Raw genomic sequence first — 126561 nt, forward strand, 5'->3', positions numbered from 1 at the left:
GTGGGTGACAAAAGGCCTGGACAATGTCATGCTGACAAGGTAATCACCATCGGGATCACAGCGGATGCGCGCCGCTCTGAGCAAACCTGCAACCCCCCGAACTAGCTCCTCTCACACACATACACACACTCCGGTTATGTAACCCCAAATCGGGGACTCTGGCCTACGGTGTAATGCTGCTGTAACTGTGCAGGGGGCTCTCATTACCTTTATCTGCTAGCTGCACTTTAAATTAGTCAACATGGCGCACTCATAACTAGAACTTACCTCTTTTGGTCCTCCAACGTGCAATACTGAACCTCATCTGCACATCACACATCATACTATTATACTTAGCCTCTCATCTAAAGCCAAGCTAGGCCAGCAGCGGCAGTAGTCAAGGTCATTTGATGAGAGCTGGAGGTGTATGTGATGTGAATTCACTCACCGGATTGATTCCTCCTGTATGTCCTAATGATCAAACCCTGGCGGATTTAGAGGATAGTCAAGCCCCTTAATGAGAGTGTGGAGGATATGGGTGTACAGGGTAATGAGATACTGTAGGTACACACAGTTACAGTAGAGAGGGCCAAATGAGAGACTGTGTCTCTGTTTGAACTGCACATGATGTTCAGAAAGAGAGAGTGAGGGAAAAACCCTTCTCTTACTTGCTGAGATAAATTTGACAAGCTCACAGAGAAATGTCTGTCTTACAGGGTGCTGCTTTTTTTTTTTTTTTTTTTTTTTTTTTTTTTTTAAGATGTTGTCTGGCTGAAAATGTTGCATAAGCAATTTTCAGTATTCAAGGTTATAGAGAAGAATGCCTGCATATTTATGATGCTACTTTGTGAGGAATTTGGGTATATATTAATTAATTAAAAAAACACATTTAATGAGAACACTGCTACTAGTACCAACAATAATAATAATAATAATAATAATAATAATAATAAATTCAACGCCATCTTTTTATCTTTTTTGACTGTTACCTATTGAAGAATCCATTCTGGTCACTTTGCTCACCCAAGATATCTTTTTTGTGTAATTATTGTCCCATTACTGGTTATTGATAAATAAGCGAGATCCTAGGCAGGGTCGTGTGTGTGTACTATAAAATAAAGTTGGTTATCATCTGTTCGTTTGTTTGTTTGTTAGCTGGAAAGCTCAAAGAGTTATGAATGGATTTGCAGAAAACTTTGTGGAACGGTTAGTCATGGGCCATGAAGAGATGATTAACTTTTCATGTTGATTGGTCAAAAGCGGGTGTGGCGATGGAAAAGGAAGGAGCGAATTTGAAGACTTCTGTCAATGTGTGAGAGGAGATTGGAGAGCTAGAAGGGGAAGGAGTGATTGACCTTTTTGCTTTTTACTTCCCATTTAATTAATAGCCTCCACAAATGGAACTGGATGAGGTGTTATGTTTTTGCTCCATTTCCATCTGTTTGTTTGTTAGCAATCTGTCTGAAAAAGTTATGAAAGGATTTGCACAGAACTTTGTGGAAAGGTTAGTCATGGGAAAGGAAAGAGCTGATTAACTTTTCATGCTGATTGGTCAAAAGAAGGTGTGGTGGTGGGAGTTGCTGATCACAAAAAGACGTATAACTTGTGAATGGGTGGGGCGTGGCAGTGGGCGTGGCCTATCACAACACAGTGTATAACCTCCAAACGGATTCACGTAACATGGCCAAACTTTGTGGAAATCTTGGTCATGGAGCAAGGAAGAGCTGGCCTATTCACAAAAAGATGCATAACTTCAGCAACAGAAACACACCCTAAATTAATTACAACATTTTGTTTTGAATTTATTAACAAAAAAAAAAAAAAAAAAATCCTCAAATTAAAGCATGAAAAATACGGATTGATTAATTTGGTCTACTATCTGATGTGGAAATGGCATATTTTTAAAATTGTATGGCACTGACTGAGGTATGCATTCTAATGAGTGCCATCTTTCTAGTTGGAAATTTAAAAAGTAAAATGGACAAAGACCAAAGTCTGTTAGAACTGTGGAACAGCAAAAGAGAACGGAGTAGGAGTACAGGGCAATGGAGTAACAAAGAAATCAATCTCCAAACTTTAAAAAAAAAGTGCCCAATGAGATTGAGGTCTGTGGTATTTCCTGAGTCGGCACCCCCATAAATCAGGTTCCTCTGGATGTGTGTGCACGCAAGGGGACAGGAAACTCATTTTGGATTTAAACACGTCTATGCTTGCAATGATTGAGCAAGTGGACGCGTATGTGTGACAGTGCAACACTGCACTAATGAGATCCCAAACCAGCACCAAGCAATGCTGGAATTAGTGCTTTAACACCCCTCCTCAACAGCCCCCTTATTCCCTAATTCTCCCAACCCTTCTACTGGCTTTATTAAAAACTGGACATGAGGCAGAGTTGAAAAATGAGCTGGACTCAATCTTGGCTTTGATGGACGTAGTCTGGGTTGTGTGCTCGAGAGGAGCGCACGGAAATGACCTATGAAATACAGCCTTGTCTTTAAATACAATAGAGCCCTTGTTACACACATGTACGCTTAGAGTGTCAGTCAGCGCACGCGCACACACTCACACACACACGAACACACAAAAACACACACAAGCGCAAACACACATGCACATGCCCGGTGTAGAAGCAATTACATGAACATTATTTGATGTAGAGAGGGAAGAGGGCAGGGTACGGTTTCATAAGACCAGTCGAGCCGGTGCTAGGTTCGTGCTGCAGACAAAGCCCAAGCAGCAGCAAATGTTGTGATCCACCAGATTATGACTGCGTAAGCAGTTAGCCACACACAAAATAATGACGGAGAAACAAAAATGATACATTTTAAATAAGGTAAATCAACACAATCTCCTGGTGGCTGCAGCCAACTCACACAGTGGGCCTGCCAGATGACAGCGCTGAAGAGAAGTAAAGCAAACACTGTGCAGCCTCTTATCAAAGGGCTCCTGCTGCCTCTGACTGGTTTTAATGAGGAATTAGCAGTAAAAGATAAACAAACAAACTGTGATTTTATCATTCACTCCCGTCTTGCAGCGCTCTGCTGCACTCCTCATCCCCCCTGCCCATCAAAGACCCGAGCAGATCTGAGTGATGTGAGCTTCCCTCAGTTATACACTGAGCTGTGGAATCTCATTGGTTTGCTGCAGTTCATGCTTTATTCTGTTCTTATTGATTTTTTTTTTTTTTTTTTTTTTTTAAAGGGGTTACAATACGTTCCATGTTGGACTGACCGACTTATTAGTTGTGGCTCACAGAACAGCAGGGAGTATGTGTTCCTTGTCATTAAGGTGCTTTGCTGGGTCGTTAACCGTTGAGCAGTGCATATAAAGACACACACACACACACACACACATACACACACGCACACACACACACACACACACACACACATATTGAATAAGCGTGGGTGGGTCACCACTGACTTCTGCCTGTGGCCTCGCTCCACAGATGATTAAAGCCAGTGGTGACAGAAAGAAACATGTGCTTACACACACAAAACACACACATACGGGGAGGATCACATCTGCACACTGGCGCTGAAACACACACACACACACAAGCGAATCAACAGCTTTTGATCAACTTTCAGGACAAAGCCTGTCCACAATAAAAAAAAAAAAGCATCAGAAGCAGTGGCGGTGACAGAGCAGTCTGCTGCCCGCTAACACCACAAACTGTACGACATACAGTATAGCTCAACACAAGAAATTATCACATTGAATTGAAATCTAAAGCTGATCTGCTGTGCTCTTTTTTTTTCCTCGCGCTCTCCCCTTGCTTTCTCTCTCATTAGTTGGGTGCATTAGCTTCCCTGCACCCCTTAGAGCCAAAGAAGAGGAGGAGAGGAGAGAGCCTGCGGCAAAGTGACCTTATGGGGATGGAGGGAGGCCAGGGGAATTCTCTGACACCACTGATCTCCACCAACTTCAGTCTAAGCTCAGACAAAACTCTGATCTGATGCAGCCATCAGTGATTGACAGGGAAGATGGAGTGAATTCTAAGTGCGGATCTATGCGAGGGAGATCATTCGACTACAGCCTGACACGTCTGGCGATGGCTGTTGGCAATTTAACCCTTGAAGAAACGTAACGGAGCGAGATCTTAAGTGAAGAAAGATCTTATATTTAATTAAAGAGAGGGGATGCACACGGGAGATGGCTGATCAAAAACTCAGCTCCCAGGTCCTAGCAGAATTAACCTGATAAATCACTCTTGAAAGCCTCACGTCGACAGTGATGAGATTTATTGACCTCAAGACTCAACTCTTTGAGAAGTAGTGGGGGCAGCATAATTACTGTAAAGGTTACTGTTTGTGTTTTCTTCTTCTTCGTCTCCGCCACCACTGCAGCTATATCAAATTATGTGGCCATAGCTCTCGGCGACACTTGAGAGACCTCCAGTGCCCCAGTATCACCGCTAGATCCTGTGACTGTCAGCGCTTCTGCACAAGGCTCTGCTCAGCATGTCACATAACCTCCAGTTCACAAATTTTTAATGCTGTGATTAGATAGGTAGAAAGATGGATACACAGATTGTATCCAGAATTATAAACATAGCAAGAAAAATAATTGGGAAGGAGCAGAGACAGCTAGATTGTATATATAAAATGCAGGTGAAACAAAAAGCCAGGCAAATTGTGTCTGATCCTGTTCATCCCGTCCTTGAAGAATTCATAAAACTGGCCTCAGGAAGACGCTGCAGCAACCAAGAACATTTACAAAAAGTCTTTCATATCAAATGCAATAACTCTGCTAAACTCATATAGACCATACACACTGGAACCATGTCCGTTATTGTTGCCTGCCCTCTGCACGTCGTGTTTTTATTATTGCGTCTATTGTGATTTACTGTAATGTGTTTCAACCCACTTGTGAAGTTGAAGGCAAATTTCCACATCTGTGGACAATAAAAATTATCTTATTGATAGATATTTGCAGCATTTATTCTTATACTTATTCTTATTGTTTGAGATAATAATTATTATTACGTTAGTGTGTGTTTTAAAGTAAATTTATAGTTGTTTAATTGTAGCTCATGGTTTGCCTGTCCTGTTCCGACAAGGTTTTGCCTTGACCTCGCAGTGTTGTAGGGGAAATAAGTGATAATTTTCCTTTCCATTAGCACAAAGTTATGTTTCTGCAGGTGTTTGAGCGGTTTGATGGTGTTTTGGATCAATAACAATGACTTGACAATTACTTTGCCCGCTGCTAGCCGCTTTCTGGCTTTCAAAGCCCACTGTCTCGCCTCTACTGTGTTTTGTAACAAAACATAATTTTCATGACTCACCCTGGCACTCCTCTCTCCATACGTTGTGCAAGCTGTGTCACAAAGGAAAAAACGCTTCCTTCTCAAGCGAAAACGCAGCATCATCATGACGACACTACTAATGATGTTGTCAAAATTCCTCATGCTGCTGATAAATAAGAGTTAAATCATATTTGTTTTTACTGTACGGCAACCTTGAGTGCCATGAAAGGCGCCATAACAAATAAAATGTATTATTATTATTATTATTATTATTATTAAATTCATCTGGTGGTGATTTTGAACACTCAGGGTGGGGAGCGTTAGCTGGAAGACTGAAATGTGTGCATAACTGTGTCTTATTAAGTGAAAAGTTCAGATAGACATAAAAGTACTTCAATTATCAAGTAAACATGTACATTTTTAATATAGCATCTTTCAAACTCAAAGTGTTTCACAATTACAGGACCATTAGCAACATACAATAAACTTGATAGAAATAAGGAAATAACAACACAACAGAAAGAAATACCAACAAAGAACATGACATGGCGAGTTTTGAGATACCATTTATATTCCATAGTCAAGAAGCCACCACGGCAAATGCACAACGCACTTCAGATTAAAGTATGGATTGGGGAACAGCCAGAAACCTGTGGCCTGAACTCGTAAGCGACCTGGCAGCTTCATGAGAGGTCAGCAGTTCACCGTAAAGCCGACAGAGGAGCGATGTGAGCACTGATTGGTGTGTTTGAAAGAAATCTTGCTGCAATCTGGATTTATGTAATCTGCCTCTTCTTTGTTGAATGAGGCATGTGAATAGTGGATTAGCATAGTGTTTACTTAAACAATAGGCCTCGGCTGTGGAAAAAAAAAAAAAAACAAGTATCGACTTTTGATGTAGTTACCAAACTTGAACTTGGACTCAAAGACGATCCTCAGACTTTTCAGTGTAGACAAGACGTGTGTTTAGACCAAGGGAAGCATACACAGAGGAAACCAAAAGAACATTTCCTATTAGGTGGAAGAGAACCAGTCAGGGACACAAACAAATATACCAGTTAATTCCTTTAAGTGGTAGTGTGAACTCTAACAATAGAATTGTGTTCGCTGCTCCAAATGAGTGTAATCAATCATCAAGGTTTGACCTATCAACTCCCTTTTCTTCACAAGAATGTGTGTGTATCTATGAATGAGCTATTCTATATACTGAGCGGTGAGCCGAAACGAAAAAAACAAAACAAAACAAAACAAACAAAACAAAAAAGTGAAGGATACACACCAACGCAAGTTTTTTAAGGATTCATCGTCAAAGCTATTCCCCGGCCCCTTGTCTGCTTACTGGTGGAACTACTTTGTCTGTGTAGCACGGCGGCTTCACCTCGATTACACTCGTATGGAGTGGCAAATAAAGCTATATGTGTAAGAAGTCAAACTATCACTTTAAATCTATCAATCACAATGACATGATCAGTGGTGTCAAAAGCAGCACTCAAGTCTAACAGCACTAAGAAGGAAACTTCACTCTCATCAGCAGGCATAAGAACAAAATGAAAACTCCTAGGAGAGCTGTTATGGTGCAGTGCTGCTGACAGAATTCATCTAAGATATTGCTACCTTAAAATAGCTCTAAGGGTTGTATAGCAACAGCTTCAGCAGCAATTTTAGGAATAAAAAGGTAATTTGCAGACTGGCCTGTAATTTTGAAGAGGAGGTGGATCAGTGTAAAGCTTCTTTAGGAGTGACTGGACAGTGACAGTTTAAGTAGTTAGGGACACGGCCAGAGAAATTTGTTCACACTAGTGAGCAGACTAATGCCGGCTGCATCCAGGATCTCTCTCAGGAATTTACAAGAGATTATATCGGTAAATCATGGTTGTAAATTAGCAGCACCCACATCCACTGCTTGGTAATTAGCAGGGAAATTAGCTACAGCTAAATAGGCCAACACTTTGCAATCCAGCAATTTTGATCGCACATCAATTAATGTATGAAGTAACTGGGAATTAACACTCTGTAACCAATTATATATTACTAATAACGTTAAGTTATAGTGACTTGATCATTGGTTAATGTTGAGCAACAGGAAATCATAATACCTCCTGCATAAATTCTTGCATTTAAATGTCATGAGTCATGCCTATTGTAAAGCGTGACCTTAAACAGTTAGTTAGCTTTAAAAACGACCTGGGCTAGACTAGGATGGTCAGAAATAATGGGTTGATAGTCAAATGTTGCTGTTGCGTCTAAGTACAGTCATAAATTGTTATAAATTTAACAAAAATACACATTTGAAATAAAACAAAAAAATGCCATTATTATTTATTGATCCAACCATCCTTTCATTTTCTAGCCACTTGTTCAAGGTACAAATACTGAGGTTGTATTGGATCTGAGACGCTCCCCTATCGAGCTGAGTGAGACCAGCGGGGCTCGAGTTATAATCTGAGCTTTGTGGGGTCTCTAAAATGATGTGTAAATAAATACATAAATATTAGCCGAACAGGTGTGCTTTCCATTAGTGAGAGAGAGAGGAAGACAGAGAAAGAAAGAGAGAGAGACGGACCTCAACGCCCATTCTGTGGTCCAACACACAGCAGCCCACTATTCTCAACATTTGTGTCAAGTACATCGTAACAACCCGTAACTGCCCTACATGTCTGTGATATTGAAACAAGACTACACCTAACAGACAGCGCTGTCCGTGGTTCTGAAAAAAAAAAAAAAAAAACAACAACATCAAAAAACACAGCTCTGTAGCAAAGCTAGTGCTTGCTGTCACGGTGACAGTTGTCGAAAGCTGTTTATCGTGTCTTTATGAAAAAAAAAAAAAAAAAAAAATAGCCAGGCTTGCAAAATTGGCCATGGCAGTGGCCTTTGTTACTTGGCAGCATGGTAGCCAGTTTACACTATTATATTATATACAGTGGTCCGCCGTTAATCACGAGAGTTACGTTCTAAAAATAACCCACAATAGGCGAAATCCACGAAGTAGTCAGCTTTATTTTTTACAATTATTATCAGTGGCGGTTCTGCCCATGTTGCCGCCCTGGGCGAAAGTACTGCCTTGTATTTTTGGAAAAATACTTTTTATATGGACAAAATCTTGTTTGCATAAAAAAAAGCCACCGGTCGGGTCAGGTCTGCCGGATCTGACAGGTGAGCGGCGCACACATGCTGCCTTCCTCTCATTATAAATCAACTTTTGTTCATACGCGGCTGCAGCAGCACAACAGACAGTGACACAGACAACATGGTTGATTATTGACTGCGTAATGCGGCCATTCGCCGGTAATTGCGGCATCAGGCGAGCCTACCTACTGGTTTATATGCAAGCACAATACATGTGTATTTGCTTAGACCCCAATATTAGACGAGGGCGTTTTTTCAGGGCATTTTCAATGGAAAAAATATTGTCTTATATTCAGATGAATACGGTAATAGAAAACTGCTTTGCAGCGAGGATGATTTTTTTTTTTTTTTTTTGCTCTCATGCCGCCCCCCACGTGACATGAAAATATGCCGCCCCCGCTTCGCCCGTGCCTAAAACCGCTACTGCAAGCACAATACATGTGTATTTGCTTAGACCCCAATATTAGACGAGGGCGTTTTTCAGGGAATTTTCAATGGAAAAAATATTGTCTTATATTCAGATGAATACGGTAATAGAAAACTGCTTTGCAGCGAGGATGATTTTTTAAATTTTTTTTTATTTTTTTGCGCTCATGCCCCCCCCCCCCCCCCCCCCCCCCCCCCCCACGTGACATGAAAATATGCCGCCCCAGGCGGCTGCCCGCTTCGCCCGTGCCTAAAACCGCTACTGCATATCTATCATATTATGCAACAATTCTCCCCAACAGGAGCTAAATTCAGTCAAATGGCATTTCCTCAACGTACATCAACCTGGTGTCTGTGAAGATTCTCAGTCATCCAGGTCATGATATGCAAGTAGGGTTAGAGCAAAGTCGACTGGACTTGAGTGTGGTCAACTGTTGTCACATGAGGTCAAGGGAGATTGGTGTTTCAATCTCCTGGGGAGGGATGTACATTGTACATTCAAAAGAAGACCACCATGTACATATTCTGGACAAGGAGGACAGGTGGCAGATAGCAACACGTAAAGACTGGAGGGGAAGGGGTGATGCCATAAAGCTGGATCAAGTCTGACAGTTCCTGAATCCCAGTACCGGGCGTCGGGTTCTGTCACTTGGTCTCACGGTTTCACGCTAACTCTGACCCTCCGTCGGAGCGGGTTGTTCTTCAGGGTTTTGCAGCTTAGTTGTGGATGTGGTTCAGTGCCTTTCACGTTCCCATTCATTCACTCTTCTTCTATTCCCTTTCTTAATTTGTACTTATTTGGACTTATTGTACATTGTTGTATTGTACATAGGTTATATATTGTATATAGGAGTGTTATATATACTTTCTATTTTTTTTTTTTTTTAATCTATTTTATTCTTTTCTATTTTTTACTTGCACAGTGCTGGAGTTGTTGCAATTGCATTTCACTGCTGCTGTACCCGTACATCACGCATGTGACGAATAAAAATCTTGAATCTTGCATCTTGAATCTTGAAGAGGAGTGAAAGAGGCAATCTATGTCAAAGTAGAGAAGCCATCACTCAACAGAGGAGGAGGCCTCAGACACCACCTATCCCCCATCTACAAGAGGCCCGTTTCCACCACAGGAACTTCGGGGTAATTTTACAGGGCCGTGGCCATTGTCGCATGTCTCCACCGCCGGAACCACCCCGAAGGAGAGAGTTCAGGAACCTTTACAGGGGCTAAAAAACAGCCTTGCCTCAGGGTAGGGACTCTGAGCGGCCCCGAAAAACTCCTGGGTTTACTAACGGCGCGATGTGATGTCAGCAGAAAGCAGGCGTCCAGGGACGGTTTTTGCTATGGGCAATGTGGGCAACCGCCCAGGGCGCAATCTACTTGGGGGCGCACAAGCGCCGTCCAAAAAAAAAAAAAAAAAAAAAAAAGTGCGTCCGCAAAAAAAAAAAAAAAAAAAAAAAAACGTTTCTAGACTAATATCGCTCATTTCCATGTCAAGTTGGTGCAGTAGGCGCTAACGCCCTACTATCACGTCAACTTGCTGCTGAGAGTCATGTATACAGGTCGTGTGTGTCAGAAGAAAAGGCAAGGGGGAGGGGGGCGCGGGGGATCAACTCGCGACTGCAGAGGCTGTGCGCAGGTTGTGAGTCTCAGGAAAAGCAAAGGGGAGGGGGGGCGGGGGATAGACTAACCTCTGATATGAAAGATCCCAGGCCAAACAACACAAACTGCTGCTTCCAAATAAATTGTATTTCATTCATAAAATTAATATAGACCCCTTATAGCTACATGTAATTTATTGGGTTATGTGAAAATGCCAAACAACAACAACAACAACAAAAAGTCAATGGAGTATCATGGACAAAAGGCCAAAAAAAACATCAGGTGCCCAGTTCAGAAAGAGAAGGAGAGAAGAAGAGGAGAAACGTTCAAAAGATAAAGGTATGCAAGTCTCTATGCGTGACGTTAATTGTGCATGTAATGAAACAGTAGCCTATACCCTATTTATTAGCCTCTTGCTAATATGTTGCCACTTAGCCACAGAAGTTTTTTTTTTTTTTTTTTGGTTTTTAGTTTTGCTGAACTAGCAACTATTAGAATTTTAGGCATCACGTAATGGAATTAATTTCACCCATAGGCTAGTTTGTGTTTGCAACACAACAAGTGCAAGTTCACATTGGCCTGTTAGTCTGTGGATTTGGTAAACAATACATAATTTTTTTTGCTATACGTGGGTCTATGGTAACCTAAATAACTTCCTATACACTGACATGACATTTTGTAAGCTATATGTGATATAGCTTTATGAGTAATTTCTAGTGTGTTATTCTTAGTTAATAGGATGTTAACAAATGATAGGCCTGATGTGGTGGGGGTGGGGGGTGCGGGACGGTTCGCCCAGGGCGCAAAACTAGCCAGGACCGCCTCTGCAGGCGTCCCTAGCAACACGGCCAACACTACCAAGCTAACGCTAACGTGCTAGCTAACGCTAAAAACACACTTTTTAGCCGGCATTTTAGGGCCACTGACATTTGCTTTAGCGGACGTTAGCTAACGCTAACAACAGGCTTTTTTAACAACACACATTTTGATGCCCTGGTCATGGTCGTGCAACCGCCCGGTAACTTTACAGGAACCTTCCTCCTCCTCGGCCCTCTCAGTAGAGACATGGCAGGTGAGAGGGCCGAGCGAGAGGACGTTCCTGTAGTAGCTCCTGCCCCCCAAATACTACCAGGAACATTTTGGTGAAAACGGGCCTTATGCTGTCCTTTCATCCCTCCCCAGGAGATTGAAACACCAATCACCCTTGACCTCATGTGACAACGGTCGACCACACTTGACACCAGGTGACTCCAACGACTCTCGACGAGGATCGTTAACTCCTAGGAGCACCTACACATTAGTGCTTTCTATGACCCTGACAACGACCCCACAGAGGTTAAAAACCTGGGATTTCCAGCCAGTCAACCAGAACTGAAGAAGCTTCTTGGAGGAGAAGCAAAACATCTTCTGAAATCTACTATCAAGTCCAGTCGACTTTGCTCTAACCCTATTTGCTTAACCTGGTGTTCCTTGCTCTTTCATCAGGTATAGTTTCGTGACAACAGCATAAAATCTATCTATGTGACAAAAAAGTTTTTTTGTCAGCAAATATTTCGGTAAAAACTTGATTTAGCTAAGAAAAACAGTAGTCTCTCACCTTTTCTTACTGTAGTGTTTGCATTGCAGTGTGCTTTTGTAATTGTGGTTCCTAATATATGTCTAAAATGGTTTTGCCAGAGACGATTTTAGTTAAAACTGGATTGAGTTCACAAAGACATTTGTCTAACAGATGTGGAGTTTACAAAAGCCATAAGTCGAGTTGTTGAGGTTGTGAGTCACAGTGGTTTTAAGATCACTGAAAACTGCGCCTTCTCACAGTTTTGCTTAAAAAAAAAAAAAAAAAAAAAAAAAAAACTAAAACAAAAAACAAGAAACAAAACACACACACAAAATGTGTGTAAAGTGAGGGAATATGCTGCTCCCAATGGTTTCCCTGTCTTGGACCATTTGTCATGTTTTTTGTTTCAGTTTTTTTTTTAACTCTTGTTAACAGACTGTCTAAATAGAATGGAAGGTTCCCCACTGAATACCCGGCATTGTGTGTGACCACAACTGTGCTTTTGGTTCAGCTTGTTTTGTGTCATGTGCACTCTCTTTCCTTGCAACACGCTGCCAAGCCCTACAAGACGGGCCAAAGATTCAAAGCACAGTGAACTGAAGTCCGCTGGTTAAGATCCAAGTGCCAGTGGCGGACAGGGCCAGAACGGGGTTGACCGTTGCTCTGAGTAATGGTCCATTTAAGGTGCAACACTAGTTCCGTTCCAGTAGAGCTCGGCCAGCTAGTATGGGTCATGCTGATTGGAAAGATAGAGCAGACACAGATCCAATGTGCTCTCCTTGGCTGGCAGCGCTCCAGCTTAAATATCCCCTGTTGTTGCACCGAAGTCGGCTTCTCTGTGTTTGCCTGTGTGTGTGTGTGAGTGTGTGTGTGAGTGTGTCTGAAGGAGAGGCTGGTGGGTGGGGTGGGGGTGGGGGGGTGCAGGGTTCTGCTTGATGTCTTTATTCTGTCGTCTCACTGGGGGGGAATAAAGCAGGTGCTTACACGGCTCAGCACTTCCCTATGACTGTGCCAGCACCGGGAGCAGCCACACATCCAGTGTTAATCACCATGTTCCCTGCCATTTCACTCTCAAATATATGTGCACACACACACACACACACACACACGCGCACGTTCACATGCTCATGGATGCACCCACATGTACACTCATCTTAAATTCCCACATTCACACACAAATTCGCAGACACGCACATGAATGCACGGCAATAAAATCATGCGCACACACACACACACACATATATAATGAAAAACGTGGGCACACTGGGGCACCCCAACTGCCTGCAGGGAAAAGGGGGCTAATCCGACAGTGATCTAGTGACTGTGGAGAGAAACCCCCAGCACAGAGGAATGTCATTGGCTTTGTGAACAAGGGAAGGTTTGGGTGTGTATGTGTGTGTGTGAGTGTGAGAGAGAGAGAGAGTGAGAGAGGGATAGAGCGTGTACTGAAGGGGACTTTTTGCATGGTATCTTCCCTGGTGCTGACTGATTGTTTCAAAGACATTTTTGCTGATCCTGTGATAGTTTCTGTACATAACCCCACGCCTTTTTTATATCGAGTTATCTATAAAGGCAGGCCAACATGTAATAGAATCCTTTTCAACACCTCCTCACGACAAGGATAGCCCCAAATGGTGTGTGTGTGTGTGTGTGTGTATGTTCATGCTCATTATTTTGCTATAGTGTGGGTGTGGGTATGCATGCTCATATACTGTTGTTACGTGATAACTGACAAACAAAGCCGATAACAGAAAGAGATGTAAAGAGAGTCTAGAGAAGAGAAAATAAAAGCAAAATCAAACAAAGTAGACAGAAATAGATGAAGATTATAGAGATTAACACGATACAGAAAGAGTAGGGAGGTTGGAGAGAGAGAGAGATGGAAAGAAACATGGCAAGACGAATGAAGTTGATAGATGGAGAGATGAGGCAAGCAAACAGTTTGGGCTCCCCTGGGAAGGATCTGTTCATCCCACACATATCGAGGGATGAAGGAGAACAAATGTTCCTGGGTCCACAAGTCACACAGCACAGATCGGACCGCGCCGCAGCTCCATCAGCTTCCACTGAGCTTCTATTGTTAGAGCCACAATTCCCACAAGACACCATGAGGAGGAGCGTGGATAAGCAGCTCAACCTTTAGAAATAAGTCCCCTCTGTCCTAGGCTAGCACTCAGAGGTTGTGGTGGGGCCACCGTGTTGAAGAGAGAGATCAGCATCTGTTAAAACACACAGACATGGCGGAGTGGAGATCTTCACACAGTCAGTCCCAGTCTACAGAGCCGAGGATTATCATCAGAGGAAAGGAAAAAGCAAAATATGCATATGAAAAAAAGCAAAACCACTCCATGTATAACTTAGACATATAAGCACACAGATACAGATACAACCAATAATCCTCCAGTTCTGATTTGTCATTTTGGCAGCACAAAGTGAGTTCATCAGATTTGCCTATCAGAAAATAATTGTCCCAAGATAGTCCATTTGTTTTCTATTATTATTTGGCAACCTGCACCTACCGCTTCAGCCTGGCAGCTGATGAGTTGCAGTGATGAATTCATCCTTTCTAAACTGAATAAATAATCTAATCACAATTTAAAAGAAGCATTACTTTGCCTACATTGTTGTGTCTAAGATATTTACTGGTCCGACGACATTTACCGGTTCACTGGCAACAACACTATTATGTAGATTTGGTAATTATATGGATTTAAAAAAACTAACCAGGGTGGTGTCGCTGCTAGCAGATGTGAGTACAAGGTTCAGGTTGCTTCTGAAGTGCCATTATAACGACGCACTTCTCTATTCGAGCCTTGTGTTTATACATCAAAAGTGAAAGAACCATGATATCCTGTATCTGTGCTCTCATTTTTGTGTCGAAATAAACAGGCAACAGCCATTTCAAAGCTTTTATCACAAGAAGGCACCAGCCATCCTGTGTTCCCAAAATGATATGCAACAGAGTTATGGGAGCTGGTACAAAACCACCTGCCCACACACACACACACACACACACACACACACACACACACACACATACAATGACACAGACAAACAGACAATGCAGCGCAGCAGAACTTGTGCCTTGTTCAGCAAATATACTGCTAATACCCAGAATACTTTTTGGTGTCCTGAGTCTGATGAAAAAATAAACAGAGATTATTCAATGTGTCATTATGAAGACACTGGGCAGATATTTGAGGTAATTTCTGAACTTTCCAGTCTCCCTATCCAACCCTCTCTTTTTTATTCTTTAAAAACAGCAATATCTGTCTTCAAAAGCTGGTTGAGGTCACCGGGGACAGAAAAGTTGAAATTCTCAGAATATATATATTTTTTCCACTTTGAGAAAAAGAGTCAGAGGATTAACAAAGACACAGTCACGTCACCTACACACACGCACACACACACAGACACTGCCACACTGCATGAATGCCATCCAACCTAACCTTGCTGAGAATTAGACGTCCAGATATGCACCAAAATGTTCAAGAGCATATTTCCCTGAGAATGGGTAAAAAGCTTGTGAACTTGAGCATAGAGACCCAACAATGAAATGCCTATCAAATACTGTATGAATCCCTTGACAGCCCAAATCCATGCCATTAAAATGCAGGATGACACAAGCCTTTCCGGGTGAGAGGTTATCAGAATTGCATGCAGAGATGGCAGAAAGCAAACAAAAAGATAAAAAGAAATGAGAGAGAGAGAGAGAGAGAGAGAGAGAGAGAGAGAGAGAGAGAGAGAGAGAGAGAGAGACTAAATATGGCCACTGGTCCTGTCAGCAGCTGAAAATGAAAATGAGAGTTGGGGAGAGACGATCACACAGTTTGTTTTTCATTGCTATGCAATGACAAGAGGTGATGTGAATAAGTAAATTAAAACCACAAGTTCAAGTTCATAGTCTATTTAGATCACTCTTACAGTCATTGTTATAGATATAATATGTTACAGATACAGATGTGGATATAGAATAATAACAATAATAATAATAATAGTTGTAATAATGATAATACACTCTGACTTATCTGACCGAAAAAATATATAGATTAACATATTTCAGAGAGCAAAATGAGGACAGGAGTATGAAGACATTAAACATTATTTGTGTTGACTAACACATCTGGCTTGAGTTAACTGATTCTGAGAGAGATTGTGAAACAGACTCTGGAAAAGGCTAAACAGAGTCCATAACCCCTGCGTGACACTGAGAGGGGGTGGAGGGTGAAGGGCTGAGTCTATGTGGAGCGACTCAGGGGAACTAGAGGAGAAAAGATTGAAGAAGAGCGGAGCCAAAGGACTTTAAGAGATGAATAGAGCATTGAACTGTGTGATAATCCAGATGCTGTGGAGTATTACAGAAAAAGCACAGTGAAAGTAAAAGCAACATGGAAATGTGATGGGATATAGCAAGAGAGCGTGAATATGGTAGAGATGCAAGATTTAAGGCGCGTTGCCCCGTGGTCTCCGTCTCTCCTTTTAGTTGTGCAGGTCTCACAACAAACACATTGATCGTGTTTACATTAACACGTAAGAGAGGAGCTGCAGAGGAGAGGCCGGCCCAGCCTTGCCGCAGTCCTGGGATCACTACAGACAGAGGAGGGCTAATCCTTGGCCAGACCTCCACCCACCGCCTGCTTCATTCCCACCCTGGACACAGACAGGGGAGGCACACCTACTCACACCTACCGCCTTGGCCCAATCACCTCAAGTCTGCATGCTGTGGGAAAATGCTCCCATACAGTGCGCGTACATCAGTGCAGCCACGATACTGTACTTCACACACACAGCACAGCGCAGATAAATGTGTGCGCACAGACACAGCAACACAGCGCACACACCCTTATAAGCCTGTGACCCCAGCAGAGAGACTTAAAGCGTGAAGGGAATCATCCAGTTGTGGTGTAGCTGAAAAATAATTGCATAGGAATCAATGCTTCTTGTCTAGGTCTAATAAGGGAGATATCAGAGGGCGGAACAAGAAATGCTTTAAACTCTTGCAAACCTAAAGACTGTGCCGAGGCCATGCGCTGAATATTTGCCAGCAGCGTCTATAGTTAGGAGGTCATTATATGATGATAATTAGCAGACGCCCATTAAAGACCATCAGTGGTGGCAAAGGGTCATGGTGTGTTGGTGTTTATAGGAGTGTGTAATGGTTTTTGGTGCGAGAGGAGAAGGCAGGCAGACCAATGCTCAACAGCTATGCCTGCTGTGGTCCTGCATGATGACAGAGACAGGCAAAGATAGCATGCTAGAACATGATGTGTTATGAAAATACACCAACACACACACACACATGAAAATAGTATCCCCTGTCCTGATATCCATTTCCCCTGTATCGCCAAGCTTGACCTTTGACCGGTTGGGTGTATAGCTTCCAAAGACACAAGCCTCATTACCCAGGCTCCTCTCTGGCAGAATAGGGTCTCATTTACCCTCGAGGAAGGACAGAAATAAACAAAGACCACTGCTAATCAAGTGATGGAAACAAAACACCGCCACGGTGACAGGTTACAGGGGCCATCATCCTGTGCTGTACCCAAAGGCTTTCAATCACAGCAAATCACAATGTCACGCATCTCAGTGGCACTGTCTCAGTGATCAAATAAAAATCAGCTCATTACTCAATTCACGCATGTAAATCACATGTTGGACGGTTGAGTTTGGTGTTGTTTTAACTGACAAGCTGTGCCTAAGATGCCATCAGCAGACAAACAATGATCTGCAACTTTGTAGATGCCAGAAAAAAAAGAAAGAAATGAAAGAAACCAAGGATGATGTTCCGGGCTAATTTTCCAGTTAAGAAATATCAGCATGCACCGCTTCATTTGAGTGTAAAAAGTTCATGGTCTCAAAGATATCATATCAAAGATTAGCGTGTTGACTCTTGCTTTCAAGCTTCGGGGAAGACTCGCTCGCTGTCAGAAATAATAACTGAATCATCCAAGATGATACATGCATATATTCAACAAACTCTGTGAAATTCTCACGTCATTCTGCTTTTTATAAACATGATGTCACGAGGCCTGTGGGAGCGCTACCCAAAGTGAGCATGTATCCACCTTGGTGAAATGGATAGGCCCTATATGTAAGACAGATGAATGAACAGAGTCCACAGGTGATGGAGAGGGTCAGCACAGCGGAGGAAGCTCTGGGTGGGACGAGGGCGAGGTTGAACGGGCCAATCGATGAGAGGAAAAGCTGGTATTGATCCTGCTGGATTTATCCCCCCCAATGTCAACAAGGAGCGTCAGTCTGAAGAAGAGACTGTGCCCTCTCTGCCCTGAGAGCACCAGGATAAATCTCATTCTCTCCTCTACAGCTCATTTAATGAAGGATAAAATGGTGTGAGTAGGCCGAACGACTGTTAACAGACCATACTGGTGAATGGATTGTAAATCTTTTACTCCTCTAGGCCTGACTTTAATTTGCTCTGAAGCCTGTGTGATAAATCTGTAAAGGGGCATAAGTAGCGATAGTAGCAGTCGCAAAGGACAAGTTCATCTCTGGCCACATGAACATTTCAGATTTAGTATTTGCGATAAATAAAGCCATACCACTCATTACGTTAACATTAAATTATAATGTAACTTCTGTACAAATAAACTAGTGCCACCAAATAATCAGGCAAAATACTATGAAAGGGAAAGTGTCTATAATAAATGAAAAAGAATAGAAAAAATAGCAATTGCTTCATCTTCATCTTTTTTTCTGTTCAGCTTCTTGAAATTTGCCACGATGGGATGAACATGACATTTATCACCAAAAAACTGTGAAATATTGTTTCTGACTAGTTTAAAGTACCCAAAACCAGGCTAATTTTATATTTCTCCAGCAAAAACACACACACACACACACACACACACACACACACACACCGTGCAAAATGTTCAATAAAACTTCATCAGGTTTTCATGAGGAGTGGATAGAGAAAGACCATTTACCCTTCACCATGTAACTTTCAGTGGGCTGATCAAAGTCAGATCTACCCAAATTCCCTCTTTACATAAGAGACCGGAGGGGTGCCTCGTGTTTGAACTGGAGAGGGTGATTTGAAGGGTTTAACCTTCGCTAAGGGACGCAGACTTTTCTAACTGCATTATGACAGCTGAAGTTCCTCTGGCTGCTGCCGATGAGCAGAAAGTCAGAGAAAGACGGAGCAAGAGCGTGAGAGGAAGACAACGGCTGAAAACGAAGAAAAGTAATGCAAGAAGACCACTCGCGCTATTGGCATGACAAAACCAAAACTAATACAAAACATGTTTCTAAAACATTTAAAGAGATTAAAAATTGGCTCAAAAGTGCCGATTTGGTGCCCACCAGATAGCCGTTGAGACAGACTGGCACAAAATAATTTGACGAGCCAGATTGGAGAGACTTTGCACGCAATGTGACTCTGGAGAAACCGAGAACCTGGAAGACTTCCTTTGCCCCGGCTCCAAATACGAGTAAATATGGACAGCAGATTTCTCAAAAAAGTCAATTTCCCAAAATTTCCCAAACCGGCAAGTGTTCAGCTTTAGGTGCAGCAGTGAAGGTGTCCGTTCTCCTTGTAGAAAATCCTGCAGTGATAACGCTGTGTGCAGAATACCTGCTGTCCTGCCATCATCGAACAAATAAACACCAACCAGGCCATATGGTCTTTTAAACCTCCTGCATCCTGTTTCATTGTTTCTCTTATTATCACCCCAATAATATATGTGTGTAATTATATATGTGTGTTGCTGTTATTTTACTATGACTCCTATTGGCCACTTTTCATAATAATTATGTAAGTATTTTTCATAAGACATTAGGTTTTTGATGATTTGCTATTGATTATTTGTGCTTTTAAATTTCTGAATTCAACAGCACAAATATATATTTTTTGAATATTCATGCCAATAAAGTAAATTGAAGTGTGTGTGAGTGGGTTAATGACTAAAGTGAATGAGTAAATTGATATTTGAGTAAGTTAATGAGGAAATGAGCAAGCGAGTGAGTGACTGAGTAAATGAGCAACACAGTGAACAAATGAGTGAGTTCAGCAGATGGCTGTATGAGCAAATACGTGAGAAAATTAGTAAATGAATAAGTGATCGAGTGAGTCAATAAGTGAGTAAGTGAGCAAATGAGTGAGTGAGTGAGTGGGCTATTGAAGTAATGAGTGAATGAAGGAATAAGTGAATGAGGAGGTGAGTGAGTGAGTAAGATGAGCCCCCGGGTGTTTTTTCTGCCAATTACATTGAAATAATTTGGATCTTTAAAGGGATCCTTGGTAAACTAAAATGTGCAATTTTTCATTAAAATGTTTTTAATGTCATCATTGGGAGCAGAAATCATTATGAAACTGTCAGGATCTGTAGTCCCGTCTATGCAGAGAGAGGCCTGTCAGGCGTTTTAATCTGACTCAAACAAATGCATTTTGGCGGGGATTAAAACTTTACTTTTACACGTAACAGCAGAATGGCCAAATCACAACACAATCTCCCACCCTCATTCAAGGCTTGCACAGACTTTCATCTAGAAGTAAATTCTGCAGCAATGTTAGCTCGGAGACCATTTGCCATCACATTGTTGCAGTGTTAGTTCCAACAAGTAATATTTTCACTGCAATTGGTCGGTCTAACCAGAGTCACGACAATAAATTTACTCCATAGGAACATCCACATGGCCTTGCTGGAATGTATTACTGTAGAAAATGCAGCCTTGAAAACAGCTGTTGACTTTCAGGAACTCTCAGATCTTGGCGGATGATGAAGATAGTATTCAAGAATAACACTAAATGAGAAAATCCCTGTTTTTAAATGGGTTCACTATCTCTGCACAGGTAAGTGCAGCATCCACTTCCACTCCCCAGTTTTCAGAGGCAGGCAACCACCAGAGCGGTCATCCTGACACTCATCCTGTAACTGTATGGGTGAGTGAGTGAGTGAGTGAGTCAGTGAGCAAACAGGAAAGAGAGTGAGAGAGAGTGAGGACAGGTTCAGTTCCCGTTTCTAGTGAGACCTTTCATATGTGACCCTGTCCAGTTTCCAATTTTATGCCTAAATGTAGCCTTTCCCTCACCTTAACCATGTGGGTTTGTTGCCTAAACCTAACCAGGTGATGCTGACATGATAAAAGCTAGAAAGCCTGATGCATCCTGATACCGAAGGATTTGATGTCGGTATCAGAACCGAAAGGGGTGTGACTGTTTGACGACCTGGGAATGAGAATGTGTTCACACCTTCTAGTGGGTTAAAACGCTGTTATTGTCTATTCCTACTGTCAACATGTCTTACCACTCAAACATTAGCTTTAGCCACTTGTGTTAGCTTTTTGTTAACTCGGCTTTCATTTCCTTCCTTAAGGTTAAAAGGTCATGGTTAAGGTAAGGAAATGTAACGTCACGTAATGTTAGCAAGCTATAATTGAACATGGCTCCTGCTTGACCCATTCACTACCTCAGCTGCCTCCTTAAATGACCGACTTTATTGGTCTTTAAACAACGTCACGGTTAAGACAGGCTGATGAAAGATGACCCACTGACCCACCAGAAGGTGCAGTAGGGACCTGCTGACCCAGACTCTGTGGGTTTAATTACGACTGATAATGTCCGTTCAATGATGTGATAGCAGTCGAATCAGGTACACTTACTCATAAACAATGAATATAAGCAGTGCCTCAAATATGGCACACACACATACACACAATTAATGAAAAAAAATGTCTCTTCTGTGTGCTCAATCACGCTTTCACACACTCACACACACACACACACACACACCCATAGCCTCACACATACTGTTGAATTTCGAAGCTATCAACTTGCAACCCTCCTTCTCTAAACTGATTGACATGAGATCTAAACCAGGAGGATGAGCCCCTGGGTGTTTTTTTTTTCCTTTTGATTGCAGCACAATACTTTTGGATCCTTCAGCACAGCAGCAACTTCCACTCCTCAGTCCTCTGAGGAAGGAAACCACCACAGTAGTTGTCCCAGCACTCACCCTGTTACTATATGGGGGGCAAGAAAAAGCTCAACTAATACACTGGAGTGGAAAGAGGAAGAAGGAGAAAAACTGCCTCTTAGCTGTTTGTAACCTTTTGCATAGACTAGGTAAGAGGGTTTGATGTTGTTTGTGGGAATGAGGTGAAATGTGTCTGCGTATCAGGGTCACCCCGGGGTCACTGCTGGTCTCACTCTAGCAGGCAAACACCTGATCTAAGTGAAAAGAGCATCACTCCCAAGGTAAGACCACTAACTGGGGGTTGCTAGGAAACATGATGTGTGTGTGTGTGTGTGTGTGTGTGTATGTGTGTGTGTGAGTGTGAGTGTGTGTGTGCGTGTGCGTGTGTGTGTGTGTATAATCAATGTCTGGAGGACCCAGCTGGTTGTTTAAACAACATCATATGTTCGAAGTGACAGGTGTTCCCTAGTCTAAAGGTACAGTGCAAAGCTTACTGACCTAAATAATTAAAAAGTGGATGCACGATGAGCAAAGAAGACAATCAGAATCCTTAAACTATGTGCCAGAAGTGCAAACATTTACACAACTTTTTGAAATGAGAGTGTCAAAAAAGAAAAAGTTCATGAAACCAACCATACCTCTGAGGAACCTGAGGCAAGGATGAGAATCTGTTTGAGAAAAACCTAAAAATGTATCCAAATAACTCAGATAATGATGTATCTAACATGGATCCGTGTTCCTCATCCAGGATTTATGATGAGCACTCAGCTCCTTCCTCAGCGCTGAAACGCTTGGAATGTGCTCTGAGCTAAGGGCTTCAGGCAAAATCCTCGGGATTTTGGTTCTTTTTAAGACATGTCACGCTGCGTGAACAATCAGGAAACATACTGTACAGAGTGTGGGTGTGAGTGTGTGGGTGTGTGTGTGTGTGTGTGTGTGTGTGTGTGTGTGTGTGTGTGTGTGTGTGTGTGTGTGTGTGTGTGTGTGTGCACTTGCACATGTGTGTGTACATACGCTTACACCCCGGCCATCTGGTCAAAGCACTGACTATGAACAGATAAATTATATTTCAGATCATGCACCACTTGTTTGGGGCCTTCCCAAAGTTCCAAACTGATTTATGCAAGAGCGTGACTCCTGCACAAGTTGACTTTTGCGTCATCCCTTCAGCAAACAGAAAGAAAGAGAGAGCAAGATAGAGAAGGAGAGAGAGAGAGGGAGAGAGAGAGAGAGAGAGAGAGAGAGAGAGAGAGATGAGCTCTGTCCTGAACCTTGTCCAAACTCTGCAGGCTGCCACGATGAAGGGTATATTTTTTATCAAGGTCTGCCAGCTAGGCTACTCTGACAGTTCTATCCTCTGCCAAAATACAAACATGGAGAGAGCGAGAGTGAGAGCGAGGGAGAGAGAGTAAGAGAGAGAGAAAGATGGAGAGTGAGAAAAAGAGAGAACGGCAGAGACAGTCTTGTTATCTGATTTTGCCACTTACAGACGCTCAGCGTTTTGCACAACTTTGAAGATACTGTGAGAGCACCGCAGGGGGCCCACTGATTCACAGGCCAACTTTCTATATGGACAGCAGAATCACACAATTTGTATGATACTCGCATGCAACACAGGCAAAAGTGTATTGCTGCTCAAAAGATGACGGCTAATTTTGCTCTTACATATTACCACTTTTAATCTCCAGGAAACTGAATGCAACAATGCCCTGTTTTACTAAACAGTATGTACAAATTCTGTTAGGTAGGACAGGTTGCTCTATTGTTATTGATGCTCTTGTTGAGGTGAGCATAATTGAATTCCAAAAAACAGTATCACTCATTTATCATGTTTGGGGATGACATTTCTATCAGGCTATTGATGCACAATGAAGTGAATTTAGTAACGTGTAAAATCATATATAAATTTCAAAATGTGTGTAGTCGAGCTATGAGATGTTATTATGCCAAATGCTGTAGAATGACATGGTTTTCATTAGGGTACAGTGCAGAGAATAAACTGAGGTTGACACTAAATACATTCAGATGCTCTAATGCGTGTTTTAATCTGTGTGTGAAGCAATTGGTAATATCTACATCACATTTCAAGTGCGACTGACACCCTCTGACCATCCCTCAAATCAGCATTGAACCTCTGCTTCAGATCAGTCAGAGCAAGCAAGTGAGAGGAAAAACACATGGGACTTTATGACGTGAGGTCCTTACTATTGGAAGCTAACCAATGTTAATTTATTTGAAGGCCTTGAAAGATTTTTGACAGGGTTTTTTTTTTTTCCCAAGCTCTGACAAATGACACATAGTTTGTGTTTCATCTTTGACTCAAAGGCTGTTTGACAAATTCAGCAGGCCCCTTTTCTCTGCTCCCCTCCCGTCTCGATTAAAGGCCTATGTTATTCTATATATCAAGAGCCTGTTATGGTTATAGAATATGGTAGGATGCCATTTTTGTGATGCTCTATTGATCCCCGAAGGTGGAATTTATCTTTCGGTCTGCCCCCAATTGCAGCTGTGGTGAGAGGGGCCTTTAAACGCCTCAGCAGCACCAGAAGGGTTAAGGCTCATTTCAAAGATGTGAAAAGAGAGAGAAGGCAGGGCAAGGACAAACTATCGATCCTCTCCTAGGTGTACTGTCAGTGTTTCACATTGAGGTTCATAGTTTCTTCCGAATCATACGTCTCTTTCTCTCTCTGCCCCACTCTCTTCTTGCTTCTTGCCCTCCAGTGTGACTGAAAATGTGAATTATATAGGCCTAGGGTTTGTCATCCCTGCTCCAAGTATGAATTATATTGTGTCCTGGCTTGTTAGGAATTACCTGTCTGTTCATCTGTTGGCAGAGCAGTGTTGGCCACTCTACTGGTGTCCAAGGTGGGGTCCAGGGACCTTAAGGCATCCCAGGAGATGGACCAGGGAGCCGCCGGCAAAATGTGGAAGAGTAATATCACTGTGAGGCTATTTCACCCTTAATAATAATATAAATAAAAACAGAATGTATGAGTTCACGTTCTGATCACAGGTTAACTGTATTCTACTGTTATTACCCCACTTGCAATATACATAGTTAATTCTATAGCCTACTAAAAAAACGGAACAAAAATCAACTAAAAGTCTGGACAAAAAAAAAATCATGATTAGATGTGGTCATCCACTAGACGCCGCTTCTATGAAAAAAGTTTGGGAACCTCTGAGTTGCTCCGACGAGCGGATTTAGTGTATGCGCGTGCGTGAGTGCGCGCGCGCGCTCGTGTGTGGCGTGTAAATCCAGTTTCAGCACCGCGGACAGCGCACTGCGACCCCGCTGAGGCAACAAGCCCGGCTGCCTCACAGCGTGTCGTTGTGTTTAAACTTGATCTCCTTCACGACACATAAAGTTTGTCATCTTATAAGAAGTTTTGCATTGACACTATTGATACGCTTGCGTGGATGCTTAAATAATAATAATAATAATAATAATAATAATAATAAATCACTACTGAGCGCCAGAGACACCCAAAAAAATCCCTAAAGAGATATTAGAGAAACGGACTATAACAGAAAATTTCCGTCCAACAAAAGCAGTTACAGCTGTTTAAACTCTAAATATGACTGTCCCCCTCTAGCTTATATTCTCGTAAAAGTGTCAAAATAAAAATTCATAATACTGACAATAATATTATTACTAATTCTTGTTTTAATTACAGACGTGGACAGGAAAAGGTGAGAGTGCTGTAACACTTGGTTCCGTTTTTCCGCTGGTCCTTTAAGCGGGGCAGGGTGCAGATCGGACCTGGTGGGGAACAGTTTGGAGCAGGAGCGGAGAGGGGAAGTTGCACCGCCCCGGTTCAGGCAGCAGGGCTGGAGCAGATAAAAGCTCAGATAGTGATTGAAAGTGATGGTAAAAGGATTTAGCCTGGGCATTAACTGAGCGAGAGAGAGAGAGAGAGAGAGAGAGAGAGAGAGAGAGAGAGAGAGAGAGAGAGAGAGAGAGAGAGAGAGAGAGAGAGAGAGAGAGAGGAAGGGAGGAGGGGAGGGAGATATTTTCCATAAAGCTCTTTTTTTTCTCTCTTTCTTTCTGCCCTTGAGCATCCCGGGTAAACCCGAGCTTGTAAAGTAGGAGGAGGAGGAGAAGGGCGGGCACAAGCCTTTCCTCAAAGTCAATATTTCTACTTTTGATACTCCTTGACGCTGGATTTCAGGGCTCTTCCCTACCCGTTTCCAGATCTAGGACACCGATCTACCGTGTGCAGCCATCCTCAGTGTAATAAAAAAGTATCCGGCAGAAGGCAAAAACAAACAGCGAGTCGGGCAGTCAGATAACGGGAGTACAGTGAGCACCGCGACGGGGAACGAGTACAGTGGATGAACCGGAGGATTTTTTGCAGAAAGAGGGGGACGTTCATATACTCCAACGAGGCACAAAGTCCTGATCTTTCTCATGGATGAATGTTATAAGTAAGTGCATTATCTGATACGATAAATGATCTCGCAACAGAAGGCGTTTTGAAAAGCCAGCCAAAACCCTCTTTGAAGTCTGCACCGAGAGCCTTCTCTTGAGTTATATGCAATGTCTGCTCCGCTCGGAAATAATACGAGTGGTCAAAATAGTTTCCGCAGGATTTACACAATTTCAAACGAACGGATTAATAAATTGCATTCCTGAATACGCCTGGCTGAAGCGATGTTGCTCGATCGGATGCACTAGTGTAGAAACTGACACACCCCTAGATGGTTGTCAGTGTCGGGAAATAGCTTTGGTGACTTGAGAACTACGGGCAGGAGCTGAACTAAGTCATTGAGTTCACCAGATTTTATAGAATAAGTTATGCACAGAGTCGGCCAGATGGCTTTTGTCCACACCGGTGACACATCGATTTATAATCAGCCAATCTACACCGCAAAAAATGTCAATCATATCAAGCCATTTTGTCTTGTACTGAGTCTAAAAATATATATTTATGTTGAAACAAGTAAAAAAAATCTTCCAAGTAAGTGAGACAGTTTTTCTGCTTCCAGTGAAGTTTGACTTGCTTAAGCTTTTTCTTTTTTTCTGGAAATGTGACAGCAGGTTAAAATCAAACAGAATAAGTCGTTTTCTATCAGTCCCAAGAAAATGACATTATAGATGCAAGACAATTCTTGAAACAAGATCCTTTGCAGGTGCAATTATATTACTCTGGTGCATTTTTCACAGGTTTTGATAACAACTTTTAAGACAAAATGTAACCAATTAAACGACTCGTTAAGATATTTATTGCAGTGGTTATGACTTTTTTTTTTTTTTTACACGTCTGTCCTCTGCATCCCCAGCAGTGGAGAGATAGTGACAATTACAACTCTTTTACGCACAGGCGGCACCCGGCACCAGCACACGTGTTTTTACGCACAAGGTGGTTTTCAGAACAGGGATTTTCTGTTTGTATGTTAACAAGTAGCCTAACTCTTTGAATTAAATATAATCGAATGCACTACGCCTGTTTCAAATTAGTTGATCGACATTGTGTTTCTCGTAAATTTGTAGGTCTAACACAGTCATGTAAAATCTGCCTGACTGCACTGCATATTCATTTAAAACTTCTATTTTAAAGGCTTTGAAACGATCATTGTAAAGTCTTGTGAAGTTGGGCTGTAGGCAGAGAGTTATTTTATGAGATGAATTCCTGAGCTGTGCAATAATACGATTGTTGGGCAAATTATACTGCTGCAAAAGAAGGGGTTAATGTCACAATTCAATTAAATGACAAAAACGACACTGTCGTGCAGCCCACACACCCACATACATGCTTTGAAGATTTGCATCAAAGTTGTAGACTTTTTTATGCTGGAGAGAAATGCCGTTGTAAATTTCTCACAAGTTTACTTCTGAGAAATATGACAGATGAGGCACAGCATAGCACACCGCTCTTGTGCACGATTTTCACTGTAAATCTCTGAAAAGTAAAGTTAGTTTTTAAATTAGATAAGTGAATATGCCGTGGACTAATAAGGATAAATCACTCATTATGCTCACTCCCTAACTCTCTAACATTTGTCCCCATTTCACCCCAGGACAATCAAAAAACTTGGCCGGTGCACTACATCCAATGGATATACCTGAAGATGCAATAACCTCTCCATCATCCCTGCTGGCCATGTCCGCTGTCTTCGTGCATGACTCCAGGCTCTGAGACATGGATCCGTGTTAATATCTTCAACAAGCCCCCTGCAACATTATGGTTGAAGTGGATGCCAAGATTCATCTCTGTAACATTACACGCCTCCACATCCACCACCCATCTTCCTCTGGGAATCAGCCGTCAAAACAAGAAAGTGTCTTGTTTTCTGGAAGTCGTAAATATTTGTGAAGAGACACACTGATACAGGGTCTTTTTTTATTTATTTCATTTAGGGAGTTTGCCAGCCCGGAGGCTGCTGCCTCTTACCTTCACCTTTCCATTTACAGTACCGCAGTATGGTGGGGGTAGGGATGTTCCCTGTTTCCTTATGATCCCCACCCCATGCGCTTCACCTCTACGTTGAGCTCCGTGGCCCCCCTCACCCTGTGCCGGACCCCACTCCAACAACTCCCCCGCCTGCCATGCTCCTCCAGGCCGTGTTGTTGCTGCTGCATTGCTTGGCCTCGACTCTGGGCCAGTATGAACTGTGCAAGTCCCTGGTGAGCACGGATGATGGCTCGGTATGGGAGCACTATGCCTGCCAGCCAAAAGCCGCATCCATGAAAGATTACATGCGGATCAAAGTGGATCCACCGGGAATCACATGTGGAAACCCACCTGAGAAGTTTTGCACTCTAGTAAGTTCATCCCAACAACTGTACAGTCTAATTTATGTAATTTCAAATAATATAATGTCTGAAAGTTGCTGCATAGTGTGCAAACACAATATTTAACTGAGTCTGTGTTTCTCATCAGCACCACCTTTGCTCTTGTAGGCTCATAGGATCCCATAGCATTAGTGTAGACTACTGTGGTTTTTTCTCATTAAACTATGGTAAATCTTTTGCAGCGGAAAGCTATTATTTCAGAAATCAACAAGGGCACTGGTATACACGTTTACGCTGAATAGGGACAATGTGAGAAGTAATGACACACAGAAAAAAAAAAAACTTCACCTGCTATCTAATTAGTCTGGGTCAGAGTGGGATTTGCATTGTGGAGCGTCCCCAGTTGGTTTCATGGGCTCCAAAAGGGATGACACCAGTGAAATGACTTGGCATGGCTTAACTTCCCTAGGAGAGGTCCGGAGGTGTTGTTTACATTGGTATGGAGTTGGCAGGCTGTCATCCGGTTTGATTTGGGTTTCTAGAGGATTTCAGATTTCGTTTGGTAAAAGGCATGTAGCAGGACCTTTTTAGTTCAAGGACACTCAGGGGTGAGAGGGCGGAAAACTGGAAAACAGTGTGCTAAGCAATAATGTACTCTAGCCTACAGGGCAGTTCCTGTCCTGGATAATGTAGGTTTAATTTGAAAGAGGAGTTATAAAACCACTGTGATATGAACAGGACCACAATTAAGCTTTTCTGTCTTCTTATTCAAATGTTTTACATTGGAGGTATTAGACTACAAGGTTTGACTCACAACATGAGAGACAGCAAGGTTGTTTTCTTGATGTTGTTCAGTTTGCTACTGAGTGTCCAGTCACTGAATTGTCCAGAAGGTGCTAGACCAGTCTCAACAGCCATGAGTCAAAACTCTCAGAAAATGTGTCTCCAGACCAACGGAGAGAGACTGAGACAGAGAGAGAGAGAGAGAGGAAGAGACAGGGAGAGAGCGAGAGTGGGAGATGAGCGCTGTTCATGTCACAGAATACAATTATGTCATGTTGTTAATTAGGTATTTATATTCTGCATGACAGGGCATTTATTATGCGTAGACAGTTTTTACAAACAAACCTCCATCTCAAACATGTATAGGTACTTACCTCTGCACACACAAGTACATACACACAAATACACACACATACACACACATGCACACGCACGTGTGCAGGCCTTCCTCCCTTCCTTTTATTGAGACTAATAACAGTACTTGGGTTCATTTGACAACAGGAGCAGGAACGGATATTGCGCTGCTCGGCTACCTAATGGTTAATGATTTGTTTAATGTAGAAGTAGCGGAAACCACTGACGTCTTGAAAAAGCTTCTCCAGTGACTTCTCTTGAGGAGAGACGAGGGGAGGAAGCAAAAGAGGGGGAGAGGTGAAGAGAGACGCTTGCTGCCATAACATATTGACGTCTGCCCCCTAATGGCCCTGGCCTGGAAACTTCTATAACTATGTTTCTGAGCGAGCAATGATGAAATATTGATGGGCTCCTTAATGGGCTTCCTTACAAGGGCTGGCCAGCGACGCTCCATCGGTAGGATCCAGAATGTGCTGCTAGGCTAAAGAGAGCGCGAGAGAGAGGGCGGGACAGGAACAAGACTGGTCTTAGTCAGCACTTCCACATCGGACAGAGGCTTTATAGTGGAAAGTTCTGCCTCTCCTCAGGTCACCTATGGCTGTGGGGAGTGAAGCAAGCTGCGGTCTAACAGAGTCAAGAAGCTGTGAGATGAAAAGTGTTACTTGAGCTTCCACTGAAAAGCGGAGGATGTGGGAGTCAGTTATTTTTTAAGAATTTTAGAATGATTAATTTGATTGATTTGTTGCTAGCAATTTTACAGAGAATAACCACTGAAGTTCCACAAGCGGTCATGTGATGCAAAAAAATAGAAAGAAAAATTTTTTTCACATATCCCATAGCGAGTCTCCACTTTGTGAGGTTAAGCATCATGGCAATCCCTACATGATATAAATTAGAGCGGACTTGTTACATGTCAAATTGCTCCATCTGCATACACTTAAGCAGAGAGTCGGGGTCACCGCCTGCCTTCCTCCTCTCCTTTCTTTTCAACCCGCCAACTGGGCATGGGTTAGGGTTATTGGTATATACAGATCATTTATTTTCTGGAAAGCAACGTTTTTTTTTTTTTTTTTTTCTTCTTACTTTCGCCTCCGGATTTGGCAGCTTTACAGTTTCTTATCTAATTGGTGTACATTTACATTCACTCATTCAGCAATCCCACAAGTCAAGGGAAAGCGAGGGCACTGAAAAAAAAAGACTGCATTACCCAATGCGCAGAGCTGCTCATCCTTAATAAGACTTGAGACATACTGCGGAAGATGCAGAACAGTTTTTTCCCTCTCTCAGCGTATGAATGCTACAGTGCATTCCTAAAAACTATGGGTGAATTCAGTGTTTGGCTTTTTGATGCTGAGGCATAGCTTTCCCTGCTTGCGTTGGTTTACAGTAGTTTGGTCCGCCTGTCTCCACGGGGATCCATTTTTTTTTCTACTCTATTTATCTCTCTTGTTCCCGGGGAATGCAGCATCCATTCTCCTCAGCCAAACAGGCCAGCATGTTGGCTTCTTTCAACATGACGGGCCCCCACATTCCTCTTTGACAAAGATGCTACTGTCACAAGTTCTCTGTTAGGAGCTTCAGTAGTTTCTTTGTAGTTCATCTGTACTGTAGCTATATGATGTTAGCTAGATGTTGGGGATGATGGAGGAAGGGTGTTGGGGGATGAAGCAGAATGTGGTGCGTGTATGTGTGTGTGTGTGTTGCAGAGAGGGATAGCTAATGATGAGGGAGAGGTGAGGAAGATCCCAGCTTAGCTAAGCAGAAAGATGAAATCAGACCAGTGTTGCACAGTAGTACACACACTGTCGATATGAGGATGCTGCATTCAAAAAGGCCTCACTGTACTGTTGTTTGTTTTCTCCCCAGTTTTGGTTTTGAACCAAAACCTTCAATCAACCATCTCCCTTGGGCTGAGAATAGAGAGCAACTGCATGCAAACTGGCCGCATGCACGTCTACAGAAGTGTACACGATGACGTTAACATGGACGAGTGGGGGTGTGTTAAACATGTGCATGAATTGGCCGCAGTGCATGTGTCAGTAGGCTATGTGTAAGAAAGACAATAACACACCTTCCTGTACCACAACAGATTTGCCCGTTTTAGAAGGTAGAAATCAGCCAGCTCTAAAAATAGACATGAGAAGAGAGAGAAGCCGCGCAGCAGCGGAAGGGGAGCATGCAGGAAGGGGAGGAAGATGGCAGCTGGTAGCGTGGATCAGTGCTTCCCAGACTGGGCCTATAGCCATACTTCATACTCCCTGCTCACTGTAGCCCTGCCAGGCCCGGCCGGCCTGCCCTGCGCAGCAGTGGGCCGGCCAAGGCCATGCAAAAGGGCCGCCCACACCCAGCGGTGGCCCATCCCTGATACATCTCCCTGGGGTAAAAGATAGCCCAGGTAGCCAATGTCCTAATAATACACCCTTGGAGGTGAATTTGGGCACAGCATGAGTAGGTTTGACAGTGCAAGTTATAATTAACGACGGGGACAAAGAGAAAAAGGCAGCTAGAGAGAGTGAGAGAGTGATAGATACTGTAGAGACAGTAACTATGTAAACGAGGAGGAGGGGGAGGGTATAATGATGTAATGGCATAGCTTGCTTTCCCATAAGGACGTGGCTGAATGTGATCTAAGAGTGTTTAGATAGGTTGGCAGGATGGAGGGACAGTTATAAGTGAGACTTATCCCTAGCTGAGGTGATACTAAGGAGGATTGGCCGCAGGGGCTTAGACAGCCTGAGGTGAACTCACATGTTAGCCAACAATCTCGCTTCACCGCCGAGGAGCTGCTATTGATCACTGCTTGCAGAGTGAGATCTTAGGGGAAGAAGCTGTACCACCAATGTGTGTGTGTGTGTGTGTGTGTGTGACTGTTAGTGCACGTCTAACCGGTGTGTGTGTGTGTGTGTGTGTGTGTGTTAGAGAGAAAGTGTGCGGCCTCAACATTTTGATGATTAATATCTCCTACACTTCAGACCCTTTCAGATTCTCAGGGGTGACAAACTGAATGCGAAAAAAAAATACTAGAGAAATATTCCTGAAATTGTGTCGCAACCTCTTTCGGTACAATCCACATCTTAAGTTGTCAAATCTCAAATCGTCAAAGCGAAGTCCTTCTCTTACTCATCAGCCTCCCTTCATTTCCACCTCCTCCTTTGTGATTGATATAGATCTGATAAAGAAAATCAGTAAGGGATAATGACTTTTTCTGTATTTATTCGCCTTATTTGCACTTAATGGAAAAAGCGTCTCTAATATTTTGAACATTCAGTAAGTACAAAATAAAATTAGAGAAGTGAGATGGGCCAGACTTACAATCTGAATGTTGTTTTGACTTCGAATCATCGGTAACCCCACAAACTCAAAATAAAAATAGGTGACTAGGTGAGCTATCAGGGCTTTTGAATGTAAATCCTGTGTTTTTCACACCCTCCCAAATATAATAAGACAGCTAAGTTACACTGGTAGATATTTTACCATACAGAATAGCAGTCGGGTAGTGAAACACAAGCACGGCAGTAATGTAAAGCACATGAGACCGAACTGTTGCTTATTAACATGTTTGTGTTTTACCGTGACCTTAAGAGCAGCGCTGCAAGCAAGTAGGGGAGGGTGTGGTGGGCTGGGTCAGGGGCTTTTGCCGACACTAGGTTTTTAGCCCCATAGAGTCAAGCCATGTTAATGTCACACACTTCATGTTCTTTTTTTTTTTTTTTTTTTTTTTTTTTTTAGCAAAATTCCAAATTATATTACATTCGTAAATTTCCAGTAAAATGAACCTCTATTGTTTTTTGTATTTCATTATACCGCTGTTATTTCATTTATCATCCGGATTTGGGTTGGTTGGACGTAGGCACGTTTTTTTCTGTGTCTCCCGAGTGCATTGTGCCTCTGAATTCAGGGCTTCTGACATAGGTGTAAGAAGGCGGTAAGGATTTCCTGCATTCTAAAGAAGACTTCCTAATATAGCCTGTCCTGGACCAGCTGTGACAGTCTGAGCAGGACAGGTGCTGCTGCTGCTGCTGCTGCTCTGGAGCAGCCCTGTCCCTGTTCTGCCCAGGCAGGAGCACATAGGCATGCATGTGCCTACAGCATACATGCACACACACACACACACACACACACACACACACACTCGGCAACTCATGGGCATTCCTTGGAGAGTGCAGGAGACACATGCTATAATTTACAATGAGGAAACTATCACTATTGCAGGTAATACTAGAAAAGGCAACATATACAGCAGGTCTGTAATTCTATGCATGCCGATGCACTCAGCCCACACACACACACACACACACACACACACACACACACACACACACACATGCATGTGCACACACAGTCTTCACTGAGGGTATACTAACAAGAGCCTCCAGTATGATGGAAAAACTTTCAACAAAATAAAAGATTAACGTTATAAGTGAAAAAGCAATATCCCTTTCTCTTCCCCTCTGTGGCCTTTTTAATGGGAGGGTCATTTCATTTGATGTTTCTCCAAAACAAAATAAATTGTGTTCTCTGAGTGTGGTCTCTACCTTTATTCCCCTTGCTAGCAATATAACTTGGAAACTTCTATAAGTGGAGGAGGAGATGGAGAGGAGAGAGAGGGCAAGGTGAGGGAGGGATGGCTGGAAAATATTTGGGACAGACTGTCGTCATTAAAGTGGGAGAGACAGAGACAGATAAAGAGGAAAGAAAATAAATATGAGCTCATTTTTTCCTCATAATTTATTTCAGTGTTAAGGAATAATGTTAGCTTGCTATTTTGCTGATGGGAAACATTTGTGGGCGACGTTGGAACCTGCGATCAAACGGCAAAAACTGCCATGTTCAAAATTGGTGTTTTTGTAAGATGATTTTAGAAAGATCAAAAAACCTCACTTATTTCTTTAGTCTTGGCTGCATACGTTTCCGCGATCATCCTCAAATGCTGCATAGATAACTCAAAGATGAATCTCTCCCCGTAGCCTTAGAATGGGACGAACTTCAGTGCTTTAGGAGTTATTAATGAGTGTTAAAAATCATATTGTTATTCCCCAAGTGACTAAGGAAGCAGACAAGGTGTTTGTTTAATATGGGACCATTCCTCTCCCCCCAAAAAAACAAATTAAAAAAAAGCACAAAAAAAAAAAACATCCCAAGGAACTCTCTCATTGCAGGGGCATCATGGTGGCTGTTGTCGTGGAGACAGGATCCCAGCGAGGATAATTGCTGGAGGGGCTTAGCAGTGCGGGCCACCTGCCGCAGCAGTTGGCCAGGATCTGTGTACGCTCGCGTGCATGCGTGTTGTGTGTTTGCGGGCGTTTGTGGGTGTGTGTGTGTGTGTCTGTGTGTCCTGGCATGAATATGTGGGCCAGGGCAGAGCGGTGGCAGGAGGCAGAGCGGGATAAGGAGGACAGGGCACACAAAGGGCTTAAACATAACCTCATGCGTCTCTCTCATAGTCTCGCGTAGAGAATAAAATCCTTCCACCCTGTAGTGTGTATCGCCTGTCGAGTAATCCTCCCAAGTTCAGACAGGTCATGGGAGCCGCTGTACTCAGCAGCGCGCAGCTTTTAACCCATTAAACAAAAATCAAGCAATAATTATGCACAGTAAAAGAAAACAGATGCAGATATATACATTGTATTGATCCTTGCTTGCTTGCCTCTGTGCAAGTGGATACATGGAACACACACACAAACACACACACACACACATTTCCTCTCTCTTTTCACCTCTTGTATTCTCTTTGTCGATCTGTTTTTTTTTTCTCTCAGACACAAACCAGGTAAGTAGAAACACTGAGGGAGCTAACCTATATGGAGTTAGTCGTGTATCTGGGACAGTGTGACAGTGATCATTTTCAATAGGATTTGTAGGTCGAAGGTCATTCCCAGAACAACAGTCCACTAATCCACTCCCGTGTGTGTCAACGTGTGTGTGCGCTAAGGTCAGGGGCTACACTAATGGAGGGCACGAAAGCAGCAGGGCCACCATGGTGCTGCTTTAGCCTAAAAGCACTTTCACTGTAAACCCCCCATCTGAGTCTAATTACCGTTTCCTATGGCAGTCGTTTATGAGCATAGTAGATTATCATCGTAAGTGTGTTTGTGCTGACAGTGATCTCTGTCTCTCTGTCTGCGCAAAGGAAGACATTGGCAGAGGTAATTGGGTTATCAGAGAGAGAACAATGCTGCCACGTCTGCCCCGTGAGGAGAGAGATAGATCATCTGTTGTTGGTGGTGTTCAGAGACTGGAGTCTTATTGTAGTATGGAGCTGTATCTTCACATGCACTGTGATCCCATACAGCACCTTCTGTGCTTTCCTCAGCAGCGGCTCAGTGGCTTTGCTTATGTTTGGAGTTTTCCCACTCTGCGGTGTCACCATAAATCAGATGATTTATAATCTCGCCCTCGCAGGATTGTAAGTTTTGCTTTTGTTATTAGAACCACTGGAGTGGTTTTGAGTGACTGCTCCCTCTCCCATGGCACAGTCCAATGACTTTATTCAAAAGGCAGAAACGTCTGGACATGCCGCTTCTTGGCAATAGACGTGAAAAAGTGAACGTTTGCAAAGAGGCTGTGACGCATGATCTGCACCTGCAGCACGCGTTAGGATTGTACAGTCATCACCATGAAGAGGGACACGTTGTTTAAATGCGTAATCTCCAGGTATCCTGCTGTGATCGTGTTTTTTTGTTTTTTTTTTAAATAATGGGCATATTACAGTAAATTAATGTTCCACCAGTTTTCTACAGTCAGTTACTAGACTGGCAAAAAGCTTCTCAGAAGAGTTAAGTATCTTAGCGAAATATCTCCATAGCTGTAATTTAATATAAAGTTGATTTCACAGTAAGCACAAATCTGTGTAAAACATTGGATCCTTTAGTACTTCAGGTTTCATATAATACATCTTATGATTTTTTTTTTTATTTTTTTTTTTTAAGTTTAGATATGCTTTGGGAACCATACCTAATGATCAGATGACACACTGATCAAATGTATTATCAGCTATCTACTGTATGCTGTAACTGCTTTAAATCAGTGTTACACCACGTTACACTTCACATGTTACAACCTTTGGGTAAAGCAAATGACAGGAAATAAAAAAAAAGAATGCAACTGGTTTGTTTAGATTACTGCAGAAATGTATACTAGTTGATGCAAGTATATTATCTATTATCTGTCTGTCTGTCTGTCTGTCTGTCTGTCTGTCTGTCTGTCTGTCTGTTTTTCTATCTGCCTGTCTCTATTTGTCTATTCATTTATTTATGGAGCTGATCACCAAAGGAGAAACTCTCCTCTCTCCTTTAACCTGCTCCTCTCCACAGTGTCAGCTCCCACACACATCACCCTGGAGTAGGTAGGGACTCAAAGCCACTTTGATGGGACAAATGCCTGCTGCCACTTGAGCTTTAGCGCAGGTCTTCTGAATGAAGGACCTGCTTAATACAGCTTATCTTTTTTCCCCCTCATCTCTCATGTACATATCTACAAACAATCTATAATCACTGAGCTAAATCTGTGTTGTATCAGCATCAGCATCAGGGGTGTCAACAGTGCATTCTTAGCAAATAAAACAGTAACGTTGCTCTAGTAATGACAGCTATAAAATTTTATGACTTAAACCCATGTTAGAAAACAGGAGAACAATTTTCATGAGTTTAAGGGAGGAGCATAGGAATTTCACCAGTATTCATGCAATTACGAGATCTTTTAGAATCAAAGTAAGGCATTCTCACAAGTAATTAGTAAACTGTTTCAGATAGCAATGGTGGTTTAGAGATTGGTTTATATTAAAGGTTGTAATAGGTCTATAATGTGATATAATGTAATTGGCTTTTTGAGTAGGAATTAAACATATATGCCATGAAAAACAATGAAGCAAAGCCACTGACTCTGTATGTTAATATTGTGTTGTAAGTTAATATTGTGACAAATTAATGTGGTGACAGCTAATGCAAATAACGACCCGTCTGACACAACGATTAATCTCTGTGAACATTAGTGCAAACAATGACATTTTTGGTGTAATTGGTGTTATGTGTAGGGGATATGATGAGCATTTCAAATGAGATGCAATCTCCAATAGCTTTCGTGCTGAATTTTGCATACATGTGCAGTGTCATGACCTTAACAGACAGTAACTGTTGAAACACAAGCAAATCACAATTTAGTGGTCTAATTAGGTTGTTAAGAGCTGAATTTTCAGAAACGGTTATTATTACTAATCATTTAAATATCAGGATTCAGTTAATAACCATGCTTGCACAACTGTAAATAAATATTTGCTCAAAAAGATAATTATAAGGGCCAGTATACTATTAAGTATCAGATCTCAGCAACCAAAATGTCTTTTGAGCAATTTTGGAGTCGATAGTACTTGTTTCAGGCTTGATCAACAATTCACATTCACTGAATTTGATTGATGATCCAGTCATGCATCAGGAGAAACCGTTGTGATTATATTTTGGATTAGTTGATGTAATTTTTTTTTTTTTTTTTTTTTGTTCGGTGGTGATATGGATGTTAGATGACAGGCTTGTTACAGCCTCTGCAAATGGAGCATCTCTACTCACTGGGTGGATTGAGAGGCACTGATTTGAGATGAGTCTGCAGGAGAGTGAGATGCAGCAGCCTGTGAATGGGGGTAAAGTGGGGTTAGAATGGGAACTGTCCTGGCATCTTTGAAAGCTTTTAAGTGGATGGGATGGGATCCACGATGACTTTGAGAGTGAGTTAGAGCTGGAAACTCTGGAGCTATAGGGTGGAGGAATGTGGAAACTCAGAAACTGGTCTCAGGAGAGGGACTTAAAATTTCTGGAGGAATAGCAGAGCTCTGGATTTATGCCAGGGAGGGACTTGGAATGTTTGGAAAATGGGAGGAATGTGGGATTTCTGATCGCGGAGAGAAACAGGAATCTGATTTCTCTAAAGCACAGGCGCAGGGGAGCCATAACATCTCTGAGAGGAGAGTGGAGGGATTTTTTAGTGCAGGTGGAGAGGGGCCTTTGCCTCTCTGTGAGGAATATGAAAAATGCTGTTATATTCTCTTGGATAAGTCTGTAGAGGGGTCATGACTCGAAAGTCCTGGCATGGCTTGAAGAGGAGGATCAATTCTGCAGAGTTGGAAGTGAAGAAGCCCTCTGCAGTCTATGAGAAGACGGTGATGATGCATGAGCCTCTTGACCTTCACACCTCCTATTGTTATGTTGTTTGGCAACTTTATTTTTAAGCTCCCTGTCCCTCAGTGACTTGGCAAGGAGCTTAGGGCCCTCCTCATTCAGATTCACATCATCCCTTGTGTGAGAAATGTGGATATTCTTGTGGACAGACACAGACACAGTAGGGACAAGTGCACATCTTTTTACATCAGCATTGTATCACATGATGGCATCGAGAGGAACATCCGCAGACCTGGAAGGGAAAAAAAAAAGGAGTAGAAATGGTGATTCTTGCCTCAGGAGTTTTTTTTTTAAGCAAGTTTTTTTATGCCTTAAACACAGCTGCTGATATTGCAAGGGCACTAAGAGTTAGTTGTCAAAAAATCATTTTCAACACAGTTGGACAAGAAATAACAGTGTATGTATTTCAGTTTCTGGAGGCTGGAGACTTTGTAGGTCAAACCACTTAAAATCATCTGTAGGCATTTAAACCGTCTGTGTGACCTGTTAAGTACTTACTGGCTTTCTCTCACAAATTAAATGAAACTACAGTGGTAGAAATTACAAAATAAAAGTCGTTTTAGAGAATATTTCTATTGTGTTATCTGCTCTCAAATAAAATTCATTCTAAAACTTTTTTTTTAAGCCCAAAATGAATTTTGTATGTCAAGTGTTGAGGCTAATCATTACTGCCATTACCAAACCCCTGATCTCTCCTTGCTCTGTGTCCATCCCTCTTGTAGGAGAACCCATACCTGTGCAGTGACGAGTGTGATGCGTCTAACCCAGACTTGGCCCACCCTCCCCAGCTGATGCAGGACCGTGAACGCAGCGGCCTCATCACCTACTGGCAGACAGTCTCGTGGAGCCGCTACCCAGAGCCCCTGCTGGCTAACATCTCCATGTCGTGGAACAAGAGCCTGGAGCTCACAGATGACATCCAGATCACCTTTGAGTACGGCCGTCCTACCATCATGGTGCTGGAGAAGTCCATGGACCATGGACGCTCTTGGCAGCCCTACCAGTACTACGCTGATGACTGCCTGGATGCCTTCAACATGCCACCCAGGCGTGTCCGTGACCTTTCACCCGCTAACATCACACGGGTCATCTGCACTGAGCAGTACTCACGCTGGGTAGGCTCTAAGAACGACAAGAACGTGAAGTTCGAAGTGCGGGCTCGCTTCGCTGTGTTCGCCGGAGCTCGGCTACAGAACATGGACAACCTGTACACTCGCATGGAAAGCATGAAGGGATTGAGAGACTTCTTCACCTTCACCAACCTCAGGCTTAGGCTGCTCAAGCCTGCCCTCGGAGGCACCTATGTCCAGAGAGAGAACCTCAGCAAGTACTTCTATGCCATCTCCAACATCGAGGTACCCGCCAGGTGAGGGGTGATGACTTGAGTTTCAATTAGGGATGCACGTTGAAAATATTTCTCTTCACTTTCTCGCACTCACTTGCATTCACTTTCTTAATGTAAAGCACAATATTCACTGGCATTCTACCGAGCGTCGTAAAACAAGATATTTAGTTCAAAAGAGGCATTATCTAAACATCTGATTTACACTGACAGACATATTAGAGCAGTGGCGGCAATAATCTGAAACTACCAAATCAGGATATGACAGCTGTGGTGCTTTAATTAAATAATAATCAAGATTTGAAAAATTTTGCAACACTCTTGTGTCTCCCATGTCTTCGCTGACACTAAACAGCACTTTTCTAATTTAATTTTCTGTCTGATTTTCAGTGTCAGTCAGCTGATGTGAAATGTTCCCCGTGGTAATGCTTTTCTTTAGTTGAACATAGTACCTTTCCACCAAAATAAGGCCTATTTGCAAAATTAAAACGACAAGAATACTAGAATAAATTGTCAAATTTGATAAGCATCACTGATGTGATATATACTGAAAAAAATAATCAATTGTTGATTTGTCATCAGCGTACAGAGATACAATAATGTTGCATACCAGAAAAATTAAATCTGTCCTGTTTTCTTATTGGTGACATGGCTAGGCTGGATTTTATTTTGGTATACTGGTGCCACAGAGAGTGAATGCTTTTAATCTGACAGATGAGGAAAACTCTGGCTAAAAACATGCCCTATGTTCTGGTGATTACGGTACCATACTGTAACGTGTACAGTCATGCACACACACACACACACACACACTCACATACCCAGCCTAATCTGAGGGCTTTTACGGTGACCCTCTCTTTCTCAGCGTGTATCCTAGTCTCCCTGTCGCTGGCCTGTGAGGACAGTGATTAACGACATAAACAGACGGCCTCGGTGGTCTAACGTAAACCGCCATCCACATTCTACAAGGGGAGCCGGGAACCCTTACATGGCAACTTTGTGACAGTGAAGGATGGTCGAGCTGTCACGCGCCTGCTTAGCATCAACAAGCCATCTCTCCTACCTTTCAGAATTATTATTCCAATCAATACGGCAGGCTGACATTTGAATGGTATTTAACATCCTTGTTGGGATGGCTTGGAATGGGAGGATGGAGCGATGAATTTGTGTGTGTGCGTGTGTATGTGTGTGTGTGTGTGTGTGCAGCGGTGTTGAATAGGGGAAAGTGAAAATGTGTGAGCGGTTGAGAGAGGTGTTGGTTGATGTGGGCGTCTGTCTGTGCGTGTGTAGGGTGGGGATATGGGGGGTGTTTGATGAGGTCCTGAGTGGATGCTGACACAGCACACGCACACATGCACACGTACACACACTGACACACACGCACACACACACATAGCCCTCTGGCGCTGAGGAAAGGGCCTGCAGGTATTGATCACAGGCACTTTTCAGGCTCAGCACGGAATCAGAGAGAGAGAGAGAGAGAGAGAGTTAGAGAGATCAACCCAATAACCTGGAGGTAAAACAGTCCATGGCCACGCCAGAATCTCCACCAAAACCGATAACTTTAATAATCAGCCAGCCCTGTTTTGAAATATTTTTACTTATTACTTCACTCAGTAGTCCACAAGTGCACCACATCTAAGAATCTGTCCTCTGACTCAAAATCCCAACTGTGCTACTATGCTTGAAAGACCCCTGTTCACACTGTAAAGCTCTCCAAACTTTCGCTTCATGTTTCAACTTTCTGAATATACATCCCCTAATTTTTTTTTTTTTTTTTTTTTTTTTTTTTTTTTTCCACTGTCTTACCCATCCAGAGGGCTTGGCTGATGGCTGACGGCTGGTGGCAGGCAGCTGGTGATAGTGTCAGTATGTGCTGGATCTGGTATCAGAGGACCCAAATATAGCCTAGTGGAGATGACTGAGGCCAGTCCGTCTTCCGCCCTGGCCACCCACACCTCCCGTAACATAATCACTAATCAATAAGTTATTCTGGGCAGCCAGCAGGAGTATTAGGTGATGGTGGTGGGGGGTCCTCAACAGTACAGTACAATCAAGAGTGTCTGATGCTTACGGCTGGGAAATTGATTTTGGGGGGCCAGACGATTAGTCAATGTTCCCAGGACAAAAGGCTAAGCTATTTCATCTCATTTCATCTGGCCTTAGTAACATATTGGGATTTCCAATGCTTAAAATTTGAATAATGAATATTCCACTCCACTGTTGCTCCGGTGGGGATGGCGCAGTGAAATGGGTTTTATATGATCAAGACCGAGTGGCAGTGTACTGCAGGTCGCCACGGTAATGAGATACGCTAGTGCTATCGATGGGGAGAGTGTTGTAGTCACTTCCTGGCCGTATTGTATGTCCCCAGGCCTCTAGCTATGGCTCTCTGGCTGAACCCAGTTAAATGTAATGATTATTAGTTAACTGTTCTCCATGAGCTGGGTTGAGCCTGGACAGAGAGAGAAAAACAAGCCCTCTTCTCATTAACCAGGATAAGATGGAAACTCTTTGGGCTGTGTCTCTTTGATCTGATGCTGCACTGTCAGAATGACTGGCTGTGCTGTAAAGAGCTGGCGCAGGTATGCGGGAAGCCAGGTACTCAGGGCTAAATAGTGCTGCTTTATCAATAAATGCGTAACCTGATAGGCCATTAAGTGCAAACGCAGGCAAGCAAGGTTTGACGGGAGGAGGGGTGGTAAATTTAGATTTGTGGATGTGCTGAAATCACTCAGCAAACTGGATCTCAAACAAGTTGGGAGAGGGCATACAGGATAGGGGACAGCCAGAGGTGGAGCAGGGATTTAGAGGGGGGCAGAGAGAGGATGAGGTCAAAACAGAGGGAGCAGAGGCAAGGTCAAAAGGGACAGAGTCGATAGAATATTATTCTACGATTCAGCATCACTCACTTTGTGTTGCAAAGTTCTGCCAAGGTTAACTGTAATGAGCTACTGTATAGCCTACAATCTAAACTCTGGCCAAGGTGTTTTGTGGTCTGAAAGCCTTAGGCTTTATGCTCATTTTACAGGCTATAGCCTACGCTTAGATGTGGCCATTTCCATATCACTGATGGGCCATGTGAAAGCCATCACCAACGATCAAAGACAGCATAGCAATGCCTCAGCTCTCTATCATCATTTACATCAGTGAAATCATATTCTCAGGGAGGCTTCACTCATAAGCGGAGCTCTCAGATTCACTCTCATCCGTTGCTCCCTCATCTCTCCATCGCTGCTCCCTTGGTCCCATCTGTCAGCAGCTCTTGGTTGGCCTGCAGTGTGGACTAGAGCGGACTGGTGGCTAGCCTGTAGTCTGCATTATGGATTAGGACTGGGGTCATGGATTGGGCCTTTTTAATGAAATAAGCAGCAGGTCGTGCAGTGGGTCTTTATAATGGAATAAAGGCAAGGCTGTAAGTCCAGGAAGAGCCACCTAAGTGGATTACGGCTAAGACGGAGGGAAGGAGATGGAGCAGGATGAGGAGGAAGACAAAGTCTGCATAGTTTTTCCTCTCCTCGCTGGTAATCGCTATAGCATCAGGTCCTTTAGTGCCTCAGACTTCTCAGTTTGATTTGATTGGCCGGCAGGGGAGAATGACATTTAAGAAAAGCCAAGTACCCAGTTGGACTGTCCCTTATTCTGTCAGCTGTGTGAGGGGTGAAGAAAAAAAAATGCCTCAAGGAGATTCTTCAACTGTGCTCAAGAGTTGCGTTTTTAAAATATCTCATTAACACAGCTGTAGATCAGGCACAACTCGTGTAATAAAATCTTATTACACAATGCTCTCCTGGTTAATAATTGAATAACTGTATGAATGATTGAATCAATAATTGGCATCACAAATAACTTATGCATGAGCAACATGTCAGCTATTAGAAGAATAACACTGTCACACAGGGGTGTCACAGTGGGGTCCAAAAATTCAGTCCACTACCGAGAACTTTGTTCCATTATTGATCAAAAACACATCACATTTTTATTTGAATGATATCTTCTCAAACAAGATTACATAATTTTTTCACTAGCATGAGTCAAAAAAGTTTGTTAGTATTTACTGAAAGTATAAATTTCTCAATATTTGTTTGGAACATTTTTTAAGGATTTGTTTTCCTCCTTTTTGGCATTTTAGCTTTATTTGACAGTCACGGTAGAGAGAGACAGGAAAGGCAGAGGGGATGACATGCAGCAAATGGCCTGAGATCAGATTCAAGCCCGAGACGGTGCGATCAGGACTCAGCCTTAACACATGGCACATGCTGTTACCCGGCGAGCTACCAGGGCGCCCCATTTGTTTGGTACTTTGGTGGTAGGCCAAAACATTTTACACCGGAGAATACATTACACAGGAGCATAGATCTGTTAATATTTGGATCAGATATATTGTTACAAGTAAGCATAGCAGGAGGATACAAACGCTGGAGAAGAGGCAGGCAGGCAGGCTTGCAGAGTGGAATATAGTTAATATCAATAAAGCAGGTTGCACACAGAGAAACAGGCAGGCATAAATTAACACACGATGAACCAACAGGAACTTGAATCAGAACAGAGCCTAAATACAAACTGAACTGAGTGGCAAACGGGACACACCTGGAGAGGGGGGAGGGACACAAGGCTGGGGGGAACAGAGGATTGGCTGAAACACAATGAGGACAGGCAACACAAGGGCAGGCTTAATGAAACAATGCAGGGACAAAATGAACTCACGATGCAAGAAACACTAGGGAAATGAAAGGTAGCATGCACAGTGAAAAGTATTAAACCAAAACATAATAATGGACAGCATAATGGACCACATACAGAAAAACAAAACCAGAAAACCAAACACAAAGTCCATAAACCATGAATCCATGGCAGTATATGGTGACACCACAGTTTGAGAATATCAAACGCTGTGCAAATGAGATATTCAGGTATATTTCAATTTCATGAGAGAGAAAAAAAAAAGAAAAAGAAAGATTTGCATCAGTTTTCCATAATGCATTCTTGAATGACAAGTGTGAAATGATTAAAAAATGTATTACATGTTGACAAATGGATAAACAAACACTGTTCTTTCTAGTGGGCTTTTGGACTTGGCTGTATATATATAGAGGTTAGTCAAAATAGCAACTAATCACTAATCCTTGCTCTTTTGTAACTGCCCAATAACAGGATTTGTTTGCATCTCAGAGGAAACACGTGCACTTCAGCAAGAGACTTTTAAAATGTCACCATAAAAAAGGAACAGACATTACATCAATCAAAATTAAGGCTGCTTGGTAAGATAAAAGTTGGATGTAATTATACTGTGGGTGCAATTAAACAGAAAAACAGTCCTGACCAGAAACAGAAACATAAAAAAAAAAAAAAATGCAGCTAACTCATACATCTGTGATCGACATCTCTAATCGACTCTTTAAAGGAAAGCAAGCTCTACCTAAGTCTGACGAGGAGGAGCGCTTGGTTCGTATAATGTGGTGCGCCCACCTTCTATCACAGGCTACCCATAATTAACAGAATAATGTACATAGTAGACAATATGCAAAGTTTCTAAATCTAGGTTAATGCTTATAGCTGTGGTGGTGTAAGAGTAATAGACATTTAGCTTTAAAGGGTGAAAGGCCTCTAGCTTTAGGGAATTTCATCTGTTGTTTACACTGTGGCTTATAATGTGATTACAGCGCAACCATCTGGCTAGGTGGGGCTGTGACTCTTGAGGGACAAGAGGGACCAACCTGTCCAATAACATGGCTCAAAAAAAGAAAAAAAAAAAAGAAAAAAAATAACAATGCCCATATGCAAATTAATATTTTACTTGTGCATGCATACAAAATTCAATGACATTAGAGATGCATTTTTGGCATTAGTTGTGTCCTCTGCTTGTTAAAATACTTTTAAAGACATTTTCCCACACCCACCCAAAGAGTTAAATCCAATTTTTTTGATGGGCCACGCCTGCTGAAACTTCACTGGCAAAAATCAGCTAAACTTTGAAATCTATCAGAACACCGAATTGTACTTTTGTTTAGCTCGGTCCGTCGAGGGTTCCTGCAAATTGCTGCAAACTTGTGAAGGAAGAAATGTCAAAAATTCATTTTTTAAAAGAAAAGAAATGCACACAATTCAATATGGCAGACATGAGTGGTCCCAGTGGCCCAGTCTGGGTGTTAGTCAGACTCAGTGTTGGCATTACGGCCTCCTGCGAATAAAGCATGGATGTATTTGATTATAGCGCCACCATCTGACCAATTAGGGTCATATTTGTTGTGAGACAAACCAACATCGCCATTTGGCCCAATGCCTCATCTCAATCATGTACAATCTCATAGGAAACTGCAAAAATGTGGGAAATAACAATAACTACTACTACTACTAATAATAATAATAATAATAATAATAAAAATGATGATAATGATGATGATGATGCTAATGTTTGATAGGCCCAGCTTTGTCTAAAGTGCTCCATCTCTTCGTCAGCCACAAATTATTTTCCAGCACTGAAAACGAGGTTGGAATAGAGCTGCTGATATAAATGCTAATGTTATTTATGAGTGTTTCTACATGGTCGTGTTGTTTCTTGCCTGCCTGTCTCATTTATCTGTTGTGTGTCTGTGCATGTGTCAGAGCTTCTCTCAGTGCTATCCCGGCCACCCTGCTGAGAGAGCTAATGTGCTGAGAGGTTTAAGCGCTCCATCTCCATCTCCTCGCAGACTCGAACAGACTTGCACCAGTAAACTTTCCTGGTGTTTATTAACATGCCGTAGAAAGTGAACGAGAGGGTGATAGGTAGTTGTTTTTATGCCTCTATATGTGTTCCCGTCAGGACAGCCGGTGCAGTGTTGTTTACCTTCAAATGATAGTGCTGCTTACCCACAAATTCCTGTACAGTAATTTAATTTTAGTTTCTGTTTTCACAAATTACAGTAGCACTCAATATTTGATTAGGATATTTTTTGCCTAGTGGAGTGTGCAGATTTTATTTTCTCTAAATTTTAGTCATGTATTAATTATAAATGAGCTGAATCCCTGTTTTTGGCTTAAAAAAAAAAGTTCTCAAAGGGCCACTTGAGAGAGATTTTTAGGGCAAATATATACAAAGCCTCAAGAAAGTGTTTATGAGTGTCTCTCAACTAGATCTGCGAGGCTATGGTTACATGTGTCAGTGTGATTTCTGAGCATGATCTTAGAGATCAGAGTATGTGAGATCACATCACTGAGCATTTGGCTCAGCATGTGTCTCCCATAGTTCCCCTTGTTTCATTGCATTGCTCTTATGTGCTTTGTGGTTTGTTTGGGTGCAGGCTGTGCTGAATTCCTATCATAATGCCAGCCAGCGTACTTTGAAATCTCCAGGGTTCCCGCAGTTCCCAATCTTGATCATCCTTGAAAGTTTTTGGATTTGAGAATAACATAAAAATAAAGCCTTAAAGTTTTTTTGAAATTGAATGGATAGATGTGAAAATAACAGATTTTCCATTAAAATACAGTGCTCAAAATTATCAATGAGCTTCATCTCTCTAAAACTACACATCCTCAAAAAAAAAAAAAAAAAAAAAAAAAAAAAAAAACCACTGGGATGGATTATTATGTTGATAAAGTAGCAATTTTGAAATGAATGGTTCCAACATGATTTCTTGACCTCTGTGACCAAAACACTGACTTATCCCAAAACACACCAATGCTGAGTCCTTGCATTTTACCAAACAAGACACTGAAAGTCCTTTACAAGACCTTGAATATGATCCAAGTGAGGTTGTGACCCCTGGGCAAAATTTGATTTGGGGACTCATAGGCCTGTCATTTAATACATCATTGCATAAACAAATTAATGAAATTATATTGGAATACCAAGAGCAACTTGTTCTTGGCCATATTCGCAGCTTGTGGCAAGAAGAGCAGGCATGGCTGGATCAGGGTTACTGCATACAAAAGCCTAAATCTAAGTCTGAAACTTGGTGTCAGAAACATTCAAACATATATTTAGATTTATATTTAAATAAAACTAAAAGCTAAACCTGGAGAAATAAACCAATAATTGCTTTCAAAGTAAATAGAAACTCCTCTAGTAATGAACTCACATCAACTAAATACAGCATGGCCACACACAACTTTTGCAGAACAAAATGAACTGAAAATAGCTTAAAAAAATTAATTAATCATATAGATAGATAGATCGATAGATAGATAGAGATTAGACATTGATATAGGTAGAGATAGAGATAGAGATAGAGATAGGGATTATTATGCTGCACTAATAATAGCAAATGTTATTTGAATACTAAATGAAACTGATTAAAAATAAAATTAGACCTCAGGGAGACTGGCTAGTTAGACTCAGAGAGCCGGTTCCCTTTAGAGCTAAATATGGTTGTTGCTCCTCGTTGTGGTGGTTAATCCAGTCAAGTTCACACTGAGGATGATTTCGGACTGGAGCTTGTGTGGGATAAAGAACATGGGTGACTCCACTTAATAAGTTCAGTTGTCGAGCCCTAGGATGCTAATGTGCACGGGGCCTCACCGGCTTACAGCAGCTTGATTTGTATGTTACGAAGATCTGTTATCGGATGACAGGAAGTTGAAGCATGAATGAGCATGACAGGGCAGATACTGAGGAATCTCTCTGGTCTCAAGGCTTGGCCATCTTCTCCTCCGCTGGATAATCAGGGATAACAGATGCTGCTCATCCGCCCCCTTTTCTGAGCCTCCAGTCTTTTTGTGTCTTGATTATCCACATAGAGTGACTTTGACTTTGCAAACTGTCACACTGGTTTTGAATTATGCCATAGTTTTCTTTTGTGTCCTTTGCAGAGTGAAGGTGAGAGGATGGGAGGTATAAGCCTGGATCAGGAGGAGAGAGAGAGGGAAAGAAAGAGAGGCAGATGATGGATTAACTTCTAGTTTCATGGGACTAGCTGGGGTGTGTGATTTTGTGATGAATGATGTTAGGTGTGATGCTCTGTAAATATTATTCCACAGTTCACACAGCTACCACAGAGCATAGTCACATAGTCTCCCTTTTATTCTCCGTATTTTCCGTTCTCAGTCGAAAAGCGCTTTCACCCCCTGGCTTTCTGGTTCATGAGAAAACCCCTTTTGCTCTTGAGCACTGGCACGTTTTCCCTCATAAATGAAAGATGCGATCGGCGCTTGATGTGTGGCGAGCAGAACGTACGAGCCGCCGCTCATATATATGTTCACGGTCAAAAGGGGGAATCTTGAGCCGTCACAAGGATGTATGGCCGCCGTGTCTTCAGTCTGTCATCACATGTGTCCCCTCCCATCCCGCGCAGACTCCACCCCTGAGAGCGATCTGCCTCAGAGACAGCCACGGCTCAGAAACAGATCACTTTTTAAATCATTCATGAGCACTCACTGGAAAAGAAAGGCATGCAGAAAGCCGAGGGACCACAATGAGGAATGTGTCATTGTTCTTCACTTCCGCGATGATTTATGACACAATGGTTGTAACTGATTTGATAATCACTGTTTATTTCCCCTCAGAAGAGAGGAAAGTTAAAGTCAGCAATTTTGCCTCTTTTCTTTTATTCCCCCTCTTTTGTTTCACAGATGCACTTCTTTTTTTCTCCACCCCCTCTTCAATAGGTTTCTCTTTCTCCCCAACCCTCCACTCCCCTCCCTCGTCCTCCTCCCATAAATATCCTTTTAAATTCACAAATACAATAAAAAATTCTCCCCAGTAGCGCCTGCACTGTGCCTTACCCAGCATCTGGTGAGAGGGGAATCTCTTGATACCACAAGCGTGCTTTAAAGCTGAAAAGCATGCTGGGAATTGAAAGTGGGAGAATATGAGGTGGAGGGAGGGTGTCCTTGGAAAGACGGTTTGTTCTCAGTCAGCCACTTTAATTAGCATAGCATTATTACGAGCTTGGTGTGTTCAAAAACACACGGGCATCTTTATTGTGGGACTTGTCATCACTAACCACTCATCAATAGGAGACTGATGCAAGAACAGATGCAGAGGATAACAGGCTCTGCGAAAACAACAGGACACATATTGTACATCGACGGCATTAATAAGGTGCCTGCGCATGAATTATATTGTGATCAATGCATTTTGAGTCACTATGCACCACGAGTCATTTGCTGCAACGACCCATAAGCACATCCTAACTCACTGCAACAAAATTATACAGCCATCCTAGTGATTTTTCATGTTGAGCATCATATTTACAAAGTATCTATATACTTCATGTTTCTGCTAATCTTTTTCCCGAAGCAAGCAGTCATATTTTAGAACGATATCATTGTTCCTACCTTTTTATTCGGCCATTAGTTTCCATTCATTCCACTATGATATGAAGATGAACTTTTGGAGACTTTTGTTAAGTTGTTAAGTTAAGTTAAGTTAAGTTTTCCTTTATTAATCACCATTGGGAAATTTGCATTTGACCCATCCCACTTATTAGGAGCAGCTGGCAGCTGTTGTGCAGCACCCAGTGGACCAACTCCAGTTCTATACCAGTGCCTTGGTCAATGGGACTACAAACATTAACCTAGCAGACATGTTTCTGATGAAGGGCGAAACTGGGGCACCTGGAGGAAACCCACATAAACATTGGGAGAACATGCAAACTCCACACAGAAAGGCCCTGTCCTAAACTTTTTTCACACCAGTATCCCATCCCCGTAATAAAGTCGTCCACATTAGTTTTCCTAAAAGCAGCAGCACTGCTGTGTTTTGAGGACTTGAAACATTTCCTTTACACAACCAATTATCATTTCTGTGGGTTATGAATGTTGACGACTGTCAGCCGCAGAAGCAAAACATTATAAGGTGGGTGTTGCAACTAAAAATTCTAATTTGAAAGTTGAGGGATTTTGATTCTATGTGGTGAAATCTTTATTCTTCTGCAAAATGGTTTGCTGCAACGTAAAATGTGGGTACATCTTAGTAAACGGACCACACTGTCAAAATCACTGGTATGACCCTTTAAACATGAGAATTATTATATTATATCTGAACGTAAATCACAAACAAATCCAACTTCTGCAACACCATTAGTTCATTTAAATATGAGATTATTTAGCAAAATATCTTAATTACTGAACGAGCAGAGCACTTTCTGCTCAGAGCGCTGGTAAACACTGTCCTTTCTATCTTTTTTTTATAAAGACCCCCAAGTTTTAGTCCTTGTACTAATTGTCTTGCTAACTGCACTGGTGTGTTTTGAAGCTCTCCCCTCCCTCTTTCCCCTTCTCCTCCTCTGTTCCTCTCTTCTCACCTCCTCTCCTCTCCTCTTCTGGCCTGGAGCTCGGGTAGCTCTCTTCTTGCTATGACTAATGATGTTCTCTCAGTCTCAAGGTTTTAGCAGGATAATTATATTAACCCCTGTCCTCTGGCTGATCCCAGCTCAGCTCCCCTTCCCCAGGCATCCTCCCCTCCACGGTCTCAATGGAATTATCCACTAATACACACACATGGGCATACAGGCACGCACGTTATGGTTGCACACAAATATGCATGTATGTGCATGTTGGTGTGTGTGTTTCAGTCCATGCATGTCCAAAACATGCATGTTTGCACGACTTTGAGAGACTTTTCATGAATGGGCAAATAAGTTGCAGAGAAGAAAAATTAGAGGAAGCGTGTAAATGTGTTTGTGTGAGAAATTGTGTGCACGGGTGAAGGCCTGCGGGTCTGTGAATATGCCGGCTTGCAAATTTATAATACCATGTCTTAACACGTTAGAGGTTCAAAACTGCATCTCATAAGTTCACGGGCCGGGCATATTGTCTCAAAGGGAAGGCCCAAATATCTGCAGTGTATCCTGCAAGTTCCCCACTCCTACACACACACACACACACAAACATAGTCACAAACCCAAACAGGCTTCAGCCCCGCAGGCAGAAAGATCTCTACGAGGCTGATAATGCCACCCTGGGGGGTCTGGGGACCCTGCAGGGGGCCGAACAACAAGAAGGCCTCTGTCATTCCAGAGTTTCTGTCTCTTCATCATTTTTTCATTCTGTCCATTCTTTCCCCTCTCTTCTTCTTTCGGTACTCGTACTTGTATCTCAAGTAAAAGGAGCTGCTCTAGGAGCTGCCCCCCTCCCTTTCGATTCACGCCTAATTTCCTCTCTCCGTAGGTGTTGTACTCATCTGTAGTGTTGATTAAAACACATTCAGCAGCGGTAAGGACTCTGGAGGGAAGGCGTAGTGTAATATCCAGCACAGTCTCATAGTGATCCGAGGGTGATCAAGCCTGGCTAGAATGAGTGGGCTGATGAGAGCGGCCGGACTCGCAGTGGAAGGTGCCTTAAGATGCAGTGGCATGCTCAAAGAAGAATGGTGTCAGCTATACTGTCGTAGCATGAATATTACAATGCTGGCTTACAGGGGCTCAAATCACCACCCACCATGCACCAAATGCCAGTAAATTCATCTCTGGCAGATAAATGAACCAGGGTCACCCATTACGCTGTCAAATCACTTTTTGAGGCAGGCACCATTTGAATTCCTTGGTTATGTCTTTGTGTTTAGCTTGTTCTCCAACTTTGTTGCGCTTAATCATGATTTACAAACCTGGTCCACTGCTCAGGTGAGGGAGCAAGTTTTATTTTAACACACTGCACCTGATTCTGCACATAAAATAGCACTGAGACAGGTTGGCATGCAGTATTTCTATGAAAAATGTCTATTAATTACCTCTACCCTTTGTAAGGTCAGCAGAAAAGTTAATTTCAGACATTGCTGGCATGTGATACACAGCTTGACTGTTTAAATATATAGTGCTTCCTCTCTCTCTGTTTCTGTTGTTCACACACACACACACAGACACACACACACACACGCACACACATACACACACAATTTTTGCTGCTCCTGCATGCATGAGAATAGTCTTAGCTCTTGAGTGGGGAACAGGCTGTGCCCAGGCTCCATTATTTAGTTATTTAGTCCTGTGCATACATACTTTAGAGAGCAGGTATCTCAAAATGGGCCTGATTCTGCCTCGGCCTCTCTACGCGACTATCCCGGCCCAGACAGCCAGCAAGCTAGCTGCTGCTTGGGCTGAGCACTAGCAAGGCATGCACGCAATGGCCATTTACTGTATCCTGTGTAAATAATTTACTCAGGTACGCTCAAGCACACACATATTCTCGCATCCCTTTTCTCTCTCTCTCAGTCTCTCTCTCTCTCCCTCTCTCTCTCTCTCTATTTAACTGTCTGTCTCTTTCAATGAGCACACTGACAGATTGTTCAAACGTCCATGCGCATAATCACAGACGGAAAGACACACTCTTTAACTCAGCACATACAGTGCTTATATAATGAGTCATCCCACATACACACAGGGGAGGTCACTAAGGCCCATATATAGCACCAAGGCACACGCACATACAGAAACACACACGGGGCATAGATTGCAAAGGCAATCAAGGTCATTTCAGCGTTTTGAATAATTTAAGATGTGTTGTTGCTGGACATTTTGATCCCTTTTTCTCCGAGGCCAAAAACGTTCAGTGACCCCTCAACATTGAAACTGTTTAGTGAGTGCATGTGTTTGTGTGTTATTTTGAAGAGAATGGAGAGACTTAGCCAAAACACGCAGTCCCTTAGGCCTGTCCCCGGCTCCCTTAGATGTTCCAGTAGAAAGTGTTTTCTCTCTGCGATGGCTTTTGGGATATGTCCAAAAAGATTGCAGAAGTGTGAGAGACAGAAAGAAAGTGAGAAAAACGGAAGGAGGGAGGCGGGAGGGAGAATTGATGCAGGAATTTTATCTAAAACATTTGTGGCCTTTCGCTGTCAACATCTCTCATTAGGCAACAATGACAGATAACGTGCATGGGTGGGATGATTTGTTTGAAAATGTCACCAATATGGTACAGTGTCATTATTAATTGAGAGAGTGGGAGAGGTGGATAGAAATGTGTGAAGGAAATATTGTGTTTATGAATAGGCCCACTCTAATTTGTAGTCAGCAGATCATTGGAGGGGAGGTCGGTTATAGATTACCTGTTTAGCCTCGAGAGACAGAAAGAGCATACATGTGAGAGAAAAGAAAGAGGGAGAGAGCGAGAGGATGGAGGGAGGAAAAAGGTGAAGCGAGGTGGGGAGAGGGAACATTTGAAGAGACTCATACGCTCCCCCGCTCCGGGAGGCTGCACTCGAAGAAAATCGATCCTCTTCCCTCAGAGAAAGAAATTTATGAAGCTGGAACATAAACGCAGTCATGTCCAATTAGCTCCTCTGAATTTACGAGGCGAAGGGGGAAGGAAGTGGGAGGGGACATGGTGATAAAGACTTCAGGAGAAGCCAATAAGGCGTGCTGCTGATCAATGATCCGGCTTCACGCTGCTCCCACTTCGTGCTAGGTCGCTTTGCGCTGCGCCGGGGCTGCACTGTGTGGGTCTGTGGTGTTTTGGTGAGTTTAGGGCTTCCTGCTTGCTGCCCTTGTCTATGCTACACCGCTCTATGTTGCTTTATAATACTTTTTAATTCATGTTTTAATTTATGCACACACCCTACATTTGGATGCATTGGGCCTAAGGATGGATGAGGAAAAAACAACGACTTCAGTCACAAAACTATTATTAACCATAGACACGGTCCAGTTTGATCACGCCTTGCGTTTGTGTCACACATTAGCTCTGTTTTGTCTTTAAAGTTTCTTCCTCTTAAAAAAATCATTGATGCGCATCGCCCCACAGGCTCAGGCTCTACTATTACTCCAGCAAGTTGTGTAGCTGGCTGTGCATTTGTGGTAACACTTCTGGGAGTGTTTGAAGCTGTGGCATCAAGGGAAAGGAGTTGTTGCAAGTACTGAGTGGGTCTTCTCAGTGACGGCTGATCGAACAGAGAGAACAGGAGGGAGATCTCCTGCTGGGTCAGAGCTGCATCAATGCGGACTGTCATCGCAGGTTAGAACACGTCAATGCGGACCCTCCTCCTCCTCCTCTTCCTCCTCCTCCTCCTCCTCCCGGTCTTACCCCTGTAGTCAGAGAGGCAGGCAGATTGTCAGTGCTTTGACACAACTGCCCCACTCTTCACTGTACTAAATGGCAAACCCCCACATCCTCCTTCTCCCATTTTCTCCTCGGCCCACTCTCACATCAAGCTCATCTCCACAGCCCAATTTACCCAGTGCACTCTTCAATGAGCACTGGTGCATTGGGCAATAGCAAAAGAGCTAAAGGGGTAAGCCTGTGCAGATGGAGCAAAAGGGATTGGAAGGAAGAGAGATAGAGGGTGAAGTGGGAAATCAGATGGAGAAAGTAAAAGGAAGAGTGGGCAAAACTATTTGGTAGATTCAGAAGTCACTTCAGTCCCCTTGTCACTGATGACAAGGGGATTGAGGAGGACTAGAATGGAAAGATGGAATCCTGGAGCAAACGGGAAGAAATACAGTGGGAGGAGACTGCAAAACAGAAAATAAGGGAGAGGGAGTGATAGTTGTGTCCCTGGAGAGGAGGAGAGGAATAGGCGTTGACTACAGTAAAGAGACAGATAAAGCCCCATTAACTGCTGCTTCCAGCTGCTTTCTCAGTCTTTGCCACCACATGACTCCCCCTTGATGTTTGTTTATCTTTCTTCTTATTTATTCCCCTAATTGCTGCATCTCTGCTGTCTAAAACAGGCATTCCTCCTATCATTAAATATACTGGGCCAACTCTACTTCACAGAGACAGGCTGCAGGAAGAATGGACAAAAAGAGACACTCGTCCAGACAGCTGCACATGTTTGGACAGAGCTACAGACAGACCGACAATCACTGTATCTATTGGGTACACAGATAATTGGCTGGCTGCACAAGCGAACATAGTGTGAATATTGCATGTACATATGTGAGGGATGCATGTATGCTATCACTCACAATCACAAATTAATTCATGCATGTTCTTACAAGGCTAAAGAGTGGAAGCAGTAAACTACGGGGTAAGGTCATGCCAGCAGACTGATAAACAGATGAACTGACCCATGATCAGAACTGCTAATTAATACACCAGCTTGTGTTTGGGGCTTCAAATGGAGACTGGAATGCATTTGCATCCCTTAGTCTCAATGTTTCTACACTCACTTTCTTGCCCCGCTTCCTCTTGCCCTTCTTTGTATTTTTTAACACCCTTCTTTTCTCCACTCCTCTCTCTCAAAGTAAATAGACAGAGTTGTCATGGATCCAGCTGTCCTGTCTTAACTCTCCTCAGCTAAGAGCTGTTACTCCTACTTTGATGACTTTGCAGTGAAGGCAGACATCTTGCACATTAACATATGATTGTGCCCATGTATTATTTGTGTGTGGAGGGACTAAAGAGAGGGAAAGGGAGAAATCCCAGTGCAAGCTGTCATCCAAAAGAGAGAGAGAGAGAGAGAGAGAGAGAGAGAGAGAGAGAAAGAGAACCAGCACTTGAAAAGTCTGAGTGTCACATCAGTCATGCGGAAGGAGTGCAAGGCTAGAAGTGCTCTGGTCTTTCTGGGCTGCTCCGTGTGGCAGCAGTCAGAAAAGCAGGTCAAGGGGATGGAGAGTCCACAAAGAGTTTTTGACCTGCAAAACAGTGCAGCTCTAAATATTGCCTAATCACCGGATTAATTTAACAATTCAGCAACAGACGTCTTCCACAAAGTTGAATCCACTGAAAATACAAACTCTGAAGAGTCAAGAGGGAGTGATATTTCGTCAAGATAAATGTATGGATCCAGATACACCTCTAGTCATGCAATGTCAGGGTAGGTAAGTTTTCCTGATAACATACCTCTAATTGACTAGAAGAGAGGCCATTTCCTCTAGTACAGGGTAGCCATTAAGGCTGCAAAACACAAACTGCACCGCGGCATACCTAGAAAATCACTCCAGTCTTCAATATTGATTTTAAACTACAAGTTCTAGATCCTGCACTCAGCTCTGTTTCCACTTTATAGATGAGATTTATCGCTAGAGATGAGGGAAATGAGAAGCAGTGATATGTTCTCTGCTGTCAGTCACTCAAAGCTGGCATTAGTCACCGTGCCTCCCTCTGTGTCTCTGATCTGTTTTCTGTCATTGCCTTTCGCAGACAAATGCATCGCAATCACACAAAACAGAAACACACACACACACACACACACACACACACACACAAACTCACACCTGTCTTGCACGCACATCCACTCTTTCTTTCCCACACGCACTATTTCCTCCATGAAAAAGAGATGTTCAATTTCGCTAAGCGGACAGCTTGTGTCCTTCAGAAAGCTTCCAGGAAACAAGGCCTTGTCGGTGGATGGATTCTCTCTGGCACGTCCTGTCAACTTGCCCAGGTGATCAGAGAGCAGAGTAGGTAATTTATAGGACTGCGAACAACAGTGATACAAGGCACATCTGATTGTGATTGACTTTCTTCATCCTCTGCGTGGCTTACGAAAATGCATTTTTTGTAAGTTGCTGTCATTATCATTCTGTATGTAAAGTATGCTTAATGTTTTGAAACTGCCGTTGAGGTTGACAGGACAACAGCAGAAACCGAAAACTAGTGAGAAAGCACAGATGACTGTGAGGAAGGAAGATTGAGGTAGTCATTTCACCGGCATACAGGGCCATTCTTTGAATATTTGATGCAGATGGATAGCTGTTCACTCCAGTGGAACAAACTGGATTGGAGTCCAGTCGCTCATCTGGAAAAGGCTGTAATTTAAAGCCATAGCTGCCGAGTGTCCCTAAGATCCTCATTTCCTTCTCATCATAGCTTCTACCTCTGTATCAGCCCACCTGGGCCCTGCCCACTGCTGATGTTGTGCATGTACACACACGTCTGCACTTGTGCATACATATGCGCGCACACACCCACCCACACACACACACACACACACACACACACTTGCTTTTTGTCCCCATAAGAGAGGCAAGTCCCCACAATACGACTGTATAAACAGATTTATGTCCCCACAACATTAGTAATACCTGGTACACACACGCTCGCACACACACACACACACAAACACACACACACACACACACACACAGCTCTATTAACTATGTTGTTTGTCTGTTCTCTTTTTTCCAAGGTGTAAGTGTAACCTCCATGCCTCCCAGTGCCTGCTGCAGGATGGGAACCTCCAGTGCCAGTGTGAACACAACACTACAGGCCAGGACTGCCAGCGCTGTAAGAAGGGCTTCAAAGCCAAGTCCTGGAAGGCTGGCTCCTACCTGCCAACACCCAATGGATCCCCGAACACCTGTATGTACCAAAAACACGTTTATCTGCTCTTACTGTGCCATCCAACTCATAAAATCACCTCACATATTTGGATAAAATACTGCTGACTCCCCACATATACTTTGACTGTAGAGGTCAGACAAAGTTGTTTTACTTTAAAATAGGAATGCCATTGATTTAAGCTCCATATAGAATACATTTTAATAATGTTCAGTATTAGACCTGCACACTGCAGACAAACTATGACTTTATTAATGATCACCGTACAGTAGCGACTGCCTTGTGTTGCCAGTATTAGGAATTTGCACCAGAATTGATCTTTGATAGCAAATTCCCCATACAGGGTAACAGGAGCTGCTTGGGCTCTAAACCTGTCTTGTCGCATGTTGTGTGAGTCTGTGATCCATTACCTGGAAGACATTAGATAATAGGGAGTGGACTAACAACCATACTGACCTATTATATAAAATCCAATGTGAATTTGAGAAAACTTATGCAGGAGACAGATTTTTTGAAAATCCACTATTTCTTTTGACCTTCTGTCCACATGAAAAGACGTTTTTGGATGTTTTTTTGGGTGATTCTTTGAAAGAGCTGTTTTATTTTTGTCATTTGGACCGGTGAAAATGAAACAATTTGAAAACATGATCTCACAAGTGCAACCTTGCTGCGCATGCTCACAGCAGGATGCTGATCTCACACAGGTGCAACTTTGATCATGCGGTTATTTTCAACAACCATTATTCATCCATGACTTTTAGGAAGAGCTCAACCTCCTCCTCTGTCCATATAAAGATCTCACCTTGTTTTTTTTATTATTTCACTTTAATACCCATACAGTTTTGGACATTAATAAGATGGTTTAAATAAATGGATAAGTAAAGTTGTCATAAAAATCTGTCTCTGTGTGGACATGGCCTTAGCCTGCGAGGATCTAAACACAAAGAAAACAACAATTTTGAGAGGGCCATGGGCAGAGACAGAAACAACACCCAGATTATCCATGTGAAATGAGGGCAAATGGAGGAGCTCGCTGAGAGATGTCAGAGTGCACAGGGAAGCTGATGTTGCCAGCGACCACCACCAGATAACAGAGGCCAAAAACTGAGGCTGAAAAAAAATAGGCCCACCACCCAAAGGAACACCAGTCTTTGATGTCAGTATGCTAAAAGACCCAAACATGAAGGAGCACTTCATATAACAAGTTGGAAATAAATACCAAGTTCTCTCAAGTAACACTAAAAAAGATGAGGAGATGAATGGCAGATGAATTGACAAACACTGGGCAAATCTGCAATGAAAGTGAAAAAAAAAATCAGAGAGAATTATTCAGTAGTAAAACATGGAGGGTCAGGTGAGGAAAGGAGGAATCTTAGAAAGGAAATAAATGACACCAAATTGCTAAGGATGAAACATAGACTAGGAGCTCAGTATAGAAAAACCAGAACACACCTGAAAAGGCCACAGATAAGAGAACCTGAAAAAACAGCTGTAAGAAGCATTAGCAAATATTCTACAAAATCACAAACCTGATATGTGGAAAAAAAAAAAAAGTTTAGAACTCGTAACAAATCTGAGGATATCTTCTTACCACAAAAAGAAAACAACAAAAAGAACAGGAAGAAAAGTGCATAGAACACTTCAAAGAGGTACTCAACATTTTTCATCAACACTACAACAACTAGTATATTTTAGATAATCTGGCCTTGCAGAAGTGTAGGACTTTGAACTGTATTAAGCTCGGGTGTGCACATGTGGACATAAAAGTCAATCTATCTAGAGCACGGCCTCCACAGGTATCTCAAATGTTAGTTCTACTGCCCAGTTTGCCTTAATTTTATCCAGTGTCACATTTCTAAGGGACATAATGATAATGAGCCACTGATAATAAGTCACTAAACTTTGGAAGACCAAGCTTTTGCCAGTGTGAAAAGGGAGAGGTCAGTTTAGCAGGGGGAAGGAATGATTGTTACAAATTGGACCTTGGATAGAAAAATCTGTTAGATGGCAGTTTTGTCTAAACTGAGACCATAGTTTTAATGTAGAAGATATAATAAGGTAGGTGGCGTATTATGAGGGAGAAAGGGGTAACTTAGCTGTGACTAATGCTGGGAGAGATGTTGTTGGGCAGTAATTTGTTTCTGAAAGTGGACAATCCTATGGATGTTTGTGGCCCAATAGGAATTCCTTAGGTTTGTAAGGCCTAATCCCCCCCCTCCTGTGTCGCTGGAGAAATTCCTTGCGTATTCTGGGATGTTTTCCTCCCCACAAGAAGGATAAGATCAGCTTGTCCATAGATTTAAAAAAAAAAAAAAAAAGGACCATATTTCACCAATTAATCACCGGGCTGCAAATAGCTGCCTGGTTCTTTTAAACCGGCTGGGGTCTGCACCCATTTTGCGTATTAAATGCCCACCCGAATAACCGCCGTGGCAATTATTTGCATTATATTGAGGTAAACCCAAAATAAGGCTATTCACCTTATTTTTGCAGAAGTAAACAGTTAGCTGCACAATAACTGTGCGGCACTTACGTTTTCTGTCAAAATAAGAGAGCTTGCTAACGTTAGAAAAAAGGGTATACCGTAATCTTAAATCGACCGACTAACTCTTATTTTGACAGAAAACGGAAGTGTCAGAGGGAACGACTCGCAGCGTGAGTGGTTTGCACTATGTTTGTATTTACAGATATGTTTACCTTATGCCTTACCGTAATTTTGTACTAAAAAATATGATGGACAGTAACTGTCATCACAATAATGGCCTGGTGCATGTCTGTGTAAAAATACATAAAGGCCTGCAGTGAATAGCCGCCTGGTTCTTTTAAACACCTGGGGTCCAAGTTGATTTTGCGTATTAAACGCCCGGGATATTAATTGGTGAAATACGGTAGGAAAACATTGAAACAAATATAGAAACTTGGTAAAATATTCATGTTTATGCAGTTGATTCTACCTGCCAGAGACAAATGAAAGTATTCCATCTTTAGAAATAAAGTTTGATTCTGCCAGTCAGCAGTGTAACATTCACACTTTGAAAGGATCACCTTATACCCCAAGAAGGTACCAAAGCTACGTAGTTTCCACTACATGCTGGACAGTTGTCACAGGGTTAGTATGCTGGGGACCTAGTCTTTGAATAACCTGAAAGAGTGGCCAGGATCTAAGAGTTATATGCTGTTTTTCCATTGGCACTTTGCTGCATTGATTTGTGTTTCCATTACCAGTTTAAATGTGCCAAGCTATTTTAAGCCATGCCCAAGGTAGGGCCAAAGCATGCCAGACTTGCCCTCTAGTGGTCTGCAGCATCATCAGAGGGCTTCTTCACCAATGACACCAAGCACCTGGCAGATATTGGTGAAAGACTGGCAACCTAAGATGAAACCTTTCTGATCTGTTGAAATGATTTCTGTCATGATATTGTCCAATCTAGAGGCAATAAGTCTGGCCAAAATTTGAACTTCTGAGTTTGACAGTAAGATAGGCCTATATGAACAACATTCCAGTGGGTCTTTACCACGCTTATGTAAAAGCGTAATGGATGCCTCAATAAAGGTTTGAAGCAAGGCCCTGTGTATTTTGACAATTTAAATGCAGACCTCTTCAAAAATACTGGTCCAGGACTGGCTGCCATATCCTCTATCAACTGTTTGCTGACATCTGGGTGGAAAGGAAGATACCATTAGATTGGACAAAAGACATAATTATGAAAGAAGGCACACTACCTCACTGTAACAACTGGAGAGGCATTACACTTCTGTCTGTTCCCAACAAAAACAAAATCTTTGTACACTGAATGTCGCCAGCGATACATAAAGGACTTTGAAATGAACAAGTAGGCTTCAGAAAAGGCAGAGCGTGCACAGACCAGCTCTTCGCTCTTAGGAACATCATCAAGCAATGTAGTGGGTGACAATGACAACACTACATTATTGACTCCCAGAGGCCTTTTGACAGCATCTGCCATGATCGCCTCTGGAAGATCTTAAAAGTACACTATATAGACAAAAGTATTGATGCAACTACATTACACCCGCAGGAGCTTTTAAAATATCCTATTCTAGATCCATTAGCATTAATATGGACTTGGTCCTCTTTGCAGCTAGAACAGCTTCCACTCATCTGGGAAGGCTTTCTACAAGACTTTGGAGGGTGTCTATGGGAATTTTTGCCCGTTCATCCAGAGGATAATTTGTGAGGTCAGACACTGATGTTGGACAAGAGGGCCCGGCTCACAATCTCTGTTCAAGTTCATCTCAAAGGTGTTGGATTGATTGAAGTCAGGGCTCTGTGCAGGCCAGTTAAGTTCTTCCACACCAAACTCACCCAACCATGCCTTTATGGACCGTGCTTTGTACACTGGGGCACAGTCATGCTGGAACAGAAAAGGGCCTTCCCCAAACTGTTCCTGCAAAGTTAGAAGCAGAGAATTGTCCAAAATGTCTTGGTGAGCTGAAGCATTAAGATTTCCCTTCACTGGAACAAAGGGGCAGAGGCCAACCCCAGAAAAACAAGTCCATTGCATTATCCCTCCTCCACCAAACTTTACAGTTGACACAGTGCAGTCAGGAAGGGAACATTCTAGTGGCATTCGCCAAACCCAGACTCGTCCATCAGACCACCAGATAGAGAAGCATGATCCGCCACTCCACAGAACACCACATGCCACCACTGGACTCCAGAGTCCAGTGGTGGCATTCTTTACACCACTCCATCTGACACTTGGCATTGTGCTTGGTGAAGTAAGGCTTGCATGCAGCTGCTTGGCCATGGAAACCCATGCCATGAAGCTCCCGGCGCACAGTTTTTGTGCTGATGTTAATGCCAGAGCAGGTTTTGAGCTCTGCAATTCAAGCAATGTACTGCAGTACCATGCTTGAATTCATTGAGCTCTTTAGAATTAGCCATTCCCTTACAAATGTTTGTATAGGCTGATTGTATGGTTAGGTGCTTGATTTTATACACCTGGTGCAATGGGCCTAAACAAAATGCTTAAATTCAGTGATTAAGAGGTGTGTTCCAGTACTTTTGTCCATATAGTGTATCCACCACTTGTATATTGAACATCATCCAGCAGTTGTACATTTACTTTTCCTGCACTGTAAGATCAAACAAAACTACCTTTCCAGTAGTCTGGAGTCCACCAGGGATGTGTAAAGTCATTATTATTCAGCATCACCATAGGCCGGGTCATGCAGAGAACAGCAAGGGAATCTGGCAGGAGGAATGTGATGAACCCTCTATTCCCCCCCTTGTGGACTTTGTCAGTGATCTAGCCATCCTCTCTCATACACACTTCCACTTACAGGAAGAAAAAAGCGGGACTCAAGTCTTTTGGGGACCAAGACAGGCTGAAAATAAACTGCCAATCAGCATCGACACACTAAAAGTAATAAGACTAAATGAAAATGTCAAAACACCCTCAACTTCACATGTCAAGGCAGCACCATTTCCCATAAAGGAGGTACCAGCCAAGCCAAGATATTCACAACAGGATAAACAGACCACATGTAGCATTCACATGACTAAAACAAATCTGGAAATCCAGCCAATTCAACTCCAAAACAAAACTGTGTTTACCAATGCTGCATAATGTCAACAAAACTATATGGAGCAGAATTCTGGAAGACAACAGAACAGGGCATTTATAAACTATCTGCTATACATCATGCCTACGAAAAACTGTGTCTTTCTTTAGCTCAGACATCATATCCAAAAAAAAAAAAAAAACTTCTCAGAATATCTTAGCAATAAGAAATATATATGATACTAAAGGGACGCCAGTGGACCCTTAGTATGGCCTTTAGGGGATGAATGACTAAGTGATAAATTACTGAGAATTCTGTAAAACCAATATAAACTCTGCCTGATGACAACAACTGTCAGTATGTTATGTTATTGTTATCTAGACCCTTACTCTTTACTGTAATGACCCAGATCTTTTTGGGGATCCATAAGGTTTATTTTAATCTTTAGGCTAATGTGCAGGATTGTGTCATAACATGAAATTTTGTTGCTGTCATTGTAAAAAGCAGTTACTATGTTGCAATAAAGTTACTTATGGAACAGTAAATTTAGAATATTTTCTGTGCCTGCTGGACCATACTGGTGTATTAAAGAAAGAAAAGAAAGACTGATTTGAGATAATGTCCTCTATAATCCTCCTGTAAATGCATAGGGATCCCTTTAGTTGACATTCAAACATACACAATGAAAAACAGGATCAATCAAGGGATTTGAGAAGTTGAAAAGAAAGGAGATAAGAAATGAAGTGAGGAGATAAGAGGAAATGATAGAGAGGCTGAGCTCTCTGAGTTGTCTTCACCTCAGCGCAGAGAGCAGATCAGAGCTGTGTAATGTAGTGGGAGTGCGTGGGGGGAAATCCTCTTGGAGAATGTAGCCAGCTAGCTAGCTATGATAAAATAATTATCTAGGGCAGCCCCTCCCTACTTTTCTTCTTCCAAACAAACACACAGACACACTCACATGCACAGACAAAGCACACAGATATGCACACACGTGCACAAACATGCAGGCTGCCAAATGTTTCTTACAGTAGGTCAGGACATGACTCCTCTGTCAATGCCTCTATCATGCCATTGATGCTGAATGTGAATAACAGGAAATTCCACTCGTGGAATTAAAACATTTTAGTTGAATTTCATTTGAAATATGACACAAAGATGGTTATGGCTTAAACTAAGCATTGGGCTCTACACATTCTATTATGCATGCAGATATACACTATAAAGAAAATGTTTGAAAATAGGTTATGCTAGAAATGGGGAAAGTTTAATTTATGCATAACAAACTGGCAACACTATCCCAATGCATGCATATATAATAACTATACCTCATAATGCAAGGGTTTGCAGAGTTGTAACAGGTTAACTGGACAGAGCAAAGGAGGACAAACCCAGTAATTACTTCAGAGCATCGAGAGGTGGTCTAGAAAACATTATTTTGGAGAACAACCCTTAAGCTCTCTCTACCACCTGAGTCTGATGAATGAGGCAGAGTAAAGTCTTTAGGCAAATTGAATGCATAAATAAACAAGTTTTCATCTCCTCTTCCTTTTCTTATTCTCTTTCAGGTGCAATTGCTGGTTCCCCCTCCGGTTCTAGTAAGTAATAATGCAAAGCAAAGCAGAGGAGGTTGTATTCCACTCTTTCTGTCTTATCTCTCCTTCTTGTTTCTTCATTTATTTGAAATTTAAGTTTTAAACTGATACCCTGCCTTCTAAATGTATCCTCCACCCCCCCCCTCTCCTGTGATGTTCAACTGGCTCTCTAGTCACTCATCTCTTCTTCCTGCATTTCCTCTCTCAGTGTTGCAGCTTGGGTCCTGTCTGCTTCATTATTAATAGGCCTCTCTGTCGCCATGTCCTTTCATCACAAGTACACTAACCTGCGCAGGAGGAATTCTTCCACAGTTCTGCCTTTCTTATTTAGACTAAAGACAGTGCTCTAGATGGATGGAAGAAAGATAGGATGAGAGGGACTGAATGGGGTGGGTAAGAATGGATGGTGGATGGAACAGTAAGGGGAAGAAGAGAACTGAGAGAGAGACAAATAGACAGACAGACAGAAAAACAGGCAGACAGACAGAGAGAAACGGGAAAGAAGGATGTGGGAATATGTTAGTGTGTTGTAATGCAGTGTGATTCCGGGTGAGGAGCTTGGGGAGGCAGGAATAAAAGGGAATTTGATTAGGTATTCTCTCTGTGGAGAGGCTCTCAGCCTCCAAGCTGTTAGACAGAAACGATCGGCAAAGTGGCAACATCAACCCTGACAGCACTGGGCTCTCCTCCACATGGCCCAACAGCACTAGGCTGATGCATGGAAAGACTAAGCAATTGGACTGCTCCACAGTGCTTTTATATACACTATTAGATATGCAATTAGATACAGTTGTGTGGTTATTAGGAAATTAGTAGATATGATTTATCAGATGTGAATATGATTTAGCCTGCTAATAGGATAATTAAAGCTTTTATTTTTTCATTGTGAGGCTATTAAATTGTATTTCTATTTGTCAATCCTTTCACCCATATTGTTGACTGGCCACAGGAGCTGATACAGAAGCGCGAGCTGCTAGAAAAGCGGCTAAACGTAAAAAAGCAGAGGCCAAAACTGAAGGTGAAACAAAGGTTGAAGCTAGCAGTGAAACTAAGGCTACAGCTGAAGGTGGAGCAGAGACTAAACCAGAAGAAACAGAGCCTGAGGCTGAAGATAAAAAAGGAGATGAAGCTAAGGGTGAAACACAGGCTGAAACTGACGGTGAAACAGAGGCTGTGGCTAAAGATAAAAAAGGAGATGAAGCTAAAGATGAAACACAGGCTGAAGGTAAAGCAGTGGATGAAGCTGAAGGTGAAACATTAGTTGAAACCAAGGCTGAAACTGAGGGCGAAACTGAGAGTGAAACTGAGGCAGAAACTGAAGGTGAAACAGAATCTGAGACTGGAGGTGAAACCAAAGCTGAAGCTGAAGGTGTAACAGAATCTGGGACTGAAGATGAAACCAAGGCTAAAGCTGAAGGTGAAACAGAATCTGGGACTGAAGATGAAACCAAGGCTGAAGCTGAAGGTGAAACTGAGAGTAAAGCTGAGGCAGAAGCTGAAGGTGAAACAGAATCTGAAACTGAAGGTGAAACCGAGGCTGAAGCTGAAGGGGAAACCAAAGGTGAAGGTGAAATAGAGGCTCAAGCTGAAGGTGAAACTGGTGCTGAAGCTGAAAAAGAAACCAAGGCTGAGGCTGAAGGTGAAACAGAGGCCAAAGCTGAGGGTGAAACCGAGGCCAAGACTGACGGTGAAACAGGGGCCAAGACTGAAGGTGACACAGAGGCCACAGCTAAAGGTGAAACCAAGGCCGAAGGTAGGGGTGAAACCGAGGTGGACGAAGGTGGAACTGAGGTTGAAGCTGAAGGTGAAACAGAGGCTGAAGCTGAAGGTGAAGGTAAGGCCGAAGGTGAAGATGAAACAGCGGCTGAAGCTGAGGTTGAAACAGAGGCTGAGGCTGTAGATGAAGCTGAGTCCAAGGCTGAAGATCAAACAGAGGCAGAAGCTGAAGATGAAACTGAGGCTGAATCTGAAGGTGAAACTGAGGCCGAAGCTAAAAGTGAAACTGATGCTAAGGCTGAAAGTGAAACAGAGGCTGAGGCTGAAGGTGAACCCAAGGATAAAGCTGAGGGTGAAAGTAAGACAGAAACTGAGGGTGAAACAGAGGCCGAAGTTGAAGGTGAAACAGAGGCCGAAGCTGAAGGTGAAACAGAGGCCGAAGCTGAAGGTGAAACTGAGCCAGAAGCTGAGGGTGAAACTGAGGCCAAAGCTGAAGGTGAAACAGAGCCAGAAGCTGAGGGTGAAACTGAGGCTGAAGCTGAAAGTGAAACAGAAGCTGGAGCTGAAAGTGAAACACAGGCCGAAGCTGAAAGTGAAACAGAGGCCAAAGCTGAGGGTGAAACAGAGGCCGAAGCTGAGGGTGAAACAGAGGCCGAAGCTGAAGGTGAAACAGAGGCCGGAGCTGAAAGTGAAACAGAGGCCGGAGCTGAAAGTGAAACACAGGCCGAAGCTGAAAGTGAAACTGAGGCTGAGGCTGAAGGTGAAAGAGAGGCCGAAGCTGAAGGTGAAACTGAGGCCGAGGCTGAAGGTGAAACAGAGGCCGAGGCTGAAGGTGAAACAGAGACAGAAGCTGAAGGAGAAACTGAGGCTGAAGCTGAGGGTGAAACAGAGGACAAAGCTGAAGGTGAAACAGAGGCCGAAGCTGAAGGTGAAACAGAGACAGATGCTGAAGGTGAAACGGAGGCTGAAGCTGAAGGTGAAACAGACGCTGAAGCTGAAACAGAGGCTGAAGCTGAAGGTGAAACAGAGGCTGAACCTGAAGCTGAAAGTGAGGCTGAAGCTGAAGGTGAAATAGAGACAGATGCTGAGGCTGAATCAGAGGACAAAGCTGAAGGTGAAAGTAAGGCTGAAGCTGAAGGTGAAATAGAGACAGATGCTGAGGCTGAATCAGAGGACAAAGCTGAAGGTGAAAGTAAGGCTGAAGCTGAAGGTGAAACAGAGACAGATGCTAAGGCTGAATCAGAGGACAAAGCTGAAGGTGAAACAGAGGCCGAAGCTGAAGGTGAAACAGAGACAGATGCTGAAGGTGAAACGGAGGCTGAAGCTGAAGGTGAAACAGACGCTGAAGCTGAAACAGAGACAAATGCTGAGGCTGAATCAGAGGACAAAGCTGAAGGTGAAAGTAAGGCTGAAGCTGAAGGTGAAACAGAGACAGATGCTGAAGATGAAATGGAGGCCAAAGCTGAAGATGAAACAGAGGCTGAAGCTGAAGGTGAAACAGAGGCCAAAGCTGAAGGTGAAACAAAGGCTGAAGCTGATGGCAAAAGAGAGACAGATGCTGAAGGTGAAGTAGAGGCTGAAGCTGAAGCTGAAACAAAGGGTGAAAAAGAAAGTGCCTCAGTGCCCATCACCCCTGTCTCAGAAGCTGAAAGGTCTGAAGCTGTTCCCCAGAGACCTTCTGGACTCAATCGAAAAGGTGCGGAAAAGTAGATTTGCAGTAGCATAGATGATAGAGGTAGTGTAGATATATGTAGATATATAACTCCGTGTGCATTTGTATGTGTGTGTTGGGGGGTTGTTTGTGTGTGTGTGCATGTGTGTGTGCATTCTTAAAAAACACTGACACGCAGTGTGCTTGTGTCTATGTACACATCATACATAATTCATTGAGCAAGTCGTCGGAGGTCTTAAGATGTACATTCACTGTTGCCCTGGCCGTATATCTCTGGGACATTAATGTCAGATGTGGGTTGTCCCTGCTTGAGAATGTAGGCATTGAGCTATGGACAGTCGGACTTTATTTGTTCTGACTGACTGATTTTAAGCAACCCAGAACGGACGTGAACACATTCTGTCAGCCGCTTGAATGTAAAGTGGTCCTCAAAACCTGCTCGCCTTCATGCTAAATTTAAACCTGCCATCTTGGCAGGCAGCAGCAGACCTCTCATGTTCCACCAGAAAAGCACTTAGGATGTGGGAGGAGCTGGAGTTTCGGCACCGCTGCGATGTCGTCAGACTTTTTTTTTTTTTTTTTTTTTTTTTGGAAGGAAGGAAATCCATTAAGAGCGTTGTTGAACAGCGCAGCACTTTTGTTGTTTGGCTGACATCAGGGGGGAACTCAAAGAATTCACTGATTAACTGTGATTTAGGGGCGGCTGATGGGAGCTTTAATGTTGTATAAATATGGTCAGAGTCCTTTGTAAATTTCTCATAGTCCATAGTTAAGGGCTCAAACTTCACAGAGCATCTATGCTGGACTTTGACTCACTTTTGACAAATGAATATATAATGCATTAAATTTAATAACATACTGACGGCCAGTTGCTCAATAGATTTTTTTTTTTTTTTTTTTTTTACAGATTTTTTTATTTATTTGTTTTAATCATGTTTCCACTACAAGATTACATTTTCATGGAGTTATACTGTATGACTGTCTTTTTATCTAAGGCATTCCCAAAATTTTACAGCATGAGAGAAAATGAGAAATATGGTGTCATCCCAAACTTACAAAAATACGTCATGAATGCCATAACATCTGCATTAACATTCTTCTCCCACTTGTCACCACCACATTAGTCTTGCGCGCGCCCACACACACACACACACACACACACACGCGCGCGCACAGACAGACAGACATACAGAATTTCTGACACTTGTCAGGCATGGAAACTGACACACATAAACACTTAAAGTCCCCCTCCAGTCATTTATTGAGCCCCTAAAAATAATCTCTGTTCATCAATATTACATATTTATAAGTTTTCTTCCATGAAAAAAACATCCCTTTGTGCCTTAAATGTAACTCTAAACCTTGCCCTCATTAAAAAACGCACAGATCTATGAATATGCAGATAGTCCCTGCCCCCTGCCTGCTCACACACCGGCTCATTACCAGAGCTCTGTTCACAGGACAAAGAAGTCCTGCAACAGTTGTGAAATCACATATCATAACATTTTTACGTATCTTACTCTGTCAGTGTTGGTCTGATAAAAATGCGTCTGTGACCCATTTTGGGTTGCGACCCTAAGTTTGGGAAACGCTGATCTAAGGTATAGAAAAGTGTATTTGGCTTGATCCTGACCCTGATGTGAGAGAGCCCTTGTTATCTGTGAGTGTGTGTGTGTGTCTGTTTGTCTCTGCACGTGTGTCTGTGTAGATTTATGTTGGGCATATGGTGCAGCTCAGTGAAACCCATAAATCATCTTCATCCTCTCCTCTTCCTCCTGGGATCTGAGGTCTTAGGTCCCATTCTCACAGAGCAGCAGCCATTGCTGTTTGTTCATGTACACTTGTACACAGACGCACACACACACACACACACACACTCACACACACACACACACTCACACACACGTGCACAACCGTGCACATAAACACACATACACACACGCGCAGGGGTTTTGTACATGCTGGGCATAAAGGTCCTGTGACATTATCGCCTGGATCATATTACAATACTGGCTAACTTTAATCAACTGTATTGAAATCACATTAACATCTTATCATTGCAATTATCATTTCAGTTTGTGTTCTCCTACAGAAAATGTTGAATTTATTTTCTTGGAAGCAGTGTTAAAGTGGTGAGGTTAAATCCCAAATCAGTTTTCTATCCATGTAAATACAGGACATATGAACATATTTATAGTTGTATTATGTTTTCCATCAGTTTGAGGAACAAATTGCATCCATCCCATCTTTTGGTTTTAATTTTGAGGCTATGGTTTTGTTCACATTTGGGATTAATGATAACACCTTGACTGTAGACTGTGTTGCCTGAGCAACTTAGCCTACAAAAGTATGTCAGAATTATGGGCTGGACAGCTTGTTAGAGTAGTTTGTTGTAGTGTGCACTCATCCCTTCCCCTGTTAAGTTCACTGAGCATGCTCAGATGAGGATTAGCGATCTATTGGCGAGAGAGTCTGATCCGCAGAGCCCGCTTAGCCGATTGGTCAGCGGGACAGATGGGTGGCTGGTGAGGGGGAGGGGTAGTCACAGAAACAAATCCTAAACCCCACTATACATCACCCTATCTAGTCACCATGACCCATGCCTGACCCGAGTTCTTCTTCTCATCCAAAGTCTGATCCCAGAGTGCCCTAGTAGGAGCCTCTGCTGAGTAAACAATGCACACTGAAAAGTTTGATCCGCAAACATACAGCAGGCTAATCAGATGCATACACAGAAACACATGTGCAGACAGACTGATAAGACACACGCGCAGGCACACACTCACTACAAGCAGCAGGTCTAGTCTATAAACAGGCCCAGCCCCAATCACGTTGCTGCATCATCCTCATCCCACTCCGCTCTACTGAAATCCTTGCATTTCATAAACATTGAACTTGGCCTTGGACCAAGAGAAGAGGATCATGTCTGTAAAATCATGTGACATATTAATAACATCTATGCTGTCACTCAGGCCGGCACCATTAGGGTTTCTGGCAAACGCTAACTGGTCCTGAATCACAATGGCTTCATTAGTGTGGAGCTAAATCACTGTCTAGCGCGGTAGTAATAAATGATGAGAATGCTGAGACTGACAGGTGGCATTAAACATTATTGTTATCATTTTTTTTTTGCCTACATTAATGCAAGTGAAAAATGATCTCATTATATGCAAATGTGTTTGCGTGAAAGACACAGAAAAGAGTGTTAATCCAGTGTGTGTGTGTGCGTGTGTGTGTGTGTGTGCACAGGCCCGTGCATTTGAATGTGCACAAATGAGAGAGTGAGTGAATGTGCAGAGACCAACAGTGTATGCTCAGTTGTGTGTATGCCTGAACCTCGATGTGTCCTGGGACAGTTAGTGAGCCCATCTGTACAGACAGGCAGACAGGCACATGTCAGCGAATTATGTAATGACTCTGCTCAAATTGTCAATGCATTGTGTGAAAGAGTGATGGCGCTGTTGTATGACTGAATCTGAAGGCTGTGTCCCCTTCTTTTTTATATAGCATCCACTTCCTCCAGCAGCTCTAATCCTGGAGTGGGACAGTCACGTATCAGCTCTCTAACCCCTCGAACTTTCGATCAAACTCCAGGTAGGCATAAGCAGTCTAGGGAATAGGAGAGCTGCTGTTCTGCACCGGCTAGTAATGACTGCAATGCTATTAATCTAGTAGTGAGCGCTATAAGACTGCTGTTGGTTAAAAACAATGTTAACTGTTAATTGTTTCCACTGAGGGTATAGCAGTTAAAACCTCCCTGCAGCCCCAAGTCCCCAGCTTGCCTAGGATTAAATCCCTGCAGATTCTCTCCTGTGCCTCCTCTACAATTTCCCCATCTTCCCTTCTGTCTATCTCAATGAAAATATATATAAACTATGGGGGTGGACTACCCGCTCGCCTTCGGGGGAAAAGATGTAACTGCAATTTTTATTTATTTCTTTTTTTCTTTTTTTCCACTTGAATTGGAAATTTGCAAAGTCATTTATATGTTCAGTGTGTTTTATGAGTTACTCTACTCAGAAAGTACTTCTCTGTGCCTGCTGTGGTATTGTTGTGCTGCTTGGTCTAGTGGAGTGGCAAAGGCTAAAACTATAGACAATAACTGTGCATACAAATCACATCAGTTCATAGTTTTAACTCGTCATAATCAATACACAATCAGACAAGTAACTAAGAGTAAGAGTCAGTCTGAGACTGGTTTTGATCAAAGTGATTGCTCCTCATTGCGTATTCATTAAATGTACAACCCTCTAATTGCACAATCCGCCGCAGGATGCAGCATGTGACAAAGTTCAAAAACGCCTGGCAATTTCTGTTTATTACACTCAAACCTTACTGCAGCACAAATGCTGTCTACCATCACATTTGTGTTATTTTCCCTGATTAGGTAATACTACCCTCACGTCATGTTGCACAGGATTCTGCATAGTTTCTAACTCTGCTAATTTCCAGTAATATTTTTCTGTGTCTACTTGACAGGCTCAGAAAATAGTAAAGCATCCTGGCATTTTTCGGTATGCTGATGTTGGATAAAAACATGGCCATTAAACCATTTTAAATTCAGTAAACTGAAAACAGCCTGCTTATTAGCCAGTACATCAGAACAAGTTAAGCAGGAAAGTTATAAGTACTACGACTATGTAGAGGTTACTATATTTTGTAACACTGCACAATACCCAACTTGTGGATCAGTAGTTAGTTCATTATTGTCTAGCTAGGGGTAGGTCAATATTTCCAATGCCAATCAGTTATCAATTCATTTATTCTCAGATTTGGAGATGGCAAAAGTGAGCGAGTGCACACACATACACACATATGCAAACATACACAGCATTGTAAGTGTAAAACTGAGCGTAATTCAACTTGACAAATTCTGTGATTTCCTTTTCCAGCAATATTAACAATAGTCACACCTTTAATAGTCACTGTGTTGTGCAAAAAAAATCACCATTCTCCAGCACTGAAAGGGTTGTGGAACAGCTTTTGGGTTTAGCCTATCTCAGCAGTGTGAAATCACACTTTCATTGTGTGTTCTCACTTCTGTGTGTATGAATGTGCATGCATATGTGCGTGTGTGCACATTGGAGAAAAAAGGAAAGCTAGGCTTTCTTTGGATAAACAATCTGAGGCAGCATCTCTTATGCTAATGTATTAGCCTACTCATTCCTCATTGCATTCACATTTTGTGTCCTCAAGAGTCTATCCCTATAACGGATGCAATAGACGCCAGCAGTCGACTCCACTCTCTAGTAGAAGCACCCTGTTATAGATGCAGAGACCCCAACCCCCCCTACCTGACACTAGGTCACCCTCCAACATTCCTGCCATCACTGTATCTGAGATTTCATTGGCATCTCTGGGGAAAACCGCTACACTTCCTGTTACAACAGATGCTCTTTCCCTTTCCATGTCCACTCCATCAGAGGAGCCGAGAGCCGTAATAAAACCAGAGGAGTCGGAGGAGCTCACACCTCCCAAACTGATCACCAAAGAGTCAGATCTGTCTCAGCCAGACTCACAGGAGTCTGTATCTCCTAAGATTATCGATCAAGACTCTGAATTGTCCCTGCCAACCGCTGGAAAGACTAAACGGCCCCCACTTACCAAAGAGGAGTCTGTCCGTCCGTCCCCGACTCAGACTGACCCTGAAAAAGTCCGGGTCAAAACAGAGCGGTCAGAGCCGAGGCTCACTGGGACAGCAGGTAAGCCACACCCATAGCTCTAGATGACAGTAGACAATAGAGTAGCAGGAAAGTAGAATACTGTATTTCAGAATTGAGAGATAAGTATCATTTTCATTTTCAGATGGCTTGATGGTTTTTATGGTGTGGCACCCTTTTAAAACGGGAAATTTTCAGGAGGTGAAAATGAATAACACGCTCTTGTGCGATGCTGAACATCCTGCCATAATCTGACATTGCACAACATCATATCATGTGTCAGAGATGCTCATTCAATTTAGATAGCGACAGTGAAATCTAGTTAATGTGGGTGAGAGGGAGGGAGAGAGAGAGGTAATGTGAGGGTTGAGAGAGAAACGGGAGGGAGAGAGTAATACAGCAGGACTGGCAAGTTGAAAGTTAGTGAAGATCTCAGTTCAGCTGGATCCTGGGAGAGCAAGTGCCACAGGATCAGGCTGATGAAGAGAAAGAAGGAAGTAACAGGAGAAAGACAGAGTCAGGAGTGAGCCAAAAACAACTCGCCCGCTTCATTAACCTGACTGGACAGGGCCAGATTACAAGTGGCAAGTGGTACAGTGTGTGTACGTGTGTGTATGGGGTTATCCAAGGACTGCACTCCTTACAGAGCGTTGTGATGAATGGATGATGACATACAGACAGTGTATATCACGTATGCGTGCGTGCATCTACATACATAATGTAAGGACATATACAGTACACACAGATATAAATATACAATTACACGCGTTCTTTGAGGTCAAACCTTGTTGTTTTGGCAGCCGTCAACTTGCCAATGAGAAAGCAGATGAAGAGCTGCATCACTGTCATGGTTTACTAAGCCAACAGACACTCACCACACACACACACACACACACACACACACACACACACACACACACAAATACCATTTCCAATTACTATAAAGCAAAAGGGAAATCTGAATGGTTTTTCTCCCAGTGTCTGATGTCAGACAGTACAGGTTGAACTGATTGAGATTAATGTTAAGAATGGTTTGAATCACTCTTACCCTCAAGGCAGCATGGGTAAATGAGATTAAAAGCATTTATGCTCTCTGTTGTGCTACATCAGGCTTTGAAACACCATTGATACAAAGCCCCGCTCTCCCATAAGAGCTTGCCCGCTAGTGTGTGTGTGTGTGTGTGTGTGTGTGTGTGTGTGAGGGGGCATGACGGAGAGCGGGTCCAGCGGGACCAGAGTCGGACATGAGTAGAGGTGGGCGGGGGTTACCTCCATGAGATGTAATGATGGCATGATGCCAGTTGTGTGAAATGGTCCGGGGTGCTGTGAGAACAGCTGTTGGCATCCTGTCTCACTGAAGCCCTGGGGAGGGGGAGGGATGAAGGAGAGCAAGTGGGCGGGAGATAGCCTGAGGGGGGGAGCTCCACAGGGGAGCAGCATGCTAGCAGGATGGCCCTCTCTGAAGAATAACTGGAGATATATACATTGCCTATGCAAAAACACCTCAAGGGGAATCACAGATGGAAGCATGCAGGATTTTATCCTCTAGTGGTCTGTTAATCATTAGTTTGTCAATGACATACACAGTATGGGCGGTTTATGAGATTGGCATAACCATACTTTAACTGTCTCTCTGTGAGGATGTCTGTGATGTTTTAATTTATTGACTTATTATAAGCAAGACGTTTAGTGGCAGAAAAAATAAAAACAAGAAAGGCAGGCTCCCTGACTTGATCCACAAACTGAACCAGTTTTACACCGCTCTTGTCTCACTTGCATTCATTGTAGCTCTAAAACTTGAAGCAAAGGATCCTGGGAATGGTACAAAAGCCCTCTGGGAAAGTAGAGCATACTGAGGAAGAGAAAGGAAAGATGAAGCGAGAGACAATTAAAAATGCAGTAAAAGCTAAAAGCGTGTGCTAACTTGTGTCTAGTTAGTTGTATTGATTTGAGAGGCTTTGTGTGAGTGAAGCAGAAAAGAGAACTCTAAATCTGCGCGTAGGCAGGCATGTCCATGTTCAGATGTCACTTTAATCAAGCCATGAATATTCATATATTGCGTAAATACAGCAAATTATACAATTATTGTGAAGTATAATTTGAGCAGACATGACTCCCCTTTTTGTCTTATGTGTTCCCTCCCACTCTTTATTTAAAGTTTTCTATAGCGAAGGAAGGTACACGGAAACGTCTGCAAAACATACATCTATAGGGCATGAGCAAGTGAGAAAACTTGATGACATTCAGATAAAAGGAAGTGCATGTCATCCTTTCACACCCAGAGTTAAAGTATAGTGATGTAGGAGTTTCTCAAGCCTCCCTGCTCTCACAGCTCTTCCCAAGCACAAGGCTGAGGCCCCCTGAGCGGGGCACGGCGCCATCTGAGGGAGAGAGAGAGGCAAAACAAGGTCACAGTGGCAGACATGAAGGGAGAGGAGGTAACAGATAGCAGTAGAGTTTGGCCACTGCAGCAATATCCTAACTGTAAAGATGATATTGTGCCTCGGTTTACTGGAGATAGACCAGCGTGAAATACGCCATAAAAATGTATTTGCTGCTTGTTATGTTAACGGCACGGTGTTGTGGCGAGAGCCCCCCACAAGTCTGAGGCACGGGCACCTGAGTCTGGCAGCACAGAAAAAACCACAACCTCATCTGAGAGAGGAGATAAAAAGGAGGAGGAGAACAAGAGGGAGGAGGAAGGGGTGAGGGAGGTGGAGAGGGAGGAGAAGGAGGAGGAGGAAGAGGTGGAAGAGAGAGAAGAGAGAAAAGCCAGAAAAGAAAGGTATCGCTTTCATATGAAGTGGTGGCAGCGCTCTTGTACGCTTACAGTATGTGCTGTAGTTTACTTGTGGTGCATTAAAGACCCAGCAGATAGTCTTTCACCACCAAGTTAAACTTGTCAGCTTAGTAAGTGAGTCCCTGAAAACTGCACCTTACGTCAAATGTACCAGGACCTTTTTTTTTTTTTTTTGAGATACCTACTCATAAGTGTGCACAAAGTCAGCCCATTCAAAACTGCAAGTGTGTATCGACTCAGTAATCCATCCAGGTGACAGGTGCAGACTGCAAGGCCAACATCGAGATATTCTTATTTTTCAAAAGTCTGTCAGTCATCTTTAGCTGGTGTTACATTACATTTTTATTTGCGACGATTGCTGAAGATAGAGGCAAGAAAAGGAACACAGACTGAAGATGGAATAAACATGGGGGATGCTCTGGGAGAAAAAAAGTAAAAATACTATCTTTTTATTTTTAGAGCGAGGTATTTTTATGCAGCGCTATGTTCAATAACACTGATCAATAGATGAAAGATGCATCAAGAATGAAAAGCTGTATGAGACTGAATGATGCAGACTTCTTCACGCTCAAGATAACTATGGGCATCATAAATTATAAATTCGTTTAGCCATTCAATAAAGATTTGTAAGAAACGAATGTCTACATGAAATTTGAATGTAAGTTCAGCACTAGATCTGTAAACTTTCCCACTGGATTTTTTCTGCTGCCTAGCCCCTTGAGCTCCTGTGAACAACATTGAAAAAAACAACAACAAAAAAAGTTTTAGTGTCAGTATATTGTATTTTCACACCACTTAGTGTGGTAGAAATCAGTTGTCTTTGTTACATCTTGTCTGGCCAAACAGCCTGAGACAATCTGTGTTGTGTCAATATGGATCAGTTTGCAAGCTTTCGCTCCTTTGTACTGCTCACAGTCTCTGAGAAACCTGAGAGAGAAGGCTGGAGTTATGAGACCACAAGGGCTTCTGGGAAAAAGGAGGAAAAGGAGGATGAAGACGGTGAAGAAGAGAAGGAAAGAGAAAGAAAGAAAGGTAGAATGTGAACGAGCGGCTCAGTGGTGCAGTGCTTCACAACTGGGACTCACCAAGGCATCACCCAGCATATCGAGTGATACAAAAATTGCCCTGATCTGATTTGCTCTTTGCCGGCGGCCCAGTCGGAAAATGTTGTGTCACACCTTTGGGGCCCTGTCCCACCGGTTGAGAAACACTGCATCAGCTGAAGGTGTAGATGAGCTCCCTAGAGCGCTGTATGCCCATTCTTTAGGGTAAAATCCAGTAGGCTCCCATGCACCTAGTCGGCTTTCCCATACAGTAGCAGGTTAGATATGAGCTCTCCATAGCATTGACAGCAACCCATAGGCTATACCCGCTCCAGCTGTGTGAACATAGTGCCGTAGGTGCAGGTGGATAACTGCAGCAGAGTGGATGTTGAAAGACGATGCTTAAACAAAGATTCCTTCATCCCTCAAGGGCTTCTGAAACTCTTGATCTCAGGAGAGCCCCAGGCCAGACAGTTGTTTGGGATCATATACGATGATTTCAAAGGTAAGAGTCCAATCTGACTAGGGCAGCGTCTGAAAATGTAGACAGCAGACTGGAGCTCGGTGAAATCTTATATTTTCCCAGGCTTAGATCTGTGTATCTCAAAGTCTCGCTGTCGTCTGACAAAAGTGTGGATGCTGCTCTTCAAGCGGCAGCGAGTTTTATGCAGAAAACCTGTGGAAAAATTCCTTTCATTGCATGTGTTCTCTTTCATTTTTTCCCCCCCTTATCTCTCTCTCTCTCTGTGACCCCCTCATCTTTGTGTGTTTTTTTTTTTAATGCATAATCAAGGTAAGTACCTGTATATTAAGCTCTTCAGTTCATCAAACACTTGGCTACACTGATATTCTGTTTATCAGTATTAGGAAAAATGTTTGCTTGCAAAATGTGCCATCATGCTTTTGCCCCAGATTCAGTGACAGATGTGTTTTTTGTTTGTTTGTTTGTTTGTTTGTTTGTTGTTTTTTTCTTTGCTGTTGTTTTTTGATGCAGCACTCATTCTCTCTCATTTTAACTGTCTCTCAGAGTTAACAATTCACAACCAGTAAATACCAATAAAGTAGCATCTTGACTCTTAACGTTAATTTGTGGAACAATGTCCCGTTGCTTCTCTTGTCTGCGGAGTAATTGGCCATTTATATTTAATTAGGCAGTTCTTTCCCCCACTGCTAACATGGTTCCCTCAGTGCTGAGAGATGCACTTTATGGGGCTCCTCTCACTGGCTTCCTTTAAACCAGCCCATTAATATTTCAGCTGGCATCATCAACCAAACAATAATAAAATAATAATGTGACGGCTGATTAAACAGCTAAACTCCGACTTTTTAATGTGCATTTAAATGTGTATTTGCATAAACATGCCTGGTAAACGCCTCTTTAGAGGACAGTGATGCCTTGCAGCACACTATCGCAGCCGACTTCTAAAGCTTAATAAAACCTTAATTAGGTACCAACCTCAGCCAAGATAATCGGAGGGAAAATGTAGAGCAACACCTCACCCCTCCACCTCTCACCGCACCCCCCTCTCTCTGCACAATGCAGATCCTAAATGATATAGAGCTTTCATTTTTCTCTCTGTGGATAAATTACAATACGACAGTCTTCCACCCTCCTCTGCAGCATCACTTTTTACCTTTGGTGTGTGAAAACTGGAGCAAGTATTAATTTTTCAAGCGTATTAAAAGATGTAGTGAAACCTGCTTAGATCATGTGTGAATTTCTGGCAGAAAAAATGTTATTTAGGATTTAACTGAAGCAGATATTTGTTGATTATGTAGTACCTTGCTTCAGACAGAATTTCAGGGTGATAATTTAAGGCAGAGGAAGCACTCATGGTTTTCTGTAAAGGTTTAGCAAAGCCGGGTCTTTTTTTTTCAGGGCATTGCCAGATAGATTCAGAAAACACACCTCAAACAAGCCCCTTTAGTGATCATAGTTTATAATCTATGCATCTGTTCGTGCAATCAAATCCCACATTTACACTCACACACAGACACACAAACGCGCGCGCACATGCAAAGTGGAATTCCCATCAGCAATCAGTGCAGCACGGTAAAGCGTAGTCAGCAAACCTGTGACTGTAGTAATGGAGGGGGAGTGGTCCGTCTCTATTGAACCAATATTGAGTCAGAGATGCAGGTCATAAAAAGCACCATGATTCATTCATTTGTTAATAGAGAAGCCGTCGTTAAGATGTCTAAAACCGTCCCAAATAATTTTTTTCACAAACATACCATAACTGTTATCGCCGGTTGTTTACCATCTCTTAATGCTCTCTAAATATCCTCTGATTAATCATTCTCTAGCAAACACTATCCAGTCCCGAGTGTTTTCCTAGCATCCCTGTGTAATCTCAGTATGCGAAAAGCCTATTCAGCCCTCTCTAACAGAGGAAACCCCTGCATGATCTTTTTTTTTAATTATTTTTTCAAGAACCCTTTTCATCAAACACTCAAAACAAATGACTAACAGTACATCCAAGTCTAATATGTGTCCTCTCCTCTTAGACTGTGAGTGCTACGGCCACTCCAACCGCTGCAGCTACATAGACTACCTGAACATCGTAACGTGCGTCAGCTGCAAGCACAACACCAGGGGCCAGAACTGCCAACACTGCAGACTGGGATACTTCCGCAACGCCTCTGCCGAGCTGGATGATGAAAGCGTCTGCATTGGTCAGTCTGGAGGGGCTCCTTGGGGGGAGAGGGGTGGTTTAAAAGCATGTAGAGGGAGTTGAGTGTGTGTCAGTGGATGTGGTGGAGTGCATGTTGTGTGTGTAGAGACTGGCAGATGGGGTGGACAGTTTAATCTGTAGCAATACATGGGAATCAAACTCAAACCGTGGGAATGAGAATATTGCCCACACAAGTATGCGGTGTATCATGTGTAATTTAAAAGTAAATAATCAAAAAAACAACCATTTTATTAGCTATATTTATTAGCTATAATTCTCCACTGTGCTTTGTTGACACTATTTGCAATTATTACGCTGCTTTCATACTGCAATTTACAGTAATATTGCAATCCTATGAATGCTGATACTTCATGTATGTGCCCATAGATTATTTATTCTATACACACATAGGGCCATAGGCTAATGTGGATTCACAGGTTTCAAATTATATATATATATATTCCTTATTAAGGGCATGGGGGAGGTCACTCTGTTTGCATCGCTGTGGAGCTAAAATCTGGTGTTGATTTGGATCCATCTGTAGGTGGACTGCAGGGGGTTGGAGGGTAAACTTGCCGCGGCTGGGGTACACAGAGGGCCAGGCTTTGGAGTCAGCACAAATGAGGCCCCATTAGCTGGTCCACCAGAGCACTGGCACACCAAACAGAAAAAAATCAAGTCACACCAGCACCCCCAGAGCACAAACCCATGCGTTCAGATTTACAAATGCATTTGCACACATATCTTACACAGTCACACATTGTCCACGCACACTGACGCTCTCAGTTTCTCACATATAGTCAGCAAACATATTAATGCACATGGCCCTCAAAACACAGAGATGCCTCCCACTGTGCTATGATGCAGAAATGGCCATCTTGGTTTATTTCATCAGCATGCGCTTTTATATTAGATGAGTTTGCTTGATCTTGGGATAAGACTAGAAATCGCTTAACAGCCCGTCATGTAAGAGAAACTTTGCTTCATTGTCAGTCCACTGCCAAAGTGATGCAAATATCCAAATCTACAGCCTTCTTCATCGCTCATCTGCGTCCAAATATTACTCATTTGCGCGTCTGTACGCTTCCATGAATATAATTATTTGTATATATACAAATATATATATTAAAAAAAAATCTAATCATGGCTTAAATTTTAAATTATCTTGCAGGTGTGCAGTATAAGAAGTGGGGATGGAAATCTCTCTGAAACTGATTCCAGATTAATCTTTATATTACTGTGGTAGTTAGCAATTAAATTCAGGATAATGACATTGATTCAAAACGATTGCATTATTTTTTATTTATTTATTTATTTATTTATTTATATTTATTTATTTTTGATTGATCTGATATAGGACAATCAATTCACTGCAAAAAATGTATGTGTTAATTGACATAGTAATACGTCCTCTTAGGCCCAGTCTGCAGAAATTTGTGCAGCATAATAAGGTAATAAAAATTACCGCTTGAATCATCCACACCCACACTCTACTGTCTCTTTAGGGTCCATCCCAGTGACATCTGTCAGATACCTGCATGTCAGGCATAGATGTTAACTTCGGGGCTACATATTATCTAAATTATTCTTGAAACCACCACTGCATATTTCATGCAAACCCTCAGAACAGATAGCCTGTGCGATGAAGACCATGGGTACAACGGACTCCCACCGAGTGTACAAAATACTGGTAACTCCAGCGCCTCAAATAAAAATGGGCTGAACAGCTATAAAACAGAAATAGCAGTGTTATTTCATTCATCATCATGATAAATATGTAAGGCATCTTTATTACATAATATGTATTTCAAGCCAATGTTCTGTGACAGACAATGTGGCTTTATTTGAGATTTCTCTGGAGCTTGATAACATCAGCGACCTCCTCACTGTTTCCTACATTTATATTCATTCAGCGCTGAGAACACACTGACCCACCGCTTGAAAGATCTTCCATTTCACTCCATTAAAAAAGGCAATAAGAAACAAATAATAAGGCGGCTTATCTTCTCATTATCTCAATATAAAGTATCCAAAGAGATTTACTGTGGGGGTGATAGTGTTTCTGTAATTGAAACAGAAAATGGCCGTACAAAACTATTCATTTTTTGTTTGTGGTTGACATTGCGTTTTTTTTTTTGTTGTTGTTGTTGTTGTTGTTTTTGCTGTAAGGCACAAACCCAAAGTATCACTCACTAAGTAAATGTGGTAAGTGTAAAAAAATCCCAGAGTTATCATGAACAACCGGAAAACTTCAGTCATGACGTTTGACAACAAAGGAGTTTGAACAATCACATCCAAAGGCTTCAGTGTGAACAATCAACAAGTCATTCATCATCTGTTTCTTAGGGAAGGGAGGAGGGAGGGGGTGTAGTTGTATTACAATGTGACAAGATGAAAGAAAGATATTAAAAATGTATAAATTAATAAATAAACAAATAAGTATTCCAAAATTTGAATGCTCAATCAGGCTTCTCAAAAGATTCAAAAGATACAATTTGCTCACTTTTCCCCCAGTTGGCACTTAGTCCCTCACGTTTCAGGTGGTACAGGTGGCCCGGTTCAATCAGAAAATCATCTCCACCCCTAAACAGCACAATAAAATATGCTGTTTGATAGGTCAGGGCAAATAAATCATTTAAAAATTACAAGAACATCAAAGGAATGAAAGAGAAATTCACAGGTATTTTAATTACTAGGAAGCAACCGGATGATCTTCTTCATCTTCACGTCTTCGTCTTTATTTTACATCGGGCCCAGTTATGACACAGAATACTGTGCTTAGCAGAGATGGAAGGAGTTAATGTAGCCTAGAATTAATCTCAGAATTGTTAATACTATGATAGTAGTATGATGACAGTGTACATTTCATTATTGTTATTTTATTATTATTGCCATCTCTTTATTCCCTCCTTTTATAATGATCATGTAATCGCCTGTATCCTACTGACTTGTATTCTGCGCACTGCTGAGCACATATGAAATAATTATTTAACTGTCCATTGTTAAATAAACAAGTAAATAAATATTAGGAAACAGAAAAAAAGATGACTGGTTGTTTTATCTGATCAAACAAAGATCAAAAATGTTTTGGGTGCTTTTGGAAACGAGGATCTAAGCCAGCCAAATATAAACAACAAGGAAGGAAATATTAAAAAGCCTTTATTGTAGTGGCTAAATCATAAAAAACAATATGTTTTGACCACTGTAGGTCTTAAGCAATTAAATAAATGATGTGAATAAAAGAGCACATAGTTGAGGTATCACTGCTCGGACTCCCAAATTGAGGAGGACGAAGTTTCTAAATCCAATCTCTTGCTCTGTTTTCTCCAGAGTGTAACTGCAACCAGCTGGGCTCTCTCCACGACCGATGCAACGGCACAGGATTCTGCCAGTGTAAAGACGGTGCTACCGGGCCCAAGTGTGACGACTGTTTTCCAGGATACTACTGGAAACAAGGATGTTACCGTGAGTATGAGGGGATACGCAGTCGGTGCGTGCACGCCTGAAATCCGGGGTTGAAGAAATATTGTAGCTCTCCAGACCTTTGCATGTGCGCTGTGCCACTTAGCCTGGGCGTCTCTTGAAATTTCCTTTAGCCCCGGGGGAATGAATCATGTAGCTCATTAGTAGCATCAGCTGCTCCTTTAATTGATGACCCTGTCACACCTTAACCCCATTACAGGGAATCGCCTTCCCCCTAACATCTACCATCCAGTCAAGGCCTGTGTCTCAAATGGACCCCTCTACATGCACCCACACACACACATAACTCACAAGCACAAATCCAGAGGCACGCCTGCATTTTGACAGCAGCTTTATTTACTCCGGCAACATACATTCACCTTTTGCATCTCACTTTTAATACTTTAATACAGCGAAAGCCTGGTTTCTTTGCAGCCATGAGTAATTTTAGATTTAGAATACATTTTTAGGTCAAGCATCTTGTGCAGTGCAACTACCGCTGTGTCTTTCTTAATGTCTTTGGTGGCACTTTAATTATGTTATTCGTCCTGCCAGTGGTTATTTTAAGCAAATATCACACGTGCGGTACATTTTCCTCTGGATTTAAAACAATGATTTTTAACTTGACCCAGAGAAAGTGCATGCTCAAGAAAAAAAACAGAACGAGAAAAAGATTGCAGAAAACAGAAAGGCAGGTGCTACCTGTTGTTGTCCCTAAGGCAAAGATTGGAAAATTTATCTTGCCTCTTTCCTTCCTCCTGCTTTCCTTTCTGCCTTGTTCTTTTTGCCCTGAATTCTTCTCCTCCCACTGTATCTGTTTCCCATCATGCCGTCTCTTACATTACCCGTCCTTGTCTTCCCCCCACCTGCCTTTCCCTTTACCATACATCTCCTTTTCTTCTCTGTACTCCCCCACTATCCTTTTACCACCTGTCACCCTGTCACTTTGCTGCACCCTCTTTATTCCCAACTCTTCTCCCCCATTCTCTTTGCCTCTGCAAATTCCTTCACTCTCACTCCCTTCCCTCACCTCTCTCTCCCCCCCTCACTCTCTCTGTCTCTGCCTCCTCCTTTCTGTCTAACTTTTGTCTTCTCTCCTAGCTAACATTTGCGACGAGGAGATGCTCCTGTGCCAGAATGGAGGAACATGCTACCAGAACCAGAAGTGCATCTGCCCTCCAGAGTATAAGGGGGTGTTATGCCAACAGTCCCGCTGCGAGGGGGGCAAGGACTGCAACGCTGCCTCTTCCTCCCACCTCCCCATGGCCACCCTGCTGCTGTGCACTCTGCTATCCCACCTCCTGGCCACATTAACTCCCCACTGAGCCACAACCCCCTCGACCAAGGAGTGAGTGTGTGTGTGTATGTGTGTGTGTGTGTGCGTGTATGTGTGTGTGTACATATGCGTGTGTGTGTGAGGCGAGGGCTGACCCAGAGTGGGTAGGGCCACCCCAGTCACGGACCCGAAGAATACACTGCGGCACACGCAGACACACATCAACACTAACTACCCGAAATCCAACTCCCAAACATACACACACACACACACACACACAGGCAAACCCATGCATTAACACTTACTCTATCTCTCTCTTTCACACACACACACACACACCTCACAGGACTGTTATGTTACTGAGTGTGTGCTCAGGTGTGAGTGTCTAACAAGAGAAGGACAAACAGAAAAGGGGAGTGACCTCGGAGAAACCAGATGCGGACGGAGGGGGGGAAAAAAATTCATACCAACCAACCACTGTCTCTTTCCCTTTATTCCAGAGCTGGAGCAATGTGCATCATACCAAAAAGCATAAACAAAAAGAAAACACTTAAGTCACTACTGTTTCACTTCAAAGGGAATGGCTGTTTTATCACAAGGACTTTTTTTTTTTTTATTTCATTTTATTTGTTTTTTGTTTTTTTTTTCTCGATTGAGTTGAGGATCTCACCTCTGGAAAGGCTGTTCTTTCTGACGAGTGACTTGTGCAGTTAGACTTAGCGAGAGGAGGAGACATGTTGACACTTGAAGGACGGGTGGGAGGCGGGGTGTGTGTTTGATCCTGCTGCTGAGGCCTACATAGTAATATTAACCAGGTTTCATTTCTTCTAAAACGATGAGACTTGAGTTTCACACTTCTTCTATTTCTGCTGCATTTTTTTTTTATTATTATTATGATTATATCTTCTGTCATTGTATCTAATGTGCCCACTAACAGTCGCTGAGATTATACATATTATAATATCCAGAGGGTTATGAATAATAAAAATTTAGTCACTATTATGGTTGTTATAGGAATGAGTGATTGTTGCCACACTTAGCGAGATTTTATCTTCACACAGTATTCAGGAAGCAGAATTTAACTTATCAGAAGTCTAAAAGAGAGAAAAGATATTGACAAAGTATCAATATTATATGACATTATTTGAATATTTTTTGTAGAAATTATTTTTGTTTGGAGTTACAATAAATTATAACAAATTACATTTACAACTATTACAAATGAGCATTTTATTACACTGAGTGTAAACCTTACAGTAAATATGACTGTTATTTGCCCTCGCTTGGATTATTGATTCAATCGGTGTCCACGATAACATGCTGTTGCCACTGTTGAGTGAGCTCTTTGTTTTTCTGTGAGGTGGGGGATCGAAAAAGCCGGGACAACAGGACCGCCACCAAGTCGTTCATTAGTTTTATTTCACTCTGTCAGGACTTGGTGTTGTATGACCATGGTGCGTAAAGCGGCCTTTAGTATTTCAGGTTGAAACCCAAGAGTCTGACAATCATGAGGAGCCTGTGCTTCCCTGTCAACACAATATAAACTGCTTAATTTTGACTAAAGTTGCAGGGAGCTTTTATATTTTGAAAATGTCACTTGCACAAACAAGCAAAGGGGGCTAATTAAAACTCTTATAAATTATACAAACAGCAGAAATACGCTGACTCACGGCGGTCCACAGAGACAGAGCGACTCTTCCTGAAGCCAAGTGTTCTCATCTTTCGCTCTCCTCCAGATCACTGATCAGTATTTGCAAGGTTGTTCTGGTGGCACGCCGGACTTTGGCGATGTCCTTCATAGGCAAGTTTTACGAGCAAACCTCCAACAACAAACATTTCACAGAGAACGGCTCCTTTGCTGAGTCAGCCCAGGTTACGCTGTGGGTAAAGAGACACAGAAGAATGCCGCATTACAACAGCACATCTAAGATATAAGCAAGACTGAAGCTGTGGGGGGATGACAAGACAGAGAAGCTGGCATGACTCTTTTCTTTGTGAGCTGGTGGTGGCAGTATTAGCTATTCTGTCTGTGGGACTCATCCCCTCCATCTCTCAGGATCTCTGTGATGGAGCCACTGGTGTCACGAACTGAGTCTTGGGGGAGAATAGTTTATGATTGTGGCGCACTGTGAGATGATGTGAAGGCACATATTTCAGTGTAGAATAAAGAGCAAGTAGTATGCATAGCCACATCTATAGTAGTGCATGCATTACGGTTAATGACTCCGAGATGAATGATTATGCTGTGATGTGCAGAGAAAAATGTCAAGCACATGCATCAGACCGAGGGGGAACCTGACAGAGATAAGGTGCTTTTGAGAAATGTTACATGAAAAAAAAAAAAAAAAAAAAAAAAAAAAAAACGTGATGATGGACTGAAAAACAAGTCAGTGTTGTAATCTACCTTTTTCCACCGAGTCTCTCAAAATAACTTCACTCAATTCAGACATTAAAATTCAAGCACACCAAAAAAAGGCAGGTTTTCTGTTGAAATAAAATAATTACAAAAAAGGCAGATTTTCTTTAAATAAATAAAAAGATGTTTCTAAGAGACCTCCCATACTATTTTGTTACTTTAGTAATACAGTTTTTACTACAGTAGGACTTTCATCAAGTCCCATTTAACACATTGTTTTATTCACAGACAGAATTTAAAATAATCTCCGCCGTGTAAATTGTTAATCAATACATTGTCAAATTAAAAAAGAACTGTCAACACTTTTTTTTTTTTTTTGAAAATAGACCAAAAATATGATTGTAGTAGCTAAGTTATCCATATTGTTGAGCTAAAATAGGGAGCACTATACAGTTTAAGTCTAATATTTTAGTATTCAGCTTGTTGGGTGCACAGGTAGGACCCAAACGCAAAATGCAGGACAGCTGGATGGTGGGGAGGATGAGCGAGGTTTGGAGGCTTGGAGTTCAGTGGCAAAGGGTTTGGAAGGCTTGGAAGTGAGGGTTACTCAAAGTTTCAAGCTGGCTTGACAGTCATCGCTCGGTTTAGACAACAATCTGGTGACAAGTGATGAAGGAGTCGGCGTTGATACTCCGGTAGGTGATGGATGTTAGGATTGCAGACAGCAATCAGGGAAACAGCAAAAACAAAAACACAAGAAACACTAGGAAAGAGACCACACAGCACTTTGCCGCACCGAGGTAATTCCAGTAGCCGAGAAGAAAAAGAAAAAGAAAAAATCTCTGAGACGAAAGCACTGTTGTTCCCCTTTCATCTCGCTGAACAATTAAAATGCAAAATCAACAAAATCAACTTTTTTTTTCAGCACTTACACCTGTGATTGGGATCCAAATACTGAAATGGTCTGGCTCAAACATCCAAAAATTATTTCTTTATTTGTTTGTCTGTTTATTTATTTAATTTTCATTTATTTATATATTTATTTATCAGCGTTATCTGCTTGTCCCCATGTCAGTTGAACCACAGGTGACGTTTGTCTGTCAACACAACACACAGCTGGTTATCTGGTGCAGCTCAGTACCAGCCGTCTCCAAAACAAGTCGAGTGAATGGAGACAGTTTCTTCAGAGCTGCAAAGCTGGGAGGAAAAAAAAAAAAACACATAAAATTACTCCATACGACATGCCAGATGCCAAATGATTGCACCATGAGTCTAAAAGTCCAGTAGTTACCTCATTATCTCTTATATTTTCCTCACTCAATCTCCTAGATTTTCCACAGGCCAACTGTCACTACAGCAACAAGATGTTGCCTGCGAATGCTGTTGGAAACATTGCAATTACGGACAGAGTGTGCTTAAACAACCCAACAAAGTGGTAAATTCAAATGAGAAAGTCAGGTTTTACATGATGACAGGATGTGACATTTTCACTCTGTCGAAATTTCAGATTCAATGCATAATGACTTTTAGCCAACAAACTTAGGGAAATATGAAGCACATAATATAACTCTGTACCACTTGGGTTATAAAATACCATCAAGCTACTCTCAGGGTTGCCAGGGTCTATTTGTTGTTTTTGACAAAAAATATGAGAATGCATGAGTCATATTCACAACTGTAATACCCCGGACTAATGAGGCTAAGCTAATGAGGAGCTCGTGAATGCAGCGAGATGATGTTGACAAGGAATTTCCATAACATAATGTGGAAACTCCTAATGTAGTCAGGTGACCTCACCACACCTGGACTGTGCTGTTTGGAGTAGTTTTATGGACATTTTTTGCTTTTGACTTTGACTCGGAGGAAATGGTCTCCATTCAGTCCAGTTGTTTTGGCCATTAAACTGTGTGCTATTTTAACATTAACACATGTAACCACCATTTTACCTGATATGAGTCGTTAAAAGATTGTAGGGGTGAACTATTTCTTTCAGTAAAGTCCTCTGAGAAGCAGATCTCAAAAATCATGATGTAATGTGAAGTATAATTGTAGAATGGGGGAGGTGCTGGTGTTGGTGTGTGAGCGCAGAAGCAGTTAATCTCCAGAAACAGTTAATCTCCAGAAAATAATCCAAACAGGAGGCAGTGGGACAGATGGGAAAACACTGCAGCGATAACAGGGACAAATAGAACCACTTTTCACCCGACTCTTAAGTCACATTTTGGAGGCTCCGGGATGCAACAGACAGACTTATTAAAGGCCTGCCCCACTTTCTGACTTCAGTCTTTTTCAAAACTCGTCATCAAATATTTAATCTTAGACAGTGATGTATGATTATCCCCACCAGTCACTTGGGATCTCACCTGTGCAACAGGTCTAACCACAGGCGTTACAGTGATTCCAAATAGGCCTTTAAGTAAATCTTTGGTTTACCTCAGGGGTGGGCAACTTTTTTCCTATCAAAGGCCATTTCAAATTTTAGAACATCTTTTGAAGGCCATACTAGATTAATTGTGAAACTGACATGCTTTTTATTGGTCAAACTTCACACTAACCTTAATGTGATGGCTGGAACTGTTTCTCTTTGATGATGTGTCTGATGTCAGATGGTAGTGATGATGATGCTGTTCACAGCTGGTTTTCCAGGTTTGAGCACAGCCGAGTCTTTGCAGGAGTCACTTTTGAAAAGACCTGCTCACAGCGGTTGTTTGTCCCAACAAGGATGCAAACTTTAGTGCATGTCTGCTCAGACTGGGAAAACCCTCAGGACGTTGTTTCATGTCAGGCCAAAGAGAAAAACTGGTCATTTCTTGTGGTGTCCTTCAGTGTTTTTTCAATGTCTTGTGCCAGATCAGTAATCTGCTCTGTGGCGATTTTTCCAGACAAACTGACACTTTGGAACAATTTTACTTTGTCTGGCGCAAGAAACTCCACAGCGGCAAAAAGACACTCCCTCACAAATTCTCCGTCTGAATGAGGCTTCAGGCTTCTTAGTTATTAGCTTACTCACCACAAAATTTGCCTGCATAACACTGTCTCTGTCAGAATGTGTCTTATGAAAGCTGCTTGTTGGGCACCCAAATTCCCCTGAAGAGCGTTAACTTTATCCAAACACATTAGTCCTTGCAACTCATCCAGCTTTGCATGTTTCCAGCTGTAATGGCGCTCAAGATCGACCTTTTCATCACCACGGACCACTGGCTTGCCTTTTACATCAACAAAGAAAAATTGTTTGCCCATTCTGCATCTATTTTTCTGTTTTTGACGCCATGATGCATGTGAGCAATGACACATATGTGCGTGTTTTCAGGTTCAAACAGGATGCCAAAGTGCTTCCTGCTTCCTTTTGGTGCCCATGTTAACCAGTCAGGCTGTTCAGGCGGGACACTGCATCGTGTATGGCTTTGGCTGCACAGTGTCAGAATCTAGTCTATTCTTTGTGATAGGCATACAGCCAGAATGATCTACCCAGAAGGACATGTTAGTCTACCATTTTATGTTATTTTCTTTTATTGCCTTGCAGGCCGGATCAATCATTCTCGTGAGCCAGAAGTTCCCGACCCCTCGTTTACTTGGTAAAATGGGAGTAACAACTCATTACAGGCAGTTAATACAACCTATCGAGGCCCCCGATTCAGCTGCTGCACATGTGGGACTCATTGTTTTTGGTAGTGACAACCATACATCATTTTCTGAGATGAACTGTTTCATGAAGAGTTTTGAAAAAGACTGAAGTCATAAAGTCACTGGGCCTTTAATAAGTCTGTCTGCGGTGTCCTGGAGCCTCCAAAATGTGATTTAGAGTTGGGTGAAAAGTGGTTCTATTTGTCCCTGTTATCACTGCAGTGTTTTCCCATCTGTACCAATGCCTCCTGTTTGGATTATTTTCGGCTATGGATTACACATGGGTTTTTAGGCTTCCAGTTCTTGAATGCTGCTCTTCCTCATGCAGGCTTTTTTTGTATTTCACATGTACAGCACAGGTGCCTTCATCACCATTGTGCCTTCCCAGGGCCCTGCCAGTCTTGCACTGTGCTTACCTCTTCCACTAAAACTCATTTCACTTCTAGGGTCATATGTTTCTCTGGGGTTTCTGAATGGCAGGTGTTTTGGAACCCACTGATCTTATATTAATCGAGCTCTCATGAGAAGACGCAGGGCACAGCTGAGCTTGATGGGGAGCAGATATGTCCTTGACAGGGACAGGACCCCTCTGACAGAGCCTTCTGTGTTTGGTCAGAGTGAATCTCTCATGTTTTTCAGGACAGAGGGAGGGACTGTAGCTGAGGATGTCAAAAACCCCTGCCTTGAAAGCCTTGACACCCCTGTTTGCTTCATGTCTGAAACCCCTCTCTTTCGGTATGTTGGTGTCCCTATTGCTACGAGCATCAATCACTACACTCCTCCTTCCATGAGCCTGTGGTTATGTGCCAAAAAAAAACGTCATTTCAGCAAACAAATTAAATTAAGCATTTTTAAAAATTCCCTTCCAAGGCGAGCAGATCTAACAGCACGCTTATAAAGCATAAACTGGCTAAAGTTTAAAATTCAATGTGTGCATTTGAATAAAGGTTATTCATTCATCTGAACTAAATGTAGGCCAGCTAAGTGTAGATCGAGCTGCTGGAGAGTAGCTGGCTGGCACTGAGGTCAAGCTGCAGCAGCACTGGAGCTCAAGAGGTTTTCACTGCAAATGAGAAAACACATCAGGGATCAGTTTAACCTGGTATAAACAAAAATGCCAGCTGTGATCGCAGCCCAGAAAATCAGACTCAGTCTCTCCTTCGTCTTGCAACAGCGTCAAAGCAGCCATTGTATCGTTACACAACATTATATATTGTGACCCATAATAGCCTGTTGAGCGATCGCACATGAAAAGGTCTTTATAACCTGCTGTGTGTGTTCCTCTTATTGGAAAAAAAGTCAGTGTCTGCAGTCTGAAAAAACTCCCACAATATTTATTGGTGCAACATTTTTTTATGATGCACACATCATTTTGTTATTTCTACCTCAGTCCTTTTGTTCCCATATTGCTGTGGAATCATGGCAACATTATGTAAACCTAACTTGCACTACAATAAAGTCAGGTTTGCAGAAAAAGCAGGGGATGTACAAAGGTGAAAACACTATCAAACATCTTGTCTCAGTCTGGATAAGTCGGGGAAAAAAAGGTATTTTGCCAGAACAGTGGAGTATTCCTTTAAGACTCTCAATTAAATGATGCAGAGAGTCCCTCTTTTACATTATCCTTCTCTTTGCCACAGTGCTCCATCACACTTAGCTCAGCTGACTCATAAACTCCGAGCATGGTGTAAGGCGTGCGTGGGGTACTGCATATCCTCTCTTCATCAATACCTATTTCCGTGTAGAAAGTGATGTATACATTATCTTTGAGCATACACGCCATTTATACACCTGGAATCTGTGCCGACCAGACCGTCTCTCACATTTTACTCCCACTGCGCTGTCGAAATTTGTCAAGCTTTTCATGACATTTGAAATTCTCTCCCTGCCTTTAAGCCTCATCCGTCCAAATGTACTTCCTCCTGCATTACGGGTGCACAGTACACCCCGCAGTTTTTGATGGAGAACAAATTCACTAATGTCCTCAGTGCAAATAAACAAAGAGCACTGATAATAATTCCACAGATGAAAGGCCTTTTCAGGTTAGCAATGGGGATAAGGATTAAATGGTTTGTTTTTTTAGGTTTCATGACCATCACTGAAAACACTTGATTGTGTTTTGTGTTTCAACCACAGATTGAGCAACCTCTTACGCTTTCAGTGCTCTGATTACTACTTTAATGCCATCATTATCACGGCACACTGGCCTTTTTGACTATTATTGCTTCATGCTGATCAGCAACCACTTTTTTCCATTGCACTTTAATGACTGTCATCATCATCACCATCATCAACATAGTCGATTGGTCTGAAATTAGCATGTGGAGGAGGATATTTTCTCAATGAAATCCACACACATATTCATTAAGAAAAAGACCTCCACTGAAGATGGTGCTGAAACATTTCCATTTAAAAACATTTGCAACATTTTTCTTTGCATATAACAATAAACAAAATGTTCCAGGCACTTCATTCCATTAAAAAAATGATAGTCTTTGTTAATAAGTAACTAACATGTTTTGAATACACCCGGTCTTCTTCAAGGTATGATCATAATGGGAAATATGTCCCTCAAATAAGTTAAGTTACAGTCAAAATGCATCTACAGTAACCCCTTACTTAAACAAGGTATAGAATTTCAAGTTTACACTATAATCACTATAAAAGACACAAGGCCCAAAAGATAAGAAAAAATAAAATCTGAATTAATGAAAGGAAAAAATGAAAAATAAATTTATGATAATTGTAATAATAGTATTAATAATAATAGTGTATACATCTATTACCTATATATAAAAAAAAAGACAGACACAAGAAAGACACAAATATTTAAAAAAAAAAAAAAAAAAAAAAACTTCCAAAAAAGTGCAAAAAGAAAAAGGGAAAAGAGAAACAACAAAAAAAGATTCAAATCCAAAATGTTTCTCTTTGAGCCAGTGTCTGTAACCTGTCGCCCATCCTGACACGACGTTAAACCAGCTCATCGCCAACAATGTTTAGAAGTGAATCATCATTATCACGAGTTTTCATAAAGTGACTCAACATAAGATAATTCTGACTCTTAGTCTTATACTCACACTTTTGCTTTGCAAGGCAATCACGAAGATGCCTGTTACATAAAAAGGCATCATCACAAGTGCATGTAAGATGATAAACAACAAAAATAGTCCTACAATTAAAGTAAGTAAACAGGTAAAAATGTTCATCTGTTTTTGAGATCCATCAAGGTTTTCGTCTGTATTACATTTTCAGTGCAGAGAGTGCATGTATTTGTAGGAACCAGAGGATCTCCTAAGCCAAGACTCCTTTTTTATGCTATTTCATAAGCACCTATTTTTCGTAATCTTTTGTGATTCTTTTTTGCACCATGACCTAAAGATATCAAAATGGTGTTAACTCTGTTTCTAGCCATAACCTGAGCTACTGGTAATAAACTTACAGCAGCAGTGCAATAGCATATAGACAGCTAACCTGTAACAGTGGACAGGGCAGGTGACAATTATCAGCTGTGCAAGTCAATTCCTGAGAAAATCTCCCTCACAAATACAATAAGATTTCCACTGTGCAACCTTAATATTTATGAATAGGAAGATTTAAAATTACTTATAGTGATGCAGGGCTCTTGGGGCTCTGCATGGCCAAACAGTGCATGTTGAAATTCCCCAGCGCATTGCAAAAAGAGTTATACATGAGCTCACTTATGAGTAAACACACAGAGACCAGGTCTCATAGAAGAGATGCTAAAATAAGCTTGTTTATACATGCAAATGGGATCCATACAACTTTTAGTTCAGAATATGCAACTTTTTCTTTTGAGTCTGTGAAATGCCTTATTTGTCCCGCCCTCTTCTCTCTCAGTTGGTCAGGTTACTGGCCCAACGCCTGTCACTCATCTTGATGAGCTGTCGACTGTGGAAAGGCATCTAGCCCGAGGCTGAAGAAATGGCATCCGTAAAGACACCCAGGGGCGTTGCTAGACTTCAAGCACTACTGAGGCACAGGCCGCCAGCACTAACATCCCTAAAAACCGAGTTTCAATCTATGCCAATTTCAGAAAGACAGCATCTTTATCACGGAGGCCAATAAAAGTTGAGGGAAGTGTTTATTAAAGACAAAATAATGAGAGATTCTCTTGTTGGCAAAAACAATATGCATATATCTACAGGCAAAACAAACACTGTAATAGTAAATATTAGTCAGAAATAAAGAAATAAATAAAACTTATTGATGTCATTCAGTTTAAGATCCTAACCTTTTGTCAGTGACTAAAATAAAGCCAATACATGCAGGGCTTTTTGAAAAGGACCAAAAGTAAGATCCAACCTCCCGCAGTGTTTTTCAGTCCATTAGCGCCAGCTGACTCACTCAGCTGAGCGGCGGTGGGAAGACCTCTTTAACTAACTCAGGTTGTTTGGCTGTTTAACTGGCTGGATCATTAGGTGAACCACAAACCCACTGAGGGAACAAATCACTCCAATCTGTAACGCGTCTTCTAACCAAAAAGCAGAGCTGCTGTATTGGATGAAGCAGTTTGTTCCGGCCAATACAGCGAGTGAGCTTCTTCATTCAGTTCATTAGTGAATGAATTATTATCAAGCAGATGAAAGGCTGAACCAGTGTAACAGTCAAATCACTGGCATCACTATTGTTTGTTTTGCTCCCTGTGACTCAGCAGCCAGATAGTCTGTTACCTCCACATTCATGTCACCACAGCGAAGCAGCTGAAGTTCTGGCTCTCATTCACTTTCTATTGCAACAGGTGACGGTACGTGACGACACCACGCAAGGTATTGTGGGACTGGGAGCGAAGCGGTTCTCATGCATAAAGTTGAGATTGTAACACTTTTTAGGATGCACTTATTATTATTATTAGTGTGATTGTTAGTAATTTATTAGGTCTGTATTAATCAAATTTCCTGATAAAAAAAAATACATTCAGTAACATACTCTGTGTAAGATTAATGTAATCTGATTACTTTTAGTTACTTTTGGATTACCCTGGATTTTCCGGATTACATAACATAATGCCTACTACTGTGTTCCATTACTCCCCAAGCTTGCTAGTTACACCTGAATTAGATCCTTTATATCATTTGCTCAGTGTGAAGTTGGTAAGTAACTAATTTCACAAGAATAGTTAATCTGTCAGTGTTTAGCTGCGTTTGTATTAGGTTGGAGCAAGAACAAACTTAAGTATGGAGACCAAATGAGCACTAATTACTTGTTTGTGGTTAATTGGACACAACTAACATCTATACTTCTGTGTTTAGTTAGACATGATTAAGGACAATTAATTAAGTCTTTGCACAGGAGAGAAACTCTTCTTGTGTAATTAGTTCCTTACTGGCCTCACGCTGAGCAAATGATATAGAGTTTGATTCAGATTTAACTATTTGTGTAGTGTTGCAAGTCAGTATTACTTATGGGCTTATTGAGAAAAAAAAAAAAGGTAATTTATCAAGAGGAGAAGAGGACATGCAAAATGAGGGGCTGATAAATAGTTAAAAACAAGTAATACAGGATCAATAAAATACTAATAGAGGTACTAATAAACAAGTCATTAACGTCTAATAAATTTACCCCAAAATAATGTGTTACTGTTGAGATTGCATCATTGAAATGGCATCCAACTTTCAGCAGCCAGTGGCCCGTCAGATTGGGTGGAGGTGTGCTCAAAACTCTGAACCCAGCAGTCAAACATTTAAACTAAGCATGCAGAGCTGTTTTATGTAAAAAGACATTGTTTGAGGCAGCTCCACCGTCTGGGTCATATTTATTCCTTTGAAACTCAGGAAAAAGAGACAAATAACCTGATCCAGACCCTCAAGTGGCATCGATCTGTGTTGAATGTGACATACAACAGCAGCTTTGTGGTCATGTGACACACTGTGACAGTGAACACAGCAAGACAGGACAAAATGGACAAAAAAATTATAGCTGCTGTCTCTACTACAGTAGCCACACTGAAGCAGATTCATAATCACAACAGACAAACAATTACAAATTCCTATTTTATATCCTTATCAAATGCAAAATAATTTGCCGTACTTTCTTGACTTTTCTGTACTACACCCACTGGCAACCAAATGCTGGTGACAGATACCTAGAAAAAGTCCAAAAGAAAGTTGTTGATTCAGCAGCTGAGGCATTAACCCACATGTTGCTCTGCAGGACAAACTGAATAATTTGTGTTGTTTAGGTATCATGAATTAATAACAGTGAATGAATGACAAAGAAGGTCAGAAATTTTGAGTTTGTTGCAGCTGCTATATCAATTTTTTTCAGAGTAGACACCCAACAAAGAAGTCAGACGTTTTCTGACTGGATTTGAACATTTTGATAGGAAGTAGTCGCTAACTAACTTGGCATACCGTTGCAAACCTAGATTGTGGTCTGTCTGCTAGCTTTCCTGCTTGTTCATCTCTTAATGTTTTCTGCAGTTGTTGTTGCAATTGGGCCACCAGCCTCACTATGATAGCTCCAAACCAGTTTACTGCTGACCACATCCGTAAGACACACAACCACAGCACGTGGTATAAACCACAAAATGATCATGTGTATTTATAGTATTCATGCATGGTCATTTTAATGTCAAAATGGTGATAATCCCCATGGCACCTGCAATGAGAAAAGCAGTGCATAGCAAACAAGCAGCAAGTACACTTGAGACTATTACATCTATGTGATGAAATTGTAGTGAGATGCATTGTTTATATGGTAAATGACATAAAATGTCACTTGTAGCTGTGGCTGATTGACTGAAAATCTCCCAGCTGGATACAGTTGGATGAGTCTACAGATTTCTCTAACGCTGCAATATGTAAATGAGCACAGCAATCTAGGGAGCCCACACTAGTAGTGACACTTTAGCGAGGTTCATAGTTAAGGCAGATGTTACATGTAAAACTTTTTCATGCATTTTTTTGGAGGTCCATCCAATGAAAATCGTGAACTGGGTTTGCATCATCATTTGGAAAGCTCCGTATGGGTTTAGTGACATAGCAACAGTAAAAATGAATTTAAAATATGCAACTAATTGCATGGGAAAAGCACTGTGTAATGTCAGCCTAAGATGGTGTTAAGAACAGCTGACTTGGGGAAAAATAGATGTAAAGGTAGGGCTGGCATTATGCAAGGAAAAAGGAGACTGAAGGCTTAACTTTCAGTAGTGGCATGTCATTGGATTCCCATTACTTTATCTAGAGAAAGGACCTTTGAACCTCAGCTCACCACTGTCCTCAAGTTAAAGTTAACCTGCATGGAATCACATCATATATTAAATTTTTCCACGCCGTCAAGAAACTGGATCAGAGCATGAATGTCATTTCTCATGGAGATTATGTGGCTTTCACAGTGGAAACTTTGGACCATGCTATTTGAGCTGAACGGAGTGGATGTGAATAAAAAGCACACTACATAAGAGTATGAAAATAAGAAGCTTAGTTACACTGAACTAGCAGAACCATGGTGGAAAAGGAATACCACCATTTGGGTTCCATTTGGATCCATTTCATCATAACTATGGGACTTATTGTATCATACAATATGCTGACATACTTTTAACTGAAGTCAGCCTCTCATTCTTTTTTTTATAGTTAAGGTCTATTGTTTATTGGTACACTTCAGTTTCGACAGAGAGCTGTTCGAAGCCAGCAGGTTCAGCTGTTGCATCAGCCGTTGATTATGCAGTTTCTGAACTACTGCACAGGCTCCTTCAAGTCACCATGGTCAGAAATCCCTTTAGCCTCTGAATGTGGTTACAGTGTGGTTTCTAGATTGCCCTGCAGGCTCCCTGAGGCTGGTTAAGTCCACCACCCCATTAACTGATTGTTGTTGAATTTGAGGAGGATATCAAAAATTAATTCACAAAACATCATGGAGGCACAGACAAGAATCTGGATTCTCAAATGGTGGAGTCTTTAGTCATTAGCGGCCACTGCTGCAGTTTTTAAACTTTACACTTCCCAGATTCCTAGGCAGTTTCCAGGATTTTTTTCCTTTGAATGTCCTACTGGTGAAGCTGGTATTTTTCTTCTTTGCCTCATTACCCATAGCTATCACTCGACCTTCTACCAAAAGTTCTGTTTACTACAAACCAAGCACTGAGATGAGAGTCAGACCAGATGCAGAGAAAGTCCTGCAGCTTTCCCCAGCATCAGAATGAGATGGAGCTCAACTCAACTAACTACTGCACCACTACTAGCCCTATAGTGGTTCAAGGAAGCATGTGGTATCAGCAGATACCAGATGTGACAAGCTTGGGGTTGGCCTGCTCAAGCAGCATGGAAAAACTAGAAATCAGATGCATATGTTCTTGCCACTTCAGCTATATTGACACTAGGTGTTGTCAGATTAAAAAGGAAAAAAAAAAAGGTTTTAGTGGTACTCAGGGCAAGTATCTATATGGCCTTGGAAAATTCTTACTGTTCACTGCCTGTTGTGTTTTTCTATAAATAGAAAAGACATGGACATTTTCCCTATCAGATATCAGAGACTATTGATTTTGAATGTCTGGTCCATTTACTACAATGTTCCCACATTTTAGATTACAACAAACCATTCTGCAACTCATGCAGCAATACTAATAATTTCACAACATATAATCAAACTCCCTCCATTTTCACATTTGAATTATTGGTTGAAACACCCGTCTTATAATGTTTTGCGTCTGCGGCTAACAAAGATGTCAACATTCATCAATCGTTTTCTGTCTGCCCAGTTTCAAGTCATCAAAACACAACAGTGCTGCTGCTCTTAGGAAAACTAATGTGGATGACTTTATTATGGTGAGGGAATACTGGTGGGAAGAAAGTTTGAAGTCTCTGAAAGTTCATTTTCATATCATAGTGGAATGAATGGAAACACATGGCTGGATGAAAGGTAAGAAAAATTATATCTAAGTTCTAAAAATACCACTGCTTGCTTTGGGAAAAGATTAGTTTATACGTTTTATGCATACTAGGCTAAACATGCAGAATCACTGGCATGGTCCTTTAAGCATTTAATTGTAGCAGCAGTGTATGCACCAATGCAGACACTTGTTTTTCTGAAGATCACAGCAATACTGCCGTTACATTCATGTGAAGGCACTTACTGGTTCTGTCACTGAGAAATCACAGGGCAGCTACTCCAGAGAACGGAGGAAAGCTGACTCAACACTGAGGCCTCGCAGCTAATGCTGTGGTTCTCTGGAGCAGCTGGTCTGATCAGACATTTATCAAGTGAGCAGGGAGTTACTTGACACATATGGACTTGTGGTTAACTGGAACTGCATAGTCGTATTCTCTATGCATGAGGAAGAAATCCTGGAGAGGATCTGTAATGGGCACTACGGGCTAATTAGACGTACAGAGAGTTTGGTGGCACAAAAACTCATAAGCCAAGTACAACATTGCGCGTGCGCACACACACACACACACACACACACACACACATACACACATGCACAAAGGAACCAAGTAAGTTGTCAAGCAAGCAACTCTCTAATTTTTCTCTATAGGCATAGTCTTGTGTGATTACAAGGAAGAAAATACTGGTGTGTGACTGATATTTGAGAAAGAGTGGATTGAGAAACTTCCTAGGAACGGAGCAAGAAAGGCACCTCAGCTGAACCCAAAAAACACTGTGATCCGAAAACAATAGGCAACCTTAGCTGCTGTTCACAACGCAGTCCCACTCCACAGGGGTATTTGTCAGAGCGCTGGGCAGAACAGGGTGAGCACATGTCACCTGCCAAAAGCAGCAACCAATCCCAGTGCAGTAACCTCAAACCAGGTCACCCAAAATGAATCTCTGATTGGGCCAAGTCGGTGATGAGTGGTGATTCAGGGCAGGGCCATCCGTTGGGCATCCACACATGTGCACTTCACTCGGCCAGAGAAATCAGGTAACCCTAGAAAAGGCTGGTGAACTCTGAGCTGAGTGCTAAGTCAGGCACAAAAAGCATTACCCCTGCAGACATGTAGCCTACAGAGGTAGAAACAAGAAACAAAAAGTCATTAGCTCTGGTACAGTATGTGACTTAATTGCAAAGTTGGATGTATAGGTTACTGCATATGAAGAAAACTCTGAACTGAATAACATTTTCCTGTAAAGTAGTATTCTAATCAGAGAGACTGACAGATTTTGTTTGGGACTGCAAAGCAATTTTCTTTTGATATCACATCATTAAGTCCACATCTAGGTCTAATCTCTAATTCTTTGAGTCTAAATCGAAATAGGCAGCACTTTGTGTTTCCTTCATAGAGCTTGGATGGAGGAGAACAGACACTGGACTGTTTGCTGTGGTCATTTGACTCGTTCAGAATAAAATGGTGATGTCAGTTGCTATAGTGACAGTGCACATATGGGGAACTAAAGTGTGTCACACTCTTTTGAGAGCTGAGAGTTGAGAGTTGCTAAGGGTAGTAGATAAACATTAATTGTTATCACCAACTGGACTACAGAAGTTAGCCCAGTCCAACGGCCACAGTTCTTTGCAGTGGTAATGATACACATAAAAATGGCCATCGCTTCAGCAGTCCTGCTGTGTTGCTTTGAAGAGGAAGTCCATACGACCCATGTTCAAGTTCAAGTCAAACGTTAGTGATTATCATACAGAGACTGGAGCAGGGGAAAGGCCCTGTATATATGCTGGTGACATGGCTATCACTTCATAAATCCTTAAAAGAATGGCAAAATCTGTTCTTTCTTTCATTTATCATTCACGATAATTTAAATAATTTCCATATCCTGTTGATGCTGAATCTGCATCATCTTACCAAGGTGTCAAAAAGCTGACTTGGCAGACATTGCCATTACCACTGACATGCTGTGATTTCCACATGTAGGCCTATTCATAGACAATGTTGTGTTACAACCATAGGCAAATATGTGAAGAAGCGGTGGCAGAGCCAGACCGTTTTCATTGGGGTGGCCAGGCTGGGACCAGTGTTTACTTTGACGTGGCACAGAAATCAGTGTGTTGACCAGTGTTTTTTTCTGCATGGTACAGCAACGTAGGCCAAATGTCAGATCAGTCTTCCTTTAATTCACTTAGATATGCTAAATGATCACCAAGCTTACGTCCACCATTAAGAATCATAATGGGCTGTAATGCTTTATATTACCTTTAATAGATAAAACGATCTCTGATAGACTTAAAATTAGCACATTTTTTTAAATGGCATTACGAAGTTTATGACATACATAATTTGTTAAACATAGTTAACAATGATGCATTTTAGAGATTTAAACTGCCCACCCAGTGTATGAGTTGTTAGATATGGCACTACCTGAATCACCACTCACACTGAATTACTTTGTACAGGTTAATGCATCAATAGCCTAACCCTCTAAAAGGGAGCACTCTTCAATGAATACAAACTTACTCAGCATACTGTATTATCAAGGACAGGGCAGAATAAAGAGGCATGAAAAGTGTCCTTGTTCTGCTCAGGACAAGCATGTTTATACAATAGGCTGTTTAAATGTTATCTTAATTTAGAGCAAAAAAAAAAAATAAATAAAAAATACTCCCCTTCACAACAAGCTAGTATGACATGAATGGTACCTACGGATTCCTCAAGGTCTCTGCTTTCTTCATGGTATGAAAAAAAAAAAAGAAAAGAAAACAACCACACTACAGTCTGTGAAATGCTGGCTAATGAACTCAGTCACAAGCGGGCTCAATGTGTTTAACAGTACACTAAAACATACTGTAAATGTCTTTCTGATTTTATAAACTGTGTGATTTTCAACAGCTTTTTTTCTCCATCAGAAATAGTCTGCTGTGTGCCCTAGAGGTGTCAGGATGTCAGAGTGCTGAACAGATGGGGGAATGAACTACAACAGGACGCACGTGCTGCTGACAGTGGTGCTGCAGCAGTGCAGATATGGGAAATAAATCAGTGACGTGGTGCTTGGGGTGGCCAGGGTTCAGTTTATGGTGGCTGTGGCGGGCCCCAGCCACCCCAAGGCTCCGCCACTGGGCAGAAGATGACAGAGAACAACCTTTTCTTTCAGCTTTTAGTACAGTAGAAACACTGTGATGGCCCATGTACTGTAGCTTCAGATTGCTTTGCCTATAAATAACAAAATGTAATATAAAGAATGTGTTTTGGACTGGGGGAAACAAAATTTTCATGTTGAGTTATAAGCTCAAAAACTTCAATAAGACAAAACAAAGCCAACAATGACATACATACGACTGAACCAGTTGGACGAGATTCTGCAAAAACAGTTAAGTTCATTATTATATATTTAGTTTAGTTTATATCTACAGTTGGAGGATCCCGCCACTCAGCAAGGGACAGCCTGCCTCATAGACTCAACATCCTAATTAAAATTTTACAACACATTCACGTATGTTTGTGTTAACTAAGTCTTGGTGCGATTTAATTATAACTTTACCAGTGCAGAAACAGATATATTGTTAATGCTATGTTACTGTCATGGGGAAAGGTGGTGTTGGGTAAAGAATATCATGACAGGTGCATTCTGCAGTACATACAGTAGATTTTCATAAATCTCCTTTTATCCTCGCAGGTTTTGTTGTTGTCCCACTACTTTTTCCCCTTTGTTTTGGGAGGAAGTTACATATTTAGCAGCTATATTGTGCACACTATTTTTTCTCCCAGAACAGGAAGCAATTTCTCCTTGTTTGTGAGATCTTGAAATCCAGATGACTTTTTTTTTTTTTAGATTTTGGAAAGCCTCCCTGAAGTTGTTCTATTTTGTACACTTTGTTAGGAAGTAAATTTACATCTCTTTTGCAGTCGCTGCTCTTTTATGTCTCTCTCACACTACCTCCTCACCCAGCCAGCCCATTTCTCTTGTTTCTCGTGAACAATGTAGCTTCCCACATATCTGAATATTCAAATAGAGGCTATAAACACACTTTATCCTTTTTAAAAAAAAAATTGGCTTTATTTAAATAAAAATTAAGGAGATTGATTGCAGATGAGAAATTAAGCAGTTAGATATTGTGCAGCAGGTACTTGTTTTGTTTTTAAACATGTAACCACTAAGTAACAGGTTTAATGCTTAACCTCTTCAACCCTGTCGGTGCCATCTGTGGGTTTGTCACAGCTGCACATCTGAGCTCTGTTCAAACTCACAGAACTTAATATTTAATTCTAGTGGGGATCCCAAGGTTTATACCCAATATCTGCTGCCAAATTACAGAGAAATGTGTTGCATGATGATGCACAAGACATCTAAATATTTTCTGTTTGGTGTAGTGGTGCAGCAGCCCAGTCGCCAGGAAAAAATATTGGGATTTTACATCATTGTAAACCAAAGATACATTGAAAAATCGTGTGTTCAAGTTTTGTGACATAACATAAAGTGGGCAAAAAAAAAAGCCATGGTGTGAGGGCAGTGGTGTAGGGGTGGGGTGGTGGATGGCACACTCTTGCTTCTGCAGACCCGTGTTTGAGTCCTGTCTCAAGCAAAAACTATGGTCGTATTTAGCTAAGGTTAACCATGACCTTTTCCTAACCTTAAGCAAGTACTTTTAACGGTTTAAGTGGTTAACGAACTAACATTAGCAAGTGTTTGTGCATGCATGAATGTTAACAGTCATGTGACATCATATGCAACGTATATTTGGTCCAGAAACACTGACATTTCAACATATTTGATAGTTTGCAGAAACATAAAATGGCAACATTTTTATTCTGGCGGGTGGGTTGCGGCATGGGTTCAGCTATAAAACAATGGCCTCTTGGGTCTGAATATTTTTATAGCCACTATAAGCATGATGTATAGATACATATACACAGAATATGTATGTGACATTATCAACTAGTATGTGACATTGTCAAGGAATTACAGGACCAAATCAAACAGAGTTGTCCCATAACTCCTGGAAGTATAGTGATGTACAGTCATCCAGTGCATCAAATTACACATCTGATGGATATAAATATGATATATAAGAAAAATATGTATGTTCAAAGTGCTGCAATGCTGTTTCTTTCATTGTGGTAAAATATGTGATTGGAAGTGGTAATGAGCTATTTGAGTGGGATTACCAGAAGGTGTACTTTATTGCACTGTTCTGGTGAGATCTTCCTGTGCCTCGTTCAATATGTGATTATGTGTGAACAGCGACACATCAGGTACTTCTGGGAATTTTTAATTGCTACATTAAAAGTGGAATGAGTCTATTCTGTTGCAAAATGACAGAGAAATGGATTTTGTGTGCGCAAACAAAAAAAAAATGATGGACTGATGGATTGGATGTATTGAAGAGATTTTTTTTTTTTTTTTTTTTTTTTTTTTTTTTTTAAATCTGTTTAATGACTGTTTTAGCCCTTCTGAAACTCAAAGGAGAGGATACACAGCTGGTTCTGCAGAGGTGCTGTTCATGGTTACTTGAAGTCCTGAAAAAAAAAGAAGTAGTTAACAGACCAACATACTGAGATAATGGGAGACAGAAACATGGTTTTTAGAAACATATAGGCTGCAGGAGAAGCCTGGTGGGAACAGGTGCATGTCATGAACAGCATCACTCAATACCATCAACCTAAGTATGTTCACTTCCACCAGCTGGCAGTGTTGAGAATAAGGTAACTCACTTATTTAACATTTTGAGATACATGGATTACTGCACAAACCTTTTTATGTGGAGCAAGAAATAAAAAAAAATATGAGGAAAAAAAAATAGGACCTGGTGACTCCAGGAGACATTTAAGGGAGACAACAAGGAAATAATAGAAAATAATGGAAATTCGCTACAGACTCTGGAGGTACGTTTTGGGAAGACAGCTAGTGGAAACAAAATACTGGAAAATAAAATAGGACAATGACAGAGGGAAGATAAGCCCAATACCGCTGTGCCTGTGTGTCTCAGTCACAGTCAGCGAAAATATTTTAAATCCAAAATTCACATTGACCACTGGAGGCCAGTGTGCTGAGTGTGTGGATCCAAAAAGTTTTTTGTTTTTGTTTTTTCAAAGTCACCAACTTGTCTTAGAAAGGGTAACCTTTCTGAGTTTGACAGTAAGTGACTCAGTCATTTGATATCTTATTGGGCTGTGTGTGTTTGGTAATGTGCACTTCATTTTACCCGCATAAATGGTTAAGAAAATTGCCTCTGTTTTTGTGCCCATTAAACCCTTAACTGGAGCTTTTTTGCCTGTATGGAGCTGTTTATAACTGGATGGTGGTTCATTTAGAGCACGTACACGGTACCAAGGCTACGTCCTTACTGGAGCGGGCTAAGTTTCAGAAAAAAAAAAAAAAAAAAACATAAATGCAAAAATAAAAAATAATAAATAAAAAGTAATAAAATAAAAATCTTTAAAGCAAAAAATTATTATGCACACCTGAATGGCAGGCACTGGGTTATAGCAGAAATTTGCAAATAAGGTTTGACTTCTGCACGCCATCTGCACTCCAACATTTTATCTATGCAACGTTTTGGTAGACTGACCTTCCTCAGGCATCAGGAGAGCTTTACAACAAAACTGTGCACAACCCAGGATGGACTGGGCCAATGAGAATCTGAATCTGAGAATCTGGAGAAAACCAAAATATTCCTGGGCACACCAGGGATCAGCCAATTAATCAGCAATAAAACATGCACATAAAGCAATCATATAGATATGCCATATGCTTCATACATAATTAGGCAAATCAAGTTGTTTTAGTAAGGTAGCCTAATGGCTGCCTCACTAAAACAACTGAGCGACCACAGGGAAAAAGAGAAAAAAAAAAAAAAAAAAAAAAAAGGTCAACCACTGCAAGTAGCTACTATTGTAATATATAAATACAAGTAGCAAAAAAGTAACATTTCATAGAAAAATGTGAAATAGAAAAATATAAGTAAAATTTTATAGAAAAATCACTAAACTTATCATACAAATTAAGTGCATCAGTCTCAGTAAGCTATATAATGAGATAAACAGGATCTAAATCACTGCTGTTATATAAAAAGATGCAAAATATCATAAGCAATTAGACACATTTACCTCAGTAAGGGATAAGATTGCAGCATGACAAGATATCTATAAATTATAGTGCCAGATTTTGGGTTTCTCCAGTTGGGGTCAGATTCCCACTGGTCCCGTCCATCCCAGTCTGCACTATAAACAGCCCATTCCCATTCACAGGGTGTCAAATATCGCAGCTTGGTCACGGCCTTCTGCACCTGATACCGACACCAAAGGCACCCTTCGGCGTCTGATACCGACGGCATTATAAGCCAAAGGCACCCTTTGGCATCAGTATGAGATGCAGGAGGTGGTGACTGATGGTGAATATAAAGAGAGTGAAAGTCTGCAAAGGGATGTGGTCAGGGTGGATCGAAGGTGTGTCAGCCACAGGATGTTCATACACAAGACCCGAATCCAAGTCCTGTTTGGAGACTGTGTCCAGTTTCCATTTTGTTGCCTAAACCTAGCCTTTCCCTAACCTTAACCAAGTGGTTTTGTTGCCTAAACCTAACCATGTGACACTGATGTGACAAAAGGGGCGTAACGACCTGGGAATAAAGTATTTGAAGTGATCTTGATTTCTGTGGAAGGTCAGTGTACCGAAGCATTGCATACATAAAATGTTGTAATGCAGATTGAGTGTGGGAATTAAACCTCATTTATTCACAAAAAAAATATTTTAAAAAAATAACCCACAATGGGGGGGCACCCGGTGGCTCACTTGTCTGGATATTTCCATGTGCTGCTCTCTGCCGGTCCATGTCATAGCTCTCATTTGAATACACAAGATTCTGCCTGTTTTGATGTATCATAAACACCACCAAGGCCTGTAGCGCAAATGTAAACTAGAGGTTTGCATAGGTCTTTCAAGATCACTATTGCTCGCGTCCTCTGCTTTCTGTGCTATGCCACCAACTCTTGAATGCTCCAACCTTCTTCTCAGAAATGTCTCCAATTACTGTGGAAGAAGGGAGGGGAGCTAGCCAGACCCACGCACCAACCATAATTGGTCTCTTGAGTTGTCCATCTGAATGTGAGCAGGAAAGTGCAAATTGTCAATAGTCCCAATGGATGGATGGTTCCTTTTAACATAAAAGCAGCTAAACTAGTGGATAGAGTGAGTAAATATTGCCAAAGAGAGCTCCATATTTCAGCAACCACTCATTTTCCCCTTCGCTCTTTATGTTTCCCTTTGGAAACATACACACCACAGCACTGACGGACGTAGAAATCCAAAGCCTCTCACCAAGAAAGAAACTCTGGATTTCCAAGAAAACAGAACTTAAGCAAGGCTACTTCATGCAGCTGCTGCCTAATGGCCCCACACTATGATCGGCTGAACCCATTTTCAAATTGGAATTTCCCCTTGTGGGATTAATAAAGTGTACTTACTTACTTTCCTTTTTTCAGTTTGCGTTGACACTCTTCTGCCCTCCACAGGATAAAGTCAATACAGGCCAGCGCTATGAGGAAACTGTGATCCATACTCTCAGTTTTCTGTTTACCCGTCACACAATAACATTTTATAAAATGATTGCTACACAATATAAGAACATCAAATCACGTAATATAATAATGTTCAATACATGTGATGATGTGGGTTACTGTACACAAGAGTAAGTGAACTTGTGCTTCAGTAATCATATTATTTGTGTTATACTATTGGTTTGTGGAAAAAAATAAAGGAGAACAGGCTTTTCTGCACAGAATATCATTATTACATTATTATGTACTCACTCACACTGTTAGACACTCACTCGTTCACTCATTCAGTCCATTAAAAACAAATACTTGCATGGAAGTATCTCTGCAGTAGTTTTGGTGAGTCCTCTGAGTAAATGCTCTAAATCCCTCCTCCCCCTCCTTCCTTTACCAGCGGAGCCTGTGGGACTTAAAAACATGCCCATGCTTCGTTATCACATTTGCTGATTTGTTCCAAACAGCAGTTTAATGAAATGCTAATCACTTCCTTTGCACAGTTTAGCAAATATTAACTGAATACAAGTATTAATCTGTTATCAACAATAAATTACTTACTCATCATGTTTCCAAAAAAATGGGTGGAGTTTTCTGTGTTCTCCACAGATGTCTATGGCATGCATGTTAGAGAGCTCCTACTTGTATGCAATCTACAGTAACACTAGTATATTAAAATGTTGACATTTATAAATATTAACACACACACACTAAATAACTTAAAATATAGACAAATATCATTATACTTTGGTTGTGTTGCTGTTATAGGGTGCATGCTATGATTCACACCTCTGTGAAGATGCAGTCAGGGCCTGAGTTGTCATAGAGATGCAAGGTGTCAAATAACAAGATTTATGAATTGTGTCCACCAAATTCATTTTGTGGCATGACATGCATTTCTGTCACTCCAAGTCCAAAAGACCGTACTTGATTTTCTTTAGAGATTTGAGTATAGCCTGTTACAGTGAATGCTTTAAGTTTTAGTTTTCCTTTGGAACCCTCTTGTCCCTTTTTGGTATTTTCAGATAAATATCTCGATGCCTCCGGTCCAAAGTAAGCCATAAAACAACAGTTCACACAGAGACCTACAATAATAAATGAACTCCAATGTTGTTATGCTAATGGCGGACATCAAAAACTCAGAGCAGAGAGTACTGGCCAAAACTGACTCACCCATAGCTTCTCAAGAAGACAGACAGAGCAAAATATCCGTCTCATCAGCTCTCCACTTCCTTTGCAATGAAAATAAAATAGTGTAAAACCAAGATGAAGCAAGTGTTATTTCTTACTCTGACCAGCCTCAGCCCTCATTTTTTCTATGCACTTGGACCGAGCTCACTTTATGCATGTGCCTCAATTGATTGACGGGGGAGGCCAATACTCTTTAATGATCTAGTGACAGTTCCCTGTAGTTTTTTTGTGTTTGTACAAGCTGCTGTACCAGACTGTTACTAATGATGTGAGAAAGCTCTTAATGGTGTTTATGTGGGTAGTGCCTTGAAGCAGACGGGGCAAAATTGTGAAAGAATTGCTGATGATTTGGGTCTGTTTCTAGGCATGTATATAAGCCAATAATAGCAATACTTCTGCTACTACTAGTAGTAATACTATTAATAATAATAGTAATAATAATGATCAATTTTATTTCTATAGTGGGCTCCATTTTCCTTGAGGGCACAGGCACAGTAACGTAGAGTGATGGGCAGCTGGTCTACATTGCAACACTTCAGTGACAGGCACCTTGAGAAGTCATTGGTTCGCTGCTTAGCTCACCATACGTGTCGACCCAGTGTAGTCTATTCGATGATGATTATTTTGAAAAGTTTGTGACCTGCAAAAAAGACTGGAATGACAGCAAGCCTTTATTAAACTCTTTAACTTTCCAGCCACCTTAATTTGCTGTGTCAGTGTAGGATTTTGTGTTGCCAAGAGTCTGGACATGTATTCCATGGCAGGAAAATAATTAGTCTTGAACTATAGCCATAAAAATATATGTTTACTGTAATTTGTGCCAGCAATAATTAAGGTAAGGTCTATGAACAGTTGCCCATAGGTGCACTGCTGAGCTATGTTCACCAGGTCTATTTCAGTTGTAACTGCTACCAGGACTAAGGCACCAAAGTATTTTGGGTTACAATTTTTTTTAACAACATGCAGTGGGTAGTATAATAGATATAATCTGCCATATCAGTAATATGCTTTGTGAGCTCTTTAAACAGCTTATTTGTAAGTATTGATGAAGATCATCCATCTGAATCACTTTTGTTGAGTAGTAGTGACTTAAAGTAATAACATGGGTGTCCGGATTCCCTATTCCTCTTTTACAGCTGTCAGTCTACAGTAGGAAACTATATAGAAGAATATATGGCATTGTAATTTTAAACAAGTGGTTGTAAAATTGTCTCCATCAAATGCATTTGCTTGGTATTGGTGAGTTTTACATAGTATTGAGAGTCAAGTGAACTGTAAAATTTGATTCAGTCAAGGCCATGAAACAGACAGTGAAGCAGATGGCCATAAAACATAAGTGCATTCTGCCATACCTTCAAAAACCTCAGCAGCACATATAAGAAAGTACTGAAGACCAGGCAGAGCTATGCGTCACTTACCAGTGAAGCGTCAGCAGCTGCCTGAGCTGGTATTGTGGATATAACTTGTTGAAAATGATGCTCTCTGGACCAGAGACTGATTGACTGATTGACTCGATACCTACATATCAGTTCCAGTGATGTCCTGTGACCAGAAATCCACACAAAGTTGGAAGGAGGACAAAGGGATGATGCTTATATTGTCCTTTTGTTAAATTTGCTATCAAGATTTTGAGTGCCAGGTGGTTGTTACTGTTATTGCATCATATGTTTTCATAAATGCTATTATTGTTGTTGTAGTGGAGCTGTTTGTGTGGTTGCACTCTGAAAATAGGTCCCAGCAGGTTTGTAGGCAGCTGAAAATAGTTCCATTTATAGCACTTGTTCCAACGTTTTCCGTATTTTAAAGCCTTTCTTGCCTAATTTCTCTTTACACCATTAGCTCAATTCATTCAGTTTATTCTGAATTTATTTATAGCTTACTTCATTTTATTTTAAGTCACCCAGGTCACAGTTATCCACATCAAGCTGAATCGAGGGTTTGTTTGTAGATTCTCAAAGATGTTTCACTTCTTTTCTCAAAAACGTCACTCCTGAAGCCAGGTGACCCTAACAACCATCATTCACTCCTGGAGCCAGGTGACCCTAAAATACATGCAGTTATTTGGTTTAAATGGTTTCAGTGGCTTCAAAGCAAACATTTATATGCACCATTTCAGATCCAAGATATAATGCTGCTGTGTTTCACTATATGTAACACAAGGACGTAGATCTGGTTTTAACATTGGTAAGGACATCTTTAAGCATTTATCAGATGACCTATACACACAGTTGTGTGTGTGTTTGTGTGAGTGAGCGTGTATATGTGTGTGTGTGTGTGTGTGTGTGTGTGTGTATTTGCTCTCTCTCTCTCTCTCTCATTTTCTCTGTTGAACTATATGCACACACATACACATGCACACATAAAAAGCTTGATTCTGCCAAACATTTGCTTTATTCAGTATATATTTGGTTATATTGCTTGGTCAAAAATTGATATTTTCTGATTTTAAATAGCCCCCATGAGATCCTATGGGTCCTATTCTATCCCAAGTGTCTTCATATCACTGTGGTCAGATGACGATGATGGTCATCTCCCATGACCATGTCACTGCAGCTAAGCTCACTCTCATTTCTCTCCTGGTCAATCTCACACTCACTGTCTGCCTCCTGGAAACAAAGCACAACCATATAAATGTGTTGTCTATCTAATAATGCAAAAAAAAAAAAAACACAATCAGACTGATCAGTGTAGGTACTATTTAACCAACAATCAGAGTACTGACCAGTATTCTAAATGTTTACCATTATCAACTCAATGTACCTCAAAGAAGAGTAAAAAAACTTGATTGCTGAACCACTGTCAGACCTCACCTGAGGCTTCACAGCTCAAGCTGATTTTTCTCCTGCCTGCTCTCTTGTTAAACGTGCAGGTAATGAAACGAGCTGGTGTCTGATTGAGACAAAGTAAGCTTCCCTAAATCAAACCAACAAATACATTTCCACTGTTTTCAACAGTAGCTCATAAACTTCTAGAGTTTCAACTATTATTTTTATTTCAAATAACTCAGGAACTTACAGCCTGCCATCTCAATGTGGCATAAGAGCTCACCTGAGACCCTGCCGTGCCACCTGTCTGTGGATTGTGCTGGTCCAGCTACTGCTGCCAGGAATTTCCAATTAACAAATGTGCATCAAATTCACAAACAAATGGGTGTGCTGTGACTAATTTTCCATATAAGTAGTGCTGATGTTAAAATGACCCACACAGCCAGTGTCACAACTCATGAGCTTGTTGTGGGACATAACGTTTGCTTACGGGCTTAAAGGCTATACAGCTGAACAACATTAACTATGGTAACGGTTGGCTCAGCTATGATGACAGAACATTCCTGACTTAGCTAAGTCCCTGCAAACACTTTGGTTACTCTTAAAAAAAGGACATGATGTCCAGCTGAGGCATTATTTTTCAATGTTGTGATGTTTGAATTGTTAAACATTAGTGTTTTAACCACAAATACCTAGGATTTCATTCAAAAACCCCACAGCTCACTTCATCTTGCACAACAGAAGCTATTGCCAGTGCTGCTGCAAATGATAGTTATCAATATATGCTCTAGATGCATGAGTCGATGCAACCTATTAGCTCATTTTGGGGAGCTGCACCAACCTGCACCCATACTGAAGTAACAGCTGACCAATCAAATGATGGGAGAGCCACAACTCCTCTCCCTCCTTCCCTGAGACCCCTTTTAGAGGAAAAAAATAATCTGCCAACACAGGCTATCCAGACATGGACTGTGTGGCACTTGCGGAGATCACATCCTGACACCCTCAGTGTGGTCAAGCGAGGGAGATGATCCCAGCTAGGACATGATAGATTTAAAATTGAGAGTAACAGACCTCATTATCACCAAGGTTATATAGCCATCCAGAGGCTTCTCTTGATATTTTGGACATACTCTTCCCCAACAAGCCACTGATTACTCTCCCTGCTCCATATGGTTAGAGGGGAGAAGACCAGCCTCAGCCAGTCTTAGGAAATTGGCCACTCCTCTGGCTCTCAGCCAGAAGAGTGGTGGGAATGGAATCCAGCCGTTAGACACGAATAAACAAATCCTCCCGTGACCAGTTTTAATGACAGGGCTATAATGTTGGTCTGTCGTGCCCCGTAGTGACAAGTCCAAGGCCTGTGTTAGGCACACAGTCACTGTGCAGGGAGCTCACGGCTTAGCCAGATTTCAGCACTCTGGACAGCTCCAACCGTCTGGTCGCACAACCTGAGAACAAGGCAGTGTCCCCAGGAAAAAATGAGCATGAGGAAAACAGGTTGGCCTCGCAGATTACTCACATCAGTGAGAGACATTATTCCTGGCCGCCTCTAATACTGTAGTAGGAACCATGGATTACCGCACAGGTCCCTCAAGCAATATCTGATGAACTGACAAAGGACCACAATGCTGCTGTACGTGTGTCTTCCACATGAATTCCCGTTTGCAGTGCCTGAGAGGCTGAAACTTCGGAAAGGAAGGAAGGGAACTCAGGAAACCCCGTGGAGTGACTCCCCTGGGTGCTTCCCTTCCTGAGCTTGATTAAGCAAGTGAAATAGCTTCCAGGAGCCAGTGGGACAAGCACAGTTTAGAAAGGACTTTATCTTTACTGGCATCTCTAAAACAGGCCAACAACTGCTGGGAGTGGTGTATGGATCATATGCGCTCAATGTAGCAGAGAGTTTTTATAGGTGATTTTTTGGCTTTAAATAAAATTTCAATTGACAAATATTGCCCTCTGCTTTATGATTGCCTTTATTTCTGAAGTTCCATCCAAATGCTACTGTGTTTTCAAATTTTTATTTTATTTCTTATTTTTGTCCAAACACGTCATCTACCTCTGAGTCTGACAGCATTATCCCACTCAGATTTCAGTAATACTCACCTACTCTGCCTCAGATTGGCTAGTACTTGTTGCCACTAGTTGCCTCCACTGGTTCAGGTTGCTTAAGGTTGTTTAAGGTTATGGTTAGGGTGGGGTTACAGTTATGGTGAGCCAATCAGAGGCACAATAGGGGCAGGTCTTTGGGCAATAAAAAGAACAGCATCTTGATAGTGGCATATGTTCGGCCCTTGTTTAGCAACTCCTGCAGGAAAACTAGAGTCAGGCAGGATATCGGTGTAAGTTTTTTGTCCTGACACGAGTGTGGAAATATGCATCCTTGAGATCCACTGAGCCAACCCAATCTCCCTTGCAGATTTGTCTCTGCAGTCAGGAGCTGGTGAGTATTTTGAACGGTCCCTTCACAATGTGGGAGTTCAGAGAGTGAAGGTGTGGGACTGGCCTCACGTCTGACAAGCCCCTTTTTATGAACCAGGAAAAAATGGGAGTGATAGTCCTGGTCTTGGTGTCCTGTAGGAAACAGGTTTATAGCTCCTTTCTCTCTGAGTTCTGTTATTTCGATATTAAAGGCCTGGCTGGCCACCAGTGACAGGTTTTGACTCCAGCCTGTGATAGCCAAGCCTTCACCTCTTATCTGAGAGGGCATGAGAGAGTGATAAGCATGGGCGGTTAGCATCTATCAACATGTTAACAAATTAGAAATATACTTGCACTTATACTTGCCTGCTCACTTTCACAATAACTGCTGTTTGTTTAGCTTTAGTGCTCTTATACTTTGTCATGTGGTTCATATGTTTGCTTGCATCAGTTCACTAATGATAACCAGACTTCTATCTCTGGACAGACAATGAAGTTGAACTGCTTGTTAAAGTACCTAATGTGTATCTAACAAGCCTGAGTATGATCACATGACAACCATGCAGATGCATTTTCAAAATTAGCCCTCTAGCCCGTCCACAATACAACCTTGAAAAGGTGTATTGAAATGTATCCAACTTTGAAGATGTATTCAAAATTATATGCTTGTGGTGGTTGAATATGCAGTGTTACAGAAGGCCAAGCAGAGAAAAAAAGACGAAGAGTGAAAAAGATACAATATTAAATTTATTTTCGTAAAATGTGCACAAGCACCAGATGCATTGTTTAAGCATTCCACAAAATGCTTATGTGTGTGCTTACACTTAAAAAAATAAAAAACTTTCTTGTGCATGTGCAGCATAACCCCCCACCCCCCTCACACACACACACACACACACCTGACCTGACCACACCTGAGCACCATTCATTTTTTGCAAGAGAGCAGCATTCGCAGCGAGCAGAGTCAGGAGCATGGTCGTGATATTATAAAGGTGCTGCCCATGTCAGCAGCCTAATTTGTCTGTTCTCTTAAGCCATGAGTGCACAGTTCATTCCCCAACAAGTCCTTCACTTCATTTTTTTCCAGAGATGTTCAGCAGGAACAAGGGAACAATGGAAAAGAAGAGAGACAGAGATAAAGAAGAGAACAATGAAGAGTCTAACATGGAGCATGATAATCCCTGAAGACCATCAAACTGAAAGAGAGACATTTTTGTCCAAGAACAACAAGTTAACATGGCCCTCATCATTGTATGACAATGAGGGCAGGATGGCAGCACACAATATGAGGACATTGTCACAACCTTCCACCATTTCATTACACCAGCCACCAATAAAATCATCCTGAGATTACCAACATGGAGGGTTTTATGGTATGTGAAGTTATTGTGAAGTTTCCTAAAGGGTTCAAGACAAGATCCACCTGCCTGCCTACGTGTGGCTGCTCATCTTGGATGTTGTACATCGGTCCTAAGGCAAAGTTACATCTAGTCTTTCTGATGTTCAAAGTGAAATGGAAGTTGGAAGGAATTTTTGGTGCCACAGTGCCTCTCAGTGTATTTCACACTTTCTCAAGGATCAGATCAGATGTGACAACAGTGAGTTTAGACCTGCACTACATGTCACTGACAAACTTGTGGCAATCAAAGATGCTGTTAGGGACCAAGTACTAAGGAAACAAGGAAAGAAACAAGAGATGTTAATGGAAAAAACTGCATTTTTGTTTACCCAAAAATGCAAACTAATTATAAACCAAGGATTTAAGTACTAGGCCTATACAAGAGGTCAACAAAATTTAAAGTATTTTGCCATTGACAGCTGCTAGAAATACCTGCTGTTTTCTTCTTCATGGGATTTAGTGTTGAGTTCCTCTTAACCTCTTGAACTTCTTGAAACCTGACCCACATGAGCCATTAGAAGAATATATTTCTATTTGTATTCAACCCTTTGATCATGCATATTTCATACCTCAGCTTGCTGGCTTTCACAGTTTTGTTGGTCTATGAAATTAGTAAATATGCCAGTAGGGCCTTGTCATCCCTGCATATCTATATTCAACGGCTATGCATGCAGCTATGGCAAATTTCTATTTTATGGAATCTCCAATCTCTACCTTCAGAAAACATCTGACAGTATTATGAATTAAGTGCTATGTGTTAGTCTGCATCAGAGTCTACTCGCAAAACAGTTGAGCCATGCCCACACTTTACACAAATCATGAACAGGTGATACCCAAATTGTTCACAGTCAGATAACTCACGCCAGCACTTTACTTATGTTGTTTCCAGGCTTTACCAGAGTCTTTCCAATGCTTTTAAAATTTGTGTACATGCTTTAGACAGTCATGGTCACTAGTGATGCAGTGGTCAGCTCTAAGTTCACCCAGATCCCCCCACATTAGCTACTCACCAGAGCGTAACCACCCGACATGGTGGTAATTTTAATAAAACTCAAACTCGCACCAGCCCGTTTGTACAGCACTGCATAATACCAGGACGGATTAAATATAGGGGAAAATGAACTAATTTAGCAAAGAATATTCTTCTGTATTGTACAATATATATTTTTTCATTTTAATCTTTTCAGTCCACCACCCACCCACAATTATTCATAACTTTGTGTTGCTGTCTTTTGCTTTAAATTGACTTACAGGTCATGGCTCAATCTCTAATGACCAAATATTAAAAAGTAATTTTAAAAAGACCAAAACAGGCCGGCCCTCAGTTTGATAAATGCAGATGTAGTAGTTTTAACTGTGCATTATGTGTCTTTAACAAAAAACACCCCAATCTAACATATCTTTGGCTTCCAGACTGATATCAGCAGGAGTGTGAGTTCCTTGCTGGTGTTAACATCTGTCTTAGCTGATCTGATCACAAGCTGACAGCTGAGACACATCACTGTTCAGACCTATCATGCATCTCAAGTGTATCTCTAATGTTTACCTGTGATCAGATTTCGTGACTAAATACCTACACACCATTTCTACTGGCGAGGTTTACTTGACTTCAGCCTCAGACTCCTCAGAATCCCATTTTCCTTTCTTTCCTTGTTTTGATGTAAACTGTAATCAAGGACTCAGCCATGACATATGTCCTGTCTTGAGATTTGTCGCAATTCAATTTTGGCTTTTATCTGTTTTCACAATTCACAATTATGTGTATCTACAGTATTTTTCTTGGTTATTTGGGTGTATATATTGTCCTGTTCCCGCCAAAGAGCTTCTGTGACTACTATATAAGCTGCAACAAGACAAAGCAAACAGTACAAGAACAAACAGTGGTGGCATTAACATTCTATCGTTTCTCAACTTTCATGACAGTTTTTTAACAGTTTTCTTTTTTTATTGGCGTTGGTTTGTTTTTATAAGGGAATAAAATTTGACTTTGACCCTCTGTCACTTCCTTGTTGTTGGCATACTGCTCTTCTCCTTCCCAGGAGCATGACAGCCAAGCAGATAAAAGTCAAACGCGTTTGACGAGAAACTAACCAGTCTACTGCAGCTTCACCACAGTCAAACAGACCCTAGTTTCAGTCTCAAAAACCTTTACAAAGGTCCTTTTTGAAAAAGGGGAATTTCACCACATAGTTGCATCCCTCTTGAAATTGTCCACAGGTTTCCATACATTGCAATGCTGCTTTGTCAACTAATGCTGTTTTCACTTGAACTCAGACAACAGAGTTTTCAACCAGCAATTTTTTTTTTTTTTTAATTCAATTGCCCAAAACTAGGGTGGCAACTTGAGTGGCAAGGCATTTTTTTCATAATGGCAGCTGCCACCCCATACCACCCTGTAGATCCACCAGTGAACAGCAAAGTTGTTTGAAATTGTTCAATTTTAGTGACTCACACTGAAGTGATGGCCTGTCTTCAAGTAGGCTTGCCTAGTCTTGCTCTAATTATTTGATTCAATAAAAATAAAAAGGCAATGACCATGATATTGAACAGTTCTTCAGAGATGCTTTACATTGCTTTGATTCTGATGGAAGAAGTGGGAGTAACAGGATTTGGCAAGGACAGGATATTTCAAGCGCTTGAAGACAAGGCTCTTATCTGCTCTGCTGTCTTCATCCAAGTGTGTTGCAGTGGTGTACACACACACACACACACACAACTGATATATCCCTCCAAAACACAACAAAAAACAAAAAAACGGAGGTTGATCGGGGAAAGGGGAGCTCCCATTCCTCCAGACTGGTCAAGTCTGGGTTTGGTTTTCATTGTGATTGTTCAGAAGTTCAGGAAGTTTAACCTTCAGTCAGATTGTAAACAAAATAGAGAAAGGCAGGGCACCTGAAAAAATCCAGGCTGAAAAATAAGAGCACTGCATGAGGATGTGGCAAAATGTGCCAAGCTGACTGACATGTTTCATGTGCATGAAAGCTGACAGCTAGATGATAATGGTGATGTAAATGATGATGCTGATGATGACACCGGTTGCAGGAGAGAGTGGACTAAAACAGAGGTATATGATAAAGCACGCATTGAAAATGTTCTTGCTGCTGCGCTGTGTTGGAGAATGATGGCTTATGTTAAAATGATTGCAATTTTAAGAAAAACTATTATAATGCAGCCGCCATCCATATGATGCAGTCATCTCAAAATTTTTCAGTAAGAGTGTATTGAATTTGCTAAGTTGATCTGTGTCATCCTCCATAATTTAATTTATTTATTGTGAGTCAGTGTTATTGATGAGGCAGTGCCCCTGAGGACAGGACAGCTTGCACCCTGCCCAGTGTTAACAGAGCTGCAATGCAGTATGCAAACTAATACAAAAAACTGCTACTACCACTCTCAGTACTTGTATAATTATTTTATTATTACTGAATAGATTAAAAAAAAAAAAGTGAGTAGAGCTCAGGAATAATCACCAGTCACTGCTCTGATCAGTTGTTTTTATTTTATGTTTTCATATTCTATTAATCACAATGTCACTAACTGATTTGAAAATACATTTCTGTCTGTTTTAGGAGGATTAGGTTTGTGGACACTGAGCCACTGCCCCACCAAGCCCACTAGCATACACACACTCCCCAGTGTGACTATTTGATTGCATGACACTTCTGGGCTACAACTGAAATACAATGGTGGAGTTATTAATGAGGGCACAGTTGAAAATGTGTTTGCTCTAATGTCATTTCACTGATTTACAGGGAGGAAAGCTCTTGTAAATTTGAATGCATTCTGTGTGCACATTATTACTACTGACTGTCGTCCCCAAGAATGGACATTGGATGACGATGAGTCCACAGGGAGCCAGGGGAGCATGGGCTAAATTTGGCTGGGGCACAGTCATTACACACAGCGGCCCTGCTGGTAAGCAGGAGTTTGCAGTTCGAGAAAGGCTGAAGGGGCAGGAATTGAAAATAAAGTGCCTGCCAGGAGCTAATACAACTGCAACTCCCCATCTGATGTGTGTGTACAGGGTTTTGTAAGTTGATCACACACATGACCTGCTTATAAACACTGGCCCTCCACTAGGATTAAAAAACACATAAAAATGTACACATCATTCTAATGATTTACATTTTTTAAATTTTACTGTTGTATACTAAAAAAGATATAATCTTCTTGATACGTTAGCAAATTGAGTGTTTCATGACTGCCGCACACACACACACACACACACACACACACACACACACACACACACACACACACACCAGGTGGAATGCTCTTAGACTATTTCCAATGAGTACAAATTAGAGGTTTGCCTGTGTTCCTCGGCAGAAAATAGTTCCAAACAAAACTTTTCATCCCCCAGGATTGTGGATTACGCTGGATATCTGTGTCACTGCTTTTGGACAGAGTCGTTGCTGCTGAGATCTTCACACATACATTTTTAATGATTTGAGCTCCACAAAAGAATATCCATCCAGCCCCAATGTATCGGGGTGTCAGGAGACAGGGAAGGTCACGGTAGATTGGAAACCTCACCAAATAACACAGAAACTGTCTGGATGGACAGACTGCAGTAGGAGCAAGTAGGAAAACATATTTTGGGTGAACTGTTTCCTAAATATACAGTAACAGAAACCAAATCAAACATGTGCTGCCAACAAACTGCTGTTGTGGCTTGAGGTGTTACATTTTAAGATAAGTAATTGAGAATTAATGATGTCAAGCCAGTCATTTTTCAGATTTTTGCATTAACCTCAATCAGATATTTAGAGGAGGTGATGGCGATGATGTTATATTATTTTTAAGTTGTGCTAGTTTCCAGTGTATAACAGCCCCAGTTGGTTATCCCACTGCTGTCCAGTAGCCTATGAGAGGTCCTTGTCATGATAGAGACATGGTGTGGAGATAGAGGACAAGTTACCCTTCATTATCAAAATGATCATGGTCAACATTATAGTGCCATCCACCCCTCCACCTTCCTCTGTACACAATGTTTTTCACTCACTTGTTCCTACATCCTGATTATTCATGATCTTCATGGACAGGATTGCAAGGCGCCCTCTCCGAGTGGAGAGTGAGTCACTGCCTCAAGTGGAGGAGTTCAAGTATCTCAGGGTCTTGTTCATGAGTGAGGGTAGGGAGCAGTGGAGCGGGAGATTGACAGGTGGATCAGGGCAGCGGCTGCAGTTTGTGGATGCTGTACTGGACCGTCATGGTGAAGAAGGAGGTGAGCCAGAAGGCAAGGCTCTCGATTTACCAGCCGATCTTTGTTCCAAACCTCACCTATGGTCATGAGCTCTGGGTAGTGACCAAAGGAATGAGGTCACGGTTACAAGTGGTGGAAATGGGTTTCCTCTGCAGGGTGGACAGATGCACCATAAGGGATAGGGTGAGGAGCTCGGCCATCCACGAGGAGCTCAGAGAAGAGCCGCTGCTCCTCCACATTGAAAGGAGCCAGCTGAGTTGGTTCAGGCATCTAGTCGGGATGCCTCCTGGCTGCCTCCTGGTGGTGGTGTTTCAGGCACGTCCCCCTTGGAAGAGGCCCCAGGGCAGACCCAGGAGGAGCTGGTGGATGTGGCCAGGGAAAAGACCGTCCGGGCGGACCTCCTCAGCCTGCTGCCATCACAACTCAGTTTGAGATATGCTACTGAAAATGTGTGGATGGATCAATAAATATTACTACTTCACAAAACTTAAAAATGTGACATTTGAATTTGTCCTTGGTTTGCAGAAATGTAAAATGCTCACATTTTTCCTGGTGACTGGGCTGTTTTGGGCAAGGCCTCTATGTTCAAACATTCAATAAATGGGGTTGACAGGTCATCAGTAGATTGTGACAAGTCTTATACACAAACAACTAGGCTTATGTATACAATGTCAGGTTCTCTTATAAAACACCATGCATTAACATGCCATTAATGTGAATCATAACATCCTTCTCTTAGGAATTTACTCAAGAGTTGGAGGGAATGCAGGGGTTGTGCTGCATATTGATGTCAAAACATTTTATCATCTTTTTTGTGTTACCACTTACTGTTCACTACAATACTTACTATGAGCTACTATTACTACCATCAAAACTTGATTTAGTCTCTGTCAAATTACAGCAGCAGGCGGAGAACACAGACCAACAGGCTGGACGCCCACCAGAGGTTCCTCTACAGAAGAAGGTCCTGATGTTTCTCTGGTGCATGGCCAACAAAAACTCTTTCTGGGAGACATCAGACAAGTTTGGCGTGTCTCAGTCATCAGCTCACCAATCTATCCTTGAAGTGCTTGGCATCCTCTTCACTGTCACATCCTCATTCATCTGCTGGCCTACATCCCGTGAGAAGACGGCAAGATCAGCAGTTTTTAGCTGAATGTGTGGTATAGATGGCATTCCTGGCACATGAAAAAATTCCTCAAAATATATAGTCAATTAGCAGTACCATGCGCAAGGCCAGCTTGTTGATGGAGAAAACTTGGCATGGGAAGAATCAGTGAACATCCACACCACAAATTTGCAAATATGAATATGAAACATTTTCAACACTTTTTCATAGTACATGCTCTGAAAATGCTGGCTGTTCTTAAGATAGAGATGTTCTTACACATGATCTGCAGACTGAATTGGCATCTCACAGTAATTTAATGGCAAGACGGTGTCAGAGATATCTTCACCAGGGAAATGTAACACAGATACAAAAGACAGACCCATTTAGAGCTCCAGCTTTGTAGAGTCCAAGTCAAATTTACCTACAGGGATAATAAAGAATCTATTTATCTACCTAGCTCCACAGGTGGTGGCAGGTGTCAATCCACACAATGGATTCAAAAAAAAAAAAAAAAAAAATGAAATTTTAGAAGGACAATGCCATTAAAGTGAATAGCCAGAGGTGGCAAAAGTACTGACATTCTGTACTTAAGTAGAAGTAAAGATACTTGTGTGAGAAAAGTCTCTGGTAAAAGTAGAAGTACCAATTCAACTTCTTTACTCAAGTAAAAGTAAGAAAGTACAGGCTCTGAAATGTACAAAAGTAAAAAGTAAAAATGTTTTTTTTTTTTTTTTTTTTTTTTTTTTTTTACCATTAATGATACATATACCTTTTTGATAACTTTTTGACGAAAAAAAAGTTCAGGGCACACAAAACAGGAACATTTCCTCTTTTATTAACAACCTGCAAAGTGCTGGTACAGAGAGAATGAAAATCACGCAACATTCTAGTTTTGCTGCAAGCCCAGTTTCACACAATAATCAAGACTGAACTGACCAGAGGTCTTGAATGAGTACCTTGATAACAGCTTTGGTACTCTCAATACTTAATATACTTAACGTATATGACTTTTAACAGATTTTTTCTTGCTTCTCCGACTCTGTTTTGTTGTCGGCTAACGTTATCTTCCCTGGCAACTGTCTTCCTCCATGTCTCCAGATTTCTCTTTATGGTTTTCTTTTTCTTAACTGCTCTCATGCCCCGCGCCCTCTCTCCCTTTCCCTCTCTGTGCAGGGTTTCCTCCAGGATTTTTTGAAACTGTGGGGGAGGGCTTCAGCATTAATGTTAATAATTTTTACCACGGATCTTTTGTAGCACAGAGGAGATATGCTGCTCAAACACTCAGTATGTAGTGTTACTGTATGTTTATGAGTTGTAGAACATAATAAATTATCTTGAAGGAGTAGATGTTGACTCCAATAATTTAAAAATATGTTAAATTATTATTTGTTTTAAAAATGTAAATTACTTATCAAACAGACCTAACAATTCAACTACCAATGAGTGAGCAGTAGTATGCATGTGATAACATAGAAAAATAAGAAAAAATAAGCCGAAGTGATACCTCTTCTCTGAATAGACCAGCTAAGCCAGTGTGCTGCTGTTAGCCAGTGAAAATACAGCGGAGTGGCAACTCTTCGCTTTGTTTCACAATCTATGTCAGTGCGCTGTAGCCTGGAAAGTTTCTCTGCCTTTTGTTCTCGTACGGTGCCGGTGCAGGTGTTGTAATTTTTTTCTTGGTGGTAACGAGCCCGCCCGCCCCCACCAAAGAGAGAGAGAGGGAGAGAGAAGTAAGGAGCCTGTTTTGACAATGTAAGGAGTAGAAAGTACAGATATTTGTGTTCAAATGTAGGGAGTAAAAGTCAAAAGTCGGCAGAAAATTAAATACTCAAGTAAAGTACAGATACCTGAAAAATCTACTTAAGTACGGTAACAAAGTATTTGTACTTCGTTACTTCCCACCTCTGTGAATAGCATATAATAAGTCTAAAAAGCTAAACAAGTAAAGATTGTTTTCATATAGGTCATACATCAACCATACATCACATTTGCTCTATGAGATGCTACATATAAACACCACGAGGACTGCATCAAAGACAACAAGCATGAGCTTCTTTTGGTCCAGCATCTGTAGGAAGTTTTAATAGATGTGCGCACTTCTCCTCTCTAATGTATTGCTACATCTCTCTAGTTTTGTGGGGTTGGTACTGTGGACTGCAGACTGCTGATGGCCACACGTGGCAGTGCACTGACATCCATGCCGTAGCAATCAGGTCTCTTTACTTCAACGCAATCTGTTGGGCTAACAGCTGGAAACTCAACATCACAATGGTCCTGAAAAATACATCTACTTACATCAATAATTCAAACCACACTCTCCCTTTAATTTTTTATTATTATTATTTTAGGTGTCTTCTAGAGTTAAAAGTTCTGACTGCCTCTTTGAAATGGTTGGACAGCTTGGTAATCAAGTGATTCCACAGAAGTTTTTTGACCCTTTTGTTGACTTCGCCCTGTCATTTACTTCTGCGAGGCTTATGGGAGATCAGCACCATCTGCCTCAAACTGTTGCCTCATCAGGTCGATGAAACGCAATGTCTAATCTTTAGTAAAACTGTCATTTGGTGACAGTAGTGCACCGCCTGTGTTTCCAGCCCTAATGCAAGGCTCTCCGGCTGCTGTGTGCTGTGAACTGTGAGGTCCCTTTCCTTCTTGTCCTCTCTCCTGACAGATGGAGTCTAAACCTTGAACAGCAATTAAACATATCATCAAATATTACAATATGGTATAGCTACTTTCAAGAAAGTATACAGGGTATGGAAAAAATGAAATTAACACCATAGCTTATTGTGGTAGTACATTCACGATATATTTATTCTGGTATTTCTTAGTAAAGTAGCCTACTTCAATCTCGAAGTTTTTTTATGCTTTTTTAAACACCCACTTTATAATATTCTGCTTCTGCAACTAACAAAGTCATCACCATTCATAAACCACAGAACTGGTAATTGTCTGTCTATAGCTAACGTTTCCCTCGGGACTATTTTCCAGCCGAGACTGTATCACTCCACCCAATTTCAACTCATTGAAACACAACAGTGCTGCTGCTTTTAGGCAAACTGATGTGATCCAACGGCTGGAAAAAAAAATGAGAGCATTAGGAAAAGATGAGCAGAAACATGAACTTTACACATTCTGTTTTTACACTAAACGTGGAACATCATTGGTATGGTCCTTTAAAAGCAGCAGTTATGCAGTAATTGTTACTTTCACCAGCTACATTTTGTTTGTATGAAAACTGCTATACATTTAATGTCTAACTGATTGATTGAT

The 126561-nt window shown here is 41.7% G+C and overlaps 1 protein-coding gene across 49 annotated transcripts; it reads left to right on the forward strand.

Annotated features, from left to right (window-relative positions):
- Positions 1-25874: 25874 nt before the first annotated feature.
- On the forward strand, positions 25875-88314 carry ntng2b (netrin g2b). 49 transcript variants are annotated; one of them, XM_030065665.1, is made up of 17 exons: positions 25875-26305; positions 27899-28643; positions 39640-40283; positions 58243-58415; positions 65486-65515; positions 66462-67340; positions 67629-67676; positions 67725-68366; positions 68487-68534; positions 68577-68924; positions 72408-72494; positions 74324-74602; positions 78276-78392; positions 78834-78908; positions 80912-81079; positions 84409-84543; positions 85642-88314. In XM_030065665.1, exons 2-17 carry the CDS (start codon positions 28428-28430, stop codon positions 85863-85865), a joined length of 4113 nt encoding a protein of 1370 aa, XP_029921525.1. In that variant the 5' UTR covers positions 25875-26305; positions 27899-28427; the 3' UTR covers positions 85866-88314. The 49 variants fall into 49 exon arrangements, with proteins under 49 accessions (XP_029921525.1, XP_029921528.1, XP_029921489.1 ...); XM_030065668.1 differs by having other exon boundaries at positions 66462-67175; positions 67317-67340; positions 67629-68366; XM_030065629.1 differs by having other exon boundaries at positions 66462-68366; positions 72408-72426; positions 72463-72494.
- Positions 88315-126561: the final 38247 nt, after the last annotated feature.

The sequence above is a fragment of the Myripristis murdjan genome, chromosome 12 (assembly GCF_902150065.1).
Source record: "Myripristis murdjan chromosome 12, fMyrMur1.1, whole genome shotgun sequence".
NCBI lineage: Eukaryota > Metazoa > Chordata > Actinopteri > Holocentriformes > Holocentridae > Myripristis > Myripristis murdjan.

Excerpts from the sequence above, each read along its gene's own strand:
- ntng2b (XM_030065626.1), top strand. The coding sequence starts at position 28,428 with ATGCTCCTCCAGGCCGTGTTGTTGCTGCTGCATTGCTTGGCCTCGACT. Across the intron at positions 40,284-58,242 it reads AACATCGAGGTACCCGCCAG|GTGTAAGTGTAACCTCCATG; the intron begins GTGAGGGGTGAT and ends CTTTTTTCCAAG. Across the intron at positions 81,080-84,408 it reads TGATGAAAGCGTCTGCATTG|AGTGTAACTGCAACCAGCTG; the intron begins GTCAGTCTGGAG and ends TGTTTTCTCCAG.